General features: G+C 41.0%; 2 protein-coding genes, 1 long non-coding RNA gene and 2 pseudogenes across 7 annotated transcripts; 4 read left to right on the forward strand and 1 right to left on the reverse strand.

The window, feature by feature from the left end:
- The first annotated feature begins 21,331 nt into the window (after positions 1-21,331).
- LOC120563875 (probable polypeptide N-acetylgalactosaminyltransferase 8) lies at positions 21,332-36,382 on the forward strand. Its single transcript, XM_039808351.1, has 11 exons — positions 21,332-21,624; positions 24,001-24,349; positions 24,553-24,719; positions 27,028-27,214; positions 33,282-33,479; positions 33,709-33,823; positions 34,837-35,022; positions 35,171-35,308; positions 35,472-35,564; positions 35,738-35,908; positions 36,163-36,382. The coding sequence occupies exons 1-11, from the start codon at positions 21,456-21,458 to the stop codon at positions 36,280-36,282; spliced, it is 1,893 nt and encodes a 630-aa protein (XP_039664285.1). The 5' UTR covers positions 21,332-21,455; the 3' UTR covers positions 36,283-36,382.
- A 14,416-nt stretch (positions 36,383-50,798) lies between these two features.
- Positions 50,799-52,142, forward strand: LOC120563884. Its single transcript, XR_005640022.1, has 2 exons — positions 50,799-50,921; positions 51,769-52,142. It is a non-coding gene; the product is annotated as an uncharacterized LOC120563884 (long non-coding RNA).
- A 3,926-nt stretch (positions 52,143-56,068) lies between these two features.
- LOC120564309 lies at positions 56,069-57,271 on the reverse strand (annotated as a pseudogene).
- An 838-nt stretch (positions 57,272-58,109) lies between these two features.
- Positions 58,110-105,001, forward strand: LOC120563883 (annotated as a pseudogene).
- A 3,950-nt stretch (positions 105,002-108,951) lies between these two features.
- Positions 108,952-110,344, forward strand: LOC120563880. 5 transcript variants are annotated; one of them, XM_039808358.1, is made up of 3 exons: positions 108,952-109,379; positions 109,479-109,617; positions 109,781-110,344. In XM_039808358.1, exons 1-3 carry the CDS (start codon positions 109,094-109,096, stop codon positions 110,022-110,024), a joined length of 669 nt encoding a protein of 222 aa, XP_039664292.1. In that variant the 5' UTR covers positions 108,952-109,093; the 3' UTR covers positions 110,025-110,344. The 5 variants fall into 5 exon arrangements, with proteins under 5 accessions (XP_039664292.1, XP_039664290.1, XP_039664291.1 ...); XM_039808356.1 differs by having other exon boundaries at positions 108,952-109,617; XM_039808357.1 differs by having other exon boundaries at positions 108,952-109,617; positions 109,784-110,344.
- Positions 110,345-129,839: the final 19,495 nt, after the last annotated feature.

Here is a 129,839-nt window from a genome sequence, read left to right on the forward strand (position 1 = left end):
TCGATATACCAGACGTATATAATAAGATTTGACAGAACTATATATGGCTATATATTATATCTAAACATGCCTTAGTGTATATATATAATATTTATTTTAAAAACTTACTTAGCTGTCTGACATTTCCCTCTGGAAACAGCCGGTTGCCCCCAGAGTGGCCGAGGACCTGTAGCCTATTTAGGCCCGGGATTGCACGGTTCCGGTGCGTTGCCCTCTCTACTGGACACAATTCAGTACATAGATCCAAGAGCACAGCTTTAGCAAATCTAAATCAGCATATTAGCCAATCATCATCGCTGTCCCTGAAGTCTCTTTTTCTCCTGATTCTTCCATTGGCATAGTCCTCCTGTAGTGCCCGCAGTGCCTTCATGCAGTATTACGCACGGGGTCCACCAGTATTTATATGTTTACAACAATTTGTGATTGTTAACACCTTGCCAAAATCACAGCATCAACTAGTGGTATCCCCACCGCGAGATACAATTTGAAGACGAAAGAAAGTGTAATGGCAAACACACATTTTCTTCATGCAGGTTTTGTCACAAACAGTATTAAAGTTCGGACTGATAACGATTGCGTGAGAGCTTAACGGCTGTATTTTCAGACTTTGACATTTGATGATATAAGCACAGTTTTAAAGACAGATATTTAGTTATTTACACTGTTCTCTGCCGTTATCTAATGGTAGGGTATTTGATGCTATCTTGTATTCCATGCAGTCGGGCCATCTTCTCCTCCTGTGCTCCTTAGCAGACAATGAGACGGCGAGGCCCGAGCCGATTAAATATTAAAAACACATTTTTATTTAAGATTTGAGTTGGAGGTGTTTATGGAACAGTTATCACTCAGTACAAGCGCAAATAGCACTGCTGGTTTTCATCTTCATGGTAATGTGGATGATATGGAGTGAAAGAATGTGCATGAGGCATCAATACTAGAAAATATTAGAGTAATATTATTCCCATTTACTCTGTGCATTCTGACTTCAGTTCACCACCTCACCATCTGCGTCGCGCAATTCCTATTTTGTCTCCAAAATGTGCGTACGCCGCCGCGTCAGAGTCTGCGTGGAGGACCGCACATTCTCCCATCAAGTTTGTTTTTATAAAATACAACCTTTGCGTGGGAAGTGGCATGCACACATTTTTAGCCCGATTTTGCGTGCGCGCCACGTTATATAAATGAGACCCTGGTCATTCTTTGTCATAAGTCAGCCAACGTGGTTGTGTTGGTCACTCTGGCACCGAACAGCCCGCCCCAAAGCTCATCCCACAAGTGTTCACAATGGGGTTGAAGGTCAGTACTGCTGGTTGAAGAATGGGATGCCATCCCACAGCGGAATTTGTTTATTTTTCAAATGGCAATACATTATTTTAATTATTTTGGTAACAATGCACACTGGATACCTCTACTCACTGAATGTGCTTATCACATGAACCCAACTAAACTATTTCTTTTCTCCCCTCAGGTGGTGGATGTGGCCAAGGCCATAATCAATGCTGTCAGAGACCCTGATGCTAATGGAAAGCGGTGCATTAGTTGGGCAGTTGGTCAGCATTCAAATACTGTAACTTTGTTTGAAATGCTGTGCCTTGGGTTAGAGCAAATGCTGACATTTGAAAATGGGTAACATAAAGCACAAATCATTTATAGATTTACATTTATAGCAAGATCAATCAGCCATAATCACCATAATCTGTACTGAGCAAGAAGTCATGGGTGCAATGTACTTAATTACAGAAGTACATTACAGGGCAAAGCATTGCGCTTCATAAATTATACGTCTTAAAAGTTTGTCTTTGGTGTATAGTGCAAAAAAACATGGCCCGGGCCTGAATGGCAGCAGTGCACTAAAAGACATGTTCAGAAATGTGTATTTAACAATCGTACTATTTGAATTTTACAAAACAAATATTGGAATAATTTTCATCAGTAAAAGTTTTGAGTTTGGAAAGAGAGGTAAACTTAGACAAGGATGCATGTAAATGAAAGCTAGAGAGTACCTTGTTTGCATGCAGTGCCTGCACAGAAATGGCCTATTGAAGGATAGGAAACCTTGTGTCAACATATGTTGTTGTCCATGCCCTGTATTTTGTGGACATTTGAGCACAGATTTTCTTGATGAGGGCACTCCTTCTTAAATTGTTTTTGTCCCATTTTCCCTTGTCGTCTAGTCCCAACCGTTACCTCCTTCACGACCTGGTAGAGTACATCTACGTGTGGCACACAGACCTTTTGTGCCCTACCTCCTGCCCCGCCCACTCTATCAGTAAGTGCTTTATTCCGGGTTGTTTTTACATACTTTCCAGAGACAAGGCATCTTTCATGAAACTAACTTAAGCATTAAACAACACAGATGGCATGTTGTTAAACAAAACAAAGGAGATGTTAACTGTTGATGTCATTGTGTGTACCTGTAACCCCTACATGCACCTGTCACCTGAAGACTGGTGCTAAATATCAAATAGGAAAATGAGGGTTGACTTTAATTCTAGATTCGATGAGGAGACTGCTGAGCTTTACCTGCCTAATTGTTGAACTAGACCTGCAATATCTACCCCAAATAACACACACGACAACAGACAGACAAATGTAAAGGAAGTATATTGGACCCAGTAAATCATAAATCCTTCACAACACAGTATCTCAACAAGATAAGTAAATTAAAGTGAATACTGCATTATAATACTTCAGTATCGACATCATCAACTCAAAGTTGGATTCACAATACACAGTTATTTTAAGTACCTTTGTTGATTTTTAATATTTTGGACCAAAATAAAATAAAAAACCTCTGAGATCTCAGGCATAAAAAAAGAAATTATCCCAAAAGTTCAAATGAATGAATAAATGAAATGAAATAAAAATATAGAAAAAATAAATAAAAAGGAAAAATATGTATGCACTCAAAGTCCTACCACCCCTTCCAAAGTGAATGTCCAAGGTGAGTATTGCAATGGTAAAGATATGGAGATGTTGACGTGGATTATCCCTTTTCCGAAGGTGAGTAGCAACCAGGATGGTTATGCAGATGGATGACAGCAGAAGATGGTAGAGGAACCGAGGACTGAGGACCCAATCGAAGGACTCTTAAAAAAAATTTATTAATCTATTAATTATTAATCTAATCCACATAAGGTCCATTTGAATATACTTAAATAAATGTACTGCTCTACAGTGTCCATTTTACTTTGTTTTGCATGCATTCTTAATAAACATCATAACTCACAGTATGCATAACATGAATTCACATAAACATTTTAAAAAAAAGTATTTCCTTAAAGGGGTGATAGAATGATTATATAGGGTATTTCACACTGTTCCTTATGGTCTCCTAATGGGGTATGTAACATTGGTTGGGCTGAAAATGGCCTGGTTGATATTTTATTGGCCCTTATGCATCCCTGTGTTTTGGCCCTATTTGTAACAAGAGCTTTTCTTCCAAATATGGTATGGTCATGAATATTTAGATGAGCTGCGCGCTGATTGGTTGAGCGACTTGCCATACGCACATATTAGAGACGCCGCGTGATTGGTTGGCGAATCCCCAATACACATACATTAGAGAAGCGACAGAATCTCATATTCCAGACACTGCAATGTTTCATTACCAAATTCACTTCTGAGACTTTTTAAGCGAGAAATCAACTATATAAAGCTGAAATATGGGCCGTTTTACAAAATTTTATGGCTAATTGCAAATTTGGTAAGACGTGTCGGACTTTAGGAGCTCCACACAGTCGACAATGAAGCGAAACGCAGCGCTGCTGGGCGCCATACCCAGGGCAAAGTCACCCTTTGTGGATACTGCACTAGCGGGCTCCGCGGCCAGCTGCCCGCATAACTATAATATATTTATGGTTTGAATTTCGTCACCGCCACTTTGATTTTAAGGCATTTTTATGAACACGAGGCGTCTTTGTAGGACCAGCAGCTGCTTGCTATATGTCCCATTCATTACAATGGGGAAATACCGCGCTAGCTAGCTACACTGTCGCCATAACTAAATTATATTTACAGTTTGAAATTCGTCACGCCACTTATACAACATCATTCCCCAATGTCTTATAAAGCTAACCGTTGTGTCCGATTTGATTTTAAGGCGCATTTTATGAACGCGAGCGTCTTTGTAGGACCAGCAGCTGCTTGCTATATGTCCCATTCATTACAATGGGGAAATACCGCCAGCTAGCTAGCTACACTGTCGCCATAACTAAATTATATTTACAGTTTGAATTTTGTCAAGCCACTTATACAACATCATTCCCCAATGTCTTATAAAGCTAACCGTTGTGTCCGATTTGATTTTAAGGCATTTTTATGAATGTGAGGCTCTTTGTAGGACCAGCAGCTGCTTGCAATATGTCCCATTCATTGCAATGGGGAAATACCGCAGCTAGCTAGCTACACTTTCGCCATAACTAAATTATATTTACAGTTTGAATTTCGTCCACGCCACTAATATAACATAATTCCCCAATGTCTTATAAAGCTAGCCGTTGTGTCCGATTTGATTTTAAGGCATTTTTATGAACGCTTATGGCGTCTTTGTAGGACCAGCTGCTGCGCTATATGTCCCATTCATTACAATGGGGAAATACCGCAGCTAGCTAGCTACACTGTCGCCATAACTAAATTATATTTACAGTTTGAAATTCGTCACGCCACTTATACAACATCATTCCCCAATGTCTTATAAAGCTAACCGTTGTGTCCGATTTGATTTTAAGGCATTTTTATGAACGCTGGGCGTCTTTGTAGGACCAGCAGCTGCTTGCTATATGTCCCATTCATTACAATGGGGAAATACCGCAGCAAGCTAGCTACACTGTCGCCATAACTAAATTATATTTACAGTTTGAAATTCGTCCGCCACTTATACAACATCATTCCCCAATGTCTTATAAAGCTAACCGTTGTGTCCGATTTGATTTTAAGGCATTTTTATGAGTATGCGGTCTTTGTAGGACCCAGCAGCTGCTTGCTATATGTCCCATTCATTACAATGGGGAAATACCGGAGCTAGCTAGCTACACTGTCGCCATAACTAAATTATATTTACAGTTTGAAATTCGCCGCCACTTATACAACATCATTCCCCAATGTCTTATAAAGCTAACCGTTGTGTCCGATTTGATTTTAAGGCATTTTTATGAACGCTGTAGCTCTTTGTAGGACCAGCAGCTGCTTGCTATATGTCCCATTCATTACAATGGGGAAATACCGCAGCTAGCTAGCTACACTGTCGCCATAACTAAATTATATTTACAGTTTGAATTTTGTCACGCCACTTATACAACATCATTCCCCAATGTCTTATAAAGCTAACCGTTGTGTCCGATTTGATTTTAAGGCATTTTTATGAACGATGGCGTCTTTGTAGGACCAGCAGCTGCTTGCAATATGTCCCATTCATTACAATGGGGAAATACCGCAGCTAGCTAGCTACACTGGCCGCCATAACTAAATTATATTTACAGTTTGAAATTCGTCCCGCCACTTATACAACATCATTCCCCAATGTCTTATAAAGCTAACCGTTGTGTCCGATTTGATTTTAAGGCATTTTTATGAACGTGAAGCTCTTTGTAGGACCAGCAGCTGCTTGCAATATGTCCCATTCATTACAATGGGGAAATACCGCAGCTAGCTAGCTACACTTTCGCCATAACTAAATTATATTTACAGTTTGAATTTCGTCCACGCCACTAGTGACTAATATAACATAATTCCCCAATGTCTTATAAAGCTAACCGTTGTGTCCGATTTGATTTTAAGGCATTTTTATGAACGCGGGCTCTTTGTAGGACCAGCAGCTGCTTGCAATATGTCCCATTCATTACAATGGGGAAATACCGCAGCTAGCTAGCTACACTGTCGCCATAACTAAATTATATTTACAGTTTGAATTTCGTCACGCCACTTATATAACATAATTCCCCAATGTCTTATAAAGCTAACCGTTGTGTCCGATTTGATTTTAAGGCATTTTTATGAACGCTGTAGCTCTTTGTAGGACCGAGCAGCTGCTTGCTATATGTCCCATTCATTACAATGGGGAAATATCCGCAGCGTTTGCTCACTTTCGCATAACTAAAGTATATTTACAGTTTGAATTTCGTCACGGCATGAATATTACAGGTTCCTCAAGGTCTTACAAAGCTTAGCTAACACTTGTCCGATTTCGGATATCAATTGAATGTATTTTTGTGAATGTCAGAGTTAGGAGGCTAGCTAGCTCACATTGATGGACTCCATCTCACCGCGCGGATCTATCAATGAGACTTCGCGGACAAGAGGCTTTATTTCCCGATTGTTTGTTTAAATAACTCAACACACATACCCATTATAAGATTAACTGGAACCTGCGGGCTGCGGTAAAAGATTGCGGGCATAACAAGCTCGCTGACACTGCGGTCAGGGTGGCGATGTAGCAACCCAGGCAGCACCAACACCGGCACTAAACTCCGACACACAGTCGGAGAAAAATTGCAATTAGCCATCCTTTTCGGTAAAGGCCCCCCCCATATTTGAGCTTTATATGGTTGATTTCCGCATAAAAAGTTTCAGAAGTGAATTTTGTAATGGAATAGCAGAGATCTGCGTGACCTAGCTAGATTCAGAAGACTACCTGATCTCAGGTCAGTTGTGTAGCCTATGTAAATATTGGGCGGACTGTTCTCTTAAAAGTTCCGGATTTTGAGACGCTTGCGTAAGCAACTCAGCTTTGTTGGGATTCGCCCGTTTTCAGCGGCAGTTTCAAAATATGAGATTTTCATAGTAAAGGGGTGTCAGTGGGACTTTGAGCTTCTATGTATGTCCTATTTACCCACCGAACTGTCGTTATTCAACTATGACAGGGTAAAATCGGTTTTGCATTCTATCACCCCTTTAATATACAGCTCATACTGTAACCTATTTACATAAATTTTTCATCACCCCAAGAATTCAACACACTCATAAGTTTAGCTGCATGACGTTTCTTCTGGCCTAACACTAACTCAATACCTAATTAGCCTGCACCAAGCAGTTATCAAGAATTTCACAATTTCAATAATTTGAATAACAACACAAGATTCTAAAGCACATAAACACAGGCTTCACACATTAAAGTTCATCCCGACTGGTTTTAGTGAGAGTACAAGGCTAATCTTTACATTTTAGACAGCGTGTAACACTTTGCTCGCAGTTAGCATGCTAATGTAGCATAGCGATCGTTACTCACCGGGAAATCAATTGTTTACAACTCTAAACAGATCTACGGCGCCCTACTTGAAGTCGCAGCTCATCAATCGCCTCTTCTACATCCGTGTTGAACTTATCTGTCAGTTTTCTGACTTCTGACCTACTTTTCTCATTTACACACACACACCATCACCAGCATCAGTCGAGGGGAATGTGCAGAGATTGGTACCCAGGTAAGATGACCACTCTCACTCTCATTATCGGTTTTGCACGCTGAAAAAAACACCTAACAACTGCCTCTTCAATTCATACTTTGCACGCGATGTCACAACTATTGGCTGGCGGGCAAGAACATAATTCTCCTAGCAATGAAACCTCGCCAGTTTTACCATAGGCTACGAAAGTTGGTGTTTTGAGGAGAAAACGATACGCCCAACCCATTGATATGCCAGATAGTTGTTGTGAGATTGGTTGCACTAACCGCCGAGGAGAGAAGCCGGGGTTATGTTATATGAGAATCCAGAGAGAAGACAACTATGGATACAGGCTATCAGATGTGCAACCGTTTCAGGAAATGGGACCTGGCAACCTTCATATTATACACGTCTGTGCAGTGATCATTTCATCAAAGGTATGTCGTTTTGAGGTTTGTAATATCTGATATAGTGTGACCAGACGTCCCGGTTTGACCGGGACAGTTCCGAAGTCCCGACAAAAGCTGTGTCGGGATGCTAAAATATCCCGGTTTACACCAACCACTATGAAATTGTCCCGGTTGTCACAATTACATAACCAACGTGGTCTTATTATAGCCGGATCATTAACTAAACCCATGTAGAAGCGTCCAGCGTATGATTTTAACAATGTGTGTGTGCGGTGTGTGTGTGTTTGTGTGTGTCAATCGTAGCGGTTCGCGTCTGCATAATCTGTGCAGCCAGCGTAACATTGTATATTTGTAAACATTGTTGCAACGCCTCTTCTTATCTGTCTCCTTTAACCAGTCTTTTGCTGACACCTGTGTTAAATTTAACTTTATTGTTATTTGTATGTCGCTTTGGACAAAAACGTTTGCTAAATACCATAACCATTATTTCAGGTGCCAAATCTGATGACCTGCTGTCCCCTGAATGGGTTCCATCTGTCTTCTCTCTCAGGGCCAGGGAATCAAACCACCAACCTTCCGTAGGGGCAGGCGACTCTCTACCGCTTAGCCACAGACGCCCTTAACAGTTCATTATTAGTTTATCTCCAGCACAGTAAAGTATAACCAAATGTAATACATATTTTACAATAGTAGTTCTATATATGTGATAAAAAAAATCTCATGTGTCCTTGTAAACACAATGTACGAGCAGCACAGTAGAATCCAAATCGAGAGGATGGAGGCAGAAAAGAAAAAAGATGCTAAGGATGTCCTCTTGAAACTGTTGTCAGGAGAGCCTGTGCCACAACAGTGTTTCAGCAATCACTGCAAAGATGCCACTGCAAAGCTACAGCAGGAGTGTGACGACCTGAGGGAGGAAAACCGCAGCCTGAAAACCAATCTAGGAACACTAGATGAACAGACTTTAGCAAATGACGATCTAAAAAGTGAAAGCACTGACTGGACTCCCCACGTTTGCCAAGCTGCAAGTAGTTTTATGTAGTGTTATTTTATGTGTTCGGCCACCACCCGCAACCCTCTCCTTTTTTCTCCTCCCTCCATTTTCATTTTTATTACTTATGTGCATTGTCAATTTATTAATCTTTGTATGTGTATGCATATATGTGTGCACGTCTGTGTAATGCGTATGTATGTATATATATAAGAAAAAAATAATTAAGAAAAAAAACTATCAGCACAGGTCAGGGATTAAGCCTTTGGGAAAAATGTAATTTACAATACTAGATAGTTATTTAAGTATATTCAACTATTGACATCAACCTCAGTTCAAAAGGGTTTAATTAATACTTTAATTTGTAAAAATGTTGATTACCTATGTGCATTGTATTTATTTATTTATTTTATTTAAAAAATATGTATGTACACACATTATTTACATAAATGTATTACATTTTCATTTTTATTACTTATGTGCATTGTCAATTTATTAATCTTTGTATGTGTATACGTATGTGTATGCATATATGTGTGCACGTCTTGTGTAATGTATGTATGTATATATATAAAGAAAAAAAAGAATAAAAAAAATCAGCACAGGTCAGGGATTAAGCCTTTGGGAAAAATGTAATTTATAATACAGTAGATAGTTATTTAAGTATATTCAACTATTGACATCAACCTCAGATCAAAAGGGTTTAATTAATACTTTAATTTGTAAAAATGTTGATTACCTATGTGCATTCTATTTATTTATTGAATAAATCTGTATTTGTCTGTCTAACAGTACAATTCAAAATGCATCACTTCTCATTTGTTTTCTTTGTGCACACTTGCGTTTTGCCAATTCCAGTTTGCAGACACTGCACTTCCAATTCAAAATACGATCAGTAGTCTGCAAACAACTTCTGTGCACATACAGTCTTTTACAGATTCCCAATGTACACTCTATTTTGTCATCAGTATCCAGAACAGGCATACCACAGTAACAGCCTTCAGATGATTTGCGGCATCATGTGATATTGCTTGAACAGGTGCTGTAAATTTTTTGCCAAAAGAATCTAAAATATAAGACATGTTTTCAGTTATTTCACACTTTTTTGTTAAGTACATAATTCCATATTTGTTCATTCATAGTTTTGATGCCTTCAGTGAGAATCTACAATGTAAATAGTCATGAAAATAAAAAGGAAACACATTGAATGAGAAGGTGTGTCCAAACTTTTGGCCTGTACTGTATGTAAACATCTCCAAACTCTAAGGGCCCTATTTTAACGATCTGAAACGCAAGTGTGAAACGCCAAACGCAAGTAGCTTTGTGGGCGGATCTCTGGCGCTTGCTGGCGATAACGGGCGGGATAAATGACTCTTGCGCCCCACGGCAAATCTTAAATGGGTTGGTCTGAAGTAGCTAGGTGTGGTTTGGGCGTAACGTGAAAATAACCAATCAGAGCGTCATCTCACATTCCCTTTAAGAGCAGGCGTATTGTTCCATGGCGGATTGCTATTATGACGGCGGATTTGCCTGGCGCACGCCAGCGGGAGCTGTCCGGGATGCGGCAAAGTAACAAATGCCCGTCTTGTCCGGGTGGCGATGTTGCGCGCGGCCTCTCGGGCGCATCTCCTCAAGTCTGGAGAGGATTGCTGCAGCCATGGAGCGGGCCCCCAGCGCCCACACGCACCTGCTCCCTGTTGTGCCCCTTCCTCCTCCCCCACTCCATCTTCATCCACCCGCTCCACCAGGAGCGCATCGCGCATTACTCCAGATTCACCAGATTCACCGGAGTGTCCAATCCCACCGTAGTTCAACATCACGTCTCCTTAAGTCCTCTAATATTTCCTCATTTATGTCATCAACACATCCATGATTCATGGAAATGTTGTGTAAAACACAACAAGCCACAAAGAATGCTGCGACTTTTTGAGGACTGTGCTGTAAAAAGCCTCCTGACCTATCCAAACACCTGAAGTGCATTTTTAGTAATTTTTTTCTTTGTAATTATGTATGGTTTTCAAAAATGGGAACTGCTGTATGCTGATAGAGTGTATGGGCTGACCGACAGTTTATGCGCGCGCACACTATTGGCCAAGCATGCGCCCTAAAATAGCATCTGAATAACGCGCTACTGACTTTAGACTAACGCCACTGACTTTAGACCAGGTTTTTCCTGGTCAGTGGCGGAATTGTTTTCTGAAACTGCAAAATAGAACTACGTAACGTTTGCGCCTGAACACGCCTCTTCTTTTCGCTGAACCGCCGGAGCGCGGGTACAAAGGCTATTGCGCTGAAGTGCAAGATAGGGCCCTGAGTCTGGTAGAGACTTGGCCAGCTTCAAAGAAATGAAAACATCAGTGGGTGCTGTGTATGGATCACAAGTTCCAAGTATGTTAATCTTTTCATGATATCTAATTTTAACATTTGGTGACATATGGTCTAAATAGTTGATTGATTGTAGTATTGGAAATCTGCAAGGCTGCAAATTCCGCCTGGCCTGGTACTGTTCGGTTCTATATCGGCGTTTCTTGCCCGCCAGGTATCCAGACGTCACTGCAAAGTATGAATTAAAGGTACAGTAACACATATACAAGTTATAATTTGACTGAAGCTTAGGAGAAGCTACTTTTGGTGCTTTCTTCTCATGGAAAATAATAATACATTTATAATCCTAAAATAGGGAGACACATTTAGAACACAAATACATTATATACAGCTAAATTCTTTAGAAATAACCTGGGGTTTAACTAACCACGGTTACATACCCATATGTGCTACAGTAATAACACACATAAGCAGATCCTATTCGACATTCTGAAGAAATATATTCAACGTGTCACCTTATTCAAACGAAACAGCAACCTGCTCATCAAAATATTCCCCTACAGAGCCACTAGGTCTCTTGGGTGTGGTTGACATACCACTGTACAATCATGTGATAGTGTCTGATTTTTACGTTCAGCCTTGCTGCTCAGTTTTTTGCCATGAACCCATTTGAGCCCTGGACAACCGCAGATAAAGTTGACAGGGTAAGACAACCAAGATCTTGATATAACTTGAAACTTGAGGATTTGTGCCACCAACTGTTGCACACTAATTCTATGCTTTATTTTCCAGTTTCACACCACAGACCTGAAGTACCCAGGACTTCCCGGTCTGGAGGATCTAGGTATCACTCCTTCTACTGTAGAACAAAAGGCAATTGAGATTCTGCGTCGCCATCGCCGATTCCGTTACCTGGAAGCTGACCTGGATGAGACAAAGCCAGCCAAGACAGTCAACTATTAAACTACCAACAACACCAGAGGTCTGTACTACGAAGCAAGATCAACATGCCCTGGATCTCTTTCAGTTATCTGGCTTCATAACCTAACAACCGCGGTCCCGCATAAGCTGTATCACGACGCTGGTTATCAACCAGTTCAGTCAACTCAGGGTTTCCCAATCCAGCGGCGCGCACGTTCACATAAAAGAGGCGCATATTTTACATAAGAAGAGCAAATTATAATTCTACATAAATATAAAGAACACAAACATGGTTTTACAGGCAAAATGCAGGAACAAAAGCTGGCAAAAAAGCCGACGCTGTTTTACATAAATCACAACACTTATCCTATCAATATCACTTCCAGTGGTGTAGTCTACGCGATTAAAAATGCCCAATGACACGTAACAACATAGGCTACTTTCCATTATATTTTTGATAAATTTTGAATTGTCATCCGTGCTTTTTTCTTAACATCTATAGGCTGAATAAAGGTATTTTTACCGTAAATTGGTGCATTAAAGTGTATCGGAATGCAGGAAATGAAGTCGTTGATGCTTAAAACTTCCCTGGGGGAGGACACCCAGGCCCCCCCACTATGATATGCCTCCATCCTCCCCCAAAGGCAGATTCTGGCCAATATACAATAGGCTACAGTATACCCACTATAATAGCCTACATTGTACTACACTGGTCACTTCCCCATCAGTCAGGCACAAGATCTGACCATAATTACACTTTTGCTTTCCATGAACTGTTGTTGCTTTAGCCTTTTATTTCAGTTGAAACCCTGGCAGTGGTAAGTGATTGTGAGAGAAAATAAAAAAATATCAAAATATAATTCTAACCGAAGTGCGTATTGGCAACACATGGCTGAAGAAGCCGATAAATAGCCTATATGTAATTCCCTCTTCTTAAAATCTATATCTTTTATAAATATACCCATCAGTGAATGTTAACGGGGTTGTCTGTCTCTAAATGTTTTAACTTTTATGAGTGCACCCCTCTCTCTCCCCCTCTTTCTCTCCCCCTCTCTCTCCGTGCACCGAGCTCCGCCTGGTCTTCTAAGAACGGTGACGCCGTTATCAATCGAGTATTGATTGGTCAGTAGGCAGTGCTTTAACATCGGTTGATCTCTAATCTCCAACTTAACCTGCTCCCGACCAGGTTAGATGTTCAGCATGAGTTACCACGGCGATTGAACCCGATAACAAGTGATCCACCTTCGTGATACAGAAAATCGTGGGTTGAACCTGAAGTTAGCTCGCTTACGCAAAATCCTGTTTCGTAGTACAGGCCTTTGGGTAGCCAGAGGATGTCAGTGCCTTTGATTGTCCTTAATTGGTCTTTAACTATATTCTGTACATAAATTAAAAAAAGATATCCTCTAAGGGTTGTCTTGAGGGTTTTTCTTGTTTGTTGCATATTGTTTTTATTAGAAATGACTTTACCATTACAGTCCCTCTAAGACTGAGGTCTCTCCCATCAACATTTTTTTGTTGAACAGAGTAGGGACCCCCTACTACATACAGTATACTGTATAAAATTTTGTTGTATATTAAACTGAGTCAGATGGATATAAATGAATGGATATTATTAGATTATTTAAATATGTTTTAATGTTAAACATACATGTGGAACAGTGAATCCTTACTGTATGTACACACCGCCTATTATGTTTGTGTAGGACTCAATCACCACACTGTGTAGCTTCGTTCATATTGCGTTTATTCCACTGCCACCAATCTTACATTTACGTCCCTTGTCGTAAATCATTGCTGTAAGCCTTTAAAGGCACAGTAACCTGTCACTCGCGGTGCATAACATAACAGAGTCCAACAGGACAAAATACTGAACATTTTCAGACATAACATTTTCTCCCCACCCCCCCTGGAAACTGAAACATAAAATCCAGCCCACATTTCCCAGTGTCACTATCACCCTGTCACATAGTCCCCATGCCAGATGGGCAGGACCCTCATTCTCTGAGGGCATGCTGGCCGTGAAGCTGCGTCGGGCGGTGCTGATGGATTACCCTCCACCCGGTTAGCTCTTGGCCTGGGCTGCCAACCTAGAGCCGCTGCTGGGGACAGGGGTGATGTAGGTGCTGTGGGGGCTGCAACTCTGTGCAGGCGGTTTGAGTGCCAACGAGTCCCATTCTCCAGTCTGTAAGTGGCCGGTCCCAACTGCTTAGTCACCCGCAGGGGCTCTGACTAGTATGACTGCAGCTTATTTTGGCGGTGGAGGTGTTTGATCCTGACCCAAACCCCTGCAGAAAGTGAGGGGGCCTGCACTCTGTGAGTGGCATCAAACCTCTCTTTCATCCGAGCCTGCGAACCTTTCACCTGAGCTCTGGCTTTCTGGATCCCTGGGCTCCCACGTGCAGGAGCTGGCTCAGCTCTCAAGCAGTCCAGTGGTTGCTTTAGTTCGCGCCCAATCATGAGCAATGCAGGTGACACTCCTGTGGTGGAATGCTTGGATGGTCAGGAGAGTTTGGTTAAGTGCGTTGCTGAAGGTTTTCCCTTCCTCCAGACAGGCTCGGATTCCATTTTTGAGAGTTTTATTACATTTTTCCACCCCCCTATTACTCTCTTGGCGATATACTGCCGTACTGATGTTCTTGACGGACCGGATTGTGAGAATCTCTGTAAACTTCGCGGACACAAATTGGGGCCCGTTATCCATTGTGACAACACTGGGGAGGCTCCAGCGCCCAAACAAGTTGTCCAGGCGGTCAATGATTGAGTGTGAAGTGATGGAGCTCAGCTGAAAAACCTCTGGCCACTTCGAATGAAGATCGTGCACAACCAGCAGGTAGCGAGCATGAGCAGGTGCCCCGTGAAGTTCACCACAGAGGTCGACCTGAATATGTTCACAGGGGGAGGACGGCCAAGGGGTAGGGGTGAGAGGGGCTGTGGCAGGCTGACCAGTTTTCCCACTCAGGAGGCAGCAGGCGCAGTTACGTACCAGGCATGCTATGTAACTTTCCCTCTTCGGTCCCCCTACAGGTTGTCTCATTGGAACTACAGCCACGCAAGCTGTATTTCCAATGAGACAACCTGTAGGGCGACCGAAGCTGGAAAAGTTGCAGAGTATGCCTGTATTATCAAAAATCTGTGTTGCCCGTTCACAAACTTGTCCTTTTTAATGAGTATTTACCTCCACCATCAATTAAGTATTCCTTTTGGCTTGAAATTTTACATTTGCATTCGCATGAACTGGGGTAGACGTTTCATATTCATGCGCCATCTTGAAATACGTTTGCCGGTAAGGGATATAAAGGACATACTGCTCCGGCTTTCGTGTTTTCGCTGTCACATGATAAACTCACAGGTGCAGCTAATGCTACTAATGGGTATTGTAGCTTCCCGGCCCCGGCAAGTTTGAAGAAGGAAACAGGGAGGACCACACGTATTCAAAATCTAAATTTCAGGAACAGGAGTCTTCTTCTTCGCCCAGAAAAAGGCTATTGAGAAGAGCAAGAGACCGGCTTTTTACCGTAGGCTACCGTAGCTGTAATACGTACTTTGAACTGCGTGGCGCGAGAGAGTTGATTGTGATATATGATCTCACCGCTAGATGGGACAAATTCCTTTTAAGCTTAACTGTAGACGCATCTCTTCACCTCAGCCTACCCATAGTCCACCCGCCCCCTCCCCTTTTCATCTGTATCTTGTTTTGTTCTACTTGTTTTTTTGCTCGTTTTGTTTTGTTATGTTTTTATATCTACCCTGCCCTGTAAAGCGACTTTGAGTCCATGAAAGCTATATAAATTCAATTTATTATTACCGATAGTCTAACTTACCCATGGTAGCCTAAGCTTATCTTCAATGTGTAAATTAAATGTTTTGCTTATTCACAAATAGCCCCCTCCCCACACACACACACACACACACACACACACACACACACACACACACACACACACACACACACCTCTCCCCGGACAAAATCCCTGGGTCACGGATCCCCTGTTGAAGATCTCTACTCTAGAGAGTATTCACCTGTTCATGTTCAGCGAGAACCCATTGATTTTTTTCCATTTTATTGTTGAACACACAGAAATACCGTGAAAGCTGGATGTTAAACTTCAATATTCCACACATTGATAGCGGTGTTGTAATTCTGATTGAACATTAGCCTCTAAATCACATTCAGTCTCCTTTTTAAACTGTTGTGTGGAATCTGACCTGCGGCCCTTTGCTGCATGCAATTTCCCCTCTCTCTCCCCTTTCATGTCTTCAGCTATCATGTCAAAAATAAAGGTCCAAAATACCCCGAAAATAATCTTTAGGAACTGTTCGTTATTTATTTAAGGGGCCACCGAACAGGTTTTAGGACCTTTAGTCAAAATAGACCTGACCCTTAATCAGAAATAAATTTTGGATGACCCGCCAACACAATTGGCTTTATGCACGGAAGGCTCTTTAGAACTTCCGCATTAATGTAAGCCAGCTCATTCACTTCCGGTGGAATGTCAGCACAGCAACAGCACAGCAACAGCCACCAACTGCAGCATATTTAAAGGACATTTGTAGAAAACCACCAGGACAGGACAGTAAATATATATTATAGTAGCGAAGTATAGTAGTTTAGTATAGTTATACAGTTATTTCTTAGCAGTAGGCCTAATACATAAGTGATGGAGAGATGAGAAAGTCGTATAAATTTCAGCGTCGTGAAGGAACGACAGCTGAGCACTGCTGTGTCCCTCTGTGTTCATCGTCAGCAAAATTAATTGTCTTTTGAGCTTCCATACTTTTTCCTCCGACCATCAACAACGTCAAAAATGGATTGTGAAGATCAGAAGAGAAAAGTTTGTTATCTCTCACCACACTCGAGTGTGCAGTAGACACTTTGTATCAGAGGACGTCGTCGAGTGGGGCAAGGCTGAAGGTAGAAAAGGAGGGCTAAAAGCCAGGCGCCGTTCCTGTCTTGTTTCCCTGGAATAACTTCTCTCTCGGAAAAGTAAGACTTGGGGTACAGGAGCGGATCAGCGCCAGACCAGAGAGGATGGAGACCGACAAAGTTGCTGGCACTCTTTGTGCCAACGATCATGATTATTGTTCAAGGCCGGACCCTGCGTTTGTGGACTTGGTGGTCTCTGAGAATGAGAGTCTTCGGGATGAAGTTGCCCAGCTGAGGCAGCAGCTGGAGCAGCTGTCACTCACGCAACGTTTCGGGTTACAGCGATTTGGTGGCTCGGACACAGACATTCGTTTTTACACAAGGTATGTAAAGCTAGCTTTTTTCGTAATTTAATAGGCTATACTATTGTAATACCTAACTATTCAGGGCTCGACATAGGCGTGATTCTGAAAAGCGATACCCGCGCTACACACACACACACACACACACACACACACACACACACACACACACACACACACACACACACACACACACACACACACACACACACACACACACACACACACACGGCACATGTAACTGACTGGAAACCGTACCGATGATTATTTACAGCTGCTGACGCAGATGAACAAACGCTACACTCGTTACTGTAATTAGCCTACAATAAACCCTCCATGGTTAAAAAGTAGCCTATATACTTAATACCCACCTACCTGTTTTACAGGCCTTTCTTTCTGCAAGCATTTTCCACCAATCAGGACACTGCATACTACAACAACGTTTCAGTAATCAAAGACTTTAACCATCACTCCTCAGTGAACTGTTCCCTAATCTGAGATCATTTTCTAGTTAAGTAGCCTATCTAGTTAAGTCTAGAAAAAATTCTAGACCTTTGGAAAAATGTAGTTGATGACCCCTGGTCTGCTTTACCGCTACATTTTTTATGTTTAGCCTTGTTATAGTGTTAGTGTGTTCAATTCAAAATGCATAATGCAGCCTACCATTTGTTTTCCTGTATGCACGTCCATTTGTCTAAGGTACAGGTTCACCTCTAACCATCTGTAGGCTTGTGAGCATGGTACAATAATAATAACTAGTAGATTTAATAAAAGCTTCCTATTTTCACTAGACCTGTTTTTTACAGATTTTCATCTTATGACCACCTGATGTTGGTTTGGCAGGTCATCGAACCATCACTGCAGTACATGGTTCGGGGGACCAGAACAAGAACTGCAGATGGTGACTCAGCAAGGCAAAGTACAGCCATGGTACAGACACAGGCTATACAGGCAGTAGATGAACTGTTCCTCTTCCTGAACTACCTTGCCCTTGGACTGAAGCAGAAGGACTTGGCCGACCGGTATGGGGTACACCAGTCTACTGTTAGCAGGATCATTCACACCTGGAGTAATTTTTTGTTTTGTGTTCTTGGCTCACAGCGAATTTGGATACCCCAAAACAAAATCAGTGAGCACTTGCCAGCAGAGTTCAAAGATTACCCAGACACTACAGTTATCCTGGACTGCACAGAGCTCAGATGCCAAACACCTTCCTCTCCTTTACTCCAGAGTGAAGTTTATTCCAGTTACAAGTCCCATTGTACACTGAAGGGGATGATTGGCATGGCCCCCTGCGGTGCTGTAACCTTTGTTTCTCCCCTCTTTGCTGGCTCAGTCAGTGACAAGCAGATCCTTGTGGAGTCAGGACTATGTAAACTGCTCAGGGAAGAGAAAAAGGATAGCAACGCTGTAGATTTACATTGTCTTCTAACAGCAATGACGTGGGTGGCTAAACGGCTGCATTCTCATCTGACGCATCACACTCCTCTGTTATGGTGTGGAGGCCATTTCAGTAGATTTACTCACTAACATTGTTGTGGAAACACAATAAGCATGGAAACTAAATGCACACTTCCTGCGTTACTTCAAATACTAAGTTCAAGATCTAGTAAACTAGTATTCACATGAAATAAAACAATAAAACATTGAGACCATTCAGCAAAGCACACTGGGTAATTCAACACTGGTTGCTATGGACTCGTCACTATAGGCTTCCTCAGTCGTTTAATATTTTAGCATAGGTAAAAGTGCCGAAGCTGAACATTATCCAAAACTCCATTTCTCAAACGAGCGTCAATTTGGGAGCTTGCATGCTACCACTCCTTCCTTCTCAAATCCCTTGAAGACAATTTCACAAATAATCACCGGGACCGAAAGGATATACCTCCCGTCTAATGCTTTCCCAGCTGCCGGCTGGTGCTATCCGCGGTGCGAGTTTTGGCTTTTCAAAATAAAAGCTTACGTCTGGTCAGCTAGCTATGTTTTCGTACGGTGTTTTGGATGTTGTTGAACTAAACAATACGGCAATCATGCTAATGAATACAGTTACAATTACCCTTCTGCCATCTAGTCGCTATTGATGTGGCATTGCTGTCACTGCTGATTTTTTTATTTGTATTGAATCAAATCGTGATCTTAAATCCATAAGTCAAACTGAATCGTGGATTTGGAGAATAGTGACAAACCTAGTACTTTAAAACAAACTGATTTAGGTTTCCAATATTTACACTTGTCCCATTTTGTCTAAAGGAAACAATGCACGCTGAATAACTCTACTCACTGAATGTGCTTCTCACATGAACCCAACTAAACCATTTCGTTTCTCCCTCAGGTGGTGGATGTGGCCAAGGCCATTATCAATGCTGTCAGAGACCCTGATGCTAATGGAATAACATATGCATTAGTTGGGTAGGTGGTCAGCAATGAAATAACTTTATTTGAAACTCTGGGCCTCAGAGTAGAGTAAATGAGGACATTTGATAATGGGTAACAAAGCATAGTCTCACTTTGCCAGACCATCCACACGCTGCGGAGCGGAGGAGGGTCTGGCTAATCCACACAGAATTCCGGGATGGGAGAAAAACGTACTCTGGCACTTGAACATTTCCTGGAGGGGTCAAATTTGTGAATCTGAGTGAGACGGGGGAGGACTGCCTTCTTGGCCCGCTCAACCCCTGAGATGACGTTATGTTCTGCCATCTGCATAGAAGCTCTATGAAGAAAAAAAACAACAACATTGGCATGATGTAAACAAATTGGCAAAGGGTTAAAATAAAAATTAAAAAAATAATGAATATTTAGTAGTTAGGATCACTCAGTTAAAAGTGGGAAATATTAATACTGTACTTGTATGGCAGTTTTGTTATGCAGACATTTTTGTTCTCCAAGGACATCTAAGCAACTTGTGTGGTGGCAAATTTTATTTTAACCATTATTGATTAATGATTATAACCATTTGCTTAAAGATTGTTTTAAACCTCCACAAAAATGCTGTTCCTTCCTCTTAGACTCTTAAAGGCCAGAGAGGGACAGCAGCAGCCATGAACTATTAGCCTAGTGGTTTTTGTTTAAGAAACCCTAGCTTCTCATTTTGTTTAACTTTTTAGCTGACAAAGTAGAGAAGGCCACAAACCATGTTTCCTTCTGCCTCCTGAGATAAAGGGTTGTTTAGGCTAATGAAAAGAACAGGAGCAGAGGGGAAGGTAAGGATGGGTTGACTTCTAATGATGTCCTATTTTCAACTCTGACCAGGCTAAAAGATAAAGTTAGAGGGGTGGCTTGGAGAGAGGTTTTGACTATATGATGATGTGATGTTTAGATTTTAGTTTAGTAATGCTCATTCAGTTGTACTGCATGTACCTTTGAATCTGTATTCTCATATTTTGCAAAATATAATAAATGCTCAAAGACCAGACTTTGGTTTAAAATCTCAAACAGTCTTTATTCGTTTTCATTTTTATCATTGATATTTGTTTACTCTGATGCTTCATAGAAAACTTCTACCACACTTGCACAAGGGTTACCATGGTAAAAATGACCTCTTAAATATCAGCATGTTAGCTAGCAAGCTGTGCCTGAGACTCTTATTTATGTTTTAAGACTTAACTCTTAATTAAGAGTTTTGACAACCTTTAACATCTCAGCATTCATTTACTATATACTGTGTTGTTAATGTCACAAATATTACATTGACTTGTTGCTAATTTATATATATATATATATATATATTGGTCCTCTGACTGCACCCAACACAGAAGAAAAGGAATCCAGCAAGCTATATATATATATAAACCTTACCTGCCGTCCCTACCTTCTCACAGTTTCCCCTAAAAATGTTCTTTATGTGTCAATGTGTTGTAAGAACTTATTGTAATAAATGTCCCTTCAGCTGCAGTTAGGTTACCACACGGTTGAGGTGCTAAATGTTGTTTGACTTCTCAGCCTGGGCCCGGCCCACTAATTGGGAACACCTGCGCTTAATATGGGCAAGTAATACAGGAAGAACGGGTCTCACCTCACTTCTGCTCACGCACTTTCAAACAAAAGAACATATCATCCAAATATATATCATGATTCATAAACACATGCCACTTGTCTGGTTGACGCCGTCAGTTCAGTATCCTGGTCTAAGGTCGCTACGCGCGCGTCTTTCAAGGTTTTCCATTCCCTTGCTGGGGGTTCAGTCTGTGCGCTATCACTATGAGAGTGTCGTTGAAGCGGTCAATCGTCATACTGGGGGGGATCGGGCTCCTCGTCTATGTGGGCGTGTTTCTAAAGGGTGGACATGAGCCTGAGACTGACAAACAGCTGGACACACCGCGTATGATCCGGAGTTTTTCTGACCTGGAGACAAACATCAGCAATCTCCGTGAGTTGAGGCAATGATTCACATGTCCCCCTAGCCCTTGTATTGTCCTTCGTGTCATGGGGACTTGGTTAGTTTATTTACATTTTGTATTAGCCTGTCCAAAAGCGTTCGATCGTAGCACGGGTCTCTGAGGGGGGAGGGGGGGAATCCCCGTGCCAGTTCACGTGAAATGACATCACATAGTACGCGAGGGTCACCGGGGGACCCGAAGCTCAACGCCAGGCCAATGCAAAAACGTCAAATAAACTGAACGGGTCCCGGGGACCCAAAGGACAACACAAGGGCTATAGTGGATGTGTACACATGTATTTGTTTAATCAGTTCTTCACTACACATGGAGATGGGAAAATGGAAAGAAAGTCGGGTTCTGTATGATTTGTTATGGGGTGGTGGATTACAGAAATGGGTTGTTGACTTACTTAAAACGTAAATAAATAAAAGGGTTTGTAAAATTAGAGATGTATTGTTGTGTATATTGGTTATCCTGTTGTAAAATATATATGATGTATAAAGGAATGAGTTGAAGTTGTATGAGGGTGGGAAATATCACAAGCTTCGGCTTCATCCTGCTCCTTTTCGGACAGTTTTTGAAAATATTAATTGTAATAGTATTTTTAATATTATTTGTAACACTGTATAGATATTGTTCTTTATCCTTTGGTGTGTTGCTAAGCACTTTTGTATTTTTATATTTTATTGTCTAGTTATATATATATATATATATATATATATATATATATATATATATATATATATATATATATATATATATATATATATATATACACATATATATGTATGTGTGTGTTTTTTGTTCGAAAAAAATAAATAAATGAAATAAAATTTAACTTCAGTGACATTAACATTCATTCAGGGTTAGAAAGGTAAGCGGAAGGATTAATATCTGTATGTAACACTACACAAGTAGTTATGTAAGGGTTAATGCCCAACGAGATGTCCATTGTCAGGTAATAATGGACGAGGGCGAGGCGTAAACCGTCAGATGGCATTAACCCTTACATAAGTGTCACCAAAAGAATACTTGCAGATGTGGAGTCAAACATTAGATGAATGGCTTCTAATGGAACTTTTCTTGACGGTTGCTATCTATTGTTTATATTTCAATCAGGAGAGACTTCGTTTGCAGATATGCAAAAATATTTATTGTACAACTGTATAATATGAAATGTACAAAGTCTTTTGGAGATTAGACTCCATCGAATTAATAATATTTTTAATGGGGTAGAGAATAGGAACGTAACCCCCCGATGGAGCCTAGACACTGGTGGCGGCGGAGAAAGAGACCAGAGACCGGACCGAAGACGCAACGGCGCGGTCAGCCGGGAGAAACACGAAGACCGGAGGAGGCAGGGGAGGAGGAGGGTCGAGCGCTTTGCTTGGCCCTTGAATTTCGTGGCCCATTCTGATTGGTTTAACTGAAAGCGTCATTTCTAAACAGCTGATTTGACCATGCGTTCATGGACATCGGAAAAACATTTTTCCGAGTGAAAACGTCACCATTCAGGTAACTTCCTGTGGGAATCAGAGGTGGGAAACTTGGGCTGGATTTTGATAAACGAGTTTCCCATTTGGATGGAGGCGACTTTGGTTCACTGAACATATTTCAATGACAGTAAACTGTTTATTGTGGACAAATGCCTCTGCCAAGAAACATACACAGGCATAACATGTTTAAAATTATTCATAAATAGGCTTATGTATTAAAAAAACAAAACATTATTCGTGTCTTTTCCCGTTCGTTGTCCTGCAGATAACACAAACAAACACCTGGCGATGTGCTGTTTGGATGCTCGCATAACAAAACAGCAGAAAATATTTTGTTTTTTATTGATTAATAAAAATAAAATTTATTATTGTGGCCTCCATGTTTTCACACACCTGATGCTCTAAGCTACGGCCAACCGTTGGTGGCAGTCATGCAAAAAGTTGTTATGCCAAACGCCATACAGAAGAAGAAGAACGCGCATCTCGACCATGTGAACGCTGCCAGTCGGAAAAACAACGTAACCACGAGGGGCGGTGCCTGTTATTCCGAGGTGGCGGGAACGCAGCATGATTTAAGAATGAGTAGTGATTGAGTTAATGACGTCTTCCTGAAAGAATTTGCGCTGAGCTTCATTTTTAGTGTTTTAATGTATTATTACCATTTCTTTTCATCCTTTTTTATTTAGTCTCTCTATTGTGCTTCTGATGACCAATTTCCCTCTGGGTATCAATACCATTTTATTTTATGTAGAATCCATCTAGAGAACATTCATCTCAAGAAAAAAAATGCTTTATTTAAAATAAGAAAACATGTAGTCATCAGTAATCATGCTGCTCATTTGACTCTCTCCCTGTCATCCTTTTGTCAAGACAATGTAGTCAGAGCTTTTGAGAAAAAGCAGGACACCATGCAGAAAATGCTGGAAGAGGACAGACTCAGATGGAGAAAAGCTGCAGAGGACAAACAGCCAACTGTCAAAACACAGCCAGAGCAGAAAGAGAAACCTGAAGCAAAAATCCCAGACCAAAAGGAGACTCCTCAAGAGAAAAAGTCTAATAAACTGTTTCCCAACTCTGCCCTGTTCAAGACGTGGGGGGAGAATCTCTCGGAGGATGACCAAAGAGAGGCACAAGCTTTGTTTGAAAAGTATGGATACAACGTTTTTCTAAGCGATCGCCTTCCTCTAGATCGAGCTCTTCCAGATACCAGGGATCCAAGGTACAACAATTTCCTATGATGCCAGAGCTGTCATTTCAATTCATATACAGATAAAAGTTAAAGAAATGGTCCCTCCCATCCAGTTCATTGTTTGCTGATTATCCTTCACCTCTCTGTTCACATGGTTTGTCTTTAGATAAAGCATTTACACAGCTCACTGATGGAAAGATGGTGGTTTTAGAAATCCTTCTGTTTCTGAATAGGTGTCTGAAAAAGAGTTACCCAGAAGACTTACCAAATATTGGAGTAGTGTTGATCTACCTGAATGAGGCCCTGTCTATTATCAAAAGAGCTATGCGCAGCATCATTGACCGCACCCCTAAACACCTGCTGAAGGAGATCATATTGGTGGATGACAATAGCTCTGAAGGTAAGTTGAGTGCAAATGGATGAGATTGTGCAAACGTGTCATAAACAGGTTGATCCATTATGTATAGGCTACTGTCATACTGCGAGACATGACAGGCTGAAATTACGTTTCATTGTGCAATGCCACTGCTACTCTTTTTTTTTAAACTGTTAGGCTCTAATCTATGTTATGGGTGTTATTCTGTGTTTGTATTTTTGGAACATATCTACTTTTCTAAGCAATCTTGTAAAACCTCCTAAAATGCATTTTGTCAGATGGCATTTTGTTAGATGGCATGCCATGGTTGATATCACTACCATATATGTATAGTAAAATATTATGCTACAGTCAGAAGCTGCTTAGCTTAGCATAAAGACTGAAATCAGCTAGCCTGGCTTTGTCCAAAGTTAGAAAAAAACAAAAAACAATCTGCCTACTAGTATGTTTAAAGCTCACTGATTAATATGTTACACCGTATTTGTTTAATTTGTTCAAAAAAGTATAAAAACAACAATTTGATTTGTATGCCATAGATATGGTAACAACAATAATTTAGGATGGTAAAGCTCCAGCACATAACCTCTAGGAAAAACATAAATTGGTGTTTTTATTCCACGGTAATTGTACACATTTAACAAATAAATATGTGTTTATTAGGCTACGTTCAGACTGCAGGCAAAGGTGGCCCAAATCTTTTTTGGGGGGTCAAGTGACCAGGTTAGACTTCTTCAGAAGTACTGTGAACACTCAAGTCTTGTCCACATCAGATTTTCTCAAATCAGATTTAGACCACTTCCATATGTGGTCCTGAATCAGACCCAGGTCTGATTTTTTAAATTTGTTTATTTTTTTTTATTTTTTTTTTTTCGATGCAGCCGCAGTGTGAACAACCAAGGCGGATTTAATGCGACTTTTACGTCAATCTACATCAACATTTGTCACAATTATGCGCAGGCGAGAGTTAGCCCTAGACACAGACAGTAAAATTAAAAACTTGACTAGGCCTACAAAATGGAGCCATAACCCCGCAAAAGGCCAAAATAGCCAATTTGGCTCTCTTTCTCTTCATTCTTCTCCTCCTCAGCACCTGCTCATTAATGTTACGGCTTCCATTACACAAACATTTTGAAATAAAAGCGAAAATGCTCCCTTCCTCCATAACCTCCATAACTTTAGTGCAACAGTGTGTTGCGTCTGATGTCATCGTTATTGTTCTTTTGCGCGTGCGGGTCAGTTCAAAACCGCAGACAGTTCACACAGGAATCTGATATAGACCACCTTTTAAAATATGATGTGAATAGCCAAACAAAAATTGGATCTGAGCAAAAAATCTGAATTAAGCATCAAGACTTGCAGTGTGAACGTAACCTTAGTGAGCTTTAGAGTTTCGGTAAGGTGGACTTTGTGAGCTTTGGACAGAGCCAAGCTAGCGGTTTTCCTTTGTTCCACATCTTTATGCTAAGCTAACCAAGTGCTGGCTGTAGCCTTATATTTACCAGACAGACATGATAGTGGCCCATCTTCTTATGTAATTCTCAACAACAAAAGGCAAGGAAGCATTTTACTCCTCTTTTTTAAGAGCACATAAACCCCTGTATGATGTAACAGCATTTAGTCATTTCAAGTAATTAGTGGTGGAGTGGCACTGGATTGCAATATATAATGGTGTTTCTCATTCTTGTCCACACGCATGGGTGAATAAAACATTAGAAACACATTTTTAATTAGTACATCATCACTAACTACCACTACGATTCAATTTTATTTATAGTATCAAATCATAACAAGAGTTATCTCAAGACACTTTACAGATTGAGTAGGTCTAGACCAGACTCAACACACAATAATTTACAATGACCCAACAATTCCAGTAAGTACTTCAAATTGGATACAGTCACAACATCAACTTAAAAAATAATTCTGGTGCATAAGAGATTTCTTTTTACTTTTGCGTGCCCCGATGACTAACGTTATAAGCTAATTAGCGGTTTGCGCTAAAACTGGTCACATTCGAGTAGCATGAAAACATATCCCAGAGAACGGTCGACTTGGTACATATGTGTTATTAATCCCTAGGTTCATTTTGCGCCGGAATTGTCCTTTATTGTTTAAATTTCATTTCGATTGCATCCTGTAGTTTGTGAGCATGTGAGTCACGTCTACGTTCACAACTGTTGCTCACAAAATTGTAAGTGTACTTTGGGTGCAATCTGGGTAATCGGTATGGAAACTGGTGTCACTCCCCTGTCTAAACTTTCTATGGTAAAAACAACATCTGTCACACCCCTAATCAAAATTTTAAAAATGCCCGCATTTTCTCTCAATTTAGAAAACCTGAAGGGTGACCTTGATATGTACGTGAAGTCGCTCGAGCAGGAGAACCCAAGTCTCGCTATCATAAGGGTGAGGAACAATGTGTCATATGGCCTGTCTCACGCCAGGGCGTCTGGCTGGAGGGCTGCTACTGCGGACGTGGTGGCCATCCTGGATGCGCACATCGAAGTCCATGAGCTGTGGTAAGAATGATAATAATAATAAGAAGAAGAACAATAAATCTTTTATACCTGGTTTATGTATACCATTTTCACTGGCATGTATGTAATATTTGATTCCACATCAAAGGTGCTATAAGTAGAAGCCGTTAACGTTATATATCGGTGCCAGCTGTGCTAACTCGTGTCTTCCTAAAAAAACCTCAGTTTTTTCAAATTAAAATTGTAATGAGATTCACTTAAAGTTCTCAAACTTACCACCAGTACTGAGAAATGTTTACAGTTATCAAATGTTATGCAGGGAAGTGTCTATACCTATACCTAAACCCTGACTAACTTCCGGCAAATTTGAGATTTGCTCTGAGAAGGGTCTGGTGTCAACCAGGCTAGTCTATACCACCACCAAGTGCAAACTGACTCTGGTGAGCTGATGCTTAAGTTGGCCTGCCTCACATCTTAGCCCTTGATTAACCACAATACGTTTTGCTAACAATAACCTTTTCAGGAACGCCCTGTTTACACATTTGCAACAGCCCAGTCCAAGCACAGACTTATCCCACTACAACCACAGTCAGGTGTACTGGCATGCCCACTTAGGCAATGAGGGTGTTAAAGCGTAACTCTCGCCAAAATGCAACCTAGGGTCTTTTTGGGAATGTACTCGAGTCAAACTTTAGTTTAAAAGCATAATTAATTTTTGAATGGGAGAGCTAGGGGCACTTCTATGATAGCATAAAATTCGCTATTTTCAAAACAATAAGAAGGCTCGACACAACATGAAACTTTGCTCAAAGTATCAGCATTGAGAACATTGTTTGTGTACACAGAAGTTTACTAAAAAGAAAGGTTTTGAGCATGAAAATTTGACTTTATGAGTTTTTTTTTTACATTAATATGCATTCCCCCAGCCTGCCTATGGTCTCCCAGTTGCTAGAAATGGTGATAGGTGTAAACCGAGCCCTGGGTATCCTGCTCTGCCTTTGAGAAAATGAAAGCTCAGATGGGCCGATCTGGAATTTTCTCCTTATGAGGTCATAAGGAGCAAGGTTACCTCCTCTTTCTCTGCTTTGCCCGCCCAGAGAATTTGGCCCACCCATGAGAAAGAGAGAGACATCATGGCTTTCAAACGAGCAAAGTGGCAGTTGGTCAAGGCCACACCCCCACCCTCCACCTTGCCCTTCCCCCCTCTCCTCAATAGCTACAGACACAGAAATGGCACACACTAAGGAAAGCTCATTGTGGGACTGGCTCTAGTGGATGTAATTCTGCACCAAGGCTGAATTTCGGGAAAGAGACTTCAGATACAGTATTACGGGACCACTAAGGTCTATATTATTCTATATTATTATTATGTGCCTTATATTTATGTGTATCATCTCCAACCGGCGTGAGGGCGCGGCTGGTTATTCGCCGCTTCTCCGTCTGCTATTCATCTGCTATTGGTCTGCTATTCTCTTGTGTTTGTGTTCGCTGTACCCCTACCTCTGGACAGCCTCTGTACCTCTGGACAGTCTCTCTGCTGGTTCCCGAAGCCGCCTGGGGCTCGCTGACCGGACTCTTGCCCGCCGTCGGTTAGCCGCTAGCTAGCTGCCCCGTTCACCAAGCGGCGTGGCGGCAAATCCTAGCTGCCGGGCTAACCCGATTGCTGACCTCCTCCTCATAGGCAACCTCCACCAGATCGCGAGCCGCGACCAAGACTAGACATTCCTCTCCTTCGGTCATGCTGTGGATCATTTTGGCAATCACCTCATTCATCCATCTCCACCTCCACCTCTGTGCTCCTAGCCCACGGCTAACCACTATCACGCAGGCTCTCCGTCCCTCCGCTCGGCATCATGATCAAATATTCAACTCTGCAACTGGTCCAATTAATCAAACTACTCCATTCCATCCTGCATCCCAGTCATCAAACAGCTCGGACTTCTACGTCGACGCCGTTACATCCACAGAAGCTCCGCCCGCCAAAGTTTGTTTTCTTCCACCCCGGACAATCCATTCCATCCATCTGGTCACCTGCGCTCTGTTGCACCTGTCCCACGTCATCTGAATGCTTCACCCACTGGTTCACATAGGGCTGAACGCATCATCAGGCTACACAGAAAACCGGACCCGGACTACAGTGCTTTCCCCACTTCACATACACTCAATCATACTCTCCAATCATTTTGCTAATCGGCTCACTGTCCCCCCTCAACTGCAATACCCCCACACCCCAACGACCACACGCACTGCTAACCGGGACAACCTCAGATCTCTCCAGCCTGCCCCCATCCCACCACCCTCTCACCATGCCAACTTTGCCCTCCTCAACACCCGATCGGCTCAACAATAAAAAGCCCCTGCCCTCCATGAACTAATCCTCGACAACACTCTTGACTTCCTTCTGCTCACGAAACCTGGCAACAACCCACGACTTCTTCTCCCTCAACCAAGCATCCCCCTGGCTATAACTACATCTGCAAACCCGCCCCTCCCACCGTGGAGGTGTCCCCGCCGTCATTTTCAATCAGAACTTCCGGATCACAGAACTCACCCTCCCCTCAGTATCATCGTTTGAATATCTCGCGCTTCAAAACTCTTTCCTCCATGACAGTCATCCTCATTTACCGGCCACCTAAACCAAATCCCTCCTTCCTCTCTGATTTTACTGAACTCCTCACACTAGCCTCATCTCTCTCTCCCGTCTGCTCGCACTTTCGGTGACTTAAAACATCCACATGGACTCCCCCCACATGCAAGCTCTCATCAGAATTCAAAAATTTTACTGGATAACTTCTCTCTCACCCAACATGTCACATTCCCCACCCATGAAAAGGTCACCATCCTCGACCTGGTCTGCTCCACCAACCAACCAGTGCTTCGACCTCCATCCATGCCTCTTTTCCCTCTCTGATCACAAACTGGTCCGAGTTCACCATCCCTTCTCCAACCCCACGCCCCGCCTCCTCAGAGAAATCACCTTCCGCAACCTCAAATCTATCAATCCCCACCATCTCTCTGACCTGCTCTCCACCACTCTCCACCTGGACTCAACCCTCACCTCACCCGATGACCTCACAGACCACCTCAACTCCACCTTGTCTACCTCCCTCAACACCCTGGCCCCCCTCAAAACAAAACTTCGTCACTTTTAACACCTCTTCACCCTGGTACACACCTGCACTCCGAGAAAATGAAACAAACTGGCCGCCAACTTGAACGTCTGACAAAGAAATCATCCCTCACAGTCCATCATTAAGGCCTATAAATCCCATCTCATCGCCTACAAAGATGCCCTCATTGCTGCCAAATCTGCCTACCTCTCCCACCATCCTCACCGACCCCTGCCAAAACCCCAGAACCCTCTTCTCCACATTGAACAACCTCATCAAGCCTCGGACCAACAGCCTCCTTACCTCTACTCCGGATCTCTGCAACTCATTCCTCCACTTTTTCACTGACAAAATCAATCTCATTTACAAATCCCTATCCCCTGTATCTGACCTTCCAGGATCTACTCCAGCACCTACCTTGGACCCTCCTCTCTCCATCCCCTCCAGACCTCCCGACCCCTCCTCCACACTTCCTCCTCTCCCAGTTTAACCCAGTCACTCCTCCGAAATCTCCAAACTCATCAGCTCTTCCAAACCCACTACCTGCTCCCTTGACCCCCTCCCTACTCCACTTCTGAAGTCCTGCCTCCCGGTCCTATGCCCCTACCTCACTAACCTCTTCAACTCCTCACTGTCCCTTGGAACTGTCCCCTCTGCTTTCAAAACTGCCGCTGTCACCCCAATCCTTAAAAACCTGGTCTGGATCCCTCCTCTCTCAAACAACTACCGCCCAATATCCAACCTCCCCTTTCTGTCTAAAACCCTGGAGCGCATTAATTGCCTCACAACTACAAACCCATCTTCTTGCCAATAACCTATTCGAGACCTCTCCAATCTGGTTTTCGCCCCCTACACAGCACAGAAACCGCTCTCCTCAAAGTCCTCAACGACCTCCTCACCTTTGCTGACACCGGTTCCCTCAACATCCTCATCCTCCTCGACCTGAGTGCAGCCCGGATACTGTGAGCCATAACATCCTGCTCACCAGACTCAAAGACCTCGGTATCGGCCGGTGCACTGCACTCAGCTGGCTCCACTCCTACCTTTCCAACAGATCCCATTTCATCTCTCTCCCACAACCACACCTCTGCCACAGCCACAGTCACTCAAGGTGTTCCCCAAGGCTCCGTGCCTGGCCCCCTCCTCTTCATCATCTACATCCTCCCTCTTGGTCAGATACTCCGCCACTTCAACCTGGACTTCCACTGCTATGCTGGCGACACCCAGATCTACCTCAGCACCAAATCCCCCCACAATCCTCCCCTCTCCCACATCAACTCCTGTCTGTCAGCTATTAAAACCTGGATGCAACACAACTTCCTCCAAACTCAACAGCGACAAAACAGAATTCCTTCTGATCGGCTCCAAATCCACACTCAGCAAAACCAATAACCCCCACTCTCACCATCGGCGGCACCATTGTCTCCCCATCTCCCCAGGCCCGCAACCTTGGCGTTATCTTTGATTCCACCCTCTCCCTTGAGCCTCACATCCGTCAAGTCATTAAAACCTCCTTCTTTCACCTCCGCAACATCGCCAAAATCAGACCCTCTCTCACACCCCCGCTGCTGAAAGACTCATTCACGCCTTCATCTCCTCCCGACTGGACTACTGCAACTCACTTCTCCCTCGGCATCAGCTCTACCAACATCAACCGACTCCAACTGGTCCAGAACTCAGCCGCCCGCCTCATTACCTGCTCCAAATCCTGGCACCACATCACTCCAGTCCTAAAACAACTCCACTGGCTTCCCATTTCCCACCGGATCACCTACAAAATCCTGGTCCTCACCTATAAAGCCCTCCACCATCTGGCCCCCTCATACCTCCACTGACCTCCTCTTCCCTTACCAACCCTCACGCGGTCCCTCAGATCCACCTCAGCCCGGTCTCCCCTCTCCATCCAAAAGTCCAACCTGCGCTGTTTTGGGAACAGAGCCTTCTCCAGAGCAGCTCCCAGGCTCTGGAACTCCCTCCCCAAGAGATCCGCACCTCTGAGTCCCTCACCATCTTCCAGTCCCGCCTCAAGACCCATCTCTTCACCTCAGCCTACCCATAGTCCACCTGCCCCCCTCCCTTTTTCATCTGTATCTTGTTTTGTTCTACTTGTTTTTTTTTGCTTCGTTTGTTTTTGTTATGTTTTTATAATCTACCCTGCCCTGTAAAGCGACTTTGAGTCCATGAAAGCGCTATATAAATTCAATTTATTATTATTATTATATAAAGAGACTTCAGATACAGTATTAGGGGACCACTCAGGTCTATATAAAAGAGACTTCAGATACAGTATTAGGGGACCACTAAGGTCTATATAAAAGAGACTTCAGATACAGTATTAGGGCACCACTAAGGTCTATATAAAAGAGACTTCAGATACAGTATTAGGGGACCACTAAGGCCTATATAAAATAGACTTCAGATACAGTATTAGGGGACCACTAAGATCTATATAAAAGAGACTTCAGATACAGTATTAGGGGACCACTAAGGTCTATATAAAAGAGACTTCAGATACAGTATTAGGGGACCACTAAGGTCTATATAAAAGAGACTTCAGATACAGTATTAGGGGACCACTAAGGTCTATATAAAAGAGACTTCAGATACAGTATTAGGGGACCACTCAGGTCTATATAAAAGAGACTTCAGATACAGTATTAGGGGACCACTAAGGTCTATATAACAGAGACTTCAGATACAGTATTAGGGGACCACTAAGGTCTATATAAAAGCATCCAAAGAGCACCATGTCATGGGACTTTTAATGCACAGGATTTTTTATTAAAAACCATTTGGGTCTGTTTGAAATGCTTGATTTCACTAGCTGCTGATCAAATAAAGGAGTGAAGGGCACTTCACAACACATGCCAGCTCCCATTCCGAAGTTACAGTCAAATCATATAAAGAGTAATATGAAGCAGCAGTCTCACTGGTTGTTCCAGAAACAACAGTTTAATGAAGTGATGGGTAAGCCACCTCTCCTCCTTCCCCTCATTCAGGGCGGAACCCCTGCTGACGCAGATCAAGGCTGACCGAACGGTGGTGACGTCCCCTGTGTTTGACAAAGTACTCTTTGATGACCTCAAGGTTATTCCATACCAGCCAGCATCCCACGCCTTCGACTGGGCTTTATGGTGCATGTATGAGAGCTTTTCGGACGAGTATTACAAACTCAATGACGGCTCGTTGCCTGGAAAGTAAGTTTTAAGTGAAATTCCTCAGTCTTGTTCCGACTTACACGTGTCAAACATATCATGTACATATATGTATCTTGGATGAGGCATTCTTAATGATCTGAAAGCTTTACTTTAATTTATTTTTTAAGATCAATTCTTTGTTTTTTAAAAGCTTTACTTTTATGCTCATGGTGATGCAACATTTTGTTTTAATTATACAGTAGTTACCTTGTCTCTACTTTCATTTCAGAAGTCCATCTGTCATGGGGATCCTAGTTGCTGAAAGAAAGTATCTGGGAGAAATCGGACTCCTCGATGAAGGAATGAAAGTGTACGGTGGAGAAAACGTTGAGCTGGGAATTCGAGTGAGTAAGCTTCACCTGTCTAACACCTGATGACACAGTCCCAGGCCAACTTGCAGCAAGTTGATCCATGGGTTTAGTACAGTTGCCCTTCTTACTTAGTAAAACCAGAACTGGTTACCTCACAATCGTTGGGACAGATTCCTGCCTTAATATCTTTCCAGATTTGTAAAATTGTGTATCATAGTATTATTAACTGCTGTGCAGTGTTTGCGTCTAATAATACTTGAAATACATGGATTACTCCATTTAGACTTAACTGGATCGTGTTTTGTTCACTTTCTTGCTGACTTAAATGAGATTGATACCACTTTTGTATCTGTATGGTAAAAAACAAGCTACAGCTAGCATGCACTTTGCTTACTTAGCATTAATACTGGAAACAGGAAGACAACAGCTAGCCTGTCTCTGTCCAAAGGTAACATAATCCACCAACCAGCACCTCTAAACCTAACTTATTTAACACAATACAAGGCATTATGTCAGATTTTAGCACAATCATTTTGTAGACAGACTAATGCAGAATAATAAGTAAATGTATAAATGAAAGGTTAATGTGCATGCAGTTTTATTAATTGTGTATGTGTTTGTGGACGGTTTTAAAATGTTAAGAGTAAAAGCCTTGGTGATCAAGATAAAGACATTTGTTCTTATCTTTATTCAGAGAGGATTGAAGTGTAATGAATGCATTTTAAATAAAATGAATGTGGTTTACAATTGTTTACTTCCATAAGCCCATATTCTGAATTATATTGGGGAAATGTTTGTGTCAAAAAGGCCCACTCTTGTCTGTTTATGATAATGTTCAATCCGATAACACAAAATAATCAAATATTGTGTTCAGTACATGGCAATAGCTGCTGATTCAGGTTTGATCAAAATAAATAAAATCACAGTTTGTGAACTTATAAGTAGCTCTCTCTTAACTTTTGTTTTTATTCATGCTTTACACTAACTGATCAATTATTCAGTTTTATCAAGTAGTATAAAGCTAAGCTTATTTTTTGCTCATATAGGTGTGGACATGTGGAGGCAGTATTGAAGTAGTTCCATGCTCCAAGATCGCCCACATTGAGAGGAACCACAAGCCCTACATGCCTGACCTGAGCAAAGCCATGAAGAGAAACGCCCTGAGGGTAGCAGAAGTCTGGATGGATGAATACAAACACAACGTCAACTTGGCTTGGAACTTGCCGTTTGAGGTACTTAAAATGTTGTCAAGTACAACAAAAATGATGATGCCCTTTCTATGGAATACTGCATGCTTCATACACACATGATGCAGAATGAACATCCAAGGATCCATAATGAAAAGTACAAATGTGACAAATCATGCCTTATTCTCTGCAGAATCACGGAATTGACATTGGGGATATCTCTGAAAGGAAAAAACTCAGGGAAAGGTTGAACTGTAAACCTTTCAAATGGTACCTGGAAAATGTGTATCCCAAGTTGGATCCCTTGACTAACCTAGTTGCCTATGGAGGAGTAAGTTTAGTTGTATCTTTGTATGTGTGGTAGAGACAGTACTGCAGGGTGTGCATGCCACATGTGCACTGCCACATTATATTGTGTATTTTAATGATACATGTCATAGTATTGGATACATTTTCATTGGGTTTGATAAAAGGATGAACTCCCCCATTCATAGATAAGGAATCTTGATGCTGACCAGTGCATAGACCAAGGACCAGTACCAGGTCACACACCCATTGCCTACAATTGCTACTACTATGGACCTCAAGTAAGTAAAGCAAGTAACAGTGGTTGTCCAGATTAATGATAATAGTCACTGAAAAGTTACAAGTTACAAGTGGCAATTGGAAGTGTTTGTCTGTTTGCTGCCGTTGGCTTATTTACAGTAACTGACCAATCTGCTTTCTCCTTGACTTTTAATTTAATTTTTTATTTTTTTAGATGTGTTATTATCGTTCAAGCGGTGAGCTCTATATCGGCGGCATCAAATCCCACAAGTACAATGACAACCAGTGTTTAACTGACCCGGGGAAAAAAGAAACGGAACCTGGCCTTCATAACTGCAAAGAGGCTAAGCAGAAAGGAATGGGGATTCACTGGGACTTCACTCAGGTATTACACGTTGTTAAACTATTATTAAAACGTATAGCAAAGTATATAAAAGTCAGGGAAGAGATGTGGCAAAATGATTGGTTTTATTCCAGTAAAATAGTAAAAGTTAAAAGTCAGTGTGTCTCACCCTTTTATATAAAATATAGGGTGGATGAGTTCAGGGTGACTCAGCTCAAACTATTGACTGATTGTCTAAATATTGTATGATGACAGGCTGTGCATTTGTGTTCTTGACACTTAATTTTCTTCTCTAGGGAAAAGAACTGAAGAACAGAGATACAAAAAGATGTCTGGAGATTAAGAATGGCGTGCTTCTAATACAGGAATGCTCTGGCCAAAGATGGGAAATCCAGCACCTAATCAAAGCCTTTTAAAGTGTGCGGTGGTGCGTATTTCCGAATTTCTGAGGAAGGAGAGAGGCTGGGTCCAAATGAAGACTTAAAGTGATGGTTCGGAGTAATTTCACCCTAGGGTCCTTTGCACCATGATCTCGAGCCAAACACCCCCCCAGAAGCTTTTTTCACCTGGGTCGAACATTGGGAGCGTTAGCGTAGCGTAGCGTTATCAGCTGAATAGCTTAGCGCAGAGGCTAATGGATCCGAAGTGTCTCTTAACATTACCCCTCTAATAATGCCCAAAATGATACCAAACGTCTACAGTAGTACAAATAGGTTATGCACTCATAAAAAGATGGATTGTAAAATTTGTGAGTACACCAGAAGTTTATGTAAATAACACTTGCCTGCTGGCTTCTGCTCTCTGCTGCTGCTGCTGCTGCTGCTGCTGCTGCTGTTACTACCGGGCAGTAAGAGTGCTTAGGGACATCTACAAATTACAACACCGAAAAGAGATGCAACAAAAATATTTATTAATTTAATGATTAAATAAGGTAATGTCTCCAAACTTACCTCAATTATTACTTGTCTCCTGCTAGTTATACTACAGCACTTACTTTAAAAAATAAGTTAAATTAAACAACAGCAGAGAGCAGAAGCCAGCAGGCAAGTGTTATTTACATAACCTTCTGGTGTACTTACAAACTTTACAATCCATCGTTTTATGAGTGCATAACCTATATATACTACTGTAGACGTTTGGTATCATTTCGGGCATTATTAGTGGGGTAATGTTAAGAGACACTTCGGATCCATTAGCCTCTGCGCTAAGCTATTCAGCGGCTAACGCTACTCTACGCTACTCTACGCTAACTCTCCCAATGTTAGACCCAGGTGAAAAAAGCTTCTGGGGGGTGTTTGGCTCGAGGTCATGGTGCAAAGGACCCTAGGGTGAAATTACTCCGAACCATCACTTTAACAAAAAGGTTTAATAAACAAAATGACATGACAAAACAGGATTTATCCCTGCAGCGGACTGAAAAATGCTCCCCCCATGTGGAGTCACATGTTAAAGGTCCCATGGCATGAAAATTTCACTTCATGAGGTTTTTTAAAATTACAGTTTTTTCTGAATGCTTAAACCGTAACCGTGATTGTCATAGCACAATTTCTAAAACTATTAATACTTATAGCAAAACCACTCACTGAGATTGCAAAACTAAAAGCACAAACACTGCTTTGAACTCAGTTTGCAATGTTGTAACACACACTTTGCAAAACTGTAGGTACAATCCACTGCACAGCACTCTTTTTGCGGAACTGTAAACACAACTCACTGCTTTACACTCATTTTCCAAATGATCAACACACTCCTAGCAAAACTATACACATGTATGGCTATTATTTACACTATTTTGCCAACTGTCTGGCACACTATCGCATGTGAAAACTGTTTTAGATAATAAGTTCACTTTGCAATCAGCCTAAGCACTATAAATAAGTCACAGGTGAGCTGTCCGTGTGGAGTACAATGGATCATTCACCATCGTTCACCATCATGCAACCCTAGGCCCATATAACACTGCACACATCATTACGTTCCTGGACACCTTACTTGACATGCTCACTAATGTTCAGAGACCAGAGCAGACCAGATACGTCATCATATGGGACAATGTTAGTTTCCATAGGGCTGCTTTGGTCCGCAACTGGTTTACAGATCACCCACTCTTCACTGTACTCAACCTCCCCGCATACTCTCCATTCTTGAATCTAGTTGAAGAGTTCTTCTCTGCCTGGCGCTGGAAGGTCTATGACCGTCATCCCCATCAACGAATAGCCCTTTTACAGGCAATGGAGGTGGCATGTGGGGATATTGACCAGGAATCATGTCAGGGCTGGATACGGCATTCCAGAAGATATTTTTCCCGGTGCCTTGGACTAGGGGACATTGCATGTGATGTAGACGAAATTTTGTGGCCGGACCCAGAGAGACGACAAGATGTAGACAGATTTTTTTTTTTTCTTCTCAGTGAAATTACTATTTTGGGTTTTGACTTGGAAAAAAAACACTTGTGTTTTTTTTTATGTGTGTAAATAACACCAATACTTGAAGTTTGGATCCCTGTATGTTTACAGAAGTATGACAAAAGTATAACCTCAAACTGACATAGCCTACCTTGTGCACAGAGAAAGCAAAAGCCAGATGTGTTCTTTATTCATGCCATCAGGGTGTAGTTGGCGCATTGTGTGCTTATTAATATGATGGCTTGTGTTAACTGTTTGATACGAAAATACCATTTTTACAAAGGTTTGAAGAGTTAAGCAAGGTTTATTAGCTTTTGCAAGAGAACTACAATGTTTTGCTGATTGGGTGAAAGGTTTTCTTATTTGTGTGTAGAGTTTTGCAAAAATAGCCAATAGTTACAAAAAATGTGCCTAAGCCATCAGAAAAAAATGTAATATGAGTTCCCCCAGCCTGCCTATGGTCCCCCAGTGGCTAGAAATGACGACATATGTAAACCAAGCTCTGGGTATCCTGCTCTGCCTTTGAGAAAATTAAAACTCAGATGGGCCGATCTGGAATCTCCTCCTTATGATGTCATAAGGGGAAATGTTACCTCCCCTTTCTCTGCTTTGCCCACCCAGAGAATTTGGCCCACCCATGAGAACGAGAGAGAAACATCATGGCTTGCAAACAAACGAAGCATGGCAGTTGGTCAAGGCCACGCCCCCACCCTCCACCTTGCCCCCCCCTCTCTCCTCCTCAATAGCATTTAAAGCTACAGACACAGAAATGGCACATCCTAAGTAAAGCTCATTTTGGGACTGGCTCTAGTGGCTGTAATTCTGCACCAAGGCTGAACTTCGGGAAAGAGACTTCAGATACAGTATTAGGGGACCACTAAGGTCTATATAAAAGAGACTTCAGATACAGTATTAGGGGACCATTAAGGCCTATGTAAAAGCATCCAAAAAGCAGCATGTCATAGGACCTTTAAGAGTCCCAAATCTTTCTAAGTTTCACAAATATTTTCTTTGGAGTAGTGGGTGGTTCCTTGAATGAAAACTATCTCTATTGGTCCGTTGTCCCCCAAGATAAGGCGCACCTCTGAATTCCCAGGTTACTCCAGGTCATAGATGAAAGGTTCTAACGTGTGGACATCAATTATTTCCAATCCTTACAGGAATACATATTCCTTTGTTTTAATCTAGTCTGCGACAGCAGGGGCCAGCTCCAAAAAGACTGGGACAGAAGGTATCTTCCTTTGGGCACAATAGGGATTCCTCCAGTATGCTAAATGATCTATCTGTGAGAGTAGGTATGAAACAGAAGATATGGATTTAGATATAACAGTTATTTGATTCAATCCTAGTTGCCTACCCCAGCTGCAGCGTACATGGAATACATCAAAACATTAAAGTACATGGTTATCAAACATCAGCATTGTTTTAACTTTTTTATACTCAACAGTGCCCATCAAGAAGTGCACATCCCTGCTCATTGGTCAGTGAATAATATCACCTGAATGTTGCATTTGCTCAACAGTTTATGAATGGACAAAGTAATTATTTGTACAATTTATTATTCTGCCAATTAAAAAAAAAAGAATTTGTAAAAAATTGCTTGAACTGAAGAGTTATAATTGCTAATTGCTAATTGTCTCGCTATATTACAGGTATTGTGTGGGAAAGTGCATTGCTGAGATCACTGACACACAGCATCTTATAAATACTGCTTATAAAGGAGAATTACGCAATTTATAAATGCATGTTGATCCTTTTTCCTCTTCCACTCAAGGACACCAAATATATTGTAAATAACAAAAAATTGCCGGTGCAACACAGATGTTTTCTTACTTGATGGTTTTATTTCTTAAGGTGCATAACAGTGACTAACGTTTCGATGTAAGGTTACATCTTCATCAGAGTCCTTGCATCGAAACGCAGAGAACTCTCCTTTTTTAACCAAATATATTCTATCAGGCAGAAAAGTTAATGCAAATGTTTGGGTTTTCATCAGATTCAAACCTGGGGCATAGCGTAAGATGGGAGTTTAAGCTTTGCCTTGTTTTGCAGTTTAAATAAAGGTTTGGCTTAGGTAAATTTCTTCGCTGGCAGCAGTGGTCATAAAACCATAAATATTATTAGTTAGATGTAGCTTTAAAGGGGTGATAAAATTATTATATAGGTTATTTCACACTGTTCCTTAAGGTCTCCAAATAGGGTATGTAAACTTGGTTGGGCTGAAAATGGCCCAGGTGCTGTTCTATGCGTCCTAATGCAACCCTGTGAAATAGCCCTGAGGTTTTCTCCCTTATATGGTATGCTCATGAATATTTACATGAGCTGCGCGCTGATTGGTTGGTTTACAACGAGCGACACGCACACACACACACACAGCCCCACCCCTCTTTACAACGAGCTGAGCGAAGCTGCAGATGCTCCAGTGTTGCCAACTTTGCAACTTTGTCACTAGATTTAGCGACTTTTCAGACCCCCTTAGCGACTTTTTTTTCAAAAAAGCGACTAGCGACAAATCTGGCGACTTTCTGTAGAAAATACGCCAGTATTGTCCGGCGAGCACACAAAGGTATTTCTCTCTTGTGTCCGCCAAAACAGTCAATTCTTTCTTCTGTTTTGTGGCTGAGGAGCAGCCTTTCCCCTCCGTGTTTTCTCCTATATACAGCAGCGCTGATCAAAAGGAGAGACAGCGAGTCTGCGAGCTTGTTATGCCCGCAATTTCATTTCGGCAAGCCATCGACCCCGGCAGGCACCCGCCGGCTGTTGCGTCAGACTGTGGAGCATCTGAACTCCGACACAGTCCAACCAAATTTGCAATCAGGGACTTTTCATTATTTATTGAAGGGGCCACTGGAGGAGTTTTGGGTCCTTTAGTCAAAATAGACATGACCCTCCCCTCGCCAGTAAAAAAAATTCTATGACCCTATCCCAACAATTTATCAATAGCTTCTGCACTGGTTTGCACTTGGCAAAGATATGCAGATTCCCATTGTTATTTACAACACTGACATATGTAACTAAACCTCTGCTTTCTCATCCCACTCCTCTGTTATGGTGTGGTGGCCATTTGAGTAGATTTACTAACTAACGTTGTTGTGGAAACACAATAAGCATAGAAACTAAATGTACACTTCCTGCATTACTGCATTACTTGAAATACTAAGTTACTCCTGTAGTAAACTAGTATTCACATGAAATAAAACAATAAAACATTGAGACCATTCAGTAAGGCACTGTGGGTAACATTCAACACACAAACTGGTTGCTATGGACTCGTCACTAGGCTTCCTCCACTTCGCCGTTTAAACAAAGGTGGAATAAAGTCCAAATCTACACAAAACCCGCAATCAATTAGTAAGCTGACATCAAATGTATATACATGGCATTTAGGAAACCTTTATTGCAACCTTGGCACGGTAAGATGTCCAGACTAGCAACATAAATTTTCGTTTTTTACATCCTGCTGCTCCCATCGTCAGCCAGGACATATTTTTTTAGTAAAGCAGTATATGAAATCAGATGTATTACCTACCACCATTTAGTTGTTTTGTGTTATTTAAGATATTTATAAAATATCTGGTCATGCCAGAATAATTATTAAACAATGCAATTATCCGTTTCAGCCACCAGGGGGGCAGCTCCCCCTGCCCCACAGCCAAACTCATGGGTCAGACCCATCTGGTAGCAAAGGGGGGCCGAGACTAAGAGCTACATGGAAAAATATGCCCCAAACAAGTCACTTTGAAATTTTTTCTGTTTCATGAATACAAAAGTTGGGTGACACCTGGCTTTGTTGAGATTCGCCCGTTTTCGGCGGCAGTTTCAAATTGTGAGATTTGCATAATCAAGAGGTGTCAATGGGACTTTGAGGTTCTATGTATACCTATTTTACCAACCAAACCTTCATAATTCAACTATGACAAGGTAAAGTTTTTAGTTCTATAACAATTGGCCGACTATAACAAATACTACATCTTGAGGCATTTTTTATGCAATAGGTTTGGTGCTGTTAGGTAAATTTCAGGTTTGAAAAATATAAATGTTCTTCTTAGTAATCTATTTCTACTTTTATGTGCATTATCATCTCTGACAGAAATAGCCTCCATTGTAGAGAAAGGAAAACAAATCATAAGGGGATGGAAAAGTAAAAGGTTAACGGTGGCATAAAAAGCATGATTCAGAAAACAAATTGGTTCATGGATGAGATATATTCAACAGTACAGAGTTCTAACAACTGGTTACTGGATTATGGGTTCATCCAAAACTTGAGAACCAAGCCTCCTTCTATAAATACTCCTTTATGGTTTGACTGGTTTCCCCAATCAGTTTTAAACTGTTGCATTGTTGTTAGTACTTTTGTAGTTCTGATTATTAGAAAGGTACAACTTGTTCAGACGTCTAATTACTATTGATGGAAATTATGGGCGTTCTGGCTAGGTGAGAAAAAAACAACCTTTGAACTTTATTGTGGCTTCCTTATAGTAGAGCATAATATGCACAGTTTCCAAACCTTCTTAAACATCAAATTCAAAGTCTGACATCAACAAAGAGAAAAAAAAAGAAACGTACAACGTACAACGTACAAACGCACAAAAACATTTCTTGCAAGTAACAAGTAAGGAAGACACTTAGGGAAAATAGTGGAATAAAAGTAAAAGTTTCCAGAAATATAAATAACGAAGTAAAATGTAGATACGTGAAAAATCTACTTAAATACAGTAAAAAGTATTTGTACTTTGTTACATTACAACACTGGTTAGAAGTTTTGGCTGTTCCTAGGAAATATGTGATATAAGACTGTGTTATTCTGGGGCCATTCAATTCAAAGGAGGTCGACGCATTGAGAGTAGAATGTGGTAAACTTAATTGCAATTCATTTTCTTGACCACATGAGATTAGAAATATTTTGTGCATAAAGTTGATTTACTTTTCCCCCACCCTGCCTGGTAAAATCTGGTAACACCAACACCAAAACATCTGGTAAAAATGTGGACCCAGGGACACTAGCTGTGTTTAAGGACACATCTAATGGGGATCCTATAATAAACTTAATTAAATTTGGCCTGATAATGGCTCAATAGGAAAGGTCAGGTGTCACAAACATGCACGTGGTCAATAAAAGTGGAAATCTTCACTTGACTGTGGAGATGCATGGAAGATTAGCCTGATGTCATCATACTCAGATTCTAGTCAGAATATGAGTCTGATACTGCTCCATTGGGCTGTGATTATATTTCAACCGAACCAGGAAAGAAAATGCCTCTGCACTCAATTGGATAGACCTACAACTAATCAGAGCAACGGAGTATGTGACGTATGCGCCCCATCTTCTTAGCGACCATCGGGGCCAGCTAATAAATTCAACTTTTGCCGAATCCTGTAGGAAGGATGGCAAAAACATCTTTTCGATCGACAAATGCCTTGTTTATCTTTTAAAATTAATGCGCTGTCGATATCTTCTATAACAGACACAATGGCGGAATCTACACATCTCAATTCATTACTGACTCAGTATATATATCTATGATCTCAATTCTCCAGCGGCAGCCATCTTAGTTGTAAACTAATTCAATCTAAGCGCTCTTTGGTGATGTGGTTGATTACATTACTGTTGGTCATCTGTCCATCATGGTATAAAGCCCGCCCTGACAATTTGATTGGTCCGAACAGCTCTGGTTCGAGCATAGTTGCTCCACAATGAATCAAGTCCAGACCAAACTTCCCGACCTCAAATGTTGTGGGCAGGGCTAAGTTCGGCTGGCATCCAGGCTAACGGAAGATCAGGGGCTCACCAAAATCACTAGGAATTCTCTTCATGTGACACCTACCATACATCTGCAGTTAGGGCAGCATTGAGTCTAGATCCTGACCAACACATCACAGTTGGTTCAATTTCAGTTGTCACAGATGTCTGCTATTATGTCTGCCAATAAGTACCAAGTTGCATTGCAGATATGCCAAAGATATGGTTAAAGTAACAGACTGTGTTGCCATTTTGATTGTGGTCCTAATTAAGGGATGCTTAACAAATATGCAAATCAAAATGTTTATCTTATGCATTGATGTAATGGTCAGTATTGGCTAATTGTTTTAATTTTTTTAGTCATTCTATCTGATTATACCTCTGCTCAGGAATGTTCCTGAGATTTGAGGTTTGGGCATTTTAGTTTAAACGGAGATCAGTTCTTCTACTGGAGATAAAAAAACTTTGCACAGGTCGCTTTTGGCTCAAAACTCCACTTAAAAAAACATAGTAATGTTAATGTAGCCTAAGGGTAGTCACCTATGGATTGTGAAGATTATTCTTGCTCCAAAGAAGTCTGGGTGGTCTGCTGTGAACTGTCTGGTGACCTCCTGGTAGGTCTTCAGAGTCCAGGCTGCGTCATGAGTGCTGCCGTCCAACTCGTATATCTAAGCAACAAAAAAACTAAACACTTAATAATAAATTAACAGACAACGGAATGCACTGGACACACTAGGCGTGCCAGTAGTGTACCTGTGGGAGTAAAGCTCGCAGTTCCAGATACATGACGTTGTCCATGTAGAACTGGGTGAGACCTTGGTAGTAATAGTCTCTGAACACTGGAGCGTATGTGACCAGGTCCCACACTGCCTGGAAGACCTGTTCAAACGTATCCCATATCACATCCTGACTGGGGTACACCGTTTCTGGATCCTGATCAGAGAAGAGTGTCATGTTGCCCATGATGCTGTAGATATGATGACATGGCTGTGATCAGATGATCTATGTCATTTTGGGTCCTTTTACCACTGTCAACCACATTTATTTCTTAACAATTCTATGTAGAGGAACTTATACTTTCTGGAAAACCAGTGCATCTGCAGTGATTACCTATGCTGCACTTTTGGGTTTAACCAAAAAAAAAGTAAAACCAATAAAAGTAAATAAAACATTTTTACGAATTAACTGCCTTTTTTGTATCCTGTATCCTGCATCCTAGTATCTTGTTCCTTGGGCCTTTAAATGCAAACTGCTCCCAATTAGACTGCCATCTTGATTTGGGCTGCACAGTTCATTGTAATATAAATTGTATTATGGACTAGTGCAATATCTGTGAAAAGGCAAAATATGTGTCAAACCATTCTGAATGAAGTATTGTGGTACTGCAGAGACGTTTCGGCCTACAAATCCTTTCCTACAGACTAAAGAAAAAAATCTTTGTTTGGTACAGATCCTCGCAAAAATCACACTATAATCATTTTAATTTCTTTTAATTTCTTTCAATTTTCAATGAAAATGAGAATAAGAATACAAACATGATCATTCCCTCCAATATAGTGAATCATATCGCAATCGCAATATCAGTCAAAATAATCGCAATTAGATATTTTCCTCATATCGTGCAGCCCTAATCCTGACTAAGAAAGAAGTTCCAACCAGAGACTAATATAACACTACAGTCTGTTTGGATCAATGTGTTTAATGGCTTACTTCCTGTTAGATACTTCCTCTTTTCAAGGTGGGTTGGGTTTCAGGTAACGGACAGTAGTAGCAGAGTGTAATGACACACTGATTTAAAGCTACTCAAATCTGGTAACAACTTTGTGGAGTGGTCTGGTAAGAATCACCTGCTGCTGAACGTGGATAAGACCAGAGAGATGGTGATTGACTTCAGGAGGAAGGGAACGGCTCCGCAGTCCCTTTGCATCCTGGGTGGAGATGTGGACATGGTTGAGGAGTACAGATACCTGGGTGTCAACATCGACAAGAGGCTGAACTGGAAAATCAACAGCACTGCAGTCTACAAGAAGAGGATGAGCAGACTCTATTTCCTGAGGAAGCTGAGATCCTTCAACGTGTGCAGCAGACAGTTGGAGATGTTCTACCAGTCTGTTGTGGCCAGCGCTCTGTTCTCCTCCGCCATCTGCTGGGGAAGCAGCATCGGAACCAGCGACACAAACAGACTGAACAAACTGATCAGGAAGGCTGGATCCGTTATTGGCTGCAAACAGGACACTTTTAAGCTGTGATGGAGAGGAGGTCACTGAACAAACAGTTATCTATCATGGATAACCCTGACCCCCTCTCCACCCCACACTGGTCCAACAGAGGAGCACCTTCTGTAAGAGGCTCCAACAGCTTTGATATCGCACAGACCGATACAAGAAATCATTCCTGCCGGCACTAACACTTCTTCACTGAGTGACAGATAAGACTCATAGACATCACAACTGCACTAATCAGTCCTTCCAGAAAAATGTGGAGTTTTTTGTGATTGTTGCGGGCCAAAAATCCTTGATTATGCGGCACGTTTTCTTAAAAAATGCGATGGAATATGCAGGATATTTATGCAATTTTATGCGATGAAATTGTAGGAACTTGCAAAAATAGCGGGAAATTGCAAAAACTGTGGTTTGATGAAAAAGAGAAAAAGGGGGATTCCCCCCCCCCCTTTTTTTTAACTTTATTTAAAAAAATTGTTTACAGATATTCAGTCATCGCAATACATAAACAAATAAGATACAAAAATATATACAAATAATATAATATGAAAGTAAAAATAAAAGTAATAGTCTAAACAGAGGGAATAAAAGATACAAAAGAGACAGACAGCAGGAGCACTTAACCAAAGAAATTTGAGTAGACATCAGATATTAAGATAGCTTTCTTATTGGATACCAACTTAAGAGACTCAAAGTACATGTCAAATTCAACCTCCAACACCTGTTTTTCGATGATGTTCATGTCGCATTTACGTCACTTCATAACGTTCCCATGGCAACAGTGGGATATGGCTGCTCTTGTGTGAAGTAAACGCAAAATCTTTTCAACTTTCTGCTAAGATATATGTGACTTTTTGCATACGAAAATGCGGGGATTATGAAATCATGCAAGCCCCGCGTATTGCGCTGTGGAAATCGGCAATTTATGCGGCGAAAGTGCAGCGTATTTGAAAAAATGCCCCCCCATAAATATGCGGACTTTCGCGCTGATTATGCATTGAATTATGCGATCGCATAATTGTGTTTTTCCGGGAGGGACTGACTAATTGCAACTTGCACAACAGGTTTGTTTACCTACAGCTTTATCAAAACTATTTACACAGTTGTACAGTTTTCATTCCCAACTTATTATTTTAAACTATTTGTTCTTATATTGTATCCTGTTATTTTTTTTTTTTTTTTTTTTCTTTTTACTTTCATGTATATTCTGTATGTGTGATGTGTGTCTGATATTTTTGCTGCTGCAACACCGTAATTTCCCATTTTTTGGGATCAATAAAAATCTATCTATCTATCTATCTATTATCACAAGATACAGATACAACAAAAAAGTGATGAATGATATTCAATTCAATTTCAATTCAATTTTATTTATAGTAGCAAATCATAACACAGGTTATCTCGAGACACTTTACAGATAAAGTAGGTCTAGACCACACTCTATAATTTACAAAGCCCCAACAATTACAATAAGTCCCTCAAGAGCAAGCAGTGCACAGTGGCGGAGGAAAAACTCCCTCTTGGGAAGAAACCCTCGGACAGACCCAGGCTCTTGGTAGCGCTGTCTGACGGGCTGGTTGGGGTTGTGATGAACAAGTGGCAATAATAGTCACATTAATAATGGAACAGTGACTTCAAATGGTAGTCGTAGTAGTTCATGTCATATCAGGGCGCTGCAGGGTGTTACAGGATGTAGCGTGGCCCAGCAGAGCATGGATGGACGTAGCGGGAAGCTGCAGGGTTCAGCAGGAAGCAGCAGGGTTCAGCAGGAAGCAGTAGGGTTCAGCAGGACGCAGCACGACATTGCAGAGCACCGCTAAAACCTCAGCAGGGAGTGCAGCAGGCCCATGGCGACAAGATCTTGGTGCCAACGTTCTCCGCAGAAATACGCTGGGGGAAAAAAACATAAGGACTCCGGGGAGTAAACTCCCCAGAAGCTAGGATTAATAACAAGCATTTCTGGGACGGGATAAACACAAATAGTAATAGTAATAGAAATAGTAATAGAAAGGGAGAGGAGAGAGCAGCTCAGTGTGTCAACGGAAGGAAGTCCCCCGGCAGTCTAAAACTATAACAGCGTAACTATAACAGCGTAACTAAGAGAGACAGGTCATAAGGAGAGGTAGCTTTTTCGGGCTTTGAACTCTCCCCTGCCGGATCTGGCTTTGCTGGCCTGCCTCCCTCTACTTTGTTATATATTATTAATCTAACAATTATGAAGAGAAGCAGGTGGGCCAGTTAGGTGGACACTGCAACTCCTCACTCCCTAACTATAAGCTTTATCAAATAGAAGAGTTTTAAGTTCATTCTTGAAAGCGATTACAGTTTCTGCCCCCGAACCCAGATCGGGAGCTGGTTCCATAGGAGAGGAGCCTGATAACTGAAGGCTCTGGCTCCCATTCTACTTTTAGAGACTCTAGGTACCACGAGTAACTCTGCATTCTGGGAGCGCAGTGCTCTAGTGGGACAATAAGGTATTAGGAGCTCTTCTAGATATGATGGTGCTAGACCATTTAGAGCTTTGTAGGTCAAGAGAAGGATTTTAAATTCAATCCTGGATTCAACAGGAAGCCAGTGCAGAGAAGCTAATACTGGTGAAATATGATCTCTTTTCTTAGTTCTTGTGAGAACACGCGCTGCAGCATTTTGGATCAGCTGGAGAGTCTTTAGGGACTTATTTGAGCAACCTGACAGTAGGGAATTACAATAGTCCAGCCTGGACGTAACAAATGCATGGACTAGTTTTTCAGCATTGTTTTGAGACAGGATATTCCTAATTTTGGCAATGTTACGAAGATGAAAAAAGGCTGTTCTTGAGGTTTGTTTTAGATGGGCGTTAAAGGATATATCCTGATCAAAAATAACCCCTAGATTTCTGACAGTAGTGCTGGAGGCCAGGGCAATACCATCCAGAGTAGCTATGTCTTTAGATAATGAGGTTCTGAGGTGTTTAGGGCCCAGGACAATAACTTCAGTTTTGTTAGAGTTTAACATCAGAAAATTATAGGTCATCCAGGATTTTATATCTTTAATGCACGCTTGAAGTTTAGCTAGCTGACTGGTTTCGTCTGGTTTGATTGACAAGTATAATTGGGTGTCATCCGCATAACAGTGAAAGTTAATTGAGTGTTTCCTAATAATATTGCCTAGAGGAAGCATATATAAGGAGAATAGAATTGGTCCAAGCACTGAGCCTTGAGGAACGCCATGGCTAACTTTAGTGTACTTGGAGGATTTATCATTAACATTAACAAATTGAGATCGATCAGAGAAATAGGACTTAAACCAGTTTAGAGCAATTCCTTTAATGCCAACTAAGTGTTCCAATCTCTGTAACAGGATTGTATGGTCAATAGTGTCAAATGCAGCACTAAGATCAAGTAAAACAAGGATGGAGACAAGTCCTTTGTCTGCAGCAGTTAGAAGGTCATTAGTAATTTTCACTAGTGCCGTCTCTGTGCTATGATGCTTTCTAAATCCTGATTGAAAGTCATCAAATAAACTATTGCTATGTAGAAAATCACATAACTGATTAGCAACTACCTTCTCAAGGATCTTGGATAGAAAGGGAAGGTTAGATATAGGTCTATAGTTTGCTAAGACCTCAGGATCGAGGGTGGGTTTTTTCAGAAGAGGTTTTATGACAGCTTTTTAAATGACTGCGGTACATAACTTGTTAATAAGGACAGATTGATCATATTTAGTAATGAAGTGTTAACCACGGGTAACGCTTCTTTGAGTAAAAAAATTAGTAGTATGAAGACTATGTCGTTATTTCTAGCGACCCTGCGTTTAAAAGGTGAACCGTTAGAAGTTGAGGGCAAAAGGTGATGAATTTTATCTCTAATTGTTGTAATTTTATCATTAAAGAAGCTCATGAAGTCATCACTACTCAGAGCTACAGGAATAGATGTCTCAGTAGAGCTTTGACTGTCTGTCAGCCTGGCTACAGTGCTGAAAAGAAACCTTGGGTTGTTCTTATTTTCTTCATTAGTGATGAGTCTGATCTGGCCTTTCTTAGGGCCTTCCTATAGGTTTTGAGACTCTCTTGCCAATCCAAACGGGATTCTTCCACTTTGGTGGAGCGCGCACTTACTTTCGAAGGTTTTTACGAGATTTGTTTTAATTCACGAGTTTGAGAGTTATACAAAGGTGCTAATTTCCTTTGCTTCATCATCTTCTTTTTCAGGGGAGCAACAGAGTCTAAGGTCGTTCGTTATGGAGCCAGGACAGTGACAGTAACCTGTAGTATTGAAAATAAAAATTGGCATTGAAACAACAAATATTGGAACTGAAAAATGTTGAACTGAAATATAAAACACAAACATCAAAAAGTATTAATCTCACAATGCTATTATTTTATTTCACTTTGACATTTGTTTGGATTATGATAGGTTTTTCAATGCCAATCTACATTTTTCTTGATGTCTGACTTTTTCAGTGACGTTTTTTTTTCGCGCTGTCAGGATTTTTACAATGTCACTGGTTTTCAGTTTCAACTTTCTGTCACTGTTTTGGCGTAGGGAGGAGGGGCCTGAGAGGAGGGATAAAAGGGCGTGGTTTACAGGTAATTTGCATAGGCTACTGGGAGAGACCGCACCTCCACAGGCATCCTCACCGATCCATGTGTTATAACCACACACCACCGCAATGGCTTCCACAAGTTCACCTGGAACCTCCAAATCTATGTAAGTCTGTTTATTTCTGCCATTTTATTTCACGTAGAAGCAGGCTGGTTTACTGTTAACTTTAAATGTAGGCCTAATCTGTGCTGTTTTGACAGAGGTTAGAACTGTTCTCTTAATACATCCATGGTTAGCACACGTCAGCTAACGTGTGGCTAATTATAGATAAATCTCCCGCCGGGGATGTCAATCTATCTTTTATAATCTAGTATTTATAATAACAGTAATTCCTGTCCTTTAGGAGTCCTAAGGCCAGTGTTACTGCTGGTGCACGAGGCTTGACTCGCTTGCATCTCTCATTAGCTCCGTCATGGATGTCTTAAGAGAACGAGCTCAGCTCTCTCTACCTGTCGCTAACACTGGCACGGAGCGTTAACGCCCCTCCCCCCATAACTATCCTCCAATCACAAGTTAGCACACGTCAGCTAACTTGTGGCTATTTATAGTAAGTCTCCCGTTGAACAAGGCTACACGCTAGCTAATACCACATCAGCTAGCCCACTTGGGGGTTTAAAGTGATATTAATAGTGCACTGATGAGTCAGTCTTTAAGAGGGTCGCCTGCTAAATCCCTCCAACAGTCTGCATTTATTTTGTACCCACTATATATTTGTACCACGCCTCCAGAGGGACCTTGACACTTTACCAGACTTCTCCAGGACCCTGTGCAGCTTCAAAATGTTCAATTAAACCTTTTTTTTCAATTTTGTTTTGGATGTTTATTATGGCCATATGTGCATAACCAATTAAATGCACACCTAAAGTGTGCATTTAATTTACAAAAAAAGTAATTGTTTAGTGAAGTATTCTAAAAGCAACTTCAGTCTTTTAACATTACTTGTCAATTACAGGATATACAAGATCTTTTCTTGGAGGGGGACCATGACAGAGTGACAGAAGAGTCTGCCAGTGGAGTACTTTTACCACCCATCCAGTGCCCTCTGAGGCCGCAGACTGTGGCAGAACTGAGGGCAGCCAATGGCGGATAGCTTTGCATGACTGCACTTAACTATGTGATTCTTTACACATAAACATGGCAGGACAACACAGGAAAAACATTTTGTTTGTTATTTTAAAATGACAAATACCACTACTACTTTATATGTAGTACTGATTTTAATCCTTAACAGTTTTTGAAATGACATGCATTTACAGTATGGACTCCAGCAAAACAGTTAAATCTATACATTTTCAGTGAATAATAAATAAATATATTCAAGTAAGATACTCTCTCTATTTCATAACAAATTACAGTAAATGCAATGATAATGCATATGAGGGTTAATGTGTACTGGCCTATGCGCGAAGGGTACAAGTCCCCATTTCGGAATTAAAACAGTGTAAGTGTAAATAGTCAAAATCCACAGGCTGACGCTTGCAGAACTTCCTGAAGCCTTTTCAGCAGTCTCTCCATAAGCTGCCTCCCAGTCGAAGGTGCCTGTAATTATACACAACTTAGTGAAATCGGATGAGAAATGTAAAGGTTATGCCTTTAAGCCAGAAATACTACAGACATACTAGTTTTTGTTTACAAACAAGTTTATACATGTATGTCCAAGTAAACCTTTAACCGATAATATCAGTTTAACAGTTATAAAATATTGTACTGGACTGTTTACATGATAATGTTAACTTATGTTCAGCTAAGGCAGTTTTTCAGTAACTGTGTTTTCCCAGTTTTAGGAGATGTCAGTAAACGCGTTCTGCCTGTGTGATTTGCCTAGTCAGCAGCTATACTTGTGATTGGAGGATAGTTATGGGGAGGGGCGTTAACGCTCCGTGCCAGTGTTAGCGACAGGTAGAGAGAGCTGAGCTCGTTCTCTTAAGACATCCATGACGGAGCTAATGAGAGATGCCGGAGAGTCAAGCCCGCGTGCACCAGCAGTAACACTGGCCTTAGGACTCCTAAAGGACAGGAATTACTGTTATTATAAATACTAGATTATGAAAGATAGATTGACATCCCCGGCGGAGTAATTTATCTATAATTAGCCACACGTTAGCTGACGTTTGCTAACCATGGATGTATTAAGAGAACAGTTCTAACCTCTGTCAAAACAGCACAGATTAGGCCTACATTTAAAGTTAACAGTAAACCAGCCTGCTTCTACGTGAAATAAAATGGCAGAAATAAACAGACTTACATAGATTTGGAGGTTCCAGGTGAACTTGTGGAAGCCATTGCGGTGGTGTGTGGTTATAACACATGGATCGGTGAGGATGCCTGTGGAGCTGCGGTCTCTCCCAGTAGCCTATGCAAATTACCTGTAAACCACGCCCCTTTGTCCCTCCTCTCAGGCCCCTCCTCCCTACGCCAAAACAGTGACAGAAAGTTGAAACTGAAAACCAGTGACATTGTAAAAATCCTGACAGCGTAAAAAAAAAAAACGTCACTGAAAAAAGTCAGACATCAAGAAAAAATGTAGATTGGCATTGAAAAACCTATCATAATCCAAACAAATGTCAAAGTGAAATAAAATAATAGCATTGGGAGATTAATACTTTTTGATGTTTGTGTTTTATATTTCAGTTCAACATTTTTCAGTTCCAATATTTGTTGTTTCAATGCCAATTTTTATTTTCAATACTACAGGTTACTGTCACTGTCCTGGCTCCATAGTTCGTAGGCTAGTCGTAGCACCGTCTACAAATGTATTAATTTGAGAGGGACTGAGGTTAACATAAAGGTCCTCTGTTATGTTAAGGCATGACATAGAGTCAAATGCTGTTGGAATATCTTCCTTAAATTTAGCTATAACATTGTCAGATAGGCATCTAGTGTAGAAGCTTTTATCTAATTTAATATAGTCGGGTAGTAAGAATTCGAAAGTAATTATAGAATGATCTGATAATACCGAATTCTGCAGAAATATTATTAAATCCTCAATTTCAATACCATATGCCAGCACAAGGTCGAGGGTGTGGTTAAAACAGTGCGCGGCTTGTGCACACTCTGATAAGAGTAAGATAGAAAGAACGCCAGTTAGTGAAATAAATCAATTCTACATACTAAATACTATCTAATACTGGCTATACCTTGTTGTAAATAGAGTGAAAGAGAGCTGTGCCTGAATCAACTATCGTCACGGAGTTATAGGCAGCAAAATGGTGAGTCACTCCTTAACACTAGAGTTTGCTAGCATCCATGCTAATCGGTGCTAATAGCATTAAGCTAACGGGTTAGCTAAGGTGCTGTATTCATATGCTAATAGGGTAATTAGCCACAAAAGGCTAGCAGACTAGCTACTGCATATTGCCTGTGAAAAGGCTAATGATTATATCTATTGGTTATGGAAAGTATAATGTTGCTTTTCAACTATTGCTAGCTGTGGGTATTTTGTTGAATGAATGTTAGTACAAATTGTGAGTTTAACTGTTTAACTGGAGTTTATGGTGAAGTAGCTAACTTAAAGAGGCTAATTTTTAGTGCATTCTTTCTACAGTTACAGGGAGGGATAAATAAGCACGCAAGTCTTAATGCCTCTAGATTACAACACTGTAGCTTAAGTTATGGGAAAATAATACAATTTGAGAGATGTTTACATGCAATTTATGCAATTATATTTAGGATAGTGTTAATGTTACTAAGGTTCCATACAACTTGAATTAGAAATGCATTGTTTGTATAAAGGTTGCCTATTAATATAAATGTGCTTTTGGTACATGAAAGGGATTTATATACGTTTGATACCTAAGAAATTTAAGAACGGTTGTACAAACTGAATAGAGGTTTAGATATTTCAATAGGGGTTAACTGAAATATGACCTCATTTTATTTTCATTGTAGCCTAAGCAATTGATTTTATTACTGAATAGTAATTGAGAGAAATGTTTTGGCCTTATCTACAGGTGGAGGAGGTGAAAAGGCTACGCGGGGGAGGCCCAGTCCACAGAGGGATATTGAATCACATCGATTCTTCACATCCCAGAGACTTCCAGGGTTTCGAGATTCCCAGTTCAGGATCGAGACTCTGAACCTAGATGGATTTCCCTTGATTCATTCTTCATGGTGGAAGGACAAACGGAAACCAAACTCACATGGGACCCAATGTTGAACATCTCTGAACTCTTGTCATCAAAGAACAATTGAGCTCATAGAACTGAAGAGGGTTTCTTTTGTGTGCACACTTTATTTTTTTCAGTTAGTTTATCTGTATGTATGCCATATTTCTGTGTATATTAATACCACTTTACTTGAGGTCAAAGAATATATTTGTTACACTGTCATAATGTGGTAATGACAGCAAGTCTTATCTATGATATCTTAATGACAAACACAAATGTTACCACTTTACTTGAGGTCAAAGAATATTTTCGTTACACTTCATAATGTTGTCATGACAACAAGTCTTATCCATGATATCTTAATGACAAATACAGTTGGTACCACTTTACTTGAGGGCAAAGTTAATATGTATTTGTTAACTGTCATAATGTTGTCATGACAACAAGTCTTATCCATGATATCTTAATGACAAATACAATTGGTACCACTTTACTTGAGGGCAAAAATAAAATGTTACCACTTTTACTTGAGGTCAAAGAATGTATTCGTTACACTGTCATAATGTTGTCATGACAGCAAGTCTTATCTATGATATCTTAATGACAAATAAAAATGTTACCACTTTACTTGAGGTCAAAGAATGTATTTGTTACACTGTCATAATATGGTAATGACAGCAAGTCTTATCTATGATATCTTAATGACAAATAAAAATGTTACCACTTTACTTGAGGTCAAAATATTTATTAGTTACACTGTCATAATGTTGTCATGACAGCAAGTCTTATCTATGATATCTTAATGACAAATACAATTGGTACCACTACTTGAGGTCAAAATATTTATTAGTTACACTGTCATAATGTTGTCATGACAGCAAGTCTTATCCATGATATCTTAATGACAAATACAATTGGTACCACTACTTGAGGTCCAAATATTTATTAGTTACACTGTCATAACAGTGTCATGACACCCAGTTTTGTGAAATTTCCTGTCAGACATCTATCTGAAAAAGTGCTAGAATTGGTCTCTAATCTTGCACATCTAATTATAATAATCATTAGGTCAAAATGTCATGAATACAAAAAGGGTGAATTTCTGTTTATGTCAAGTTGTCATGACAAAGACATCCTCTGGTAATGTCATCCTGGTTAAGTGTGAAGTTGTTATAACAAAGACACCCCAAACTAATTTAATGTCAACTTGTCATGACCAAGACAACTTCTGGTAATGACACTTTGATTAATGTCAAAGTGTCATAATCAAGACAAATTTAATGTCAAGTTGTCATGACCAAGACAACTTCTGGTAATATCACTTTGATTAATGTCAAGTTGTCATAATCAAGACAAGCCCAACAATGTCAACTTGTCATGACAAAAACCGAATGACACTTAATGACAGAAGTCATAAACGTTTATGACTTGTTTATAAGGTTTATGACACATTCATGACAGTGTCATGTCATAGTTATGACAGTGTCATGTCATGGTTATGTCGGTACTGTCAAGTAAAGTGTTACCGCCGTCTCTCTCCATCAGACCAGGCTTTCCCCAGAACGCCCCCCAATTATTCACATAGCCCGAATCATTAGCTGGGCACCACCCCGACATCCAGTGGTGGAAGGATGACGTACGGCTGTACATTTCATCATTGGTCAGGTTTGGCAGGGTTCCAGAGAAAACTACTGAGTCCGACATTGTCTTTGCGTATGCACAAAGTGACTCAACATTAATTTTAGTGATCTCCGATTTACGACCATTACCCCCTACGTGAAGTATGATCTTACTGTATTTACGGTTCTTTTTAGCCTACAGCTTTAGAAGGGATTCTATATTGCCCGCTCTAGCCCCGGGGACACATATGACCGTAGGTGCTGTAGCTGCTGGGGCCGCCGGCTTCACATATCGCAGTATAGAGCTCCCAATAACCAGAATTGGCTTCTCAGCGGGTGTATCACTGAGTAGGGAGTAAGTGTTAGAGAGGCGAAGACGCTCCGGTTTAGAGCGACCGTCATCATGTGCCCTCCCTGGTTTAGATTTAACGCTACGCTTCCCTCGGACAGTCACCCACTCGCCCGGCTGCTCGGGGTCTGCCAGGGGACAGCTAGCAGAAGCTACAGTATGGTGGCCCGCATTAACTGCATGGCGCTGGCTAGCTACGGAAGCATATGATTCTGATTCCATGGTGCGGAGCCGTGCCTCAAATTCACTAAGCCTTGCCTCCAGAGCAGCGAATACACTACATTTATTACATGTATCGTTATCACTAAAGGAGGCAGAGGAATAGCTAAACATTTGACACACAGAGCAAGAAAGAGCAGGAGAGGGAGAGGAATTAGCCATTGCTAATGGCTAAGCTAAAGTAGCTAACAACGTTTTAACAATTGTAAATTCAGCGAGTCAGTCGCTGTAAGTGAAGCTAAGTATAAGTGCTTGAGTAGAACAATTGTAATTCAAATGCAATCCAGGCAAATAGCTGCTAATTTAAACAGTAAAGCAGAGTTGAGTAAATTTTTGCTGGAGCAGCAAACTAGCGTTTGTAACGCGGAACACCGGAAGTGACACAATACGCTCACCCTTACACGTCAGCACGTCAATCCCCCTGTGGCGTTAACATTTTGATATGCAGGCTTCGGTAGCTATAAATGACTTTTCCAAAATAAAAGAAATAAAAATAAAAATGACAGTTACATTTTAAAGTGCGGTTTTCTGCTGATGTTTTCTTCCAACCAACACAAAAAAGTCTGAGTGACAAAAAGGATCTATTTTTGCTACTGCCAAAGCTCAGTGGCTTTGTATAATTTGATAAATGCGTAATTGTGACGCAAACGTGTCTGCCAAAAAAACTAAAACAAGCCATTAACCCCAAAGTTTTTTGAAGATTTGAACATTCATTCAGGACCATAATCTTAAGTGTAATATGTGTATGATGATAGTTCCAGTAATGTGCAGTATATAAGTATTGCAAGTAATAAAGACTGACCAACATCTGCTCCAGGTTGTCACTGATAAGATATTTGCATGTTGTAAAACCAAACAGGATCAAATCAAGGAAGTTGAACATGCTTGTAGGCACAGTAAATGCTGGTGTACTTTGTCCACCCTCAAGTCAGCAAGGTACTATTAGGCTATATGTAGATGTTGTAGTTCCCCTTAAAAGCAGTGTGTTGACTCTGTTCTGATGTCAGCCTCATTAAATCTTGTTTTATTAAACAACTGTAAACTATGATAAGCAATGGTATCTTTAAGATAAGATCTGCTTTATTGTACAACTTATCTGTAAAGCTGCTGGCTATAGAGAAGAGACAGAATAACTAATGTAATCCTTTGTGTGAAAGCACAATGAAGTTTTCAATGCGAGGAGCTACAAAGACTGGAGCCTTTTTATTCTTAATATACATCATAATTTACATGATCGTGAGTTGGAGAACAGGCAAATCTTTTACAAAGGGAGTCACAGATCGAGAGGTTGTGAGGAGGAAACTGGACAGGATTGAAAAGACCCTAAATAAGCTGGGTGAGTACCAATTCAGAAGCAACCTTATAAAAGAGTTATATGACAAGTGTAAAGTTCTGGCTTTGTAATCACACAACATTGGATTGGTAATGAAGTAAACCTTTTATATTAAAGATCTGTAATCTAAAGTAATTGAAGAGGAATACATTTTTATTGCAAACTCGTGCACCGCGAAGAGTGTAGCTGAAAGACCATATAAATGTTGTTGTTGTATGCTGATGGCATTGTGTTGGTTTCAGAGAAAGAGATTCATTTACAAGAATTTCTAAACATTATTAGTTTATGGTGTAGTAAATACTTGCCATTAAAGTGAAACAGTGAAAACCCACAGATAATACATATTAGAAAGCAATTTGAGCAGCAGAGCAATATATATTTATAATATATACGTATATTTCTTATTGGTTTTGTCTTTAATAAAAATCTGAGATTTTCAGGACAGCAGGACGAGCATTAGCATTTAGGGTCTGTGATGATGTATATAATGAAATTGTGACCTTGGTTTTCATAAATTTATGATTCAATGGTTCCATTTTATTTTGCTGAAGGAGTACTGGGTTGTAAGGATGCCGCTGACTGAGGAGCTTTCTTGGGAAGCATAAATATAGTGCTAAGCAGGCTACTGAAGGGGACATGGGGTAGGGCCATGTTTTGTAAAGCGGAGATGTGAAATAGTTCGGCTGTGGATCCACCTGAGGGCGATTTCACAAACTCCTTTCACCGACTGGTTACAGACCAACACATCTTTTTAGATGATTTATTTCTTTTTCTGTTATTTTAAAGTATGAAGCAGTAGTCTTTATCATGTATATTATTGTTTGGCATTCTTAGCACACAATTTGTGTTCTGTCCAGTAAAGTGGGACTATAAATTTTGAGAGGATTGTATAATTATAAAACATACCCTAATTTTACAATCCTCCTTAATTATAGTCTTAGTTCACTGGACCAGTAACTATACAGTTCAGGCTACTATATATTCATGAAACAACAGGAGAGAGGACACCTCAATGTTTTTTGTATATATTATTATATTATTATATTATATTTTTAACTGATGAATACTCTTTTACAGTCATGTTTACATGTGTAGGCTACTATGAGTTTTACTTAATTATCTTTATAGTTTCTAGCTTTCAGAGTGCAATTACTTCAGTGTTCTTCTTTTCTATGTCCATATACCGCGACGAGGCAAAACATATAATATGTAAAGAAGGTTAAAAACAGTGAGAAAAAGTGTGACAGGTAATAGCGGACCGACTGAATGATAGTCTACAAATATACATTCGTGAACCACTTCTCTTGAAACCATTCAATGAGTCTGTCATTTGCACAAACAAACAGTTGTGCAAGCAGTGGGAAGTTAATAAGTTACTTAGGAAATTTATATTATGAGAGAGAGGCGAGACATCTTCTGCTCACAAGGCCAGAGTAGGCAAGTGACTCATTTAATGGTTTCAATTAAGAGCAGTAGTTTGTAATCATTCAGTTGGTCCGCTATTATCTGCCATGTTTTTTCTCATGTTTTTTTGTTTATAGAGGACGAGCTTCCTTCTTTACATATTATATGCTTTGCTCCCTTGTATATATGGACATAGAAAAGAAAAGACACTGAAGAAATCTAGGAACTATAAAGATAATTAAGTGATATACTTAATGCACATTGTAAACATGAATGTAACAGAGTGTATTCATCAGTTATTTCCCCCGCAAAATATAAGGTCAAAAACCATTGAGGTGTCCTCTCCCTGTTGTTTCATGAATGTACATTAGCCTACACTATATAATTATTAATTATAATATAATAATTATTGGTCAGTGAATGAAGAATTTGGGAGGATTGTACAATTAGTCGTTAAAGAATACAAAAACTAAAATAATTTAAGGTGCATTGGTCCACTATAGAAACACACATGTACAGCACTTTATATATTGTCCTTAGTAACAGACTTCATTTAAAACACGTTTGGCAACTTTATTTTTTGTATTTAGAGGTTATATCAGAATAGGTTTACATGGTTTAATTTTCTAAAAACACCATATTTTTGTTGTACTGCACATTGCTGCAGCTCCTCTTTTCACCCTGTGTGTTGAGCTCTCTGTTTTAGCTACAGAGTGAGACATCTCACTTCTGTACCACCTTTGTTGGGAGTTCGCTCATGTGCAGTACCTAGGTAAGGACTACTAGCCAGTCAGAAGCAGAGTATGCTTCTGATGTGCCATGCTAGCAGCTAGGTGAGGATTCTAACATTTGTTACAACAACAGATTCTCACTCCCATCTCGTAAAATACGGATGCTTGGTCAGGTGCCTTTGTCGTTCTTATTGACGCTAAAAGTCTCATTTAGAGTCATATAATGCGCTTCAACTAAACGCGCTTGGTCGGGACTATTGGCATCCCTTTTGACACAGTTATGTTAAGGAAAAGTCCGTGACACGTGGGAACGGGACGGTTGACTTTAGGGAAAGGTCGTGGGTGGACAATCGTTTCCGTGACATGCGGGAATAACGGGATGGTTGGGTTTAGGAAAAGGTCATGGGTGGGCTTACGCTTCTGTGACACGCGGGAATAACAGGACGGTTAAAGAAGAAAGCAACTTTAGGAAATACGCGGGACACGAACCCCGGTCTCCTTGGCGAGAGTCCTGTGTTTGACCCATACGCCACCCCAACCAACCTCCCTTTGGGGTGGACTTTGGGCTTTGTCAACCTATAATGTGAACAAAAAAGATATATAACACAATAAAGGAAAGGGAAAAAGCCAAAAAGCATAATATGAGCACTTTAACATGCAAAAATCGTACCCCCCTCCCTTCCTCCTCTCTCTCTCTCTCTCTCTGTCTACCTTATAAAGTCCAATATTCACTCTCATTTTAGCTTTTCTCCACCAACTACACCTCTCAGTATATTTTCGATTTCCAAGGGGCGTTATTAACAGCGCAGACCAAAATGCCTCTGGACGCAATTGAAAAGATCTAAACCAATCAAAGCAACGAAACGACATTGCGCTGAGCGATACATGCAAGTTGCTTGGTCCGTTTTGAAGCAGGAAAAAAAATGGGGCTCAGGTCACAAACATTTTCAAATTACAGCTCAACAGTACACTAAAATGTGTTTCTGCTAAACGACGCTGAAAAGCTACGTAGAGCTGAGGGGAACTGTAGTGTCTGTCAGCTGATAATTCTTTGTAGATTTGTCACTTTGAGCGGCACCTTTTAGGTCACATCCACACGTACCAAAACAATCTTTTTTTCCCCAACTTCCCTGGCATTATTTCAAGAATATTTGCGTCCAAACGGATCCATTTGTAAATGACTCAACACACTACTTCATATTCCAGGCCTATAGGTGGCGGTGTTTCTGCTACAGAAATTCATGCATGCAAATAAAGCTTGCGCGCTGTATACAAACAGACAGTATATTTTGCCCTAGTAACCCTAATAGGCTCAATATCTTCTCCAGCAGGAACACAAGCATGTAGTCTGCCATTGAAGTCACGGGATGAGAGGTTGAAGGCTAGAGGTTGAGGGGTGTGGCGATGACATCATCGATATGCATGTATGCGGCGTTGCCGTCCAAACAAAGTTGCAAGGGCAGCGTTTTCGAATTTTTTCACCCTGGGACCAGGTTTCAAAAAAGTGCGTCTTCAGGCAGTGCGTTTACAGGATTCATTTTGATGATCGGCCAAAACGATGCAAAACATATGCGTTTACACCAAAAAGCGTTTCCGTGTGGATGGCCCCTTACTTTATACATAGTCATTTGATCCATTTTTTATAAAATATATATTGATTATAGCAGCTTAAAATAGGAAGTATATGTGAGCAAGATGGTGGCGCGGTTGAAGCTTTGTGACGCCGTGTTCAGCAAATTAGTAATAATATGCTTGTTTATCTCAAGTATTTTCGGTTAAAACAGTTTAGCATACATATCGTACACCCAACAGGAACTTTTGGACATCGGCTCCTGCCATTCTGACATCGTTATTAGCGTACTTCCAGAGATCGCTAAACCAACGGCACATCCGGATATCCCCACACCGGCTGGAGGGCTCTTCAGATGGACACGCAAAAGCCAGTCCCTCCAGAAAAACCTACAATCGCATAATTCAATGCATAATCAGCCAAAGTCCACATATTTATGCAGGAGCCGCATTTTTTCAAATACGCCGCACTTTCGCCGCATAAATTGCCGATTTCCGCGCAAAATATGCGGGGCTTGCATGATTTCATAATCCCCGCATTTTCGTTGCAAAATGTGGTGTACGGACATCACTATCACAGACAGTCACTACTCAGCTAACCTTGAGTATCTCATGGTTAAGTGTAAACCTTTCTATCTGCCCAAAGAGTTTATATAATAACAGCAGTTTACATACCTCCTGATGCTAACGCTAAGATTGCCATGAAAGAACTGCATTCTGTTATTAGTAAGCAACAAACTCTGCACCCTGAGGCAGCCTACATTGTCGCGGGTGACTTCAACCACTCCAATTTAAAGACTGTGCTGCCTAAATTCCATAAAAAATGGATCATGCCCCACAAGAGGAGAAAATATTTTAGACCAAGTTTTCAATAATGTAGCTGATGCATACAAAGCTGCTCCCCTCCCCCATCTAGGCCACTCAAGCCAAAACAGTCCACTGCAACAAGCCTTAACGACTTCCATCCAGTTGCACTCACCCCCATCATAATGAAGTGCTTTGAGAGGCTGGTCCTGGCCCATCTCAAGACCTGCTTACCACCTTCACTGGACCCCTTCCAATTCGCCTACCATCAGAACAGAAGCACAGAGGATGCCATCTCTACGGCACTTCACTCTGCCCTGTCCCACGTTGACAGTAGCAACACCTATGTGAGAATACTGTTCATTGACTTTAGTTCAGCATTCAACACCATCATCCCCACCAAACTCAGTGAACTGGGCATCAATACCTTCCTCTGTAACTGGATTCTGGACTTCCTGGATAATCACACCTCCTCAACAATCACCCTGAACTGAGCCCTCTCCTTTACTCCCTCTTCACCTACGACTTTACCATTGTAAAGTTTGCAGACGACACTCCGGTGATTGGTCTCATCAGCAAGGTCTCTCCGCACCCATACCAGCAGGTTCAAAGGAAGCTTCTTTCCTGCGGCTTTCACCCTACTGAACTCTAACTCTGCATCCCGGTAATAATTAACCCACTAAGCTGTTATGTTGTTCATACATTGTTCATATTACATAGCCATATTTATTCTGCTCTCATAACACTGCAATATATTTCTTGTCCTGCCTATGCACCACTTGTCACCCCCCCACTCCCAAAGAACCATCCACCTACTAGCTGTCAGCTGCCAGAACAAATTAATGTGTGTTAAAAGTGAACACAGATACTTTGTGAGTGTTCAGTAAGCCTGCCAAACAAACAGCACAGTTTTAATGACCATGTGCAACCCACAAGCTGATTATCTAATTACTAATCTAGTGTAGAGAAAAACAATTTTTATTTTTGCCATTATTGGTTATCCCACAGCCATTACAGTAAAACAAATCATGCATTCTATTATATCAGGCTTTCAGTCTAGAGCCTTCAGAATTGTAATTTTTACTAATTTTCACAAGATTGAGCCATTTTCTCATGTTTCCTCTATTGGGCAAATACATAATATATTCCTGGTTTCCACTCAGGGTATCGCTGCTGTTATGGAGGACTGCTGATAAAAACTGACATATATCAGACTGTAAAATCAAAATACCCCTAGCATTTAGTAATCACAAAAAAAAATCATAAAAACAACAACATTGGCATTATGGGTTAAAATAAAAAAGAATTAATATTTAGTAGTTAGGATCATTCAGTTAAAAGTGGAAAATAATATTAATACTGTACATACTTGTATGGCAATTTTGTTATGCAGACATTTTTGTCCTCCAAGGACATCTAAGCAACTAGCAACCAACAAGGGTTACCATGGTAAAAATGACCTCTTAATATCAGCATGCTAACATGCTGATATTCTAGCTAACGTTAGAATTTAGCTCAAAGCAAGCTGTGCCTAGCCTCACAGAGATTCTTATTTATGTTTTAAGACTTGTGTTGTCTTCCCGTCGACCATGATTTTGTTGTCCTTCTGGGTCAAAATTAAAAATTAACTTTTTTGTTGTTGTTTTTTCAACGTTTTTGTCGTTTTTTTCTATGCTTTTGACACTTCTTAAAGGTTTTTGGCTCTTTTTTCAACATTTCTTTTAATTCATGGTCAATAAACCTAATTTATGTGACATTATACTTGTTTTTTTAGTAAAAAATAAGCAGAAATTATGAATTATTTCGACTATGGATGTTGAGTGGATCACACTGGTACATGTCAAAGTTTAGTCAGGATACTGTTTTGAAACCATTTAAACTATTACTTTTGGGCAATTTAGTTGAAAGAAACCCATATTTCTGATATAAAAAACATTGAAAATGGGTCAAATGTGACCCGAGGAAAACACAAGGGTTAAGACTTAAGAGTTTTGACAACCTTTAACATTTGAGCATTCATTTACTATATACTGTTTAATGTCACAGATATTACATTGACTTGTTGCTAATATATATAGCCTATATTGCTCCTCTGACTGCACCCAACACATGAAGAAAAGGAATCCAGCAAGCTATATATAAAAAAGTAGAAAACGCTTACCTGCCATCTCTACCTTCTCACAGTGTCCCCTAAAGGTTTTCTTTATGTGTCAATGTATTGTAAGAACTTATTTTAACCCTTGTGTTGTCTTCCCGTCGACCTGCAACTTTTTGTTTTTCTGAGTCAAAATTTTAAATGAAAAGCCTTTATCAACATTCATCTTTTTCGACACTTTTGTGGCTTTCCCCGATGTTTTTGTCACTTTTATCAACGTTTGTCAACTTTTTCTGGGCCTTTAGAAGTTTTTGTGGGTTTTTGTCCCAAGCTTTTTTTTTTTTTACATTTGTTACTTTTTTCGACATTTGTGTCACTTTTTTGACATTTTTGTCACTTAAACATTTTTGTCACTTTTTTGACGTTTGTCACTTTTTTCAAAGTTTTTTTATCAATAGTTTTTTCTTCAAATGCTATAAAATTGACTAAAACATCCAAATTCAATTAAAGTAGCGAACTGATTATTTATCTAACTTGTTAAGGGACCGTTCGGTATTTATGGAATGGACAACCGGAGGAAAATAGGGGAGGGTCATGTGTTTTTATTCTTTGTTGTTGGGAGGGTCATCCAATTTTTTTTTTTCTACAGGGGAGGGTCTTCCAACTTTTGCATTCATGAGAAGAGCAACATTTCAAAGTGGCTTGTTTGGTGCATATTTATCAAGTAGCTCCATGTAGCTCTTTCAGACTGCGTTCGCCGGCTCTCTTGCTGCAAGAAGCGGCGCAGGAAGCAAGGAAATCACGGTGGTGTTCGAGTGTGGATCAGGGGTTTTGCGAGTCTCCCATGCGCAACTTTTATCTCGCCGGTCCTCCATCGACTTTGCAGGAAGCAGAGGCCTCTACTTGGCTCGCCGATCATGGGACCTGAGATACACCTGTCATCTATCCATCTCTCCAGCTTGGTCATCGACGCTTGATTGCCCCGCAGCTCCACTAAGACTGCGCATCCGAAGCTGCGGGGTGAACTTCCTGAATATTCGCCCACTACAACGCTCTCAATCTCCACAGCCTTTGGATTACTTTGCGGCTAAAGTGGCGCTACTGAACTGTAGGTCCGTGTCAAACAAGACCTTCATTTTAAACGACTTTTTTACCAAACGTGATCTGGACATGCTATTTTTAACGGAGACATGGATTGGCTCCGGTGCTGGTGAGACATCTGTCTTTGGCGAACTTTGTCCCACAAACTGTTCATTCATAAGTACTCCGAGGAGGTCAGGAAGAAGTGGAGGAGTGGCTTTGATCTTTAAAAATCGGCTTACGGTACAAACACTCTCTGCTGAGACCTTTTCTTCCTTTGAAGTACAATGCGTAAAAGTAGAAACTGCTACTACATCATTGGTGTGCGCACTTGTTTACAGGCCTCCTAAATCAGACAAACATTTTATAAAAGATTTCTCAGACTTTCTGTCTCACTATGCAACATCCTATGACTGTTTGTTGATTTTGGGTGATTTTAATATTCATGTCTGTTTCCCAGGTAAACCCTTGGTTAGTGAGTTTTGTCATGTAATGGAGTCATTTGGCCTCCTCCAGCACATACAGTAAATCAGGCGACCCATGTTCAGGGGCACACTCTTGATTTGATTTTATCCCACAGATTTTCCATTGATAACATAAGCATTGAGGATGCATCCTTCTCTGACCATATGCCTATTATGTTCAATGTTAAACTATTTAACTCACTGTATACAGCCAGATCTTCTGGCCACTACGCTCGTCATATTAACTCTTCAACTGCAAATGAGTTCGCTGAATGCTATTTGGGAAATGTTATCAATGATCACCTCTTGAGCCCTGATGAGCTAATATCCTCCTTCAACACATCTTGCTCAGCTATCCTTGATACTGTGGCCCCTCTAAAACTTAAACGCCCTAATTTTAAATCCCAACAGTGGCTTGATGATTCCACCCGCCATCTCAGGCAGATTTGTCGAAGAGCGGAGCGTAAGTGGAAAAAAGATCACCTCCTAGTCTCTTTAGAAATATTCAGAAATTCCCTGGCCAATTTCCAAGCTGCAGCAAAAAAAGCCAGGGCTAAGCATTTCTCAGACATTATAACAAAACATTCCCATCGCCCTAGAATTTTATTTAATACCATAAACTCAATAGTTAACCCCCAAGTCTCTCCAGAGGTCGAGGCATCCACCAATAGCTGTGAAGAGTTCTTGAAGTTCTTTTACTGTAAAAATTGACCACATCAGAGCACAGTTCACTCCTGTTGTATCTGACACCCCACCATATTTCCCCATCGCTACAGCTACCTTTGACCAATTCCAAGCAGTGTCCTACACTGAACTATGGGACATTGTAAAGCACATGAAACCATCAACAGCCCCACACGATCCCATCCCCTCACAGATTATCAAAGATGCTTTTGATGCTGTTGGTGCGGCTATTCAATTTATTCTTAACTCCTGTTTCAAGCATGCGGTTGTCCAGCCTATGCTAAAGAAACATAACCTAGATGCAAAGTGTCATAATAACTTCTGGCCTATATCTAAACTGCCATTTATCTCAAAAATTTTGGAGAAGGTGGTGTTAAAGCGCCCATATTATGCTCATTTTCAGGTTCATAACTCAATTTTAAGATTGTACCAGAATAGGTTTACATGGTTTAATTTTCAAAAAACACCATATTTATGTTGTACTGCACAGCTCTCTCTCACTGCTGCAGATCCTCTTTTCACCTGGTTTCTGTTTTAGCTACAGAGTGAGACCTCTTTTCTTCTTCTTCTTCTGTACTATCTTTGATTGCACTCGCACATGCTCAGTAGCTCAGATGTAGAGCATGTCAGCTAGCTAACTCTAGAGACAGTAAAAGAAAGCCTGTTTCTCCAACTTTGGTCAGTTACAAGGCAGGATTAGCTGGGAGACTTCTAAATGAGGGCACACATGTAAGTAGTTCTTTTGTAGATTATGGTGAACTTGTGTGTGTTGTAGCAGTGCTTTGCTATTGAGAACGACGTAGCATGCTAGCGTTAGCATTAGCGTTAGCATGCTAACGAGCTAGCGGTTGTGGTTAGCCAGCTCATTTCGGACTGTGACGTCACAGTCCGAGCCGATTTTGAACAGCTCACTAGGAGACTGAAAGCAGGACACATTCAGAAACCGTATCTCACTCAAAACAGCATGGATGGATTTTTTTCAAAGTTTGTATGTGTGTGGAAGCACCAGAGACACAAAAGAACACCCCAAATCCCAGAAAAAGTGATTTTTTCATAATATGGGCACTTTAACGCGGCTGCTTCCATACCTCAACTCCACAGAGATCCTAGAGCCATTTCAATCTAGGTTCAAAGCCCGCCACAGCACTGAGACAGCCCTGTTAAAGGTGACAAATGACCTCTTGCTCACTCTTGACTCAGGTGATAATGCCATTCTGGTCTTGTTGGATCTTAGCGCTGCATTTGACACTGTAGACCATGGTACACTACTAGAGTGTCTCGAACAGTGGGTTGGCATTAAGGGTACAGCTCTAAGCTGGTTTCACTCCTACCTCCACCAAAGATCTTTCTCAGTATCCATAGGCCAGTACTCCTCATCCCTTGCCCCTGTGTCTTATGGTGTCCCTCAGGGATCCATTCTGGGTCCAGTACTCTTCAGCCTTTATATGCTCCCCTTAGGTAACATCATCAGAAAATTTAATATCTCATTCCATTTCTATCCCAACTGTACATCCCACTTAAATCCAACAACTCCATGCAGCCTCTTTTAGACTGTTGGAAAGAAATTAAAATCTGGATGGCTAACAATTTTCTTCAGTTAAATGATAACAAAACTGAAGTTATTGTCTTTGGTCCTTCAAAATCCAAAACTGCCATCCCTGCCGACCATGGTCACCTTGCGCCCTATGTTAAACCCCATGTATGTAACTTGGGTGTTATTTTAGACTCCCATCTTAACCTGGAGAAACAAATATCTTCTGTTGTAAAGTCCAGTTTTTACCAACTAAGAATAATTTCTAAACTCAAGTCTGTTCTGTCATACAATGATCTGGAAAAAGTCATCCATGCCTTCATAACCTCCCACTTAGATTATTGTAACTCTCTCTACTTTGGTCTCCCTCTGACTCTACTGGCACGGCTTCAGATGGTCCAAAATGCAGCGGCTAGGCTGCTCACGAATACAAAAAAGCATGAACACATTACACCTGTCCTAGCCTCCTTGCACTGGCTTCCAGTCCAGTCTAGGATACAATTTAAAATACTGTTGATGGTTTTTAAAGCACTTCACGCCCTGGCCCCCAGCTACATAGCTGATATTATTCATCTTCACGTAGCCCCCAGGTCCCTCAGATCCTCCAGCCAAGGCCTCCTCCATGTCCCACGGTCCCGGCTTAAGCAAAAAGGTGACAGAGCCTTTTCTTTTGCTGGTCCTCAGCTGTGGAACTGACTGCCACCTGACATCAGAAATGCCCCTTCAATTGTGATATTCAAAGCCAGGCTCAAAACTCATCTTTTTACATTGGCCTTCCCGGCATCTTAATTGTCTTATCCTGCTAGGTTTGTAATTAAGTGTTTGTCTTTCGATGTACTTTTTAGCCTAAATCACTGATTTGTACGTGTTTTATTTTATTTTTCTTATTTTATTTTATCACCCTGTGACTATTGCGTAGCACAGCACTTTGGTCAGCGCGAGCTGTTTTTAAATGTGCTATAGAAATAAACTTTACTTACTTACTTACTTACTCTCAGTCTCGGCCCCTATCGCTAGCAGATCGTTCCCTCCCTATTTAGTCAGCCAGACCTGTAGCTTATTTCCCAAACTGAATAAATTCCGCTCGCACATATAAACACAAAACTGCTTTGCTATCTCAATCGTGTTGTAACTGTTGTCTGCTGAAAAAATAGTTGTATTCATTTGCATGATTGCCGTACTGTTTAGTTAAAAAACATCCAAAACACAGTATGAAAACATAGCTGACCAGACGCAAGCTTTTCTTTTGAAAAGCTTTTATATTGACGCTCGTCTGAGAAATGGAGTTTTGGATAATGTTCAGCTTCGGCACTTTTACCTATGCTAAAATATTCAATGACTGAGGAAGCCTAGTGACGAGTCCATAGCAACCAGTGTTGAATTACCCAGTGTGCTTTGCTGAATGGTCTCAATGTTTTATGGTTTATTTCATGTGAATACTAGTTTACTAGATGAGTAACTTAGTATTTGAAGTAACGCAGGAAGTGTGCATTTAGTTTCCATGCTTACTGTGTTTCTACAACAATGTTAGTGAGTAAATCTACTGAAATGGCCACCACACCATAACAGAGGAGTGTGATGCGTCAGATGAGAATGCAGCCATTTAGCTATATATGCCATGGCTGTAAAAAACAAAAGGAAATCTGTATAGCTTTATCAAGTGCAAATCAGTACAATAAATTGTTGGGCAGGGTCATTCGTTATCTCCCAATCATGTAGGTGGGTCATCCAAAATGTATTGCTGATGAAGGGAGGGTCAGGTCTATTTTGACTAAAGGTCCCAAAACTCCTCTGATGGCTCCTTAAATAAATAATAACAGTCAGTCCCTAACAATGTTATTTTTTTGGAAAATTTGTTTGAAAGAAAACCCAAATTTCTCATATAGAAACTTTTTGAAAATAAGTCAAATTTGACCCAAGGGAGGGTTCAGGGCCGTCGAACTGGGGGGAAAAAGGGGACTGAGTACCCAGGGCCCTCATGTGAGTAGGGCCCAAAAAGATGCTAGATTGAATAGCTGTGGATGCGGGGAGGGGCCCATAGAAAATGCCTTTCTGGGGCGACCTCTAGCTCACCCAGTGGGATGCCCCATGTAGGCTGAGTCCTTTGCAGCGGCCCAGGTTCGAATCCAACCTGCAGCCCTTTACTGCGTGTCATCCCCCATCTCTCTCCCACCTTTCCTGTCTATCCACTGTCTCTCACTCTGAAATAAAGGGAAAAAAAACCCCCAAAAAATAATCAAAACATTTTTTTTTTTTAAATGCCTTTCTACAGGGCCCAGAATTTGGTGCTACGCCCCTGGGAGGGTTAATACATTTTCCTTCAGCTGCAGTTACGTATTTGACCACACGGCTCAGCCTGGGCTCAGCCCACTAATTGGGAACACCTGCGCTTAATATGGGCAATAGAGGAAGAACAGGTCTCACCTTGCGTGCTGCTCACTGCCCCCGCCTTTTGCAACAAAAGAACATATCACCCAAAACTATCATGATTCATAAACAAATGCCACTTGTCTGGTAGAGGCTGTCAGTCCTAGTCTAAGGTCTTTCAAGGTTTTCCATTCACTTGCTGGGGGTTCAGTCTGTGCGTTATCACTATGAGAGCAGTGTTGTTGAAGCAGTCAATCGTCATACTGGGGGGATCGGGCTCCTCGTCCACGTGGGCATGTTTCCAAGGGAAAGGGTCCAAGGGTGGATATGAGCCTGCTCCTTTTTGGACAGTTTTTGAAAATATTAATTAGGGCCTGAGTGCCGACAGCGGCGAAAGCCCTATTGAAACTCGTAACTCATCCCGTAACGCCCTGCTATGACATGAACTACTATGACTACAATTGTAGTCACTGTTCTATTATCTCTATTGTGACTATTACCCCACTGTTCATCACACCCCCAAACGGCACCATCAGACACCGCCTATCAAGAGTCTGGGTCTGCCGAGGTTTCTTTCTAAAAGGGAGTTTTTCCTCGCCACTGTCGCAATAGCCACTGCTAATGCTTGCTCTTGAGGGAATTACTGGAATTGTTGGGGCTTTGTAAATTTATAGTGTGGTCTAGACCTACTCTATCTGTAAAGTGTCTCGAGATAACTCTTGTTATGATTTGATACTATAAATAAAATTGAATTGAAATTGAATTGAATTGAAACTGAAGGAATTTTCTTCCACCAGTAAATGAATCACCTTTTTGAGGGGCTTAACATAATCAAAAACTTACCAAAATTGTACGTATTTTAAGGGTTTTGGCCATTTCCACGTCATACTTTAACAAACTCTTAGAGATTTCATCGGATCAACTTCAAGTTTGGTCTGTGCCATCTTAAGACGTTAAAGATGAAAAGTTATTAAAAGAAAAACTTTTCGTCATAGGGCATGGCGTGGATGGCCATTTTGTGCGTTTTGACAATCAAAACAGGAAGTGGGTGTAACTTGAGTATACATTGTCTAATTGGCTCGAAACTTTTCAGGATTCATAAGTGTCCAACCCTGAGAAGATCTAAAGGCCGATATTTACTCAAAGTCATAGCGCCCCCTAGTGGCAACAGGAAGTAGGCCTAAAAGTCAAGGTGCTATACTTTAACGAACTACTCCTAGAGATTTCATCCGATGGACTTCAAATTCAGTCTGTGTCATCTAAAGACCTTAAAGATGAAAAGTTATTAAAAGAAAAAGTTTTCGTCCAACGGTGTGGTCGTGCGCTCATGTTTGACAAGGGTCCAGGGCTGAGGACATCTATAGGCCAAAATTGACTTTTGGTCATAGCATCAGCCTTATATGACATACATCATCCGATTACATTAAACTTATAATGTGTGGTCTACATGTGATACTGAGCCGCCCCCTATACTTTAACCATGCCCACTTACTCAGGACACGCCCCCTTTTATAACATTTGAACCGTTTACGGTAGAGTCTTGTGTGAGGTGTCATCGACTCAGCAGAGAGTTCTTTCTTCATTGGTGATGGTTTGCCCTGCCCACTATGATTAAGCCACGCCCCCTTTCATAATATTTGAACCGTTTAAGGTAGACCCTCGTGTGAGGTATCATTGAACTCAGCAGAGAGTTCCTTCTTCGTTGGTGATGGTTTGGCCCACCCCCTATGTTGTAGCTACGCCCCTTTTTATAACTTATGATTGGTTTGATGTACACCCTTGTGTGAGGTATCAATGAACTCAATGATAAAGGTTTGCCCCGACCCCTATGCTTTGGCCACGCCCCCTTTCCCAGCTAATGAACTGTATGACGTAGAGTCTTGTGTGAGGTATCATTGAACTCAGAAGGGAGTTCCCTTTTCATTACTGACTATTTGCGGTGTCTGAGTGCAGCTTTAATTGTAAAAGTATTTTTTATATTATTTGTAACACTGTATAGATATTGTTCTTGTTCCTTTGGTGTGTTGCTACGCACTTTTGTATTTGTATATATACTATATATATATATATATATATATATATATATATATATATATATATTAGGGGTGTCACGATTCTCCAAATCCTCGATTCGATTACATTTTACTTTTTTTTTAAAGCACAGGTTGCTATGCCATTTTTAGACTAAACTTGTATGCAATGTAATATCTGACCTTTGTTCACAATGTACCACACTACATTGTCAAAATTAAAACATTATTAACAACATAATGTAACTACTCTGTACAGTATATCTTCAGTCAGTTGGAAACTTGACAATTTGTCAATAAAGGTGTTTGGTGTTTTAAGCCTCCAACGTTGTCTTCCAAGCCTCCAACGTTGTCTTCCAGGCAGCGCTGCCTGGAAGGAACTAGGATTAGGCAGTGGTTATGGTTAGGTGCCTTGAAGATGACGGTCGCAGCACTGACTTGAAGGCTTTGTTGGGGGCTTAAAACACCATCGAGCCAGCAAAGCGGTCTTAGCAGACAGAGAGCAGAGAGGGCAATTCGGCAGTCTGCTAACTTGTTGCTCTCTCTAATATAATCAATATAAGCTGCTCTGTTTAGGTTACAAAACATGCATGCATGCTGAAATTCAACTGTGCGGTTTTGTCGGGATTAAGCTATAAACAGAGGAAAACTCCGCTAGCTGCTAGGCTAATGTGCAATGGTAAACACACAGAATATGGTACAAGCACATAGCAGTGTTGTGTTCATGTAATACGTAGAGTATACATATATACAGCTCTAGTTATGTTATTCAGAATGACTGTTTTATGTCGCACATTGTTAGTTCTATTATTCAGCATGCCTGTGTCACATTGCACATTTTTGACACTGAGAGGCCACCGTAGGTGTGCGTGTTTTTTTTGGTTTCCCGGAAATAAAGGAAGAGAGTTGTTGCATTACAAATTGAGACCAGTTGTTATTTTAGCAACATAACATTGGCGACGAGGATGGCTGATGCCCCGGTTTTCTCTCTGCCACCTCCGGACTGTTTTCTTCCCCTCCCTGGCGAACCTGTGCGCCCCCCTTGGAATCGGGTGGAAAACGTCTTTTGAACTGTACCTTTTAGCCATTGGATTGGATGGTGCTGCTAGCGCGAGGAAGCGCGCTATCCTGCTGCACTTGCTGGGAGCGGAGGGGAACAGGATTTTCAACACGCTTGACGGTACTCTGGACACTTACAATGCTGTCATTGAGGCTTTGACTGGACATTTTGTGAAGTCACAGAACATCCTTTTTCGGCGGCTGGAGTTCAGACAAAGATGTCAGCGCCCTGGTGAGTCTGCTAGGCAGTTTGTAGCAGATTTGAAAGCCTGCGCGCTAGTGCTGTAATTTCGGCGTCATGAGGGATGAACTTATTCGGGACCAGCTCATTGAAAAAACGTCTAATCCCAGAGTTCAGGAGGAGTTGTTACTCAAAGATGCAACACTGTCACTGGATGACGCACTAACACTTCGCCTTTACAAGTGGAGGCGGCAACTCAATGTGCTGCTAAAATAGCAGAAAACAAGTCTCATACTGCCGTTATGGAACAGCCAGTGCATCAGCTATCGAGCTCAGACAACCTGGCGCCGACCCCTGCTATACAGATGGCGCCCCCAGCAAACACGCCAGCAGAGACGCTGTGGGAATTGTGGCTCCACCGTCATGCCACAAGGGCCCAGGACTGCCCTGCTAGGGGCCAAATATGCAGACGCTGTCAGAAACCTAACCACTTTGCAAAATGGTGCCGGTCTGCTCGACTGGCTACCCTGAACAGTCACATGACCCGGTGGTGCCAGTGCGTACCATAGGCCCTCACCCAGGGACCTTCTCCAGGTGCCCCGTATACCTGGATGGCTGCTGTGTCCCTCTTCTCCTCGACACTGGGGCCAAGGTATCACTGCTGAATGTTGACACCTGTAACCTACTCTTCCCAAACAGACAGCTGCAGCCCCCATCCACTGCTCTCTGTGGCTACGGCCGCAGCAAAATCGACGTTGTCGGTCAACTCTACCTCCCAGTTCGCTACACCTCTACAACCATGGACCGCTTCCCATTCCACGCTTACGCGCGGGCAGAACATCATGGGACTTGACCTCTTTCTCAGCCTTGGCTTCACCTTACAGGACAACAACGGAACACGAATACTACAAGTGGATTCCCCTTGGCAACAGAGCCGGCCTGACCTGTTCAATGGCCTTGGGTGCCTCACCTCATTCATACAAAAACCGGCTCCTGGACCACGCGAGCGCCTCCCGTGGTCCAGCCCCTTCGGCGTGTGCCCCTGGCTTCGCGGGACGGCGTACACAGGAGCTCCAACGCCTCAGGCTGATGGCATTATAGAACCCATTGACGCCTCTCCGTGGGTGTCCAACCTCGTCATCGCCATGAAGAAGTCAGGTGGACTGAGAGTCTGCGTTGACCTTCGCCAGGTCAACAAAGCAGTGGTGCCTGACAAGTACCCTCTCCCGACAACAGAAGAACTCACGACCCACTTCTATGGCTCCCGGGTCTTTTCTAAGTTGGATTTACGTCAGGGCTACCTACAAATCCCTCTGCACCCGGAGAGTTGGAACCTGACGGCTTTTATCACCCATACTGGCCTGTACCGATATACGAGAATGCCTTTTGGGCTCAGCTCAGCGCCAAGCTGTTTCCAGAAAATCATGTCCACAATCCTCGCCAGCTGCCCTGGTACCGTGGCCTATTTGGTACACGGGCCAGATGTTGACACGCACAACGCCCGCCTGGAACGAGTTTTTGACTCCCTCAGCCGCCACCATGTAACCTTGAACGCTGAGAAGTGTACGTTCTCTGCACCGGCCATTGACTTTGTCGGGTTCCGGGTGTCCGCAGATGGTATCTCCCCTCTCCAGTCGAATGTGGCAGCCATCAGCGCAGTCCCCACCCCCACGACAGCCTCGCAGCTGGCTTCGTTCTTGGGAATGACAGCCTACTACATGCGTTTCCTGCCCCAGTACTCCTCTGTCCCGCCCCGCTGAGGATGCTGCTCAGGCAGGATGCTTCTTGGGTCTGGACTCCTGAATGCCAGGCAGGTTTCACGTAACTGAAGCGTCTTCTCACCACGTCCCCAATCCTGGCACACTTCCAGCTGGACTGCCCCACATTCGTGACCCTGCGATGCATCTGCTGTGGCTCTGGGCGCTGTTCTGTCACAGCTCCATGACGGCGTGGAGCAAAATTGAGAGGGAGGCCCCCGCCTGCATTTGGGCGCGCGAGGTGGCATTTGTACGCGGATCGTCTTTTACCCCTACGGACAGACCACCAGGCCCTGACAGCCCTGATGTCCACTTCGGGTGGAGGACACAGGCCCCTTCGCCTCTACAGATGGTCAGACCGCCTGCAGCAGTATGACTTTCAGCTACAATTCACGCCTGGCAAGACTAATGTTGTAGCAGATTTCCTATCCCGTCCTGCTGCCACCCAGTGCTCTGCTGTCTCTCCAGAGGATGAGGAGGGGGTAGTGCACCTGGTCCACTCACCACTGAAGGACACAGTCTCCCTCCGTGATCTGGAGTCCGCCTCAGCAGCCGAGCCCGTCTTCAGCATGCTTCGCGACTACATCAGACGTGGTTGGCCGGCCTGCCCGCCCCACCAGAACTGGAGCCATACCATTGAGTGAAGCATGAACTGTCATGCTGGGGTGAGGCCTGCATTGCACGTGGGCTCCTCGTGCTGTCATCCCAGTGGCTCTCAGAGGGTGTGTCTTGCAAATGGCACATCAGGGACACCCCCGGCATCGTCAAAGCCAAACAAAGGTGCCGTGGACGTGTGTGGTGGCCCGCCATGGACCGTGATCTGGAGGGACTCATCCGCTCCTGTACAGCGTGCCTCACCAGTGGGAAAACTGGGCCGCCCGCTTCACTTCCGCTACAGCCAGTAGACTGGCCGTCTGCACCATGGGACCACTTGCAGCTTGATATCTGTGGTGAGCTGTACAATGTGCCACACCACCAGAGGTTCCTCGTGGTGGTCTACGACTTGCACTCCAAGTGGCCTGAAGTGGCTCCCATGGGTACGGTTACCTCTGCTGCTGTGGTCAACTTCCTCGACCAGCTGTTTTCCCGCTGGGGCTTGCCTCGTGCAGTTACTACGGACAATGGTCCTCAGTTCCTGTCCTTGGAGTTCACCACCTTCCTCGCCAACAAAGGGGTTACCCACATCCGGACCTCCGTCTATCACCCCCAAGCCAACGGGGGGATGGAACGATTCAACCAATCCCTGAAAAATGGACTGCATGCTCACATGTCTGAGGGATACTCCCTGATGGCCGCACTGTCACAGACCCTCCTCCACTACAGGGCAACTGCCCACTCTACAACAGGGGTCTCCCCTGCCGCACTCATGCTGAAAAGGGAGCTTGTGCTTCCCCTGTCAAGACTCCGTCCATCAATGGCCGCGGACCCACAGCCATGCCCAGCAGCAGTCACGTCTCGCGTCAGGAGGCAACAGAGTTCCATGAAGCGGAGGTTCGATGAGAAGCACAAGGCTAAGTGGCCTGCTATCAGAGTGTCAGACTGGGTCAGAGCCCGCCGGCCCCAAAGAGCTAACAAGCTGTCTTCGTTCTGGTCGGCTCCGTACCAGGTCAGTCGGCAGCTCGGCCCAGCTTCTTTTCAGCTGACCGATGGTTCCCGTTGGCACGCCAGCTGCTTGCGCAGAGTGCCCTCCCCTCTTCACCAACCTCACCTGGCAGGGGTGGAGCAGAGCAACTCAGCAACTGGGCCGACGGAGCAGGGCAACCCAGCAACTGGGCCGGACCCTCATGTGCCGGACCCCATTGCGGCACCTCTTGCCCTGGCGGAACCGACTGCTCAGTGCTTCAGCCCCGCTGCCGGCACCACTTGTTCCTGAGCCCCGCCCTGTCAGGGTCCGCACGCGCCCTGGGCACTTCGAGGACTTTGTTGCCACCTTTCATGTCTGAACATTCGGAGGGGGGGGGAAATGTTGTGTTCATGTAATACGTAGAGTATACATATATACAGCTCTAGTTATGTTATTCAGAATGACTGTTTTATGTCGCACATTGTTAGTTCTATTATTCAGCATGCCTGTATCACGTTGCACATTTTTGACACTGAGAGGCCACCGTAGGTGTGCGTGTTTTTTTTGGTTTCCCGGAAATAAAGGAAGAGAGTTGTTGCATTACAAATTGAGACCAGTTGTTATTTTAGCAACATAACAAGCAGAGCTTGCAAACTGTGTTTTTTTTGTCAACAACGCGAACATTGTCAACATAACTCACTGGAAATCCTAAATACTTCCACACCGGCGATTTCAGTGAAGGAGGAGGGGGTTCAAGTTCTGTCGAGGAGGTTGACTTGCAGCAGTTCAACGTGTGTGTTTTTTTCCCACTTGACAAGCCGACCGGACATGACATTGGGGCGTGGCAGCATCGACGATTCCATTTTTTATATATATATATATATATATACGTATATATATATATATATATATCTACATATATATATATAGTTCGAAATACAAATAAATGAAATGAAATTTCAAGTTTTGAGCATCAACGACTTAATTTTCTCTATTCAGATACACTTTTATGCACCAATTTACGGTGAAAATACCTTTATGTAGCCTATGTGAAGAAGAAAAACACAGATGACAATTCAAACTATATCAAAAATATAATGGAAAGTATGTTGTTGCATGTCATTGGGCATTTTTAAGTGGGTATATAGAAATCCTGGAGCTTTCTTAGTGGGTATACTGCGTATACCTATGTATCACATGGACTACACCACTGATTTTATGTAGAATCCATCTAGAGAACATTCATCTCAAGAAAAAATGCTTTATTTTAAATAAGAATCAGTAATCATTTGACTCTCTCCCTGTCATCCTTTTGTTAAGACAATGTAGTCAGAGCTTTTGAGAAAAAGCAGGACACCATGCAGAAAATGTTCGAAGAGGACAGACTCAGATGGAGAAAAGCTGCAGACCAAAATGAGACTCCTCAAGAGAAAAAGTCTAATAAACTGTTTCCCAACTCTGCCCTGTTCACGACGTGGGGGGAGAATCTCTCGGAGGATGACCAAAGAGAGGCACAGGATTTGTTTGTCAAGTATGGATACAACGTTTTTCTCAGTGATCGCCTTCCTCTAGATCGAGCTCTTCCAGATACCAGGGATCCAAGGTACAACAATTTCCTATGATGCTAAAGCTGTCATTTCAATTCATATACAGATAAAAGTTAAAGAAATGGTCCCTCCCATCCAGTTCATTGTTTGCTGATTATCCTTCACCTCTCTGTTCACATGGTTTGTCTTTAGATAAAGCATTTACACAGCTCACTGATGGAAAGACGGTGGTTTTAGAAATCCTTCTGTTTCTGAATAGGTGTCTGAAAAAGAGTTACCCAGAAGACTTACCAAATATTGGAGTAGTGTTGATCTACCTGAATGAGGCCCTGTCTGTTATCATAAGAGCTATGCGCAGCATCATTGACCGCACCCCTAAACACCTGCTGAAGGAGATCATATTGGTGGATGACAATAGCTCTGAAGGTAAGTTGAGTGCAAATGGATGAGATTGTGCAAACGTGTGTCATAAACAGGTTGATCCATTATGTATAGGCTACTGTCATACTGCGAGACATGACAGGCTGAAATCACGTTTCATTGTGCAATGCCACTGTTGCTTATATTCTAACTTTTATTTTTACTGTTAGGCTCTAATCTATGTTATGGGTGTTATTTTGTGATTGTATTTTTTTGAATGTATCTACTTTTCTAAGCAGTCTTGTAAAATCAACTAAAATGCATTTTGTCACATGAACTTTTGGCTTTAAAGTAATAGTTTTGGGAATTGGGACATTTTGGAAAACATGTGTATTCACTTTCTTGCCAAGAGTTAGATGGCATGCCATGGTTGATATCACTATCATATATGTATGGTAAAATTTTATGCTACAGTCAGCAGCTGATTAGCTTAACATAAAGACTGGAAACAGCTAGCCTGTACGGTGTTCATTTTAGGACATCCTCAGATCTTAGACTCAGGGCTCAGACTCAAACGAAATGGCATCATTTTGCCATGAACTGGATTTGTCACTTTTTTCAACGCTTTTTTTCATGGTCAATAAATTATGTTGATGGATAATCACAGCCTGTTTCATGTATGGAACCATCAGTGGTATTATGGGGCAATTTGGTTGAAAGAAACCCAAATTTTTGACATAGAAACTTTGAAAACGGGTCAAATTTGACCCAAGGACAACATGAGGGTTAAAACAGCGGTTATTGGGCTAAAAATACCAATAATAGCAAAGCTGTATACAGCTTCTCTGCTGCAGCCGACTGGCAGAGAGAATCGTGCTGTGATCACCAAAGATGCTTCCCATTGAAATACATTAGTTTAAAAAACCTGCTGATATCACGAAAAAAATGAATTAAACGTGTCCGTGTACACGGATCAATAGATTAAACGTGAACATTTCACGAACTGCCATGAGACTGGGTATTCACTGTAAAAGCTGCTATCTACTTTAGCTAATTCAGAAAGCTAGTCAACAGGCTTCATCTGGGCAACGTTATCTCTGACAACGTTTTTTCTGACAAAGTTTTGTCTGAGGCTGACAGAGGTTTTTCTGACGCTGAGGCCGTTTGGTTTGAAGCAGTTTCAGCTGAGGGACATTTTTCGGAGATATGACGCCTTTTCATCTGACACTTGACTTTCATAAACTTGACAGAGATTTTTCTGAGACTGACGACTTTTGGTCCGAGGCTGTTTTTCAGAGATCTAATGCAGTTTTGTATGAAGATGACAGAGGTTTTTCTGAGACTGAGTGACTTTTAGGCTACTCCGATGCCGATTCGCCTGTGACCTGATGCCTTTTCATCCGAGACCTGATGCCTTTTCATTCGAGTCTGAGATCTGAGAATGTCCTAAAATGAACACCGTAAGCCTGGCTTTGTCCAAACTTAGGAAAAAAAACAAAAAAACAACCTGCCTACTAGTACATTTAAAGCTCACTGATTAATATGTTACACCGTGTTTGTTTAATCTGTTCAAAAAAGTATAAAAACAACAATTAGTTTTGTATGCCATAGATATGGTAACAACAAGAATTTAGGATGGTAAAGCTCCAGCAAATAACCCCCTGGAAAACCATACATTGGCGTTTTTATACCACAGTTATTGTACACATTTAACAAATAACATACTGTATGTGTTTATTAGTGAGCTTTAGAGTTTCGGTAAGGTGGACTTTGTGAGCTTTGGACAGAGCCAAGCTAGAAGTTTTCCTTTGTTCCCCGTCTTTATGCTAAGCTAACCAAGTGCTGGCTGTAGCCTTATATTTACCAGACAGACATGATAGTGTTGCCGATCTTCTTATCTAATTCTCAACAAGAAAATGCAAAAATTACGGCTTTTTATCCTTTTTAAGAGCAAGATGTAACAGCATTTAGTAATTTCAAGACTGTAATTTAAGATTCATTTATTATTTATTAGGACAATGCACATTAATCAACATTTCTGCACTAGTGTTAGTCGGCTAATTTTCAACTGTAGTCCTAGTTGCATGCATGTCTTTATGGTGGGAAGAAACTGGAGCAGAGGTAGAACTGCTAACCACTGAGCCACCGTGCTGCCGATATTTTGCCGATAACACCGACACTGCATTCAGAATAATGCCCAGATCAACGAAAAATGAAAAAAGTGACCTTGCAGAGACAGAGACATCCTCGGACAGCGTTAGCAGTCACGCTAATGTTAGCTTATTGGCTACATCTATTTTAGATCTGCTCAAGCAGCGCAGAGCAGCCATAGCCGCCAAGTTCAAGTCATCGTTCGCCAGCATGGACACTAAGCTCGACAAGATCCAGGCCGTGGGCTCAGGACAGGGGCAACGTATAACCGATCTCGAGTCGAATGCAGAAGCTGTCTGCGGACGCCTGGAGCAACTTGAGGCTCCTTACTGCAGGAAGATAACAAGTCGCTGAAGCCTAAACTGTCGGATTTGGAAGGGAGAAGTCGGAGACAGAACGTTCATCATGAATACAAGGGGGTTATGGCTGAACTCTATCAGCGCAATCTCCAACCCTCTCTCCTTTTCCCTGCGAAGCTGCGCATCACTCTCCAGAGCGGCGAGAGGAAAAGGTTGCGGTCCGTCTCTGAAGCATCCAACTACATTTCTACTTTGGGTGTGAGTCCATAATAAATTCGATTGACTGTGAGTATACAACTGTGGACGAATGTTCTATTCATATCCCCAGCCAATCTCTCAGACTGATGTTACTTCACGATCTATGTGGGAGCTAGCACAGATCAAGAAGTAAAAGCCTGGAATGTTTGTTGTGAGACTAGCAAGGGTCCTTTGTGGTTTGCTGTTTAGAGCTATATATGGGGTGAGGTTAGGGTGGGATGGGTTGGATTTAACTGGGAGTTTGGCTGATAAGCCACCACCTGCTGTATTTATAGTTATTTTGTGTGTGTGTTTTTCTTTTCCTTATTTTGCTACTCTGTATGTGTGCCTTTCTTTTTCCCTCACTATAACTGAGTTAGATGAAGGGCAATCCGAATTTAATTAGTTGGAATGTCAAGGGGCTAAATCACCAAGTGAAAAGAGGTAAAGTCCTCACCCACCTAAAGCGGCTCAGGGCTGGGATAGTTTTCCTTCAAGAAATCGACTCTGACCAATGGCAATTAGGTAAATGCTGGCAATGCTGACAATTTTTCCATTCTAATTTCAGGGCTAAGGCAGTATAAGTATTGATAGTAATATTCCTTTTGAGTCCTCAAACATTATATCAGATAAAAATGGACGTTTTATTATTGTTTCAGGCAAACTTTACAATAAGTCAGTAATCTTGGTCAATGTCTACGCGCCTAATGTTGATGATGTACAATTCTTTAAGAGATTTTTTTTCTCAACTTCCTGATCTCACTTCTCACTCTTCTAGGTAGGGTTATTTAGATCCAGTACTAGACCGCTCTTCCCCTAACCCTGCCACTCTTATCAGATCTGCTGGTCATATCAAATCATTTATCGCTGATTACAGCCTCTCTGATCCATACAGGTTTTTAGTCCCCACAGGAAGAGAATTTTCCTTCTTTTCACATGTTCACCACACCTACACCCGAATAGATTATTTTTTTGTTGATAATTCATTAATGTCAGACCTTAAGTCATGCAGTTATGAAAGTATTGTGATCTCAGATCACACTACTCTGTTCCTTCAATTGGCTTTCTCAGATGCTGAGTGTACAAGAAGGCAGTGGAGACTGGATCCATTGTTGCTCTCAGATGAGTTTTCTTAAAACTTTTTTGAGTATAAATAAAACACTAGATGTGTCCACTGCAACAATTTGGGAAGCCCTGAAAGCCTATTTGAGGGGTGAAATTATTTCTTTGTAGCGTAGCATACAAAATAAGCGTTTAAAACAGAAACAAATAAAAAATTGCTGATCAGATTCTGAACATAGACAGACAATATCGATACACTCGCCATCCGAACTTTTAAGAACGTTTAAAACTCCAGACAGAATTCAACCTTCTTTCCTCTCGTCAAGTTGCCGACCAGTTGTTTAGTAGCAGAATTACTTTTACTGCACGAGCATGGTGACAAGATTGGTAAACTCCTGGCCAATCAACTGCACGGATTTAGAGCGCGAAACTTATCCCTGGAATAACGGACAGACAGTGTGTGTACAACATCAGAACAGAAGCTGACAATTTAAAGAAGTTGGATTGTACAGTAAACGTAACTGTTATGGAAACCTTTTTCAGGAGCCTAAACATGCCTTACCTTTCTCAAGACCTGAGGCATAGCCTTGAGGCAACTATTACTCAGAAGGAAATTACTGCAGCAATAACATCTATGCAATCAGGTAAATCTCCTGGCCAAGACAGACTTTCATCTGACTTTTTAAAGAAATTCTCAGTTGAATTAATGCCTTTTTATGTTCAGTTTTCTCAGACTCATTTGACTCAGGTAAACTCCCCCCTTCGTTTGTTTTATACCCTTGAAAGATTTGGTTTGGGTCCTGTTTTCACTTCTTGGGTTAAACTATTATATGCATGCCCTTCTGCCTCAGTATTAACAAACAGCCGTTACTCGAGTAGTTTTGATTTGCATTGTGGGACCCGGCAGGCTTGTCCTTTGAGCCCACTCCTTTTTGCTATCGCGATTGAACCACTTGCGATTGCCATTCGCAGTAACGAACGGATACAGGGGATATGGAGAGAAGGAATCGAGCAGAGATGGGTAGAGTAGCCAAAAATTGTACTCAAGTAAAAGTACTGTTACTTCAGAATAATATGACTCAAGTAAAAGTAAAAAGTATTCATCCAAATAATTACTTGAGTAAGAATAAAAAAGTACTCGGTGAAAAAACTACTCAAGTACTGAGTAACTGTTGAGTAACGTCTGATTTATTTTTTAACATAAGCATTCAATCAGACGGACAAAAATACTAAATAATCATCTTTAGGCAAATTATAGTTCATCCAATCAATAAAATAAATAAAAATTAATTAATTAATTACAAAATAGCTTAAATTAAAATAATCCAGGTAAATTCAAGTACTTAAAAAATAATAATACATAAAAATAAATAAGCACAAGTAACACAAATTTCCAAACCTACTTTTTTTTTACAAGGCTCTGCAGGCAGAACTAGAACAAGGTAATGGAGCTGCTGTTTGGCACTTTTACTAAGGTAACCATGCTTTCATTATGAGGCCAGAGGCATGTACTACAAAGCAAGATTTGGTGTTAACGAGCTAACTTCAGGTTCAACCCAGGGTTTTCTTTATCACGTAGGTGGATCACTTGATACCGGGTTCAATCGCCGTGGTAACTCATGCTGGACGCCTAACCTGGTCGGGAGCAGGTTATGTTGGAGATCAGAGATCAACCGGTGTAAAAGCACCGCCTACTGACCAATCAATAGGCCTACTCGATTGGCATCACCGTTCTTATAGAAGATCAGGCAGAGCTCGGTTCGGGAGAGAGAGAGAGAGAGAGAGAGAGAGAGAGAGAGAGAGAGAGAGAGAGAGACACGGGAGAAGAGTGCGCTCATAAAAGTTAAAACATTTAGAGACCGACAACGCCGTAAACATTCCCTGATGGGTATATTTATGAAATATATAGATTTGAATGGGAGGGAATTACATATCGGCTATTTCTCTGCTTCTTGAGCCAATGCGCAGCCGGTTTGAATTATGTTTTTTATATTTTTTATTTGCTCTCACGATCGCTTCCACTGGCAGGATTGCAACTGAAATAACAGGCTAAATCAACGACAGTTTATGGAAAGGACAAGTGTAATTATGGTCAGATCTTGGTCCTGACTGATGGGGAAGTGATATTGATAAGCGTTGATTTGCCATCAGCGTCGCCTATTTTTGTTGCCAGCTGACGAGACTGCACAACTACGTTTGATTGGTGAAACAGTCGCGCATGGTAGAGCCTTTGGCGGAAGTCTCTCCGCTCTCTCTCTCTCTCTCTCTCTCTTCTTCAAAATAAAACATTAAAATGAGGCGTAGGCGGGGGAATACAAACAATGAAGCGTAGAATACCAAAGAGGTAAAAAGAAAGTGCTAACGAGCTCATTGTAGCTCAATGGCGCGGAGTAAGAGTACAGTTTCTTCTTCACAAATCTACTCAAGGAAAAGTAAAAAGTATAGTGATTTAAAACTACTCCTAGAAGTATATTTTTTTCAAAAACTTACTCAAGTAAATGTAACGGAGTAAATGTAACTTGTTACTACCCACCTCTGGAATCGAGCATAAGGTATCATTATATGTTGATGACTTACTTTTGTTTGTCTCAAAGCCAGCCCCCTCCCGACCGGAGGCACTTTTTGTATTGGGGGCCTTTAATCAGTTTTCAGGCTACAAACTTAACTTGAGTAAGAGCGAACACTTTCTGATTAATACAGAAGCTCTTAAACTTAAGTATACTGCTCTTCCACTCAAAGTGGTGACAGATCATCTGAGTTACCTTGGGGTATGTTTTACCAGAAATTTTAAAAACCTATTTAAATCGAACTTCCTCAAATTATTGGATCAGGCGAAGCAAATATTATCGAAGTGGTCTCCTCTGTCTTTTTCTCTTATAGGTAAAATAAATTCAATTAAAATGACACTTCTCCAAAGTTCCTATATATTTCCAATGTCTCCCCATTTTTCTCCCCAAATCCTTTTTTCAGGCCTTTGACTCTTTAATGATAAATTATATTTGGAATGGTAAACACCCTCGGTTACGGAAAGCTTTTCTTGAAAGGCCCAAACAAACAGGTCGAATGGCCCTCCCTAATTTCCAATACTATAACTGGGCTGCTAATATTCATTCTTTAGTGTATTGGGTGCATTTTCACCTCGACGACTTAGCCCCAGTCTGGGTAACAATGGAGTCCAGCGCTATTAGCCCATTGTCTCTATCTGCCCTCTTAAGCGGCGTACTCCCACTCTCTTCTTCTATTCCCAACAGTAGTCCCGTGATTAAGCACTTCCTTTGAATCTGGACCCAATTTAGGAAGAATTTTGGATTGCAGATTTTTTTCACTTCTCAGCCCAATTGCAGCTAATCATCTGTTTCCTCACTCGATCGTTGATGGTGCATTTAAAATCTGGCATAAAAAAGGATACACTCTACCTCCATGTGCGCCCGACATGCTGTTGTGCAATTTAAAGTACATCGTATCCACATACTGTATCTAAAACCAAACTGATGTGGACCCGACCTGTGATAGCACCTGCGTCACTCTTTCACATGTATTGGACGTGTCCCACCTTGACTGAGTTCTGTACATCAGTCTTTCAAACTATTTCTGAATTACTTCACCAACAAATCGAGCCAAATCCTTTTACTGGCATTTTTGGCATTGCTCCAAATTTGGGCTTGCCTAAAGGGAAGCTGAAGGTATTGGCCTTTACCTCCTTACTGGCTCGTAGGGTTATCTTACTCAAGTGGAAAGACCCTGCTCCTCCTTCCCACTCACTTTGGATTAGAGACATTATGTCCTGTATGAATTTAGAGAAAATAAGACTACCCAGGGATCTGAGAATACATTTTACAAAATGTGGCCCCCTTCTTGACATTTTTGAGAAACCAACTACAACAATATCAGAGTGGCTACCCCCTTCCCCTCTTTTAATTTATTTTATTCCATTCTATTTATGTATGTTTTTTTTTTTTTTTTTTTTTTTTTTTTTTAAGGTGTGTATTTCGTTTCTGCCATTCTTAACCCTTTCAACCTTTATGTATTATAATTAAGACTGTGATTTAAATCACCTCTTTGTAATTTGTAATTTGTAAGTGTACAGACAGTTTATTAAAAAGATAGTTTATAAAGACAGTACGACGAACGCCGTGTAACCAGTAACCAGTAACATGGTCACATTCAATTAGCATGAAAACGTCCCAGAGAATGGTTGACTCGGTACCCATGTGTTATTAATCCCTAGGTTAATTTTCCTTTAATGTTTAAATTTCATTTCAATTGCAACCTGTAGTTTGTGAGCATGTGAGGCATGTCTACAATCACAACTGTTGCTCTCAAAATTGTAAGTGTACTTTGCACTCTGGGTAATCGGTATGGAAACTGGTGTCACTGCCCCGTCTAAACTTTCTATGGTAAAAACAACATCTGTCACACCCCTAATAAAAAAAATAAAAATGCCCGCATTTTCTCTCAATTTAGAAAACCTGAAGGGTGACCTTGACATGTACGTGAAGTCCCTCGAGCAGGAGAACCCAAGTCTCGCTATCATAAGGGTGAGGAACAATGTGTCATATGGCCTGTCTCACGCCAGGGCGTCTGGCTGGAGGGCTGCTACTGCTGACGTGGTGGCCATCCTGGATGCACACATCGAAGTCCATGAGCTGTGGTAAGAATGAGGCAACAGTAAACTTTTATACCTGGTGTATGTATACCATTTTCACTGGCACGTATGTAATATTTGATTCCACATTAAAGGTGCTATAAGTTAGGGTGACCAAACGTCCTCTTTTGCCCGGACATGTCCACTTTTTACCTACTGTCAGGGGCGTCCGGGGGGGTTTTATAAATTCATTAAAATGTCCGGTTTTCACTGTTTTTCATGGGACCATTAAGCGTGTACTTAAATTGACTGGCACTTTGCTCAACACAATACTACGGTAGGCTACTTTGTTGTGTGACGTAATTCCCGAGAGGCTGCCTTGTGAGCGGCTCTGCGACGCGCACATACACAGGGACCAGGGCAGACAGCGGAGCAGCATTGCACACAAAATGCCGAAGCGTTTCCTGCTAAAGATTTCCCACCTTGGTCAGAAAACACAGGGGAGACACTTTGTTTCTCTCACTATGACTCTAGAGTCGGTAGGACTCGCTCGCTGTCACTCTCACTTCTCCCCCGCTCTATATCACCCACTCCCCACACACACACACACACACACACACACACGTCCACTTACAACCATAAAACAAGACTAGTGCAGCTTCACAGTTGAACTGCAAAAAAATGTCCCATACCGTCCCGGTCGGAGTCGGACCGGACAGTGGGAGGCGGGTGCACCGTGTGCAAAGCGTGGCACATATTGCTTCGTGTCTTATTTATATATGTTATTACATTGAAAAGGTATTAAGAGATATTTTGTTTATATTTATACATATTTATATATCATATTAATACGTAAGAGGTCATATTTAGAACATTATTTCATATTATTTATTTATTTTAAAAGAGAGCTATTATTTTGTTACATGTTGTTACAGATTTTATTTTATTACAGAAGTTATTTTTGCACAATTGAGGCATAATAAAGCATGTTCATTAACCTCTGAGAATCACCACTGTCTGGATTTGTCTCGAGGCCAGGCCGAGTGTCCTCTTTTTTGGAAATCAAAATATGGTCACCCTACTATAAGTAGAAGCCGTTAACATTATATATCGGTGGCAGCTGTGCTAACTCGTGTCTTCCTAAACAAACCTCAGTTTTTTCAAATTCAAATTGTAATGAGATTCACTTAAAGTTCTCAAGCTTACCACCAGTACTGACAAATGTTTACAGTGTCTATACCACCACCAAGTGCAAACTGACTCTGGTGAGCTGATGCCAAAGTTGGCCTGCCTCACATCTTAGCCCTTGATTAACCACAATACATTTTGCTAACAATAACTTTTTCAGGAACGGCCTGTTTTTCCATTTGCAACAGCCCCGTCCAAGCACAGACTTATCCCAGTACAACCACAGTCGGGTGTACTGGCATGCCCACTTAGGCAATGAGGGTGTTAAAGGCCTTGCACAGTGGTGGGAATGAGGCTAGGGTGAGTGCTGCTCAGACTTGCAACCTTCTAGTCACAGCTCATTTGTAGTGCAGTAGTAAGTTTGGCAAGCTGACTTTGCAATTGTGCATTAGCCAAAACAAAACAGTCTAATTTGGGTAATATTAACTAGATCTCTGTATCGAAACTGAACATTTTTCAGTCTGAAGCTCCCTCCACCTTCCAAATGCTGCACCAATGTTCCCTTGGGGTGCGTACAAATGAAACATAATGCACAGGAGATGGAAGTATTCAAAACCATTTGGGTGTGTTCTGTCTGTTTGGAATGCTTGATCTAACTAGCTGCTGATCAAATAAAGGAGTGAATGGCACATCACAACACATGCCAGCTCCCATTCTGGAGTTACAGTCATTTCATAGAGACAAAAAGAAGAAATATGAAGCAGCAGTCTCACTGATTGTTCCAGAAACAACAGTTTAATGAAGTGATGGGTAAGCCACCTCTCCTCCTTCCCTTCATTCAGGGCGGAACCCCTGCTGACCCAGATCAAGGCTGACCGAACGGTGGTGACGTCCCCTGTGTTTGACAAAGTAAACTTTGCTGACCTCAAGGTTATTCCATACCAGCCAGCATCCCACGCCTTCGACTGGGCTTTATGGTGCATGTATGAGAGCTTTTCAGATGAGTATTACAAACTCAATGATGGCTCGTTGCCTGGAAAGTAAGTTTTAAGTGAAATTGCGCAGTCTTGTTCCGACTTGCATATGTGTCAAACATATCATATACATATATGTATCTTGGTGTGGGGCATTCTTAATGATCTGAGCTTAAGCTTTATTTATGCTCATGGTGATGCAGCATGTTTTTAAATTATACAGTAGTAACGGGTCTCTTCTTTCATTTCAGAAGTCCATCTGTCATGGGGATCCTAGTTGCTGAAAGAAAGTATCTGGGAGAAATCGGACTCCTCGATGAAGGAATGAAAGTGTACGGTGGAGAAAACGTTGAGCTGGGAATTCGAGTGAGTAAGCTTCATCTGTCTAACACCTGATGACACAGTCCCAGGCCAACTTGCAGCAAGTTGATCCATGGGTTCAGTACAGTTTCCCTTCTTACTTATTAAAACCGGAACTGGTTACCTCACAATCGTTGGAACAGATTCCTGCCATAATATCTTTCCAGAGTTGTAAAATCGTGTATCATAGTATTATTAACAGCTGTGCAGTGTTTGCGCCTAATAAACCTTGAAATACATGGATTACTCCATTTAGACTTAAAGTGCTCATATTATGCTTTTTGGCTTTTCCCCTAACCTTTATCGTGTTATATATCTTTTTTGTGCACGTTATAGGTTTACAAAGTGTATAAGCCCCAAATCCACCCCAGAGGGACTTACCATCTCCAACAGAAAACACTGTTCACAAACTGCTCCAAACAGCTCTATTGTAGTCCAGCCTTTACTTCAGAGACAAACGTGGTCACTTTGTAACACAATTTATAATGCTCGCCAGCTGCTAGCATGGCACGCCCTCATACTCTGCAACTGACTAGCTAGCAGTACTTACTGTGCATGTGCGACTCCCAACAAAGATGGAACAGAAGTGAGTTGTCTTATTCTGTAGCTAAAACAGAGAGCTCAACACACAGGGTGAAAAGAGGAGCTGCAGCAATTCAATTCAATTCAATTAATTTTATTTATAGTATCAATCTACATAAGTTATCTCGAGACACTTTACAGATAGAGTAGGTCTAGACCACACTCTATAATTTACAAAGCCCCAACAATTCAACAATTCCAGTAATTCCTCAAGAGCAGCAGTGCGACAGTGCGAGGAAAAACTCCCTTGGGAAGAACCCCGAAGACCCAGGCTCTTGGTGGCGGTGTTGACGGTTGGGGTGTGATGAACAGTGGCGATAGTAGTCACATTAATAATGGAAGTATGTAGCGGGAAGCTGCAGGGTAGCAGACGCAGCATCATTGCGGGCACGCTAGCTAAGGAGTCAGCAGCCACCGCTACCAGGGTTTTGCCAACGTTCTCCAAGGAAATAGCTGGGGAAAGATAAGGACTCGGGAGTAAACTCCCAGGTAATTAGTAACAAGCTATTTGACGGGTGCACACAAATAGTATAGTAATAGTAACAGTAATAGAAACAGTAATAGAAAGGGAGAGGAGAGAGCAGCTCAGTGTGTCAAAGGAAGGAAGTCCCCCGCAGTCTAGGACTATAGCAGCGTACTATAACAGGTAACTAGAGAGACAGGTAGGAGAGCAATGTGCATTACAACAAAAATATGGTGTTTTTGAAAATTAAACCATGTAAACCTATTCTGATATAACCTCTAAATACAAAAAAGGCTGATAAAGTTCTAAATACAATTATGAACCTGAAAATGAGCATAATATGAGCACTTTAACTGGATCATATTTTATTCCATTTCTTGCTGACCTTTAAATGAGATTGATACCACTTTTGTGTCTGTATGGTAACTAAAAGCTACAGCTAGCATGCACTTTGCTTATTTAGCATTAAGACTGGAAACAGGAAGACAACAGCTAGCCTGTCTCTGTATAAAGCAGGGCTGGACTGGCCATCTGGCATACCGGGCATTTTCCGGGGGGCCGACGCACTTTTGGGGTAGACCTGTTCGAGTTGTGATTCACTCGGATCTTTAACCCGAGTCTTTAAATTGACTCACGAATCACGAGTCTCTAGCATCATTAACCCGGTTCAGTTGAGTCCTACTACAATTCAATCTAACATGATAACAGCGGCACACACAAACCTCTTGCAACATTAGCTTCTACTATTCCTAGCCATCTTAGCTGCAAAAGCTTTATAAATTTCAATTTGTAGTTAACAGCAACTCCACAAGTCAACTCAAAGCGCCTGAGTGAGCAGAGAGACAGTCCCGACCCGCAGACTCAGAGCCGGAAGCTCGCAGACCGTGGGATTCACTCGAGAACTCACGAGCCCTCGATGACTCGTGAGTTGTTGGTGATTCATGAGTTGTTGATGACTCGTGAGTTCTCGCGGGAGTCAGAAAATCCCGCGAATCAACTGAATCAGCCGGCTACGTTGTCATGAGTGGATCTGATTCAGACGAGCGAGCATCGAGCGGGTGCAGCTTCTCCTCTAGCTCAGGGTAAAGCAAATCAACAACAAAAGCCATTCTTTCACTTCTGAAATAACATACAATGTTCTGCACGTAGCCTAGCTAGGCCTACTGTAGGTTTGGTGTATAAATGTAGTATGCTAAATGCAATTAGGTTGAGCAGACAGTCCGAAAACATTACAAGCTCGGCTCGCAGACAACTCATGAGTTGTCGACAACTCCACGAGCCCTCGATGACTCATGAGTTGTTGATGACTCGTGAGTTCTCGCGGAGGTCAGTAAATCCCGCGAATCAACTGAATCAGCCGGCTCACGTTGTCATAAGTGGATCTGATTCGGATGAGCGAGCGAGCGAGCGAGTGCAGCTTCTCCTCGAGCTCAGGGTAAAGCAAATCAACAACAAAAGCCATTCTTTCACTTCTGAAATAACATACAAAGTTATGCGCGCTAGCCTAGCTAGCCCTACTGTAGGTTTGGTGTATAATATTAAAATGCAATTAGGTCGAGCAGACAGTCCGAAACATTATAAGCTCGCCTCGCCCGACAACACCGTTTTTTTTTTTTTTACTTCACAAAACTTTATTATTCAAATACAGATGCACATACACATTTAAAACATTAAATGCATACAGTGCATACATGAAAAGGGGCGCATGGAATTTACATTAAAGAGATTTTAAGTCATTGTAAATGTTCAGAGTCCAGATGGCACTTCTTATTTGTCAGTCCTATTAAAGTTAAAAAATATAATTCCATGTCATTTTTAAATGAATAATCGGTTTTCTTTCAGACCATTTATATTTATGGATATTTTTTCAAATAAAATTAAAAGATTCTAAATGAAAACATGGCATTTTATCCAAATCAAAAGCTTGCCTTGGATGCTAGCATACAATACTGACTCAAGTGATTCAAGTGATTTCCGCACACCCGGATCAGTTTAGTGAGTGACTCAGAATAACCTGAATCCTAAAAGGAAATCGAGTTTGCCAGGCCTACTTTTGGGCGAAATAGGCTTTGTTTTTGTTTGTTTTTGGCCGCCGGTCCACAAAGAACTCACAGCGGCCCATTGGTTAATTTTCTTTATTGACACTGACCTGACCCAATCAAATCCAGGAACCCCCGTCCACACTCCGGGCGCAAATTTACAAAATCCCACTATGGCCACGCCTCCCGGCCCTGAGAAACGAGCTGTAATAGTTATGCTGGAAGTTTAGCATCCACGTTAAAATGGACAAACGACCACCAAAGCGCAAGGGAGATGCAGAGATATTACGGGAGAAAAAGATTAAGAATCTACAGGCGGATTCCTCAAAATGTGCCAAAATTTCTGACATGTTTGGGGCTGTAGTAGCTGCTTCAACATCAGCATTACCTGAAGCCGAGGAGGAGGAGAGGTGGCTGGGGAAGAAGCTGAGGAGGAGGCGAGTGACCACGACAGGGCCATGGGAGGATGCCAGGTAACCTAACTGCTTAAACGTACAATATGTAACTTTCTGCCACTAGGGGTCTCTCAACCAAAACAATGGACGGTAAAACTGGACTTTTGATGACGTTGGGAAGTTGCGTGGAATTATGGGAGTTTTAAGTGTTAAACACCTTCGCTGCCAGTTAGAATGCATCAGTTCACGCGGACGAGTTTACCCGTTCAAGTTTATTCACGTTACGTTTATTCATTCTAATAAAATAGCTGCAGTTTCCCCAACATATATTACGTTTTTCTTGATTAGATTTTTATTTGTAGCTGACCAGTTAGCTCGTGAGCCCAGCAAGCTAACAGTAGCCAGCAGCTAAAACACAAAATATTTCACATATCAGTGTCACCTTTTGGATCGTTTCAACACCGGGCGGACGGGGTTTGTTGTAACGCTTAGCTACTAAACGCAGGCTGAGAGACAGGTGTGGGTGGGGATTGCCGGGGGAATCTCCGCGACAGCGAGCCAGGACGTTCGATGCCGGTTGTGCAGCAGCAGAACATCTCACTGCGGTCAAGCCAGCCTCCACTTCAAAATGAGCGGTCAAACTAGCCACCCCTATATTTCGCGGTGCGCGTATACACTTGCTTTAACGGTGAAACTAAAAAGAGGGAATTTTTCTGACGAAGGCAATTTCCCATTCATTTATTCTGTCTGCCTGTCTGTCTATCTGCCTGCCTGTCTGTCTGTCTGTCTGTCTGTCTGTCAGAAAGAAAGAAGGAAAGAAAGATTTTAGCACACCTCACAACCTCTGTGACAACTGCATGATATGCTGAATTCCAAAATAAGAGCCCCCCAAAACTCAAATATTAGCTGTTTTGTCTACACATTAAGAAAATCATGAAAATAAAAGTCCTAGCTTCCACAGACCAATTTCACCTCAGCTGGAGAGGACTCCTTCTCAATGTGTGATCTACAATGTTTCAGGACATTCTGATGTTGTTTTCCAAAATAAGAGCCCCCCAAAACTCATATATACGCTGTTTTGTCTACACATTCAGAAAGTTATAAAAATAAAAGTCCTAGCTTCCACAGACCAATTTCACCTCAGATGGAGAGGACTCCTTCTCAATGTGTGATCTACAATGTTTCAGGACATTCTGATGTTGTTTTCCAAAATAAGAGCCCCCCAAAACTCATATATTAGCTGTTTTGTCCATACATTCAGAAAATCATAAAAATAAAAGTCCTAGCTTCCACAGACCACTTTCACATCAGATGGAGAGGACACCTTCTCAAGGTGTGATCTACAATGTTTCAAGACATTCTGATGTTGTTTTCCAAAATAAGAGCCCCCCAAAGCTCAAATATTAGCTGTTTTGTCTACACATTAAGAAAATCATGAAAATAAAAGTCCTAGCTTCCACAGACCAATTTCACCTCAGATGGAGAGGACTCCTTCTCAATGTGTGATCTACAATGTTTCAGGACATTCTGATGTTGTTTTCCAAAATAAGAGCCCCCCAAAACTCATATATACGCTGTTTTGTCTACACATTCAGAAAGTTATAAAAATAAAAGTCCTAGCTTCCACAGACCAATTTCACCTCAGATGGAGAGGACTCCTTCTCAATGTGTGATCTACAATGTTTCAGGACATTCTGATGTTGTTTTCCAAAATAAGAGCCCCCCAAAACTCATATATACGCTGTTTTGTCTACACATTCAGAAAGTTATAAAAATAAAAGTCCTAGCTTCCACAGACCACTTTCACATCAGATGGAGAGGACACCTTCTCAAGGTGTGATCTACAATGTTTCAAGACATTCTGATGTTGTTTTCCAAAATAAGAGCCCCCCAAAACTCATATATACGCTGTTTTGTCTACACATTCAGAAAGTTATAAAAATAAAAGTCCTAGCTTCCACAGACCAATTTCACCTCAGATGGAGAGGACCCCTTCTCAATGTGTGATCTACAATGTTTCAGGACATTCTGGTGTTGTTTCCCAAAATAAGAGCCCCCAAAACTCATATATTAGCTGTTTTGTCCATACATTCAGAAAATCATAAAAATAAAAGTCCTAGCTTCCACTGACCAATTTCACCTCAGATGGAGAGGACACCTTCTCAAGGTGTGATCTACAATGTTTCAGGACATTCTGATGTACAGTTTCAAAATAAAAGCCTGTCAAAGTCTTGAATATGAGACAAATTAGATATGATTTTGGATTCAATTTAAAAGTAAACACCCTGTTATCAAACAATAAATCCACTTCAGGGTTATATTACACGACCCCGGGTGTGTGACTCATTAAGTATCAAGACATTCTGATGTACAGTTTCAAAATAAAAGCCTGTCAAAGTCTCAAATATGAGGCATATTTAGGCTGGTGACAAATGGTCAAAAAGGGCTTTAGTTTTTGAGATACCCCTACTGGAGGTAGAACTAAACCCAACAATGTTTTTCCTCATCCCTAGGGTCTCCCATATATGAAATTGATTCTTGGCTAAAGATATTTTACTGCTAAGATTGTTAAATTAACAGATATTGTTACACAACCCAAAACCAAAGAAGGACTAAAATATAGCCTGTCCATGGGAGTTAAGGCATCTAAACTAATGCAGATCAATCACAAAAGCTCTGAGAGCTTTGAAACTTAGCATGTTTGTAGTCAGGAAGTTGCTTTACCTACTAGAAAAGACTGGATGTGAATATCATGATGTATGGAATAAATAAAGACATACCTAAAATAGGCGAACATGCAAAAAATTAATATCTATGCAGAATGTTTTCATTTACTTTGTGGTTACTTTGCCAGGGATTATAATAGAAACACATATGATTTCTTGTTGGAAAAGTGGGGTTGTGCTTAATCCAGCAATACCAAATGTGTAAATATAGCATGACAAATCAGGGTGTTCTTTCACTCAATGTATGATGTGTCTAAAATGAAAGAAGATGGAACACTGACATAATTTAGTCTCAAGTCCAAAGCCCATTATCAGTGGTATCATATGGCATCTTGTACTATATAGTCCATATGGAAACAAAGATTGAAATCGAAAGATAACACCTTACCATAGCACAAACAGGAGACCAGGATTCAGGATTGCAGTTTGACCTTAATGAGCTTTTTATAAAACTATAATTTAACACAATACAAATTAAATGACTGTCTTAAACAAACAAATGGCAATCTAACAAAAGAAACACTGTGAGGGGGAATGACCCCCCTCATCACTGAATCTCAAGCTCTTTCTAGCAGCAACCATTTGGAACATGAACTGCTTTTGGTAGTCATTCTGGGGGTTATCTCCATCTCCAGTGGCCACTTGGGGAGGTCGCTCCCCCATGATGTTACCACTGCAACACAGCACTGTCACTCATCCACATTGTCATCAGTGACAAAGTGGGTCATATTTGGATAGCCTGGGAAAGGGCAAGAGCAAGACTCTGTGCAGGTCAAGCCCACTGAAAGACACTGGCATTTGGTAGCATCGTTGCAGTTTCCGTCTTTACAGTATAGTAGTGGGTGATGTCTCTAACTTCTTTAGGTGCTGGTGTCTTCTGTAACATCACAGGTTCAATGCACCCATCTTCTTTGAGCCTCCATCCTCCAACTGGGTTCCAGAGAAGAGGTTTGCCAGCGGTGACGCCACACTGCTGTTTGGTACAAGGCTCTCAGCACTTGTTGGCCCAGTACTGGCGATGTAGGTGCTGACAAAGCTACATACAGGGATATTCTTGAGCAAAACCTGTAACACTGTGCGTGATTTGAGGCTAGGACGGAGGTTCACCTTCCAGCAGGACAATGACCCCAAACACACCTCAATCCAATAGAAAATCTGTGGTCAGACTTAAAGATTGCTGTTCACAAGCGCAAACCATCCAACTTGAAGGAGCTGGAGCAGTTTTGCAAGGAGGAATGGGATGATGTAGATGTGGCAAGCTCATAGGGACTTATCCAAAGCGACTTAGAGCTGTGATTCCCGCAAAAGGTGGCTCTACAAAGTATTGACTTTAGGGGGGTGAATAGTTATGCACATTGACTTTTTCTGTTTTTTATTTCTAAAAAATAATTTTATGTATATTTTTCTCATTTCACTTCACCAACTTAGACTATTGTGTTTTGATTCATCACATAACATTCAGATAAAAAAAACAACATTGAACTAAAGCCTCTAATGTAACAAAATAGGTAAAAAGCCAAGGGGGTGAATACTTTTGCAAGGCACTGTACATGCAATACACCTTGCACAGTCACATTCTTGTCTAATTGTTGAATGTGATGATACAGATGTAATAGTTTTGCTGCTATACTATTCAAGCAAAGGGATGTTTGGATCCTCAGCAGTGTTTATGCACTCGGGACATGGCCTTAAGGAAAGATTTGTCCCTAGTTGATCGCTCAGAAGCTTGGAGCAGTGCTTTGTGATTGTTTACCTGCATGACACGTCCTCACAGGTTGTAACACCACAAGCAGTTTGTACAGAATTGGGAAGGCCACTGCCCTCACAAGACTGAAGACCCATCTTTGTAAGTTACAGGCAATTACTAAATGTGGACTCTCTGGTAGCCTGGAAGAGGCTTTGCCTGTGGCAAGAAGGTATGCCCTCCTTCTGTATGGCCAAAAGAAAAAGTTGGATGGACATCCAACCTGGATGTGCTGAGGTACAGATTAGCATCTACCAGAGATTCGTCAGCAGCAAATCTACCCCCAACAGAAGATGCTTTCCAGCATGTCTTCATGCTTTTAGCTTTCCAGAATGTCTTGATACTTACTGGGTCACACTATGGGGTCGTGGTACTATAACCCTCAAGTGGAATTATTCTTTGATAACAGGGCGTTTCCTTTTAAAGTGAATCCAACATCATGCAATTAGTCTCATATTTGACATTTTGACAGGCTTTTATTTTGAAACTACACATCAGAATGTCTTGATACTTAATGGGTCACACCAAGGGGTAGTGTACTATAACCCTCAAGTGGAAATAGTCTGTGATAACGGGGCGCCTTCCTTTTAAATTGAATCCAAAATCATATGTTCTATGCCTCATATTTGAGACTTTGACAGGCTTTTATTTTGAAACTATACATCAGAATGTCTTGATACTTACTGGGTCACACTATGGGGTCGGTACGCTACAAACCCTCAAGTGGAATTATTCTTGATAACAGGGCGCTTCCTTTTAAATTGAATCCAAAATCATATCTAATTTGTCTCATATTTCAGACTTTGAGAGGCTTTTTTGAAACTGTACATCAGAATGTCTTGATACTTAATGGGTCACACCAAGGGGTCGTGTACTACAACCCTCAAGTGGAATTAGTCTGTGGTAACAGGGCGTTTCCCTTTTGAAGTGAATCCAAAATCATATCTAATTTGTCTCATATTTGACTTTGACAGGCTTTTATTTTGAAACTGTAAATCAGAATGTTCTGAAACATTGTAGATCACACCTTAAGAAGGTGTCCTCTCCATCTGAGGTGAAATTGGTCTGTGGAAGCTAGGACTTTTATTTTTATGATTTTCTGAATGTGTAGACAAAACACGCGTATATATGAGATTTGGGGGCTCTTATTTTGGAAAACAAAATCAGAATGTCCTGAAACATTGTAGATCACACCTTGAGAAGGTGTCCTCCATCCATCTGAGGTGAAATTGGTCTGTGGAAGCTAGGACTTTTATTTTCATGATTTTCTTAATGTGTAGACAAAACAGCTAATATTTGAGCTTTGGGGGCTCTTATTTTGGAAAACAACATCAGAATGTCTTGAAACATTGTAGATCACACCTTGAGAAGGTGTCCTCTCCATCTGATGTGAAAGTGGTCTGTGGAAGCTAGGACTTTTATTTTTATGATTTTCTGAATGTATGGACAAAACAGCTAATATATGAGTTTTGGGGGGCTCTTATTTTGGAAAACAACATCAGAATGTCCTGAAACATTGTAGATCACACCTTGAGAAGGTGTCCTATCCATCTGATGTGAAATTGGTCTGTGGAAGCTAGGACTTTTATTTTTATAATTTTCTGAATGTGTGGACAAAACAGCGTATATATGAGTTTTGGGGGGCTCTTATTTTGGAATTCAGCATATCATGCAATGACAGGTTGTGAGGTGTGCTAAAATCTTTCTTTCTCTTTTCTGACAGACAGACAGACAGGCAGGCAGACAGAATAAATGAATGGGAAATTGCCTTCGCCGCGGAAAATTCCCTGTTTTTAGTTTTGACGGTCTCACCGTAATAGCAAGTGTATACGCCACCGCGAAATATAGGGGTGGCTAGTTTGACCGCTTATTTTGGAAGTGGAGGCTGGCTTGACTGCAGTGACATCTCCCAGCTGCCCGGAATTATCTCCCCTTCACTTTTCAGTAATCTTAACTTTTCGTTTTGGTGCTTAACTCACCTTTTGTCAGGTTAATTTAGCTAACCGTAAAGACAGCTACGCTGCGAAGAGGGGAGAAATTCGGCAGGGAGGAGATTTTCAGCACATACACCGGTAGCGCGGCGGAGATGTAGCTAACTCTATGGATGGGCGCTGTTGTGACTCGGTGCCTGGTCTGATATGGTCCGTTTCCGACGTTTAATTAAACTGCCGTTAAGCGTCGTAAGCACCAGGCACTGGAGATAAGTTCTGGCCCGGGGGTTGCTGTAATAAAAGTAGCTGGCTGATAGCTGACTGGGGGCTAACGATAGCTAGCTAGCTATATGTCCCGGGGCTGTTGTCAGCTGTCATCCCCGACTGAGTCTCTCTGCGCCGGGGGAGTGAGGCAAACAGACCGGGGTGTTCTAGCTGGCTAAATTAGCATTAGATTAATCGTCTATCTATACAGTTAACGTTGCTAGTGAAGTTATTCGTGGGTTAGCCCAGTCCTGTTAACTGTGGTCGAAACAGTCATACTAAAGCGTGTTGAATGATGTTGTAACCTCATAATGTTACCCACAAAGCATTAGCATCAATGTTAGCTACTTGTCGATATTGAACTTTCAAAATAAATAAGGTATCTGTTGTATTACTGTGATAAAAGTGGGATGTAATTAATCACAAAATGAGGCTTTATGGCCAAAAAAAGCAGTATTACGGTTACAAGTTTTTTTTTCTGTGACATTGTATGATTTACAATTACTCCTGAACGTATCATCTTGGTGCCAGTGTTCTGGTTCTGACGGAAGTTAGAGTAACTGGAGGGTGAAAGGTTATATGACGCCACTGACGGGCGACTAAAGGGAAACGTGCGTGTATGAAAATAAAATAACAGATTTCTCTGGGTTTGACATTTGGTGGAAACATTTGGGATAGTGTAAGAACACAACTCATAAAAATATATAACATAGGTATGGTCATTTTTAGACATTTTAAAGCAGAAATGTTACATATTGTACCTTTAAGCTTACATTGAAAATGCTAGCGGTTAGCCTGTTGGGTAGCTGAAAAGTCTGTGTGATCTATAAAATCAGTGGTGATACAAGCATCAGTGTTCCTTGAATTGCTTAATTAGCTCTTTTCCAGAGCATACTACTCTCAGCTTTTTGGGAAGGGTTATGGTTATTGTATTTAGCAGACACTTTTGTCCAGCAAAATAGTAATAAAAACAATAATGACAATACAATATCAAATATCAATAATAAAAAATAACAAAAATACCATAAATATACAAATCATAACTCTAAGAATGAATTAATTATTTAAGTGTAAGATCAACAGATAAGTCTTGAGACTCCTCTTGAAGGATCCAAAACTATCACATGAATGCTGAACACTACGCAACTCATATCATAGAATGCACGCTTATTTTAAGAGGACTGTCTGCAGGGAATGTGTCTGACCAATCACGGTGGGTGTGGGCCGCCTGGGCCAAAAATGCCAGGGCCAATTTTTTGTCCCAGTCCAGGCCTGGTCCAAAGGTAACATAATCCACCAACCAGCACCTCTAAACCTAATTTATTTAACACAATACAAGGCATTATTTCAGATTATACAGGAGAGCCAAAACAAATTTTGACCAGAGTTGAGTCCGCTGCTATTGCCATGTAATGAACACAATATTTGATCTTTTTATGTTATAAGATGCTCAATATTGCTAAGTTGAAAAATACTTATCAAACATTTTAAAAATGGTAAAAGAGTGGGATAAGCCTTTTTAGCACAAACATTTTCCAGACAGACTGATGCAGAATAGTAAGTAAATGTATATATGAAAGGTTAATGTACATGCAGTTTTATTAATTGTGTATGTATTTGTAGACGGTTTTCAAATTTTAAGAGTAAAAGCCTTGGTGAAAGTTGCTGAGCATAAGGTGCCTGGTTAGCTCACCTGGCAGAGCGACCACCCATATACAGAGGTTAACTCCTCGACGTAGCGGCCGCGGGTTTGACTCCAACCTGCGGCCCTTTGCTGCATGTCATTCCCCCCTCTCTCTCTCCCCTTTCATGTCTTCAGCTGTCCTATAAATGAAGGCCTAAAATGTCCAAAAATAATCTTAAAAAATAAAAGTTGCTGAGCATTACTTCAAGATGAAGATATTCATTCTTATCTTTATTCAGTGTGGATTGAAGTGTAATTAATGCATTTTAAATAAAATGAATGTGGTTTACAATTGCTTACTTCCATAAGCCCATATTCTGAATTATATTGGGGAAATGTTTGTGTCAAAAAGGCCCACTCTTGTCATTTTTAAGATTAATAACCTCAACCTATTTCTCAACCTAAACTGTAGCAACAGTGTCTGTTTATGATAACATTCAATCTGATAACACAAAATAATCAAATATTGTGCTCAGTACATGGCCAAAATTTGTTTAGGTTCTGCTGTAAAATCTGATAACGCGCCCCGAGTGTTGTTAGCATGATCTACCAACCTTTTAGCACGGTGTTAAGCTCACTTGAGCAATTTAACTGTTCACTGCCTTGTTTTCTGTGTCATTATTTCAGTTGTGTCCTTTTGGCACTCATATATAATATAATATAATGAAATATGTACAAAAATTCCCAGAGGGGCTATTTCTTGGCTAGGAATAGTAACTTCCTTGAGTCTCCACTGGTTGCCTGACAAATGTTCTATTATTATAATTATTAACTTTATGGGTCAGCTGCAGGGGTCTCCCAGAGATGGAGCCCTACAAACTGTTAAGTGCATATAACAAGCGGCGGTGCTACCCACAGTTTGTGAACTTCTAAGTAGCTCTTAATAACTCTTAACTTTTGTTTTTATTCATGCTTTGCACTTCCACAATTATCATTGGTAACTGATCAATTATTCCGTTTTATCAAGTAATATAAAGCTAAGCTTATTTTTTGCTCATATAGGTTTGGACTGTGGAGGCAGTATTGAAGTAGTTCCATGCTCCAAGATCGCCCACATTGAGAGGAGCCACAAGCCCTACATGCCTGACCTGAGCGAAGCCATGAAGAGAAACGCCCTGAGGGTAGCAGAAGTCTGGATGGATGAATACAAACACAACGTCAACTTGGCTTGGAACTTGCCATTTGAGGTACTTCAAATGTAGTCAAGTACAACAAAAATGATGATGCCCTTTCTATGGAATACTGCATGCCTCATACACACATGATGCAGAATGAACATCCAAAAATCCATAATGAAAAGCTTTTCTTCTGAGTACAAATGTGACAAAATGCCTTATTCTCTGCAGAATCACGGAATTGACATTGGGGATATCTCTGAAAGGAAAAACTCAGGGAAAGGTTGAACTGTAAACCTTTCAAATGGTACCTGGAAAATGTGTATCCCAAGTTGGATCCCTTGACTGACCTAGTTGCCTATGGAGGAGTAAGTTTAGTTGTATCTAATGTATCTTTGTATGTGTGGTAGAGACAATAGTGACGGGTGTGCGCGGCCACATACGTGCACCGCCACATTATATATTGTGTATTTTAATGATAAATGTCATAGTATTGGATACATTTTCATTGGGTTTGATAAAATGATGAACTCCCCCATTTATAGATAAGGAATCTTGATGCTGACCAGTGCATAGACCAAGGACCAGTGCCAGGTCACACACCCATCGCCTACAATTGCTACTACTATGGACCCTAGCAAGTAAAGCAAGTAACAGTGGTTGTCAAGATTAATGATAATAGTCACTGAAAAGTTACGCATGGCAATTGGAAATATTGTCTTTTGCCGCCGCGGCTTATTTACAGTAACTGACCAATCTGCTTTCTCCTTGACTTTTTATTTTATTTTTTTAGATTTGTTATTATCGGTCAAGCGGTGAGCTCTATATCGGGCATCAAGTCCCACAAGTACAATGACAACCGGTGTTTAACTGACCCGGGGAAAAAGAAACAGAGCCTGGCCTTCATAACTGCAAAGAGGCTAAGCAGAAAGGAATGGGGATTCACTGGGACTTCCCTCAGGTATTACACGTTGTTAAACTATTATTAAAACGTATAGCAAAGTATATAAAAGTCAAGGAAGAGATGTGGCAAAATGATTGGTTTTATTCCAGTAATATAGTAAAAGTTAAAAGTCAGTGTGTCAAGTTCAGGGTGACTCATAGCTCAAACTATTGACTGAATGTCTAAATATTGTATGATGACAGGCTGTGCGTTTGTATTCTTGACACTTATTTTTCTTCTCCAGGGCAAAGAACTGAAGAACAGAGATACAAAAAGGTGTCTGGAGATTAAGAACGACATGCTTCTAATACAGGAATGCTCTGGCCAAAGATGGGAAATCCAAAACATAATCAAAGCTTTTTAAAGTGTGCAGTGTTTTCTGAATTTCTGAGGAAGGAGAGAGGCAGGGTCCAAATGAAGATTTAACAAAAAGGTTTAATAAACAAAATTACATGACAAAACAGGATTTATCGCTGCAGCAGACTGAAAAATGCTCCTCCCATGTGGAGTCACATGTTAAAGGGCCCATGGCATGAAAATGTCACTTCATGAGGTTTTTTAACATTGATGTGAGTTCCACTAGCCTCCCTATGGTCCCCCAGTGGCTAGAAATGGCGACATATGTAAACCAAGCTCTGGGTATCCTGCTCTGCCTTTGAGAAAATGAAAACTCAGATGGGCCGATCTGGAATCTCCCCCTTATGATGTCATAAGGGGAAAGGTTACCTCCCCTTTCTCTGCTTTGCCCACCCAGAGAGTTTGGCCCGCCCATGAGAAAGAGAGAGACATCATGGCTTTCAAACGAGCAAAGTGATAGTTGGTCAAGGCCACACCCCCACCCTCCACCTTGCCCCCCCTCTCTCCTCCTCTATAGCATTTAAATCCACAGACACAAAAATGGCACATCCTAAGTAAAGCTCATTGTAGGACTGGCTCTAGTGGCTGTAATTCTGCACCAAGGCTGAATTTCGGGAAAGAGACTTCAGATACAGTATTAGGGGACCACTAAGGTCTATATAAAAGAGACTTCAGATAAAGTATGTACCACCCTAAGGCCTATGTAAAAGCATCCAAAAGCAGCATGTCATAGGACCTTTAACAGGCCCAAACCTTTCTAAGTTTCACAAATATTTTCTTTGGAGTAGTGGGTGGTTCCTTGAAAGAAAACTCTCTATTGGTCTGTTTGTCCCCCAAGATAAGGCGCACCTCTGAATTTCCAGGTTACTCCAGGTCATAGATGAAAGGTTCTAATGTGTGGACATCAATTATTCCAAGCCTTACAGGAATACATATTCCTTTGTTCTAATCTAGTCTGCGACAACAGGGGATGGCTCCAAAAAGACTGGGACAGAAGGTATCTTCCTGTGGGCACAATAGGGCTTCCCCAGTATGCTAAATGATCTATCTGTGAGAGTAGGTATTGTTAGAATATATTTGTGAGAGTAAGCTAACATTTTTGTAGTAGAGTTCATGATTTTGACCTTGTCTCGTTGCTTCCTGGGTTTTGAGAGGCCATCTGGTTTTACAGTGATTTGACATTACAAAAGGAGGGTGAGATAATGACTGAAATGAAAAGGTCTTCTCTGATCAAGGGGGGAACAGGCAACAAGGTCAGGGTTTTGTAAGCGCGTGATATGTGACACAAAGTATAGTGGAATGACCTGACTCTTGGAGAACTCCGTAAGTTTGAAGGAGATTAAAAAACACAGAGGTTCAAATTCAACAATAGCAGCTTGTCTTTATGAGCTGAGAATGAGAAGTCGAGGTCATGTTTTTACACAATGTGTTACATATCGTTAGCCGGCTGGAGCCAGAAGATCGGGACTACGTCCAACTGATAACAGCACCACGGATGAAGCAGAGAAAGTGGATAAAAAGTGAGGGTTCTGGGTTAGCCGGCATTTGATGCTGGGAGACACTGTCTGTTTGCTAGGTTTTAGCGATAGGCTGTTTTGTCTTGAAGTGATCTGATCCTTGTGCACAAGTATTGTATTGTGCTTTTATCATTCACTAAAGCTTGTTATTAACATTAACTGGACGAATCTTGAGTCTTATTTTGAATACTGAGTTTTATTGATCTACCAGACAACGAACACTTAAAGGTGTGGGTTATAGTGACCATAGAATTGGAGTCAGATTAAGTCTGGCCATTTGGCCGGACCAGAATTTGGGTTTTCGGTCACTTTTATTCCTTCAGTATGAAACAGAAGATATGGATTTAGATATAACAGTTATTTGATTCAATCCTAGTTGACTACCCCACCTGCAGCGTACATAAAACATCAAAACAATACATCAAAACATAAAAGTACATGGTTATCAAACATCAGTATTGTTTTAACAGCGGCCAACAAGAAGTGCACTTCTCTGCTCATTGGTCAGTGAATAATATCACCTGAATGTATAAAATGGGCATTTGCTCAACAGTTTATGAATGGACAAAGTAATTATTTGTACTATTTATTATTCTGCCTCCCTTCAATCTTCCACTCAAGGACACCAAATATATTGTATCAGGCAGAAAAGTTAATACAACTGTTTGGGTTTTCATCAGATTCAAACCGTGGGGCTTAGCATGAGATGGGAGTTTAAGCTTTGCTTTGTTTTTCAATTTAAATAAAGGTTTGGCTTAGCTGAATTTCTTCGATGGCAGCAGTCACCATAAATGCTATTAGTTAGATGTAGCTTCAAGGTTTTTGTTCACTAACAATTGGCCAACTATTACAAATACTACATCTGGAGGCATTTTTATGCAATAGGTTTGGTGCTGTTAGGTAAATTTCAGGTTTGAAAACTATACATGTTCTTCTTAGTAATCTATTTCTTCTTTTCTGTGCATTATCATCTGTGACAGAAATAGCCTCCATGTAGAAAAAGGCAAACAAATCATAAGGGGATGGAAAAGTAAAGAAGAAAAGGACAACGTTGGTATAAAAAGCATGATTCAGAAAACAAAGTGGTTCATGGATGAGTGATATTTGACAGTACAGAGGTTCTGTGCAAAACTTGAGAACCAAGCCTCCTTATACAAATAATCCTTTATGGTTTGATTGGTTTCCCCAATCAGTTTTAAACTATTGTATTGTTGTTAGTATTTTTGTAGTTCTGATTATTAGAAAGGTACAACTTGTTCAAAGGTCTAATTACTATTGTTGGAAATTATGGGAGTTCTGGCTAGGCGAGATTCCACATGCAATCATTGGAGGTGTGGCCGGGTGTGTTAACAGAGTCCAAAACAAAGGTCCCACTTATGCAGAATGTACGGTTGAGTATACTGTGTATTACCTGATTATTACTTAATTATGAGAGTATACATAATATTGGTGTTTTCTATGCTTGTTGAATTATATAATAGTCTACAGCCTTAGGCTGAATCCCAATCCTCCCCTTACCCCTTCCCCTTAACCCTTGTTGAGCGTGTTCACGTGAGAGCTAGTGCTGTCCCAATACTCGTCTTGATCGAGGGATAGGGCAAAGGGGAAGGGCCAGATGTCCCTTCCGACCAAGTAAGGATGCAAGCTTACTTGGCCAGTCTCTCCTGGAGACCCTCAACACCTCTAGTGTCAAGACTAGACATAACTAGTTATGGATTTTACAGGCCATGGGGGTTGGTATTGCAGGCCAACAGAGTTTTGTTTTCTTGTGCTGAGACAAAGGCCTATGTTTGAAATAATGTCAAATATTGATTATTGTGTTTTTATACACATTTGGAAATAAAGCATATATATGAAACTGGTTGATGTTTGAATTTTTTTTTTAAAGTCATCTCTTAAAGCTGTCCAGGTGCTCAACATCACAATACGCCCTCCACAGAGTAAGAAGTGTGTTTGGTATTGTGAAGAAGCTGGCTTTGACAACTGAATGGGTAAAGTGAATGCTGCCAGATGTGTGTACCGTACAAGTCTGGTCATTCTTGAGAAGCTCAGTTGAACAACTATAGCTCAGTTGTCTGTGTTCATTGTAAGTTTGGAGAAGATATACTCAAAATGATCACCCTTGAAAGGTATATCACCAACAACAACATAGTTTCATAAGATCCATGCTGCAGCTGACCACCTTTGCATTCTGGCAAAAATGACCATGTGTCGCTGTGGACCTGCGTAAAGCAGTCTTGTATAAAGTACTTGAAAGCAGTACTTGAGTAAAATTGCAAGTATCTTACCAGAAAATGACTTTGGTAGAAGTTTAAGTCACTTTTTAGAATATTACTTGAGTAAAAGTCTTAAAGTATCTGGGCCCGTATTCAGCAAGAATCTAAGAATCCTCTCAGAAAACTCTTAATTTAGCTTAAAAACTCTTATGTAGGAGTCTTAGCCTAAGAGCAATTCGGGAACGATCTGAGAGCAACTCTGAGTAAGGAAAAGACAAAAACTTTTATCTTAGTGAGGAGGCGGGGTTGACCCCGTTGCCATGTATGACACAATCTTTTGAAGACTGTGATTGGTTGGTTGTCCAAGAAGGAAAAAAAGAGTGATTTTAAGTAAAGGGTCTATTCTAAGCCTTCACTTTGAAATTACATGTGTAATTTTTCCTTATTTGACCGTTCTCACACACACACACACACACACACACATTATATATGTGTATATAAATCCTTTTTTTTATTTACCATGCTGTTAATTTCCTAAAAAGGTATTTGATTGGCTTAGAATGATAAAAATCGTTCCACTCTTTCCAATTACACTGATTAATGGCATGTCTATTTAAGTGGTGGTTTGAATGTTGGTTTTAATGTATCAAACATGGAATCAAAACCAAGAAGGGCGAGAAAGCCCAACTGGACAGAGGAACAGTGTTTACTGTTAGCCCAGTTAGTGGAGGAACACAAGGCCATTCTTAAAGGAAAATTCGGGCCGGGTGTCACAGCACGGGACAAGAAGCAGACATGGGAGCGTATAGCACAAACTATTAACGGTTCATTCCCCCTGCTTGTGCGCACCAATGAAGACTGTGAGAAACGCTGGTATGTGTTGCAATCAAAAGCCAGAGAGGAAATTGCAGCACACAAGCGGGAGTCTTCACGCACAGGTGAGTGCTATAACACTTTTTTGTACGCTGGCAAACTTATCTCTAACAATTATATATGTATAGCCTACTGTACATGTGGTCCACTGTATTGTTTTTTAGGGGGGGGACCACCTGCTAAACAGCTGTCCCAAGTAGCCCAAACCGTTTTTAACATCTTAGGTCACTCAGAAACGAGTATCACCGGTTTGAAGGAGGGCACAGACAGCTCAATGATTCAGCTGGTGGAACTACAAAAATGGTAATTTTAATAAACCAACAGCCAAGTAACACAATATAAAGACACATTTTTATTTAACATAGGCAAGGCCATTTCTATCTGGCATTCTATGAACGGAAAAAAAATAAATAAATTGGCCTACATTTATTTTAAATAACAGACATTAAATGTTTTCTCCCTTCAGTAGCACAGAGCCTTCAGCAGAGGAATGGGGACCGTCGACATCGCAGGTGGGCGACCCTCAGCCCGAAGCGCCTCATTCCCTGCCTTCTGCTGCCACCGCAGCTGCTCCAACACCATCCCTAGTAGACAAAAAACTGGAGATGGAGATGGATGTCCTAAAGCAGCAGAAAATAGTACTCCATCTACAGGAGGAGTACTACAAACTAAAAATTGAGCTACTCAAAAATAAAACTAATAACAAATAATATTTTTTTGTGTCTTCATAATATCTTTCTAATGAAAATGTTGGCTAAGGTGTGTCTGTTTAGTCACGATTTTTATATTACATTCACAGTAACTTACATGAAATGCAAATTAGTAAACTGAGCTCTGTAAGGATTCCCACTTTGGGACAGATCCCTCCCTTGTGGAGGGTATTCTTCATCATCCTCTTCATCAGCCCGATTGTCCGTGGGAGGGTCTGCAATTTGTCTAGCTTTACAGATGTTATGAAGCACTGCACAGGCTGTTATCACTTTGCAGACCTTTTCTGGTGCCAGTCGCACCTCTCCATGCAAAATGTGAAAGCGCCTCTTTAGTTGACCAATACCCCCGGGCTCACTACGGCTCGTGTTTTCTTGTGAGCTCTGTGAGTTAATGAAAATTAACAGAATTCAGTTGATATTTTCAAAACAAAATGGTAGGTTATTTATGGGAAGTAGAGTAGCCTACAAATACTACTGCAACACATTTGTTGTTCTCTAAATTTGAAGTCCACACACATTAAGTGTATGTGTTGTCACTGTTACCTGTTGTAATTTAGCTGTGACCCCTGGTCAGGACGGAGGTAAGGTGTGAGGAGCCATGGTTTACAAGGATAACCACTGTCCCCTAACAAGTGGCAATTTGCTGGAATATGACGTCCTTCAAACAGATGTCTCAGGCCACTTTCTGCCAGTATCCTGGCATCATGTGTTGCGCCGGGCCATTTTGCAACAATGTCTACAATCTTATAATCTGCACCGAAAACAACTTGAACGTTTATGCTGTGGTACCTCTTTCTATTAACATAAACATCCTCGTCTTCCGACGGTGCAATAATTCGGATGTGGGTTCCATCAATTACTCCGACAACACCAGGGAAGCCTGCTATATTCATAAATGCAGTTTTTTGAGCCTGCAAGGTGGGAATGTCCAGTGGAAACGAAATGAACTGCGAAACAATAAGAGGTTCTGAAAGTGCTGTAATTGTTTGTGTGATCACTCTGCTTACAGAAGGTTGTGACAGACCCAAATCATCACTACTGCATTGTTGCATTTTCCCAGTTGCCAAATATCGTAATGTAGTGATAACTTTCATTTTTCGGCTATGGCATTTCTGCGCTGTGTCGGAGATGTTAGCGCGTCTCTAATAAGATCAGTCACAAACATAATCCCTGCACGATCTAATCTATAGCGTCGGATTAACTCACTGTCATCCATTGTCTGCAGCACATTTCTTCTCCTTCGTCTTTCTGCCATTTTCTCCTCTGCTAAAGAAACTCTTAAGCCTCTTAAAAGTCCTCATCCGTGCTCCTAACAATTTTGACCTTAAGACCTCTTTTAAGGGTTGAGATTCTTTCTGAATTACTTTTTTCTTTACTAGGAGTTTTTCTTTAATTTTAAGAGTAAACGCCCACATTTCTAAGAATTTTCTTAGAATTTCGTCACTAGGAGCTACTCTTTGCGTTAAGATTCTTTATGAATACAGGCCCTGTAATCTAAAGTAATTGAAGAGGAATACATTTTTATTGCAAACTCGACGCACGCAAGAGTGTAGCTGAAAGATCATATAAATGTTGTTGTTGTTGTATGCTGATGGCATTGTGTTGGTTGCAGAGAAAGAGGTTTATTTACAAAAATTGCTAAACATTATTAGGTTGTGGTGTAGTAAATACTTGCCATTAAAGTTACAGTCAAAACCCAAAGATTATACATGTTAGAAAGCTATTCGAGCAGCAGAGCAATCAGGGTGGGAAATGCCCAATTTTACCGGCCACTTATATTTTTACCAGCCACTTTTTCTGGAAGTCAAATTTAGAAAAGAAAGTGCACTAGGATATTCAGAATTGCTTCAATGCATTATTTTTTTATTATTAATACATATTTTATTAATATAGGCAAATAAAAAGTGATGTGAAAAAAGCCTGTGAGACCATGGTAAAATTTTTGTTTGGTCAGTTTGGACACAGTAATTGTAGGCCTACATGTTTAATGAACCAAAAAATATTGACTCATCTCTCAGTAACATAGCATTAAGCAGTCCCTCCAGGATTTCACAGCCTTTTTTAGATTGTTGCAGCCCAAAATGCCTGATTTTGCAGGAGCTTTTGTAAAAACTTGCGCATAAAAGTTGCCATGTCTTTTGTATTTTTGTTGCAATGAAGTTGTGAGAGACAGTCAAAGTTGCTTTTTGTATAGTTATAAAAATAATATAGTATATAAAAATATAGTATATAAAAAAAAAAAAAGGAAACTTATTTTGGAGAGAAAAAAATTACTCTGGGCTGAGTGTTCCTATTAACCTTTCCAAAAGGCTCAGGATGCTATAATGAAAATGGCTGATGGATTTAAGACAAAAAATTATAACTCATTGAATTAATCAAATTTGAACATTTCTGTCAGTGGCTTGTTGATCTTTATATTGTTAGTTAATATCCTAACCTGGCTTGGCTGGGACACACATTCATACGGTTTGATTAAATACTTTAACTTATCATTGCACTTACAATAACAAGCGTAGCTGTCCTCAATTTAGGTCATCCTTACGTCTCATCTCCGTTTTTTCCTGCATCCACCGTGGCGGCGCCAGTCGCGAGGGGAACTGAGTAGCAGAGAGCCAACAGGATTGAAACAGCAGCAGCTTCAGCGACTTTAGAGTGAAAAATCGTTACAGCGCATTACTTGATGTTAAAATGTTTACAGGTTGGCAGGACGGTCTGAAATGTTTTTTCTCTTTTCTTTTACTTTGCCCCCAACAGCTTGTACATCCATAGCTACTGCTGACTTCGCGCGGGCCTCTTCACACCAGGGATATGTCGGCACATTTTTTTAACCGATAATTTTCCTTTCGTCTGTACCTCAGTTCAGCTACATGGTGTCACGGACTAGCGCTGAAAACTACTCGACAAAAGTCTGGAGTTGACGGAAATATGCGTGGTCAAAGCCCCGGCTGTGAACGGTTTCATTTCCTATGAGTTCTTCACAATAAAAGTCCTCTGTTATTTTGGTATTTGAATGTTTTTATTATGAAGCAGCAAAATCCAGAAATGTTGGGGATTCATTAGCAGTAAAGTAACGCGGCTCGTATAAGGAAAAGCTGTCCAATCCGTTACAAGGAATGTTTACAATCCACCCGCCACTGTGGCTGGTAAACAAGGCAAAGTCACCCGCCACTTTGAAAAAGTACCCGCCATTGGCAGGTGACGATTTTCAGAGGGACTTGGCTTAGTCAGCAGGACGAGCATTAGCTTTAGGGTCTGTGATGAGGTATATGATGAAATTGTGACCTTCGTTTTCATAAATTTATTATTCAATGGTTCAGTTTTATTTTGCTGAAGGAGTAGTGGGTTGTAAGGATGCCGCTGACTGAGGAGCTTTCTTGGGAAGCATAAATATAGTGCTAAGCAGGCTACTGAAGGGGACATGGGATAGGGGTCATGTTTTTTAAAGCGGAGATGTGAAATAGTTCGGCTGTGGATCTGCCTGAGGGCGATTTCACAAAACCTAGATAGTGGATTAAGCCGGGATTTCCCAGTCATCCTGGATGACTTAAGCCTTGACTCGGTTTCACAAAAGCAGAGGCAGATACATCACCATGGAGATTTATTCTGTGCAACTAGCCTGCTCCTGACCAGGCTAACAACCAGGATTAATTAATCCTGGTGCCTTTTCTGTTCACTCAGCAGTGGTTTTATTATTCAGTTAAGTAGGCTAAACGGCTGGTCTGCAGCATTAACGTTTCCTCTGACACCGCCTCTGGCGTCTACTCGTTCAGATGGCAGCAGTAGGCGCTGCCGCGACTTCGGCCTATGTTCTTGCAGGCTGTTGCCATCCAAACAAGGCTGTATTAGAGGAAGCGTAAACAAGACGGTGTTCATGCTAAGGTAAAGCCTAACCCGCGTACTGTTTTCACAGCAAATGTCAGCTACCTGGGCAATAAACTGGATTACTTTTTTACACAATATGTTGGATGACAATAAAGTCTCTCATCTAATGGTTTAGCTTTGAATTAGCTGTAGCCCTGAGTCTTTGGCTATGGTTAACAAGGAACGTGCATGCGCAACTGCATTGGCAGAACAGCCAATAAGAACACTTTCTCTCTCTGAAATGATCTGTGATTGGCCATTCTCCCGTGACGGCTAGAGCTGAATAAGATAACACTTTGTCTGTTTACACAGAGATTTTTCTTGCATCGTCTGTGTCACGGGTACAACGTCGGACTCAATTGCTCGACTCAACACGGAGTAAAAGGTGAATATGTTTATTAATGAATTAACAATCCAGGCAACGGTACAAATCCAATAGGCAGAAAACGTGGTCAAAAATACAGGCAATAAATCAGGAAACACTGGAAACAAACACTAGGAAATGCTGGAGAGTGAGACGCACGAAGAGTAACAACAATCTGGCAGGGAACAAGTGAAACAAGGGGGTATGTATATATATATATACAACTACACACAGGTGAATCACATTAGGGCAGAGACAGGTAATCACAAATGGCGGGAAACAAACAAAGGCAGGAAGTGAATGAAGACAAAACAGTGAATGTCAAAATTAAAAATGACAACAAATTTTGGCAAGTGGACACAAACACAAGTTAAATCACACAATGATGTTTCGGCCTGAAAAAAGAAACTGAGGGAAAACAAAGAACAGAAGTTCCTTGTAAGTTTTAAGATTTATCTGTCACACAAGTATGTACACTGATAGCTAGCTTCCATTAATGCCCATCTATAACATAGATAGGCATTAGTGGAACATTAAACACAATACATCAGGGATAGCCAACACAGTGCCTGCGGGCAATTTAGCCACGCCAGGAAGCCAATGGTCACGTTGAAAAATGGCATAAGTCACCGATCGAAGTTCGGTTTAAAAATAGCCTTAATTGTTTTTTTGGTTCAATAAAAAAGGAGATTAAATATATTTTTATCTCCTGTGGCTAAGTGGTAGAGAGGTTGCCTGCCAAGCGGAAGGTTGGTGGTTCGATCCCTGGCCCTGCAGTTCCATGCCGAAGTGTCCTTGAGCAAGATACTGAACCCCAGACAGTTGCCCCAGAAAGCAAGACAGTTGCCCCAGATGCTGCGCCATCGGAGTGTAAATGTGTGTGAATGTTTACCTGTACGGCAGTCTCGGCCACAGTGTGTAAATGGTTCCTGTACTATGTTAAAGTGCTTTGAGTAGTCGTTAAGTAAGTATTGTGTCAAATATTCAAACAGTTAAGCATTCAAATTGGCGTGGATAACACCAGGAACAAAAAATGTTTAAGATGTTTTGTACCATATTTATAGTTTTTTTAACTTCCATTTTAAGACTTTGTCTTTTTATGAACACAATCCAAAGCAAAGATGATAGAAGTATATGGTCTAAAGAGCTCCATCAATGGACCTTTTTCAAATGTGGACCAAGAAAAAGAGAAGATTGTGATGCCAAAGTTATATCCACACTCCATCCTGTTTGCACAGTGGGGTGATGGTCTGTCTAAAGGGGAACAGAAGGAGGCTGAAGCTCTGTTTCAGATCTATGGATACGCTGTCTTTCTGAGTAACCAGTTGCCTCTGGACAGGAAGCTTCCAGATACAAGAGACCACGTGTACTAAGGAAATTCCTGAACTAATACGCGAAAATCAAAAGCTCTCAAGATCCACAGTAATCATCTAAGTGGTCTCACCACTGCATTGCACTCGCACGCTAAACGCTCTAACTTACCAGAACTACATAAACAGCCACGCTATTGCCTTTTATTTTCAGATTCAAAATGGCACCTTACCAGCACTTGCTGCACTTCTCCCAAAACACAATATGAGACCAGTAGGCCTCACTAGCTCAGTCTCACAGGCATTCATTCCAGTTCCCTCATACAAAACAACTACGGTCAGAAATCCTTTTTTTATACATACACCAAAATTAGGAATGGCATTCCCCATCACATCAGAGCACTACCATTCATCACATATTCAGAGCTGCCAACTTTTTCCAAAACCTTGGAGTGAGATTTGATGGGGCAAACCCAAATTTCGCTGCGTACAAAGCAAATTTCTTTGGGTCATTCAGCATCATTACTGTCAGAGTTAAAAATTGCGATTTGTTATGTGGGGAGGCTCTCCGTAGGGGGGGTCCGGGTGTATGCCCCGCCCCCCGGGATTTTTATTTGAAAAATAAACCATTAAATGGCACTTTCTGGAGAGTTTTGTGCAAAGAAATGGAAAAATTGAGTCTTACATGATATGTGCAAAACTGCAAACTTTGCATTGTTGTAGTATCAACAGGTATTAGGGCATTTAGCTTTTACATTGATGTTAATCAGTCAATCATTTGATTACACATTGTATTACCTTGTTATGACATAAGAAGTGACCCATACAATGTGCCAAACATAATGTGCCACATGAAGAGACAGTGCAGCATATGACAGTAGCAACAGCTGAGAAGATTTGGGTCTGTGGTGACCAGGTCCTCCTCACACAAACGTCCTTCTCCCATTCTCTCTCTTTACTACTACTACAACACACACACACAAACACACACACACCAGTGGTTCTCAGTGTAGGGACCAGGGACCCAAAGTTAAATTAACATTGGTCTACCAAAGGGATCTACTAGGACCACTGGAATTCTAAAGAATGAGAACCACTGATTTACATACATTCTAATCCTTTAAAACTAAATAAATAGAAATAACCATTTTTTTGGACACCAGGAGGACTGGTGGCCAAAGACCAAACCTCATTTGATTAGGCAGTGAGGGAAATTCATTCTTCAATCAAGGCCTTTCCCCACGGTGGCCGGGAAGTGCAATGCAACATTACAAAGAATGAAACACTTTTTACAATCGAGACACAGATTTACATTATGTGCATGTCAAATTTACATTTTGGAAAACAAATTTACATTTTGGAAAACAAATTTACATTTTGGAAAACAAATAATAACATTTAAGGAAACAAATTTACATTTTGGAAAACAAAATAACATTTTAGAAAACAAATTTACATTTTGGAAAACAAAATAACATTTTCGAAAACAAATTTACGTTTTAGAAAACAAATTTACATTTTGGAAAACAAAATAACATTTTCGAAAACAAATTTACGTTTTAGAAAACAAATTTACATTTTGGAAAACAAAATAACATTTTGGAAAACAAAATAACATTTTCGAAAACAAATTTACGTTTTAGAAAACAAATTTACATTTTGGAAAACAAAATAACATTTTAGAAAACAAATTTACATTTTCGAAAACAAATTTACATTTTCGAAAACAAATTTACATTTTAGAAAACAAATTAACAAGATGCAAAACACTTTTACCAGTCCCGAAACAAATTTACAAATGACAGATTCTTCACGGAAAGGGAATGTACCACATACCGGAAGTGATGAGGTGTTGTTGGTGAGCGCAGTCAATTTGTGTTGTTGTGAGTGAGTATATGGCGTGAATGAAGTTTATGGTGACTTTACGTGTGGTCGGTGTTTGGAGTTTTTATATGACGCGGACCTGACGGAAACATTGGAAAAACAGGGAACGTATCGACAGCCGCGCCGGATCGAAGCTGGAGCTCACTGCCCATTCCTGGGAGCCAAAACCGACACCACGCAGCTGGAGACCCAGGCCGTATTGCTGGGCCCGCTGGAGGGAAGGGAAGCCCGGAGAATCAGATCCAGGACTAAACGGAGCGGACTGTCACAGCCTGCTGAAGTTTAAATCACAGGTTTCCTAAAGGGAGTCTGGCGGGACTCGGACTGTGGAGCGCGTAAAACACGACTTAAAGTCTCGTAAATAAATAAATACATGCAGAAATAAATGAATCATTAGTGGGGGAGTGAGCCTGGACATTTCAGTCTGTTTAAACTTCACTTTGAAGCAGAACCTCTTAGTTCAGAAGGGTGAAGTTTCCGCTTTGTACTCATATCTGTTAACTGATTATAATAAATATTCTTTGTATTAACACATTAATTAGTCTCTTTGTCTTTTGTTTAAAAAACAAGAACATCGCATGAGATTTTGACGATTTATAGTGATTTTATTTCCGTAAGACCTTTGCCTACATTGACGCTGATGCATTAGGACGGCCCATAGACAGTATATAAGGCAGTGCCTCCCCTGTTCCAAGATGGCGGCTCTATTGACGCATTCGATCCATAACTGCCGTAGTCAAGGCGACATGTATACAAAACCCTCATCACTTCCGCGTATGTGGTACATTCCCTTTCCGTGAAGAATCTGTCATTTGTAAATTTGTTTCGGGACTGGTAAAAGTGTTTTGCATCTTGTTAATTTGTTTTCGAAAATGTAAATTTGTTTTCTAAAATGTTATTTTGTTTTCCAAAATGTAAATTTGTTTTCTAAAATGTAAATTTGTTTCTAAAAATGTTATTTTGTTTTCCAAAATGTAAATTTGTTTTCTAAAATGTTATTTTGTTTTCCAAAATGTAAATTTGTTTTCTAAAATGTTATTTTGTTTTCCAAAATGTAAATTTGTTTTCCAAAATGTAAATTTGTTTTCTAAAATGTAAATTTGTTTTCTAAAATGTTATTTTGTTTTCCAAAATGTAAATTTGTTTTCTAAAATGTTATTTTGTTTTCCAAAATGTAAATTTGTTTTCCAAAATATTATTTTGTTTTCCAAAATGTAAATTTGTTTTCCAAAATGTTATTTTGTTTTCCAAAATGTAAATTTATTTTCTAAAATGTAAATTTGTTTTCGAAAATGTTATTTTGTTTTCCAAAATGTAAATTTGTTTTCTAAAATGTTATTTTGTTTTCCAAAATGTAAATTTGTTTTCTAAAATGTTATTTTGTTTTCCAAAATGTAAATTTGTTTTCCAAAATGTAAATTTGTTTTCTAAAATGTAAATTTGTTTTCTAAAATGTTATTTTGTTTCCCAAAATGTAAATTTGTTTTCTAAAATGTTATTTTGTTTTCCAAAATGTAAATTTGTTTTCCAAAATGTTATTTTGTTTTCCAAAATGTAAATTTGTTTTCCAAAATGTTATTTTGTTTTCCAAAATGTAAATTTGTTTTCCAAAATGTAAAAGTGTTTCATTCTTTGTAATGTTGCATTGCACACTCCGGCCAACCGGACGTACTTTCCCCACCCACAAGGTGCAGCAGAAAATAGACTGAAAAATACCAACAGCAAGACAAAAAGACACAGCATGGCTCATTATGTGCATGTGTCATATCACAGCCTTTCTCAAACTTATTTTGTGCCAAGGCCCATGTAATTTTTGGGGAAAAGAAAGACTATTTGAAACATTTAATGAATTATTTACAGTTACATTTAGAGCTGCACAGAGGTTAGAGAAGCACAATAGTGACCAAAAGTTTCCCAGTATCTGCAATCTGAAATTTGGAGAGTTGCAGTGTTGTAATGTAACGGAGTACAAATACTTCGTTACTGTACTTAAGTAGAAATTTCACGTATCTGTACTTTACTTCGCTATTTAAATTTATGTCAACTTTCACTTTTACTCCACTACATTTCCCAGATAAAATGTATACTTTTACTCCGTTATATTTCCACTAAGCATCTTGTTACTCGTTACTAAAAAATAAAATTAAAAGAAATGTGTGCGACTGCAATAAGGGAGGTTTCGCGAATCACTGCTCCTAGATTGCATTATGCACGCTCCACCGCGCTTCTATTTCGCATTGTTTGTTGCTAAAGGAGGAGGGAGGACGCACAACTGAAACCGCCATGGAAGCATGAGCACCTACTGGAGGACCTCCCGTTATCGTACGCAAGCGCCTCGACATAAGCAATGGCCCGGTGGCCGGGCCAGTAAAACGTATGTCGGGCTGGTTGCAGCCACAGTCACTGGTGTGTGCGTACTTCACGCAGCACCTGTACTGACTGGAAACGTTACGACGGATTATTTACCGCCATGGCACAGATGAACTAACGCTACACTTTTACTATAGTAGGTAGCCTACAATAAAACCTCCATGATTAAAGAGTCAATACTTATCAATAACCCACGTACCTGTTCTACAGGCAGAAAACGAGAAACCGATATTTCAGTCTGCGCTTCCACTCGTCCCACCCGCGCTGTGCAAACACAGCTCTACTCTGCAAATAGCGAACTTTACAAACGAGCGCTAAAATGAAAGATGTCAGTTTGTAGTCTAACTGTTTGTCTTAATTTGTAACCAATCTTGAACTTTGGACAAACTCTTGTAAACGTAACTGCTGTCTAAACGAGCCATCCTCTCCGGCCGAAGCGGTAAACCTATGGATGTATTTTAAGACCAAAACAAATACATGTGGCTACTTAAAGGAGAACTCCGGGCAATTTTTACTCAGCTATAGTTATGGGACGCCTGTGGATTGTTGTCGGCAGCGGCAGGCAAGGGAGGCGGGGAGGAAGTAGAAGATATCGCCCGGGCTGCTAGCCTGGCTAAGGAAACTACCACACAATTTGCCACTGCAGAGACTCATATTCACCAACGACAGCACACAAAATGGATATATATGCACAAATACACATGGAACTGCTGCGTTGATTAATACCGGAGCCTGGCTGAACACACTCACTCATCCCAGACGGCAGCTAGCAGCTAAGAGGGTAGGTGAATTTAAACAATGGCTAAGTTGCTAAACGCATCTTGTTGTCATGTTATGGCCCTGTTCGTGGTTCCGCCGACAATTTTAATTGCATTTTGTGTCTGTTAAGAGGCACAAAGACACTCTTTATCTTATGCCCCCATAACTGCCGTATTATAGCTGAGTGGGAGCTCTCGTTTTTCGTTATCGACAGTACTCATATACATATAGCGATCAAGATTAACGTAAAATTGCCCGGTTCTCTTTTAATATGCACGTGAATGACGGGTTCTTAATTCTTGACGATGTTGCCGGTTGTATTATTTAGCAACAGAATTGTCTTATTTCAAATTAGGCATACAGGACTAATCTGAGATCATTTTTTAGTTAAGTAGCCTATCTAGTTATCATTATGGATTTTCCATGTTTTTAGGGGTTTGCTTACTAATGTAAAAATATAGCATTAATTTAGTAAGAAAGTGAAAATATCAAACAAGATGATGCGTATTAGGTATAATTTTCTTTATTTGAAAGTCCGGCCCCTGGAGTGTCTGCTTAAAAAATTCTGGCCCTTGGAAAAATGTAGTTGATGACCCCTGGTCTAGCTTTGCTGCTAATGGCACAACATCCAGTGGCAGTGGCTAGCTGGGTTAGAACCATTTTCTAAAGCATAGGTGCGGCGTATGTTTTCCTGCTTTTTTGTCCTTTTCCAATCACACCTACAGTATGATATTTCTTTCAGGGCCAGTAAAAATGTAGAAGGGGCCAGCAAAACTCTGATCTACCGGCCCTGGGGGCCAGTGGGGATTTTTTTTATGTTGAGCCCTGCGACCACCCCGACAATAGTGGTGAACTCGCTGAACAGGGTAAGTGTGAAGATAACGTCATACACCCGTGTTGAAATGTTTCTGTACATTGATGTCAGCTCTAAAAATATGCTGTTTGTTCTTTGAACTTAAGATAATTGTGCCTGAAAAGTCCTAGAAAAGAATGTGATTTAGATTTTTATGAGTGGGATTAAGAAAATATGGGAACCCTGAATATGCTTTATGCTTTACTATAAGAAAGCCACAATAAAAGTTCTAACCGCTTGCTTTAAAAAAAAAAAAAACTTTTACTTTTACTTCAAATACTTAAGTAATATATAGTAAATATCAGAAAATTACATTTGATACTTAAGTACAGTATATATCAGATACTTTAAGACTTACTTAAGTAATATTCTAAGGGGTAACTTTCACTTCTACCAAAGTCTTTTTCTAGTACGATACTTGTACTTTTACTCAAGTATTGGTTTCTAGTACTTTATACAACACTGGAGAGTTGTAATATAGTCTGCTGTGCATGTTATTGCTCTGCTGATATGGTAGTATCTCATTCAGACCATCTGACAGACACAGAGGCCCATTTGGGTCTCTGGTCTCTGACAAAGTTTAGGGGTGGATGTACGCTGCTCTTCATTGTAGGTAGAGCACGGATGCAACGCGTCACTGCCCACAGCAGAGCGAGTCCATTAACATTAACTGAACTTACCAGCCGCGCTGCTCACCTCTATTTTTACAGAGAGAGTGGACACAAAGTGACGGACGGGTCTGTAATACTCAAAACATACCTGAAGCCAGGGAAATGCGCCTGGGATGGCTCGTGAAGAAATGTTCTCACATTTGCGACATTTTGCAAATTCCACAGACAGGGAGCACTCCTGAACCCCCTCACCGTCTCTGAAGGCATAACTAGTTGATCACGAGTGGCTCAACAGGTAGGTCAAGATAAACTCATCTTTCAGGAATCTGACCGACCGTGTTGACACTTCAGCGTGAGAAATCGGGGGTGTGGCGTGTGAGCGTGTGAAATCAATCAAATGCGTGTGTCTCACGGCCAATGCGTGAGAGTTGGCAGCCCTGTATCATATTTCAAAAAGGCACACAAACTGTTTCTTCTCAACAGTTATACTTGCACACTTGCATTGATTGTTCATGTATTGTTGTTTTAGCTGTCTAAATCTGTCTAGTCCATGCTAATGTCCTGTACCAATGGTTCTGTCCTTATGTAAGTTGTGTTCAATGTTTTAATTTTCTGTAAAACCAGGAACCTGCTGGAAACCAGTTTTTAAACTGAGTCAGGCCCGTTTATATTGTAACTTAAATGTTACTTTTAACTTTCCTGTATAATAAATGTAAGAAAAGAAAGAAAGGTAATTTGTGTTCATATGGGTTTAACTATTTTGAAAGGGGGTTTGATTATTTTGTGACCTTTGCCTTGTATGTACCCCAATTTATTGTCTTCTCTGTCCTACGGATGTTACTATGAACTGACTACCAGTGTTTTACATGCAGCAAATCTAACAAATCATAAACAATATTGTGAAATTTGAATTTAGTTGCATTTCACATTATGTAAATAACTGTGCCAATGCAATATTTAGCCAGAAATACATGCATTCAACATGACATGTCAAGATAACTATCACATAATAGCACCCTTTATCCAGAATAAGACACAGAACCACTAACCCACAGCACAGACCAGGACAAATATAAGATGATGCAGTATGGAGAACATCTATGCGACACAAGCTGCATGACATATTACGACATCCTCTCAATCTTTCTCTTTGCAGATCACTTCTGCTTGAGAACCAAGTGACTGAAACATTAACCGCATTTTTACACCGGTCCCTACCTCTCACACATTTAGATGTCTGATGAAGAATTATCCCAGGGACCTGCCAACCATCACACGCACACACACACACACACACTTTGAAATATCTCATGAACCGGTTATTCAAAATACTTCACACTTGGTTTCCTGGGTACCCAATGAACTTGGGGTTTGGAATTTGGAGCTGTTTGGACAGCATTGGATATTGGATATTAATAAACGTGAATTAAACTAAACGGCTGCACAATAAAGGTTGATGAAAAAAAGTTGAGAAAAAAAGCACTTCCTTAACACTGGCTTATATTCACTCAGAGCATTTTGCTAAGAGGAAACTCAATAAAAAAAGGCATTTTTGCTAACACTAGATATCATACAAAATCCAGACATTATATCGTATCAAGTTGCCGTGAGCTTCTATGCAGATGGCAGAACGTAACGTCATCTCAGGGGTTGACCAGGCCAAGAGAGTAGTCTTCCTCCGTCTCACTCAGACTCACCCTGGGTCCGGTTGTTTAAAGTGCTCTTCATATGCTCATTTTCAGGTTCATAATTGTTTTTTGGGTTGTATCAGAATAGGTTTACATGGTTTAATTTTCAAAAAACACCATATTTTTGTTGTACTGCACATTGCTGCAGCTCCTCTTTTCACCCTGTGTATTGAGCTCTCTGTTTTAGCTACAGAGTGAGACATCTCACTTCTGTTCCATCTTTGTTGGGAGTCCCACATGTGCAGTAGCTAGGTAAGGACTACTAGCCAGTCAGTTGCAGAGTATTAGGGCGTGCCATGCTAGCAGCTAGACGAGCATTAACGTGTGTTACAAAGTGACACATGTTCGTCACGGAAGTCAAGGCTGGACTACAATAGAGCTGTTTGGAGCAGTTTGTGAACAGTGTTTTCTGTTGGAGATGGTAAGTCCCTTTGGGGGGGGACTTTGGGCTTTTTCACTTTGTAAACCTATAAGGTGCACAACAAACATATATAACACAATGAAAGGAAAGGAAAAAGCCAAAAGCACAATATGAGCACTTTAAGTGTGCTGCTACTTTATATCATTAATAACATTACCGTCTGCAAAATACCCCCACAAATCAAATCCATACTTCAACGTTAACCGTCAAACCACTAAATATGTTTGGAAATGAACACCTCTTTCCTGCCTGCTGCTGTCAGACACTTCACTCAGCACTGCTCCCAGTAGAGAACATGGACAAAACACACACCAGGGCTCATAAAACATGCAATAAAACGTGACAATGTGCAATTACCGTAAATTCATTTTACTATTTAATATGTATTCTCTTTAATTATATTTATTATTGTGTGTTATGGATATTTTATGGTACACAGAGAACACAAAGAAAACACAGAATGGTTAAGGTGATATATTGCAAAGGTTTTATGTAATTCATGTGTAATTAATTACAGGGGAGTTACAAAACAAGTGTCATTCAGTTTGACAAACTCATAAATCAGTAAGCAAAAAAACCCTCTGCATAGGTAATCTGACTACACCTCAATGTCATAGCCCATACAACAGGGAGACAATTTCAAACAGATGCATTCAGAGAAATGTTCAAATGATTAACCAAAACTCAAAGGAACATAATTTCCTTAACATGTGTTAACATGTGTCTTCTACTTCTCCTCATATCCCTTGCTGCTGCTACAGTGTGACTTTCCCCATTGTGGGATTAATAAAGGATTTTGAATCTTTCAATCTTGTGTTAAATTAATTAACGATAATAATGACAAGACAGGAAAGCACCGCCTCTGACTGTGGCAATATTAACATGCAATATCGTACCCCCCTTCTCTCTCTCTCTCTCTCTCTCTCTCTCTCTCTCTCTCTCTCTCTCTCTAGGCTAGGCTACACTCACATTTCCGTCCGTGTGAGTCCGTCTCTGTACTCAGTCCGGTTGTGGTGGTTGATTAATGCAGATATCTCATAACAGCTGGATTGGTTGGCGCATGGTGCACCACCATGAGTGCACGAGGCAAATGCCTGTGATTACTCTATATTTTAATTCAATCAGGAGAGACTTCATTGCAGATATGCAAATATTTATTGTAAATAAGCATAATATGAAATGTACAGAGTCTTTGGGGATTAGACTCTCATCATCATTAAAAATATTTAAAGGGATAGAGAGGCCAGACATATTCCCCCCGATGGAGCCTAGACACTGGTGATGGCGGAGAGGGAACCCGGAGACCGAACAAAGGACCTGTCTGCCGGAAAGGGACTCAGGTTGCAGTGGTTGACGATGACCAGAGGCGGAAGGGGAGGAGGAGGGTTGCACGTTGACCTGAAAAGACAGCTCATAGCAAGGAGAAAAGACATTTAAAGCAGGATGTCATGCTGTGATTGGATCAGAATTAATTTCGGTGGCCAATTCTGGTCGGTTTACTGAAAAGTGAACGCCTAACAGCTGAATAGTTTTAGGCAGAGATAGTGGTGATTGCAGTAATGTAGACGTCTTCCTGGAAGAATTTGCGCTGAGCTTCATTTGTGATATTTTGTCAGACAATTCTTAATCGCAACATTCTCTGTCAGGTAAATTCAGTAGTAATGTTTTTCTCTGAAGTAGAAGTACACAGTTCAGTCAGTGTACAGAGTAGAGTTGCATATTAGGTGCTTTGGAGTCCTTCTGTAAATGATTTCGGGTACAAAGGTTCTGGAGAAAGCTACAAGCAGCAATACAAGAGGCCAAGCAATCATCCCATTCCAAACAGCTTTCTACAGGCACTGTTCTAATAATGTATTAATGAAGGATAATCTCAAACTGGATCTTATTTACATTATTTACTGATTAATACAAAATGAAAATTGAATCTGCCAGACTGTTGAATTTGTTTTGTGTCCTTTTTGTAACATGACATACAAAAGGTCACAGGTGCTTCACTTTTTTCTTTTTGGTGAAATGTCTCAACAGCCACTGGATGGATTGGCATGACATTTTGTTTAAAGGTGCCCTGCCACACGTATTCCATTACTTTGTGGTAATGTCTGAAGTTCTACCATGGACTCTGGTAACTTTGGTTACCTTGTTTCAAGCCATTCTAGCGTGGTATAGAAAGCCTACAGGACGACTCAGCGATTTCTGCCAGTTCTCATTAATATTCAACAAGCTAAGCTGTTTGAATCTGATTGGCTAACAGGTAGCCAATGAGAGCCTGGCTGTCAGAATCCTTTACCCAGCCCAACTGGGCGAGCTAATGAATAGTAATGAGCTCTGGCAATATGATGTCAGACTGACCAGATTTTGTAATTGGCCTGATTTCTCGGCTTATTTCTTTTCAGTGGCTAGAGCTGACAGAGGAGGTAGCAGTTCATTTTCATATTCACCACATAACACAAACACATATCATAACATATTTAAAAAATGCAAGGAAAAACGGTTTTGTATGGCAGGGCACCTTTAAATATTTGTGGTCCCCAGAGGATGATTCCTGATGATCCCCTCACTTCTCCTCTACAAGGATCACTAGTCTAGGCTTTTTCATGTGTGCATTTTTTTTTATTTTGAAGGTTCAACCTCAGTCCTCAGACCCTTAATAACAAAAATGTCCCATAAAACTCATTAAAAGCACAATGTGTTATCCCACGGCCATTACAGTAAAACAAATCATGCATTTTGTTATATCAGGCTTTCAATCTAGAGCCTTCAGAATTGTAATTTTTACTATTTTTCACAAGATTGAGCCATTTTCTCATGTTTCCTCTATTGGGCAAATACATAATATTTTCCTGGTTTCTACTCAGGGTACCGCTGCTGTTATGGAAGACTGCAACGTTGCTGCTAAAAAACTGACATATATCAGACTGTATAAACAAAATACCCCTAGCATTTAGTAATCACAAAAAATCATAAACAACAACATTGGCATTATGTAAATAAACTGACAAAGGGTTAAAATAAAAAGAATGAATATTTGGTAGTTAGGATCACTCAGTTGAAAGTGGGAAATAATATTAATACTGTATATAATTGTATGGCAGTTTTGTTATGCAGACATTTTTGTCCTCCAAGGACATCTAAGCAACTTCTTAAGGGATAATGTAATGGCAAAAATTACATTTAAGCTGATTCCTTATATTCTTATGAATAATTTATTTGTGCTTTGGTTTTTCTTACAATACTGAAAGAGAGTTTGTCTCATTCCCACAAGTTGATTCTGATTCTGCTTAACTAACTTGGAGACATCAAGTCTGGAGACGAATGCGTTATGGGCTTTGTTTGAACCAATAAAGGTACAAGGTCACAGTAAACTATCTTCCTCTCCTGGGGTCCGTTCCAGAAAGCAGGTTTAGTGAAAACTCTGAGTTTGTTAACCCTGTAATGAGGGAAACTCTGGGTTTCCCGTTTCAGAAAGAGAGGTAACTTAACCTCAGAGTCAGTTACTATGGTAACTGAGCCTGTGAACCTAACCTGGTCGGGAACGAGGTTTTCTTCAAGAAACCTCGAGTTTCTCTCAGTCTCCTCCCTCACGGCTGTGCCAGAGGGAGGAGACTGAGAGACTGAGAGAAACTCAAGTTTTTTCTCTCTCATTTCCTCATTCATTCAGTCTTATCAGGGCATTTTAATGCAGTTTGTCATCTGCATGAATAAAAAACATATTGTTAGGCAGATTATAAAACGTTTTTTTTCTCAAACATGTCATGTCCTTTTGTCGATGATCCCGTTGATGAAAAAGCTGTATTATTTCACAGAGAGTTTACGTCGGAGATGATATTGAGTCCTGACTAAATGTATTTTCATTTCCACATTTTTCAGTCCATCAGATATGTAGATACCTTATCCGTCCTCATATCACTAACATCCACCATCGTGGACAGGCTTTAACATCCCAGCAGATTCTTTGTGTCGTACACGTTTTTTTGCAAACGGCAGTTTTCTTTATTGGTGTGTATACAGATCATCAGCAACAGCAATCGATTTATAAAAAGAAAAAGAACCTTAACTTGCCCTCTCTACCTTCTCACAGTTTCCCCTTAAAGTTTTCTTTATGTGTCAATGTATTGTAAGAACTTATTGTAATAAATTTCCCTTCAGCTGCAGTTACCACACGGTTGAGGTGCTAAATGTTGTTTGACTTCTCAGCCTGGGCCCGGCCCACTAATTGGGAAGACCTGCGCTTAATATGGGCAAGTAATACAGGAAGAACGGGTCTCACCTCACTGCTGCTCACACACTTTGAAACAAAAGAACATATCATCCAAATATATATCATGATTCATAAACACATGCCACTTGTCTGGTTGAAGCCGTCAGTCCTAGTCTAAGGTCTTTCAAGGTTTTCCATTCCCTTGCTGGGGGTTCAGTATGTGCGGTATCACTATGAGAGCAGTGTGGTTCAAGCGGTCAATCGTCATACTGGGGGGATCGGGCTCCTCGCTACGTGGGGCATGTTTCTAAAGGGACAAACAGCTGGACACACGCGCATGATCCGGAGTTTTTCTGACCTGGAGAGCAAACATCAGCAATCTCCGTGAGTTGAGGCAATGATTCATCTTTTCCCCTAGTGGATGTGTACACATGTATTTGTTTAATCAGTTCTTCACTACACATGGAGATGGGGAAATGGAAAGAATGCCGGGTTCTGTATGATTTAACTTCTGTGACGTTAACATTCATTCACTGTTAGAAAGGTAAGCAGAAGGATTAAATGTCCGTTCACTACACAAGTAGTTACTCAAATGAATGTTATGCTTTTAATCATCTGACAAAATTATATTGCATTAAAACAATATGTCACCAAAAAAATACTTGCAGATGTGGAGTCAAACATTAGATGAATGGCTTCTAATGGTCAGTGTACAGAGTAGAGTTGCATATTAGGTGCTTTGGGGGTCCTTCTGTAAATGATTTCGGGATACAATGGTTCTGGAGAAAGCTACAAGCAGCAATACAAGAGGCCAAGCAATCATCCCATTCCAAACAGCTTTCTACAGGCACTGTTCTAATAATGTATTAATGAAGGATAATCTCAAACTGGATCTTATTTACATTATTTACTGATTAATACAAAATGAAAATTGAATCTGCCAGACTGTTGAATTTGTTTTGTGTCCTTTTTGTAACATGACATACAAAAGGTCACAGGTGCTTCACTTTTTTTTCTTTTTGGTGAAATGTCTTAACAGCCACTGGATGGATTGGCATGACATTTGGTTTAAATATTTGTGGTCCCCAGAGGATGATTCCTGATGATCCCCTCACTTCTCCTCTATAGGGATCACTAGGTACATTTTTTATTTGGCTTTTTCATGTGTGCATTTGTTTATTTTTATTTTGGAGGTTCAACCTCAGTCCTCAGCCTCTTTATAACAAAAATGTCCCATAAAATTCATTAAAAGCACAATTTGTTATCACACGGCCATTACAGTAAAACAAATCATGCATTCTATTATATCAGGCTTTCAATCTAGAGCCTTCAGAATTGTAATTTGTGCTATTTTTCACAAGATTGAGGTATTTTCTCATGTTTAAAGATTATTTTTGGGGGGCTTTTTTCCCTTTATTTAAGAGTGAGAGACAGTGGATAAACAGGAAAGGCGGGAGAGAGAGACGGGGGAGGACATGCAGCAAAGGGCCTCAGGC

This window comes from Perca fluviatilis, chromosome 8, assembly GCF_010015445.1.
Source record: "Perca fluviatilis chromosome 8, GENO_Pfluv_1.0, whole genome shotgun sequence".
NCBI classification, from domain to species: Eukaryota; Metazoa; Chordata; class Actinopteri; order Perciformes; family Percidae; genus Perca; species Perca fluviatilis.

Excerpts from the sequence above, each read along its gene's own strand:
- LOC120563875 (XM_039808351.1), top strand. The coding sequence starts at position 21,456 with ATGAGAGTGTCGTTGAAGCGGTCAATCGTCATACTGGGGGGGATCGGG. Across the intron at positions 24,350-24,552 it reads CCAGATACCAGGGATCCAAG|GTGTCTGAAAAAGAGTTACC; the intron begins GTACAACAATTT and ends GTTTCTGAATAG. Across the intron at positions 24,720-27,027 it reads GGATGACAATAGCTCTGAAG|AAAACCTGAAGGGTGACCTT; the intron begins GTAAGTTGAGTG and ends CTCTCAATTTAG.
- LOC120563880 (XM_039808356.1), top strand. The coding sequence starts at position 109,094 with ATGGAATCAAAACCAAGAAGGGCGAGAAAGCCCAACTGGACAGAGGAA. Across the intron at positions 109,618-109,780 it reads CTGGTGGAACTACAAAAATG|TAGCACAGAGCCTTCAGCAG; the intron begins GTAATTTTAATA and ends TTCTCCCTTCAG.